General features: G+C 37.6%; 9 protein-coding genes across 11 annotated transcripts; 7 read left to right on the top strand and 2 right to left on the bottom strand.

Moving 5' to 3' along the window:
• The first annotated feature begins 11843 nt into the window (after window positions 1-11843).
• On the top strand, window positions 11844-31253 carry LOC116173068 (tumor protein p53-inducible nuclear protein 1). 2 transcript variants are annotated; one of them, XM_031490358.1, is made up of 3 exons: window positions 11844-11998; window positions 25298-25924; window positions 29489-31253. In XM_031490358.1, exons 2-3 carry the CDS (start codon window positions 25301-25303, stop codon window positions 29642-29644), a joined length of 780 nt encoding a protein of 259 aa, XP_031346218.1. In that variant the 5' UTR covers window positions 11844-11998; window positions 25298-25300; the 3' UTR covers window positions 29645-31253. The 2 variants fall into 2 exon arrangements, with proteins under 2 accessions (XP_031346218.1, XP_031346219.1); XM_031490359.1 differs by lacking the exon at window positions 11844-11998 and adding an exon at window positions 18340-18491.
• Window positions 31254-31949: 696 nt separating this feature from the next.
• Window positions 31950-34020, top strand: LOC116173069. Its single transcript, XM_031490360.1, has 2 exons — window positions 31950-33727; window positions 33782-34020. The coding sequence occupies exons 1-2, from the start codon at window positions 33434-33436 to the stop codon at window positions 33866-33868; spliced, it is 381 nt and encodes a 126-aa protein (XP_031346220.1). The 5' UTR covers window positions 31950-33433; the 3' UTR covers window positions 33869-34020.
• A 6269-nt stretch (window positions 34021-40289) lies between these two features.
• LOC116173951 (putative protein tag-52) lies at window positions 40290-42604 on the top strand. Its single transcript, XM_031491691.1, has 4 exons — window positions 40290-40888; window positions 40937-41123; window positions 41491-42059; window positions 42105-42604. Exons 1-4 carry the CDS (start codon window positions 40406-40408, stop codon window positions 42468-42470), a joined length of 1605 nt encoding a protein of 534 aa, XP_031347551.1. The 5' UTR covers window positions 40290-40405; the 3' UTR covers window positions 42471-42604.
• Window positions 42605-44806: 2202 nt separating this feature from the next.
• LOC116174905 (gastrula zinc finger protein XlCGF7.1-like) lies at window positions 44807-46510 on the top strand. The gene is made up of 2 exons (XM_031492929.1): window positions 44807-45938; window positions 46045-46510. The coding sequence occupies exon 1, from the start codon at window positions 44934-44936 to the stop codon at window positions 45888-45890; it is 957 nt and encodes a 318-aa protein (XP_031348789.1). The 5' UTR covers window positions 44807-44933; the 3' UTR covers window positions 45891-45938; window positions 46045-46510.
• Window positions 46511-48163: 1653 nt separating this feature from the next.
• Window positions 48164-49539, bottom strand: LOC116174629. The gene is made up of 2 exons (XM_031492568.1): window positions 48545-49539; window positions 48164-48442 (listed from the first exon to the last, which is right to left on the bottom strand). Exons 1-2 carry the CDS (start codon window positions 49514-49516, stop codon window positions 48164-48166), a joined length of 1251 nt encoding a protein of 416 aa, XP_031348428.1. The 5' UTR covers window positions 49517-49539.
• A 2042-nt stretch (window positions 49540-51581) lies between these two features.
• LOC116174344 (sodium-coupled monocarboxylate transporter 2-like) lies at window positions 51582-54220 on the top strand. Its single transcript, XM_031492251.1, has 8 exons — window positions 51582-51843; window positions 51890-52167; window positions 52220-52442; window positions 52486-52626; window positions 52678-52896; window positions 52945-53215; window positions 53264-53409; window positions 53456-54220. The coding sequence occupies exons 1-8, from the start codon at window positions 51632-51634 to the stop codon at window positions 53718-53720; spliced, it is 1755 nt and encodes a 584-aa protein (XP_031348111.1). The 5' UTR covers window positions 51582-51631; the 3' UTR covers window positions 53721-54220.
• A 2083-nt stretch (window positions 54221-56303) lies between these two features.
• On the top strand, window positions 56304-60121 carry LOC116174438 (sodium-coupled monocarboxylate transporter 2-like). 2 transcript variants are annotated; one of them, XM_031492357.1, is made up of 9 exons: window positions 56305-57725; window positions 57873-58128; window positions 58173-58450; window positions 58500-58722; window positions 58772-58912; window positions 58960-59178; window positions 59221-59491; window positions 59540-59685; window positions 59732-60121. In XM_031492357.1, exons 1-9 carry the CDS (start codon window positions 57458-57460, stop codon window positions 60000-60002), a joined length of 2073 nt encoding a protein of 690 aa, XP_031348217.1. In that variant the 5' UTR covers window positions 56305-57457; the 3' UTR covers window positions 60003-60121. The 2 variants fall into 2 exon arrangements, with proteins under 2 accessions (XP_031348218.1, XP_031348217.1); XM_031492358.1 differs by lacking the exons at window positions 59540-59685; window positions 59732-60121 and having other exon boundaries at window positions 56304-57725; window positions 59268-59435.
• A 5036-nt stretch (window positions 60122-65157) lies between these two features.
• On the bottom strand, window positions 65158-87447 carry LOC116174738 (follistatin-related protein 5-like). Its single transcript, XM_031492712.1, has 20 exons — window positions 87392-87447; window positions 87264-87333; window positions 86987-87205; window positions 86690-86862; window positions 86527-86637; window positions 86341-86475; window positions 78827-78959; window positions 78493-78777; window positions 78332-78429; window positions 78142-78283; window positions 78033-78086; window positions 77853-77974; window positions 77664-77801; window positions 77504-77614; window positions 77345-77452; window positions 77148-77301; window positions 66434-66634; window positions 66240-66386; window positions 66101-66190; window positions 65158-66052 (listed from the first exon to the last, which is right to left on the bottom strand). Exons 1-20 carry the CDS (start codon window positions 87440-87442, stop codon window positions 65913-65915), a joined length of 2682 nt encoding a protein of 893 aa, XP_031348572.1. The 5' UTR covers window positions 87443-87447; the 3' UTR covers window positions 65158-65912.
• A 7062-nt stretch (window positions 87448-94509) lies between these two features.
• Window positions 94510-97420, top strand: LOC116172955. The gene is made up of 2 exons (XM_031490240.1): window positions 94510-96189; window positions 96243-97420. Exons 1-2 carry the CDS (start codon window positions 94604-94606, stop codon window positions 97258-97260), a joined length of 2604 nt encoding a protein of 867 aa, XP_031346100.1. The 5' UTR covers window positions 94510-94603; the 3' UTR covers window positions 97261-97420.
• Window positions 97421-112505: the final 15085 nt, after the last annotated feature.

The following is a 112505-nucleotide window of genomic DNA, read 5'->3' as shown; positions in this document are numbered from 1 at the left end:
TCATCTTTTAGCTCTTCCAAAAACCTTCAACTTTTGATAATAATGTCCTATACCTATCTCTGATATTTTTCAAAATATCTTGGTTTTCCTGGTTTTTATATAGTTATAATATAACTTGGCACTTGGGGTCCATCTGCAAAAAAAATTACTTCAGAAATTAGTAAAAAAATTTTTGAAAAAACACAAGAGAAATGTTGTTTTGAATTTTTAAAACAAAGATTTAGTTTAGCTGTTCCGCAGGGAAATGCGGCTTGTATTTTAGGCACTTTACCGCAACATACAGCATTTAATGAAATTTTTATGTTATATGTAGAAAATTTACATAATAACGAGGTGGCCATGCAAAAAGACAATTTTTATCTGCCTCGTCCAAAGCTAAAATCATATTTATTAATTCATCAATTTGATAGTAAAAACATAAACAAACATCTTGGTTTTCTTAGTTTTTATATTTTAATCTGTTCTAATTTACATAATAACGAGAATATGAAAAAAAAATGAAACTAATACCACTGACTGGATGACATTAGGAGTTAAATTAAATTTGCTTTGTAGTCAAATGTTTTTACTTATTCTCCAGTTTTTGGACTTAAAATAAATTGTTTGAAAAATAAATTAATCGATATGATTTTCGTTTTGGACGAAATAGATAAAAATTGCCTTTTTTGGCATGGCCACCTCGCTATTATGTAAATTACATATAATTAAGATTAGAATATAAAAACCAGGAAAACAAGATATTTCGAAAACTATCAGAGATAGGTAGAGGACATTATTATCATAAGTTGAAGGTTTTTGGAGGAGCTAAAAGATGACAGAAAAATATACAGGGTGTTCCATTTAATAATCGTGAGATTTTTTAATATGCAAATTTGGATCTACCAAAAAAAAACATCCAGTAACCTATTTTTTTAATGTCTCAGAGTAGATGTATTTATTTGACTTTTACTTAACCCAGAATAAAAATTATAAAACCTGGAATCAAAATTTAATAATAATTTTGACAATATATACTGACGCTTGCAAATGCCCAATTTTTCTTAAAAATCGAATTATCTTTAAAACTACTAGCTTTTCGGATATTAACCATATATTAAAAAAGACGTACAATTACACGTAGAATTCAAAAATGCATTCAAATACAGGGGGTTCTATTTAAAAAAATGTACCATTTGGGCGCCCTACTTTGTGGGCGCACCCTGTATAATTCCAAATATTTTTAAAATGTGGAGAATATTCAACCATATCATGATACAAAAGCACTCTATCGAAAAATCTTCAAAGGCAATAAGTTACTCCGCGCAATCGTTGACTCACCCTGTACATTACAATTGACATTATTTATTTTGGAGTATTTACAAAAACTTTATAAGTAGATATCTGAACGTTTCAGAAATTTGTACAGTTCTTTATTGCCGCTAGAGGTCTCATCCTTAATTGGAATAGTAAATGTTGTTTGCACAAACTTTGTGACAATCCAAAAATCACCCCCGGTCAACTGATTATAATTTAATTTTGTTGTGATTTGTTAATTAACGTATAAATTGCCTGCAACTGCACTTTCATTTTCAATAGTCATTTGCTTTGACCACGTTCAACGTCAAGCATTTATCCGGTGTCTCTTCGTCTTACATGTGTGACAAATTGAGTTGCGGGTAGGACAACCGTTTCGGGGATGTCTCTCTTTGCAGCAGGAGTGACAATTTTTCTTTCGTTTTGTGGAAACCTTCAAAATATTGATCGAGTGTGTAATCTGATGTCTTGCAAAAATTAGAACGAGACTTGATTTTGCTGTGACTGAAGTTCGGCTTGACGTGCGGCTGTTCCTGCATCTGACAGTGACATTGTAGCATCAAGTCCATTATTGATTTCGTTGTATTTGCGTGTTCGCCCGTTCTTCCGCGTGATAGCTCCCGACCGAAAGCGAATTTTCGTCACGTTTAGTGAACTTTTATTGTAACATTGTTCTAGGAATACCTTAATTGAACATTTCCTTACTTTCTTCGGTTATAAATAATTAGGGTTGCTTTAGTAATGCACCTGATACAAATGTCACTGTTTTGCGATCAACATGTCGTCACACTGGAGGGGACATTCCCACTGCGATACAAATATACAGTGACCTCGGAAAAAACAATCGCGATATTTGCCACATTGTATCGGGCGATCAAAAATGAGTGACTGTCGAGTCGCCTTTGGAAGTACAAGTTAAGTACGATTTCCCTTGTAAACAAAATTTCCAAAGGTGACTCGACGGTCACTCATTTTTGATCGCTTTGTAGTTTCAGGTATACAAAGTGCTGACTGGCCTTGATTTAATTTGCAAAACACATCAGTTTTAAGATGGTCCTCGTTTTTAGCGCCCATTGTTGAGTCTCAAATTGAAGGTGTCTACTTCGGGACTACTCCTGAATAGTATACAGTGTAAATAAATGGTTGAAACTTTACTCTTCGGTTACTATAGCCTTTTGAGGGATTTGATATAAGTAAATACCATGCGATCAGAAATGAGTTGCTGTCGAGTCACCTTTGGAATTTTTGTTTACATGGGAAATCGTACTTAACTTGAACTTCCAAAGGCGACTCGACCTCCACTCATTTTTGATCGCCCGTTACTTAATGTATAGAAATTCAACGCTATACAACGGGTATACGACGACAAATACTGGCTATGTATATCTCGAGGAGGAGACCTCGAAACATTTTGAAAATTTGAGGAGGAATTCAGCTAAAATATTTTCAAATTGGTGGACTATAAAAAGTGACCCTTATTTTGCCTCAATAAAATTCCATGGCATCACAGATTATTCAAAAAGATGGGGGTTTTATTTTTCCAATTTTCCGTCTTTATTATGCAAAAAATTGAAAACTAATACGGCTGATTAACGTAAAAAATTTTTTGCTACAAAAAACCTGAATACATTTTTGCTCTAAAATAATTTAGGGAGCCAATAATCACATGTTATGAATTTTGCATTGAAATCCCTTTGATGCGTTACGCAAGGCACCACCCTGTATAGAAGTTACGTATAATAAAAAAAAAATAGATAATATAGGGGTAGGTATATCCGGCAGTATTTTTAGATAAATTCCTCTTATCGACATTAGTATACTGTCAAAAATTTTCAAAATATTTCGAGATATAGATAGCCGGGTTTCGTTGTAGGACACATTGCATGTCTATAGCCATGGTTTTTACGTCTGTCTATCTGTGAACGTGTTTCAATATCAATGCAACTTCTACGCCGGGTTTTGAAGTTATACACAATTCCAGATTGCCAAAGTACGCCCTAAGCTAAAGAACTACAAGTAACTGCAACACTAATTATGGTAGCCTCTCTCTATTTCAACTTTTATAGTTAGAAAAATGGTATATGGGAATGAAAACACAAGATGACATAACCTCAAAATGCACGGTAGAATTCCGTAATTTTTCTTGCTATTGACTGATTTCATAATATAAACAAAAGCGAATAGATATTTTTAATGAGATATAAGTTTACTTGATTTCTTAAGACCCAAGTGTCTAGCTAAACCGAGACTTAGATAAAAGTTCATTCATTTCGATAATGAAGCAAATTAGCTAGGCATTGTCCGATATGCAAACCGGATCTAAACGTCCAATTGCTTTGTTTTAATTATCCTCCTTAATTCTCAAAACGGTTTTAGAATTCATACCCCGTTTAAGCCATTGCGTGTCGAATTTACTTCAACTGTACTTATAATAGATAATTTAAACTAATGTCTAATTAAAAAAAACCGAGGAGCACTATCAACATTGCTTGTTTATGTTAATGTATATGATACATAATCGGTTTATTTTTATTGCTATTTCAACTTTAGAATCAACAAATGTTTTGCAATTATTCACACCCATATCAGTAAACAAGACAATATTCTAATTATGATTTTTTTAATGACCATTTGAATAAGAATAACATTTTCGTGTTGTTAACGGAATAATTTCGGTGGCGTCACACAAAGATGGTCGTCTAAAATCTTTCTTATGTCGATTCTGTAGGTTCCACGCGAAGGCGTTTTGTCATAAGGATAATATACATAATTTTTAGCGTATTTTCCTCAAAGTGCAAAATCGGCTATTGGCTGCACTATGTCGTCCGTCCGTCCGTCACACGTACTCCTACACCATTGAACCGATTTGGGCGATATAGGGCTCATTTGAAAGGGCTTGATCCAAGGATTCCGTCCATACCGCCCCTGAGCCACTTTTTTTGTGACCACCGTTTCTGAGATTTGACCCAAAGTTTGTATTTTTTTCATCCTTTTGCATGATTACATTGATGTAGCACAATTTATACTTTTTAAAATGGCATATTTCTACCGTCAGCAATTTTTATTGATTGGCATCAGTGCCTTCAATTACGATGGATACAATAAACAAAACAAAATCGGCCTACTATTTAAAAACGGTAAAGAAATAAAGTTATGATGGCTAAAATTAAAAAACAAATAGGTTGTGATACATCAATGTCTTCAGGAAAAAATGAAAAGCAATTGACGTTAAGATATACAGAGTGTTGCATCTAAAAAAATACCAACATCGGATCAAATTTCAGAAACTGATGGTTAAAACTTTTTTTGACTACGTCACTGGTTTGTACGAAATATCTAAAATAGGCAGTTTTTTTATACAATAAACCTAGCATGATTTTTGTAGGTTGTACACAGAAAAAAGTCTTTCGAATAGTTTAATAAAAATTTTGCGTTACTAGTCGAAAGAAGTTGTATGCGTCACGGAGCTAGAAACTCAGATACAAAAAAAAAAACGCTTTTAGGAGTCTTGATCTTTTATACTTGATGTACTGGGTGTTCCCAATTGGCCACTTTCTTATGGAAACATCCTTTATATTAACAGATAGAAAAAATGGAGCTAGGTGTTTGGATCTGGAGAAAATCACTAGCTCAAACAGAATTCAGCTATCTTTAATCGTTTGGCCGCTAGGCGGCGCTTCTCGAATTTAGGCGATTACTTTAATACTATACAGGGTGTTTGGTTTTTGTTATACGACTCTAAACTAAATTTTTTCATACGGATCACCCTATATATTTTGGAGTTAAAAAGAGCGTAGAATTTCCTAAATTTAGATGTATCATTTATTATTTACTTATATTATTTGAAATATTGTATTTTATACACTAAAATACTTTGATTGCAGATATGTAGGTTTCCATGGGAAATAAAGGATGGCAGGATTATCTCAAACGACGATTTCTTGTTAGCTGTATTATTTATTTATATGCATTATAACGGGCAATCAAAAATGAGTGGCCGCCGAGTTGCCTTTGGAAGTTCAAATTAAGTACGATTTCTCATGTAAACAAAAATTCCAAAGGTGGCTCGATTTTTGATCGCATAGTATTACTTATTTATTTTATTCATACATGTTTTTGTTCTTTGTTTTTTGTGTGATTCTGAAATTAAAAATACTTGGAACTAATAAACATTTACAAATAACCAAGAAATTGTTGTTTTAAACAATCCTGCGATCTTTTGTTCGCCATGGAAACCTAGATGTCTGCAATCAAAATATTTTTTTCAGTAATTCAGTAATGTTTATTGTTCAACAGACTTATTAGTAGTAATCCATAATTAATGAACAATTATAAAAGTAAATATAGAGGCGTATACATACATTATTATTAAATTATTATGAAAAAAAAGTAAAATAAAAAAAAAGATAAGTAAAATAAAAAAATTTGGTGTATAAAATGCAATATTGCAAATAATTTTTAGTATAAATAAAGTGATACATCAAAATTGAGGAAATTTTATGCTCTTTTCAAAAACTCCTAAATGTATAGGGTGGTTCGTATGAAATTTTGCCAAAATCAATTATCTTTAATAATAAGAAAGTTATGGGCCATTAAAGAAATCGACTAAATTCGAGAAACGCCCCCTAGCGGCCAAACGATTAGAGATAGCTAAATTCTGTTTGCGCTGGTGATGTTCTCTATAGAATTGAACTCTAGACACCCATTTAGTTCTATCTCTTAAAATAAAGGGAGTTTCCATAAGAAAGTGTCTAATTTGGACCATACTGTAAATTCAATACCGTTTTGCTGTAAAAGAAATATTTTAGGTTTTTAAATTAGACATTTTTTTCAGTTTTTGTTTGTAATAAAACCTGGCACAAAATTTGCAGCGTGTACACAGAAAAATAAGGTCTTGAGAATAACTGCATAAATACAGAGTGAGCAACAAAGATTGAAGCGTGCCGCTTCAGCTAAATTGGCAATGTGCCGCTCATAGCATATGCTGATTTGATACAAGATACGAAATACGAATAGACGCACGTCACTGTGACAGCGCAGAACGTCATTTTCGTATACAACTCCATACAAAGAAGGTAGTTTTGATATTAATAGGAACAAGCGGTGATGACGCACGCTTCAATCATTGTTGCTCACACTGTATAAGGTGTTATTTGAAAATAAAGTTCGATGTCGTTGCGGCGCTCCAAATTTTTTTTCAAGAATCCGGCCCGTTATTGCTCGTTTCCGTATGCCTAATATACGTATCAAAAAATTGAACAAAATCCGTCGAGCCGTTGCCTCGGAAAATTGCCAAATTAGGACACCCCATATAATAGCCGACATGAACGTACGGTATAATTTTGTATTGTAAAATAAAATATATAGGGCGATGTAATAATTAAATATTTCAAAATAATTTGATGGTAAGGGTAGAGGACCAAAACAAACATTTTTTCCAAATAAAGTGACGGTCCATGGTTTCTCCAGTGACTGTTGAAAGTGAACACGCTGTACCATAAATTTTTGAAACCCCGCTAAAGCTTACACTTAACCAATTTACTACCTTATATAGTTATATTGCTCTAAATTCCTAAATACTTTCGCTTCTTTTGTTTGCCTATCAGGAGAAAGTAGAGTAATATACGACGTGATCAACCTCAAATACAAAATATAAGTAAATGTTGACACCAAGAGAGAAAATAAAGCAAATCTTGCCAAAGTGAATGAACTTGAATTTTCTTTATGATCAAACAATGGGAATTTTTTGTCAAATACACCTTATTTGTCCAGTTTATTGCAGAAATCAACTAGCCGTTATTTATTGCCATCCGTTGACAAAAACGGTACTTTTACACCTGATGACCTCTTCATCCGGCTAAACACCGCATCCGTTTCGTCCGTAAGCACTTACGAAAACAATTGATTCGCCATTAAATAACAATATTGCAGGTGATTGGATCGGTTTCCTGCATTTTCTACAGGAAAATTACAAACTCGCGACTGTACCACCTTGTGACTTTACGTAAATAGCGTTAACCGTACCCTTTCCTGTGTCTACAACACACACTAAATGGAGTTTTTTATATTTACGTATTACATTGATTTTAGATTACTTTCTATTTGTGTGCCCGGTTCATTGAAAATATAAGCATCAACGCCCGTGCTTTTTGTTATTAATTGGTGTAATGGGAGCATCAATCAATGTCTGTCCGTTAATCGTACACTAATCTGCGAGTATATAGATGTATTTACATTGTTAAGCACTTTGTTTAAACAAATTGGTCAATTTCAATTTTGTTTACGTTCATCGTTTGTTCGCTTCAAGAATGACAGTTGATTTGTACAAATTCATTGGGAAACGTAAAGCATATCGCAAAAGTGCATCATACCTAATTGCATTTCCAGCCTTCTAGAATCTAGAAGTCCGCACCTTCGTTGTCTCCATCGACCTCCCTTTTCGATATTGAAACATGTTTAATGAAAATAAGTCCTGGAAGGGATATATTGACTAATTTTAAGCAGCTGTTGTTCTATAAAGTTTTTTTTTGTGACAGCCAAATACTTTTCGCTATTATTCGCTAGTAAGAGTATCAATTTTTCACCCAAAAACCCAACGTTCTCGGGTGGTTTTTCGCGAATAACTCAAAAAGTAAATTAAGTCCTTCACAAAACATTTTATAGGATTTTTCTCGCTCTGTCTGTGTGTCGCTACATGTATAATGTTCTTCCAGATCTCAAATTACGTATTACATTGATTTTAGATTACTTTCTATTTGTGTGCCCGGTTCATTGAAAATATAAGCATCAACGCCCGTGGGACGTTTTTCGACTTTTTCGAATTATGTTTTGGGCCAAAAATACGAAATTCAGACAAATTCGTTAACTTTTATTGTTGTTGACGTCAGTGGCGTGCGCACTGCACTATTGTAACTAAAATCACTTCAATTCAGGCACCATTTTGGATGAAATTTTAGGCGACGGGGTCAAAACTTTAATAACCTTTATCTTGGGAAAAAGGGTTACTTAGAATCAATTTATTCCATATAGGAATAGTTTTTCTATGATGCCGTCTTTTTTTTGTTGCATCCCATTGTACTCGTAATATAATTTTTCCTTTAACATTTCGTTTTCAGAGTATAACAATGGAATTCGGCATAGAATGAAAATAAATAGCGGGTTATATACGATAGTTTTGAAACAAGCATTTTTGCCTAGGAAAGATATCAGTTTCAGGGGATGATTGGGGTTTAACAGCATCTGCATAAGCGAGACGAATTGGGGTGTAGCCGAGGGTGCGTCATTTCTTGCGAGTTGCGAGTTTGCGACTACCAGTTTCCAAATCTTATATTTGAATTTAAAATCGAAATTTATATACAGAGTGTCCCATTTATCTTGGGACAATCGATTATTGCGGAAACAAGTGGGGATATCAAAAAACAATTTATATAAAATATTCTTCATATGGAAGGGCCCATTTAATGATGCTATGCATGTTTCCATAGAGCTGTCCCTTAAGGGTCAACTGCTTTTGTGATCAATCGGATTAGGATTAAACGTCACGTCCGCCAGGATTTTGTTTTGTTTCGTAATAAATGTTTGTCATTGTCAATCGATTAATCGTGTGTGTTTATTCGAATCCTTTGTGCGACCCAGAAACAGTCTTCATGCCAGATGTTTCTATTCGTGCCCAAGATTTATTTCAGGTGCTTTGTGGGTGGTGTAGTCATCGCATACTATTGCATAGAGCAGAGCTCAAATAGTAATGGGTCGGTCGGGATTAATTGAAGCAGACAAAATAAACTCCACCGCCCAAGTGTATCCTTCATCGGTACCTCTTGCGCCCTCCACTCATTTCATGGGATGTTTGATATGATGTCGTGATTTATTTTGATTTTTAAATTTCAGCGATTTTAGCGCCCACTTTTGATCGGCGCCCAGAGCACGTGTCCTGCCTACCCCACCCTATCTGCACTTCTGAGTGCTATAGAACATGAGCCCGATTTACATTTAATACAATTAAAGTTCCTGAATGCGAGTTGAGTGGCAAAAAATTGCTTTACTGACAATCGTATGTGACTCTTCGTATCCTGTTTGTACTGTGAAAGTATTAGTAACCAATGTTGTCTTACCTTTTTCCATGTAACGGCGGGCATTTTTTTTGCTCATTTCTATTCTTTTGAATGGCTGCCACTATCAGAGTAAAATGTCTAGTTCGCTCAATTTAAAAGGTAAAATCTCAAAATCGGTGGGGTCTGTTTTAATGAAATTTGCAGTAGTTATAATACTGTTGTATTAAGAGACGATGGTTAATTTTTGTTTACAGTCGCATTGTAATTTGTTTATTTAATTGTAAAGAAGTTACAATTTTTAAGGTAAGGAACACCTTGAAATTATGCCCGTAACATTTGACAAGTTTATCTCATGTTTTTCTCCAGTCGCAGATAACAGTTGTGCTTATCGCTAAAAGATAATTAATGTTGTAAACAGGTGTTGTCGCGGGTGCGCGCTTTAGATAAGAGAATGTTTATTTTACCTAAAGAAAGAAGAAAGAAAGAAGTCGGGGCCGCCGCCGTGCTTCGGGCCCACTTGTTTCTCGGTTTTCGAACTAAAGACCGTCAGTTTCTGTAATGATAATTTTATTGAAGGACGTTAGTTAGTGAATTACATTAGATTTTCAGTGATGTTAAATTAAACAGTCGAGTTCGAGATAAGGAGAAGTTTTGTGTCACGTACCTATTCGGGCAAAAGTTGTTATGAAATAAAGAATTGAATTTCCTTAGAAGGAGCCAGTTTAGTGTTTGTGTTTTTAACGCATTTTTTAAGAATTAAAAATAAATGTGCTATTGTTTGCGTTTTGTCCGTCCGTCCGGACTTTTTATATGGTCCGGACCCACTTCTACCGTTTTGAACTACTTCTAGGGGAATGGTCTTAGAGTCCTGGAATTTTTTGCAGTAAGTAGCCTATACCTTGAAGGTGTGCCAGACGACCATCAAATTTCGGTGTCTAATAATTTTCCCGTGCGACTCTTTTTCGAGATCAGTGAGCGACGGGGCCTGAGGGGGGGGGGGGGGGGTGTTAAAAATTAATTTTACCTCCGTTTTCTACCAACTACTGCCCTTCTTTCTGCCCTCTTATCAAAACAAGGGGTGGAGGGGGAGGGGGAGTGTAACTAGTTTTATCCTTCACGGTACTCTAATGAAAGGTCTCAACGAAAGGAATTAATTTCTACCAATCATAGCCCTCCTCCCCGACCTCTTACCGTGGTCGGGTATATTCCCTTATACCTCAAGAACGGATTGTCGGAAGAGGGTACTTACAAAGAGCGATGGAGACGTCTGCAAGAAATATATCCATTGGTGATGTAAAAAAAACTATTTCGGTTTACAAAAATGCGCTTTATCTGTGCACAATTTATACTTGTTTTTGTACCCGTCTGTTTAATGGAATTGGCAGTGTGTAGGCTGGATATTTGAGTTGTTGACATTATAAGGTAATTAAGACCTTACTTGACCTGTTTCGATCGAGCTCTTGTCGCGTGGTATTTGTCTCTGGCCCTGAATGCTGATTTTTTTTCTTATAGCGTTGGGTTTAAATTAACAGGGGTATCAGTTTAAGTCCAAATTACGATCCTGGATAAAGAGTTTCCTGTTATTTGTTTTTGTGAGTGACTATTAAATTGAGCTGGTCGGACAGGTATTTTGTGGGTAATCGTTTGCCATTGCACACAGCAATTTTATTTGGCGCCCAACGTGGGGCACACAGCAATTTCATTTTTTGTACTGTAAGGATAGTTATCAATATCAAATTTGTATTGTAAAAAGCTATTATTTCACGAAATAAGTGTATTCTTATTTTGAGAGATAAAGAAAATAACGAACGTGAGAAGTTCGTATAAATTGGTTGACACATCTTAGATTCGTAAATTAACCAATATTTTGCTCTCAATAAAGATACAAAATACCATGCAGTTTCAATATGTGCAGCGCGCCAAACGGACTTTGGGAGGCGTGCTAAAACACTATGAGTACTATCTCGTTCCTCAGGCCTCATTTCGTTAAAAGCACCAACCATGTGCTCGATGCGTTTTGTTTGTCCACATGACTCTTTGAGTAAAATCTCAAGTGCCACACTGAACCCTTCCATTCGGAACATTATATCTCAAAAGGTGTAGTGCAGTCAGCATTGCACTAAGTGGCAATTTTGTAAACGGTGCCACACGCTAATGCAAGGTATGAAGCACTATAAAGTGCTGGTTGTAGATTTATAGTTAGATCTCGGTTCATTTGGCTGGCCCAGTGTCGTCAAGATCCAATCTAATTTCTTAGTTATGTTAATAAAAAGAACTCCGTCTGAACTGCTATGGTGTAACCGCCCCGAAGAAGCACTATGGATCGACACTCTTCAAGTTGTTAGTGCTTTCAATTATAGCCAAGCTTTTCCGTCAGTTCATTAATTATAAGTCAAGCATAATTAATTTATGTCAAAATCTGACAAAGAAAATCTTAAGCCAAAAAGCCGCAGTTTACACTTTGGACACTTGCAAAACTACACGAAATAAACATCTGCTATTAAATCGTCAAAAACTAAATCTGGTCGTGTTTTGAGAATTTTTCTGTGTACATTTGATCCTGTTCTGTAAGATTAATCCAGTTTTGTTTTCTTTTCAGATAATCTCCCCCGCAAGTTTGCGAAACAAGCACATCAGACAACCAATAATTTAAGGTAAACATTCGCCCATATTTATTTACACGAACCGCAATTTAAAAATAGCATCGTCTTCTTGACCTCTATTTTGTTCAAGCTAATTACTCCAAATCGCGCAACATGCAGCTGATAATTAATTTCGTTTACCTATTAACGCCAATTTGAGCACTAATTGAGAAAAAAAAATCGATAATGTAAAACTGCTGTTTGGCTGTTGTATGTCAAAAGGTTATTCGGACGCGCGGATTATGCAAAGGTATCAGCTGTGATCAATCGCCGATTGCCAAAACCGCTAAAAATAGAAGGATGCAGCGGTCCAGTAAATTCCCAAACTTGCTCCAAAACAAGATGACGAAAAGTCCAAGATTTTGCCAAAAAGCTTGTTTGGCAACAAAGAAAGCGGAATGTGTTTAAATTTGGATTTCGTGCCTCAAATTTAGAAACTCGGACTAAGTACCTTGCAGGTGACGGTCAATGATAAGCTGCTGACAATAAAATGGAGGAGCGTTGACCATTTGACAGGGCAATTGACAAACACGAACGGCAATTATTTCATAAAAATGGTATAAACTTCAATTAGGCGCGATTAGCGCAATCATAAATGAATTAATCAACTTGGCTCTAATTTTCCATGGCACAGATAGGTACACATTTCCATAACGTTTTTGTGTTATTTATACGATCATGAGGAGTTTTTGGGTTGTGTCGCCCCTAAAAGTCATGTCGTGGGATTCATTTACGAAAGGTATACCTGCATAGTGATCAAATTCGCAGGTACTAGGCCACAATTACCACGAACGTAGTTAGATACACGATTTCAAGCAAATCATGCAGTGATATACAGTGGCGCAACAAGAAGGGAACAACCTATGTATCTTACATACTCGGCTGTTTGTACTAAGTTTTCATTTGACTTTTTTTTGGAAAATTTGAAGATCGTAGACCAAAAAAGTCAGCAACTAAAACCCGAAATACAGCGTTGGGATTGAACATAAATAATACAATAGTTGATACCTCCTGTACTCTGATTTCTCTGAAGCAAAAACAGTAAACGTTTTGAAGATCAACAAATCAATACATCGGGTCAAAAGTGGTGGTGCTTCCTATATGTACGACATCCCCACGTACAGGAAGTTGTGAAACGGGGTTAAATACCATTACAGTACCCCCTTAAAACTTTATACGTTGATCCCAGATAAGTTTCTAGGATTCGTTATCTGTGTTAAATCTGAATCCGAGAGTTTTTCTTGGATTAAGTATGTGATAGCCTCGATTTCGGATTCCTCAAAAATCAACTTATTTGTCGGATACGTCGTAAGACAAGTAACAGAACACTTGCACCCTAAATTAATACATATTTTTTGTGGAAACGTTGCCAATTTTCTTGGTGTATCGGGGTACTCATTAAAGAATTTTTAAGCTAAAAGTACATTGAAAATGTATACCGTGTGTTGGGTGGTTTTCGTGGCCCTATTTCACTTTTAATGCCACAATAATAATAATACCGGGTGTAACAAGCAAATTTTTTTGACCAATTTCGTTTATAATCGTCCTATGTACCATCTATGGTCGTAGACTTCATTGTCACTACACAATACACAATAGTGGAAGAGGCCAGAAAGTAAAACAAAGGAACAGAGAGTGAACTTTATACCGAAATTCATACAGGGTGCTCCAACAAATGTTCTGAAAGATAAAATTGTAGCACATTCGAGAAAATGTAACACCCGGTATACTGCGACCAACTATTTTGATACTTTATTGTAGAAATTTTAAAAAATAATTGATGTATCAAATTTGAAACAATCATCACAGAATATAAGAGAGAAAAAATTGAAGCTTTGCCACCCTGTATAAAGAAAACGCCACCATGCATATATTTGCATTTTTTTTTCTTATTTTGACGAGTACTATCACCCCCTGAAATATCTCCATGACCTTAATTAACACTCTGGATGTTATATCATATTTTCAAATTTTGAAATGTCATGCTTCTACCGTCAGCGATTTTTATTGATTTGTCTTAGTTACCATAGATACAATAAACAATACAAAGTCTCCATAAATACCATGGCCTTCTATTTAAAAAACCGTCAAAAAATATTTTATTTATAGGTCATGGTTAAAATTTTAAAAATATATACGTTGTGATACATCAATATAATCAGGAAAAAAAATTCGAAAAAATTGAAGTTAAATACAGGGTGTTGCATTTAAACAAAACCAACTTTGAGTTGAATCTCAGAAACATTTTTTTACTACGTGCATTCTGTGTAAAATAACTAAAATGGGATGTTTTTCTCTTTTTAGCGCATTTCCACAAAAATAAAAAAAATGCGCTATTGTGGCCACTTTGTCCGTCCGTCCGTCCGTCCGCTAACTTTGCGACGCTACTAGTTTTTTATCTTAAGAGCTATTGTTCTACTTTTTTCGCTATTTGGTTCGTTATGGTGTCGAGTTTTGTACCAAGGAAGGAATTTTTTCTGTACCGCTTACAAAAAAAGTTATTGTAAAAAAAAACAAAAAACCGTTTTTTACATGTTCCATAATTTTACCCTTGGCCGTTTATTAACGATCCTAGAGATCGTTTATAATTTTGCATTGCTATCTGTCGTCTGCCTGTTGGTCTGTCCGTCTGTTCCTTTGTCTGTCTGTCCATCTATCTGTCCATCTATCTGTCCGTGTGAACGATAACTTTGTTTAGAAATGTCCGATCGCTTTTACATCTCCGTTAGTTATGAACTGAATTGCATGAAATTCAATATGGGCATAGCCTTAGCCATATAATACGCAATGCCAAAAGTTGAATCGAATCGATTCAAAATTCACAGTGCCCTTTTCGCATCTCGAGCATTTATAAACCGAATTGCAAACTTTTTTACTTATAAAAGTATTTGAATGAAATTTGATACATAGGCACTTGGGATAAAGGAAAATCAAACGCCAGTTTCAAAATTTAGGTTTGCGCATGCGCAGTTCCAACTTTCTTATTTAGAAAAGCATTGAAATGAAATTCTTCTCATAAACTGAAATTGAAGTAGCACGTCAAAAATGGATTGCCCATGTGCAACCCTATCTTTCATATTTGTGGCCGGATTTTGACGATTTTAACAGAAGTTGCATTTTACAAATGGGAAATGAATGCAAGTGGAAATGCGCTTTATGTAAATTGTTTACGATTACTTTTTAACGTGTTCTATCTTACATGGGTACATGTCGCCCCAAATAGTCAAACGTTTCGTTTTCACTCTCTATCGCAGAAACAAACGGTAGCTAGATTGTTTCTGACTTGTAAAGGACTGGCCAGTTCTGACTTAAAAGTGGCACCGTCTAATTAAAAAAAACACGAAAACATTTTCTTGTGGATGGTTGGTGTTTCGACTGAAGTTCTGGAGAACTTTCCAATAGTTCCAATAGTTTCCAATATACAAGGTGTTCCTAAATATCATGTAAATGTTAAATTTATTACTAAAAAGTAAACATTCATATAAACATAGGTCCGCAAATGCTTCGTTACCGATCTACAGGGTGTTATAGTTCTACCGTACACTTTACAATTTAAACTTTTAATAAACATATGCAACAACACAATTTTATATGCCGACTGTCAAAACTAATAAAACAGATCATCCAAATAAAGGCAGTGCCTACTGGACAGTCGCAGTTACAAAAAGTTACAAGAGATCAAAAAGTTTCGAAACAAATTCACCAGCGGCGCACTGAAAAAAAGGGGCAACAAATGGAGATGAGCTCTAAAAAAAGCACCACTCTATCGATACTTCTACTCTATAGATCGGTAACGAAGCGTTTATAGTACATTGTGTTTATATCAGTGTTTCTCAAACTGGGGGGCGCAAGGCGTTGTTAAGGGGGGCGCGAGATCCCTCATGTATTTGAGGCAAATATATACCTATTACGTATGTTTGTTTATGTACAATTGTATTTGACCAATTCTTACACCAATAAGAAGGTATCTACAACTCGGTAAATTCGCCTTTCTATGCTGATGAAAACATTGATGTTGCACAATGTTGCCAGTGTGCCATATATGATGTTGCTAATGTGCTATAAAAGTAGAGATCTCGAATGAATCAAAAACGACCTAAAAAGCCGTTGATGTTATGGATGCGATATCCGACTTGATTGAAAAACATAATAATTTATGGGCCATAACAACTTTTTTAGCACCGTCAAAAAGTTGAGAAAAATTTACCAAGCTTTTGTTAAAATTATTTTTTGATATCCCAGAACAAGAAAGGGATAATAAATAAATAAAATAAATGGACGCCAACGTATTCTCGAAAATGACATTTTTCGTTTTTTTGGCCGTAATTCGCTACTTTTTGGGAGGGAAAATTAATGACCATACAATTTGGCATAAATTTGGCCCAAACGGCCTTGTATCACTTACGGTTTCCGGGTCTCCATAATGAAAAAAAATTCACCCTGTAATTTGTTAATAAATACTTTTGTAGTAACAGCACTTTTTATTTTTTAATCGGAATGGGGGGGGGGGGGGGGGGCGTGAGTAATTTTAGTTTTATGAAAGGGGGCGCCATGGAAATAAGTTTGAGAACCACTGGTTTATATGATCTTTTGGTCGTAAAATAAGCCAAAGAATTAGCCCCTTTAGTATTAACATCATATTTCGGATCACCCTGTATATCAATTAGTTTCGTATAGTCTCTTAATTTTTTTAATAGGGCGTTGGATCTTAGGATGCATTTGGTATTTTTGGTAGGATTTTAAGGTTCTGCAATATCCTTCAAATGCAGTTTTATGTTCTTTTTAGCGCATTTTTGCAAAAATTTTTTTTTGTAAAAAGTAGCTTTTAATCTCACTTGGTGGCTGGCTGGCTGGCTGGCTGGCTGGCTGGCTGGCTGGCAGTAAATGCGCGCCCGTAGAAAAACGCTTGTAAAAAGACAAGGAGTGTACATGTAACTATCGGGGCCGTGTAATTAAGAACGTTAGGGATAGGGCTACAAGATTTGGAGTCGACGACATCTGGACGCCATCCCCGAGCGTATTATACTAACCTGGAGATTTTTCAGTTTTTATCTATCTTCTTCTACAGTTTTTCTCCGATTGTTTTCAAATTTGTGTCGTCGGGAAGATCTTGTCAACGCGCACAACTCCTGCGTGGCGGAATTTTGTTTTTTTTCCTAGGGGCGAAATAAACCACTTTTTGCGCGGCGCGCTTCGAGGGGTAGTCGACTTTGGGCGCCCAAAAGTTTCTTACAGCGCGAATCGCGGTCTCTCTTTCTCGTGTCACTAATAGAAGGTCGAGCTACATGAAGTACCCAAAAGTTGAATACGATTTTATGCCGGGATTTTAGCGAAATCTACCAAAATGTGAATTACGAATGAACGGGACGTCGGAACTGTGTATCGACAAAGGGAATGTGGTAACCCCCGACGAGATCTTACTGATGGTGGAGTCGAAACTTCAAATCCGAATTGTTGCGGGTGATCAGAAGTGGGTGTCGACAAAGGGAATATGGTAACCCCCAAAAGATTTTAATGTTGGTGGAGTCAAAACTTCAAACGCGAATTGCGAGTGCACGGTAAGTGAGAAAATGGTACCGACAAAGTGAACGTGGTAGCTTTCGGCAAGATCTTATTGATGGTGGAGCCAATATTGGCTAATAAAACACTGATCTGCCACACAAAAATGCGCTGAAGTCCCTTCGATCTCACACGAGGACTTTGATCATTTTTTTGGATTTAACCCTAAATTGGAATTTTGTAATTCTGGCCGCAGTTCCTAATCACCATACACAAGTTATACAGTTTTTATAAGAACTTGCTGTAAAATGTATACTTTTTATTATACCACGATACATTTTTTATGTTGAGCGAAGATGATGTAATTCCTAGTTTACAGAGCAGAGTAATTGAGAAAAGTTTGCAAGACGTAATCCCAATACACGAAAGGAAATCGAATAAATGTAAGTCGAACGAACATTTATTTGCGTCTTAATCGAGTACGAATATGCTAATGACGGTGATTAATGAATTTACCAAACTCAGTGGCGGACGTCATGTCTATGTATTTGCAAGAAGTAAATGGGTGGGGAGGAAGAGCACGTAAATTGGTTAATGCGCGCCCGACGACAGAGGGGATCGATGAAGTGAAATGTTTATTTCTGCACAGAAAATAAACATGTTTTACCAATAACAAAACTGATACGAAACATGTTTGAAAATACGGTCAAAGTACCTTCGCCTGTCTACACATTTAATTACGCTAACGGTTGAAGTGCGACTGATATTAGTAAAATAAAGATAAAAAGTGCTCATGTGCTTTTTTTTTATTATCCAAGACCCCCGTTTTCAATACGAATGCAATCAGCAGCAGGAGAAAATCTGAAAAGCGTACGCTTGCGTCCAACCAGCTGGTTTGCGAACAGCTGACGTACCCCTTTCCCCCCGCCACGCGTCGTCATCAGCTGGTCGGGTCGCGATCTGTCAGTTGTGTTGTGATCTCTTGTTAGTGTTGCAGTAACAAAACGTAAGTTTTTTCTCCACTTTTCCCCCGAAACGCGCCATTCCGACACCCCCCAAAACGACAACGACCCGTATCAATCGAGAGAAAATTATGAATACCCCCTGATTGCTCCAATCGCATTTTGAAACGCACCTTACATTTATTTCCTTTGTTATTGTTTCCACATAATACGTAAATTACTCATCGTTTGTATGTTAAAAACTGGCACAGCGCGAATGTTAATTGCTAAAACTGTACCGCCACTCTTCAATAACGAAATAAATGTGGGTTATCGCTTCTATTGCTATTAAAATAAATTAATTAAAGCTGCAGGACTGCACGTAAAATAATAATGGGCGCATCTACAGACGACATTAAATAATTAAATTTTAAGTATAGAAATTAGCGAAATCCCTCCCACTTGAACGGTTTAATTTAAATAATTGCACTTGACACAGTAAACTGTTAAATAATAATTATTGGATAAACTCCAACAATTTACGCGCGTTATATAAGTCCTGGAAACATGAGTTTCTTTGTCATCCGAAGAGGAATCAAGTTCAAAACTTCGAGTACCTACTGCTTGACAATTAATAACCGTAATTACCCATATTACCGAACAAAGCGGTTTTGTTCTATTTTAAACATTAGTTACAGTTGTTTCATTTCAAAATTGAGGTAAGGTGCCATCATCCAAGGGGGGCACGATCACCTTGACATTTCTATTTTAAAATTTAAGCGGCCCCCCGCCGGGGCAAGGGCCAAGTTTGAAATGTTGTTAGGGCGGGGGCTTATTTTTAGAAGAAAAAAAAGGTACAATATTGTTGCTATGCCGGGCCCAAACAAAAGCTGGGTACCTAAAAGTTAACCTTGTTTATCGCGTGCATTGCAACTATTGTTACAAACGCGCCAAAATATACATAATGTATGGGAATAGATCAAAAGATTGCGGACTGTTGACCTCCCATTTTTAGGTATAGGCACCGAAATAACGGCACCGGGCGGCGCAAGCAATTTTCAAAAGAATTAATAAATTCGAGAGTATTATTTGAAAAGGATTAATCAAACAAGGTTAAATTACTACATGTAAACAACATAAATATTAAACAAGGTCACAAATCCTTACGATCTCGTAGTTTAATAACCTCATTTTTGAGCGTTCGTCTGCGGAAGATAAGACTATTAGTAATGTGTATTTTCAAAATAATCATTTTACGTAGTATATCGATCAAAGTTGATGATTAAATAAACCACGTGCCTTTTTTTAATTTTTTTTTCTGATCTAGATTTATTTTTGTAATTTTTGAAAAATCCAAAAAGCACCATTTTATTTACAATTCATATCGTTTGAAAAGTGTAGGTTCATTGTACGAATTCGGTGATAAAAATTGCGCGTGCCGCAAACCGTTTCTTTTTCGAGCTGAAATTATGTATGCCACAATTGAACTCGAGATTTGAATCATCTTTTGGAATTGAAGTACCTGACTAAACAAGTAAATTAAGTAACTGCACTTTATGGTCGCTGTGAAAGCAAACAATACTTCGCGTCCGAAAAGTTTAAATTATGTTTTGTTTTGGTTTACCGATGCTATTTTTCCGTCTATAAATCAGCGAGTAAATGATGACCATTTACTCGCTGATCTCAAATATGGCGGTTAACCTTGATTCTATTACATTGTGAACAATATACATTCAAAATTTACAATTACGCATACGCACATAATTACGTTTGGCGACCTTGACTTTGAACGGCGAAATACAGGGTGCTCAATTACTCAATATAAGGTACGTGAGGGCTTACGGCTCTAGTTTCGCGCTTTGAAGTGCGATTATATCCAAATGAGAAACAAATTAAAACTATCTTTATGTTAGATTGATTTTAAAGTGATTTATAAAAAAGTATGTAAATTCTGAAATTTTTACCTACATATTTTTTTAATAATAAAAAAAAAATTGCAAAAGGAACCGGCTTTATGGCTCAGTGGTAAGAGCGTTGGGTTATAAATCCGGAGGTCGGGTGTTCGAACCTGGGTTGAGGTGAATTTTTCATCTGTGGCAGAGATGGAAATTACCTTAGTCCAGTTCCGAGCATTCTACCGGCTACTCCGAATTAGGTTTTCCTGCAGTTTTCCTAATTCGTAAGGTAAATACCAGAGTAGTATAGACCAACTTAAGACCTTCTGCAGAGGCACCTCTAAATAGCATTATGCGGGTCACTCTGTAATCGGGCGCATGCCTGTTGAGGGCCCAAAACTAAGAGAGGGATAATAAATAAAAACATATATGTGGACAAATGCGGCGTCGGAAGTGGCTATTTGTGCTGGTAATTTCGGCTTGTTTTTAACAAGTTTTCTATGCATTGTATATTTTTGCAATATACCTACTTAGTACTCGTAATTAACAAAACACAGTTTTCTTTTTACATTTTTTTGATTTAAATGTGAAAAAAAAATACCGAATTAAAATAAAAACAATAATAATAAACCAAATAAATGATCTAGATTAATAATAAACAACTTAAAACGTTTTCGCCCTAATAAGTAATTTTTAGCGCCGCATTTTCCATGTATTTGTCAGTACTCCCCAAAATGCTATGGGTATGTTTTTCTTCACTAAAAGCATGTATGGTGAGACCTTTCATTAGAGTACCATGAAGGATAAAACTAGTCCCCCCCCTACCCCGTACTTTGATAAGAGGACAGAAAGAAGGGCAGTAGTTGGTAGAAAACGGTTCCTTTCGTTGAGACCTTTAATGAGAATACAATGAGCGATAAAATTAAGTTTTAAACCCCCCCCCCCCCCTCAGGCCCCGTCGCTCACTGATTTCGAAAAAGAGTCGCACGGGAAAGTTATAGTTTATACAAACCAATTTTTAATTCTTAAAAAATGCGCTAAACATATCTTCATAAATAAGGAAGAATGCACATAGACTGCGCATGCGTATATCTAATGTTTACAATATGAGATATGTTTGCCTTTAACAAAAGCATATGTGATTAAAATTTCAAAAAGGTATCTCGATAAATAAGAGAGTTGATATTGCGCAGCCTGCGCATGCGCAACATTAATTGTCAAGATTTTTCTTGGCTCAGGTGCCAGAACTGCCGAATTCAAAAAGAACGAACTAAATATGTTCAAAACAAAAAATGTCCGACAATTGAATTTAACGCTTTATTAGGCTGTTCATCTTTAGATGCTTTTGCATTTTTACTATTTGCCTTAGTTACTATTCTGTTTTCTGCATTTTCTTTTTGTTTTTCGATGGATTTTTTGTTTTCTTTCATTTATTTTGCTTTTTAGCGCATTTTTGCAAATTTATTTGTAGCGAAATACACCAAAATGCGAATTGCCTGAACGGAACGCTGGAAGTGGGTACCGACAAAGGGAATGTGGTAGCTCCTGACAAGATCTTATTGATGGCCGAGTCAAAACTGGCTAATAAAATACTGTCCTGAAAACTTAAAGGGTACACATTGTAATTTTGCAATAAATATTCAACATGTTTTGGAACATCTCGTAAGCCACAAGCGTTGAATTTATTTTTTATTCACCGACTTTCATTCAAGGGACTTAAAATGTGCACACTGTGATTATACAACGAACTACTTACAAAGCAAAGTTAAGTAGGCATGCGTTAAGAGTCTTCTTTACCTAAGCGCAACTTTTTTACATTATAGTGTATAGATGATTATAGCTGCAAGAGATAAGATGATATTCTTGCTTTGTCAACTCCTGTCTTGGTCCTTAGTTAGTTCCCACCGAGACTGTGCAGCGGCGCCACTTGTTACACTCAAATTGTTGATTTAACGCCCGCGAAGATACAGACTTTATTTTCAAAAATTATGATTTCATTTTTTGGGGTCATATTTAGAAGTAACTTATCTAAAAAACTGTCGGTTTACTTTTTCCATAAATCGTCTTGATCGAGAGTAAAAAAATAAAACAGATTAGCGCAATAATCGGTGCGAAACATCTAATTTTTAAACAATCTGTATTCAGTTGCTATAAACTTTTTAAAAAAAATAGTCCGAACATTTTGTAGATAACGGTCTAAATTTATAAAATAGTTCTTTAAAAAATTGTTTTTGTAAAAACAAATAGAGTTTTTATGGCGGGCGCTCTTATGGAAATTTACATTGGGTGCAGTGGGTACAGAAGACTCTTAACTTACAATTCCAAATATTTAAAATGTGCACAGTGTGATTTTGCTACACATCACCACCATGTCCTAACATAGCATCGCTTAACACACAAAATTTCAAAAGAATTAAAATGTGCACACTGTAATGGCATTACATGAAAATGTTAGGCAATGTCAATGTACCCATATACAGGGTGTTTATTTATTTACGTCATTTTTAAAATAAAATGTCAAAAACGGCAAAATTTAGGTTCAGACATTGTACATGGCCATCTCACTATTATCTAAATTACATATAACTTATTTAAGATTAGAATATAAAAACCAGGAAAACCGAGATATTTTGAAACATCAGAGATAGGTATAGAACATTATTATCAAAAGTTGAAGGTTTTTGGAAGAGCTAAAAGATTACAAAAAACATACAGGGTGTTCCATTTAAAAAGTGAGATTTTTTAATATGAAGTTTTGCAACTTTGGACCTACCAAAAAAACACCCTGTAAGCTATTTTTTTTAATGTTGTACAGTAGATGTATTTATTTGACTTTTACTTAACCCAGGATAAAAGCTATAAAACTTGGAATGAAAATTTAAGTAATAATTTTGACAATATACTGACGCTTGCAAATGCCCAATTTTTTTTACAAATCGAATTATCTTTAAAACTACTAGTTTTTTGGATATTAACCATATAATAAAAAAGACGTATAATTACACGTAGAATTCAAAAATGCATTCAAATACAGGGGGTTCTATTTAAAATAATTTTCCATTTTGGCGCCCTACTTTGTGGGCGCACCCTGTATAATTCCAAATATTTTTAAAATGTGGAGAATATTCAACCATATAATACAAAAGCACTATATCGAAAAATCTTATCTTTAACGCATTGTTACTCCACGCAATCGTTGACTCACCCTGTAGATACGTAAGGGACTAATTCATTGTCGGCAAACGCTTCGTTGTAGATCTACAGGGTGTTATAATTTCACTGTGTTTTAAGTTTTTTTCTTTGTATATCTCCTGCAACCACAAGATACAAGTGCGACCTGTCAAAACCACTATAAAAACATCACCCAAATAAATCCAGGTCCTACTGGATCTTTTTAGCGCATTTTGTAAGAATAAAGAAAATGTGCTATTGTTTGCATGTTGTAGCTTATAGCTTGAAAGTTTGCCAGACGGTCATCAAATTCTGTTGTCTTAAGAGGACCCCCCATGAATTATTTCCTGAGATACAGTTTTTGAAAGTAAAACGTACAACCAATTGATCTCAGATGTTGCATACGCATGCCTTTAATGGCGACAAGCCTTTAATATGTCAAGAACCTTCAGAATCCTAGGAAACTTGGGAACTTTGGGAATCTTTAAATGTTTCCGCACCCCCCAAAGCCTCGGAGTTATCAAAGTTTGTAAAATTTTAAAATCTTAATAATCCGCAAATCTTTGTAATTACTTTGAATCTTTAAATAACTCAGAATTTTATCAATCTCAGTCAGGATTTTCAGAAATGGTGCTCAGGAATTCAAGGATTCAACCTCCCACACTTTCAAAATTGTCGAAAGCATCCGCATTTTCAGAACGTCGAGATCCTCCAAAATTATCTAAATTGTCATAAACTTCAAAATTGTCGTAACAGAATCCGTGTACCCGAGGAAAAGACCCACATCAACCTGTATGTTTCGTTTTGAAGATTAAGTTTTGCGCGATACGATCTATCCATGTAACACAACAGACACAGCGCATCCTGACACGGCATGCTAGATTTCATTAAGTTTTCTAAGTATTAATATTGCCCCATTTTTGAGGGGTCGTCCATTAATCACGTGATGTTTTTTATCAACTTTTATTAGGCAACAATAACAGGGAATAGGCCACAAACGGATTTACCAAGTTTTTTTATCTTTCTTATTTTGCAAAAGAAATCCAAAATTCTTCCTTCTAAAATTAAAGGAGAAACGCAATACAGTGGTTAATTAAAGAATTTAGGGATTACCAATTGCACGTATGCAATATGTTCTGGCGTGCGCTGTATACATAAAATAATTAGTCCACGGAATTTAAAATTAGCTTCCCATTAATTTTATTTAAGCTCGGATCATTCCTACCAAAATTGACCGTAAGCCAAAAGCCATAAATGCACCAAACAAACAGATCCAGATGTAAAAATCGTGTACGCGTTAAATGTCAGATCTTGTAACAGCTATGACGAAAACCATAAACCTCTTTGTGTGTGTGTGTGTGTATACTTTTCATAAAAATATTTGAACGCAATTGATTCCCACTATTCGATAAATAACCTTTCACCCATTCACTTTTTCTTCGAGCAAGTTTATCGATATTTTTACGCAGTACTCGAACTTTTCGCTACAAACGAAAGCGCTTCAGATTTTCGCCTAGAAAGTCCAAAGCAGTAAAATGTAGGCCGCCTATTTTTAGAAAAAAAGCCATTAAGTAAGTAAACACAGTCCATACTGTGGAAGTATCGAGTCGATGAAAAAATAGGCTTAAAACGTACCTGCCTCGGTTGCATGTCAGTCGTCCATAACTAGACCGAAATTGTCCAAAAAACGTCCTTGTCACCTTTCTACTTTCGAAAGCAGCCGTCTATTTATGCACATAGCGTGACACAAATGCAGAACAGTGCGATCGATAAAAAAAATAGTAACTCAGATTTCTTGTTTGCAGAAAATGTTCAACACCTTGGCTAGCTATCTATTAGGAACATCAAATCAACAACCTACGGGCGGGGTCGAGGAAAGAAATATAAGACTGACTTCGGTTGTAGCTGACGATGATTGGGTGTTGGTGGATCAGGATAGCGAGGGAAATTCGGAGGTGGAATCGAGCGTAAGCGACAGTTTGGATGGATACGACGACCTTAACTCCTGTCATAAGCAACTGCCTCACATTTTGACGCGCAGCAGTTCGGCCTCGTCTCTACGCTGCGCGACCATGGAGGACTCCTGGTTTGTCACACCTCCACCGTGCTTCACGTCGGCGGGACCAGTACACATGGAGACGTCGCCGCTGGAAAATCTCCTAATCGAACATCCCAGCATGAGCGTCTACCAACATCCGCATTCGGCCCTGATCGGACCGAGATATAATTCGGTCGCGGTACAGGCCGCGAACGAAAGCGAATTCTCCGACGAGGACGAGTTGGAGGAAATTGTCGAACAGGTACCGGTGCCGGTTCAGAGGCTCGCGGTGGAGACGTATAGGGAAAGGCAACTACATGTACCGCGCCGAAACAGTGTAAATATTCTACAGCAACAGGAGAAGCAGTGGAAACAAACCAAACAAGCACAAAAGGTGAGAGATACAGTCACCATTCAGATTTCGTTTCCAGAATTCATTACATTCAGTCATTCACAGGGACTTAAAGACCGTTAAGAGACTCCATAAGACCTCTTCCAGTCAATACAGGTTTCTTGAGGAATACTTTCCCAATTTTTTTTAAATTTTTTGAATTGCAAATTTGAATTTTTGATATACCGTCTCATTTTTGTTGAGACTGCAGCGTATCTCAGCTGCTCAGCTGTTTTTAAAGAGAGATACTTGCGACTTTCGTCGACTCTGCGCCACTTTTTTGTGAAACTTTTAATACCACAAACAAGAGTCAATCTAGCTACGTTTGTTGCTGAAAAACTCTTTTTGTACTTTTTTAATTTTTTTATATTTTTTTGAATCTTATCGAATAACATCCCTTTTGTTACATTTTTGAAAAGAGAATTTAATATGCTATCTGTTTCAGTTCAAATATACAGGGTGTTCGATTTAAAAAAATGAAGTTAGGTCCTATACATTTTTTACCTGACCCCGCATACTTTATAGTTACTTACTTTTGAAAACTGCATATTATTCAACAATCATTATAAAAAGACTTTTGCAACAACGATATTTCTGTATCTTTTACCTAAGACAATATGGGGTCATACTGAATTGGGAATTTTTTTATTTTCCCCCGCGAATACTTTCAAATTTTGATTTGACCCAAAAAGAGTACATGCCGCCTACATTACTTTTTTGAGAGCGCTCACAATCACGGAGATAAAGGTGTTGAAAATGGGACACCCTGTGTACCAAATATTGGCCAGCGAATATCTTGCAGTACTGAACTGCAACCTTGACCACTCCCGCTCCTCTTATGGGCTGTTATTTCATCCTCGGCATTTCTTAAAAAATCGCTATCAAAAAAGTGATATAAGCTTCATGCGCTCTTGTTAGGTCAAACTTAAAATGTTGACAATATTTGCTCGCTTAAGAGATGCAGGGGAAATAAAAAATTGTTAATTTCAGATTGGCCCTATATATTCTTACTCAAAAAAGATACAGAACAAGGTTTCGTAGTAATTCTTGAATAATTTGCCGTTTTCAAAATAAGTGTACAGGGTCAGAAAAAAAGTTTTTGAACGCAACCTAATTTTTTATGGAACACCTTGTATATTTTGATCTAAAAGATAGCATATTATTTTTTTTTAATTATTAGACCCTTTTTGTAATCTTTTTTAAACTTTTATTATCCGTTGTGTGATATATTTTTGAAAAAATAATTTATTATGTTATCTTGTCGAGTTAAAATGTGTTTAAATGCTAAGGAATTTAAAAAGGTGTGTTTCACTTTTCCGTAGGATGTATCTTTTGGATTTTTCTAGGGATTTTTGATTCAAAAAATTTCGAGGTTTTTTGAGTGCCCTGAGGTTAACTCACGTCTTTCGAAGCTGAAAAATTAATGTCACAGTATTGGTTATTAGCCTAATAAGATCAGGAGAAAAATCTTGTGTGCGAATCTTTTTTGTGTCTAAAGTCAGCGACCCAAAAGTAGCCAAATTAAACATTGGGGTTATACAGGGTGTTTTGAAATTCGCGCACACGGACTGTGGGATGGTATTATACAACGAAAACTGAATAAAAAGTTCCTCTACCAGTTTTTGATCAGACCTGCACTTTTTTTTTTCAACATGCTGAAGCTTGTTTACTAACAGACGGCGGACATTTTGAACAACTGTTGTAATTACGTACTCGTCATAATTATAGTTTATTTTGAACCTTCTTTTGTTTTTAAAGATGTGTTATTTAATAAGTTTAGCCAGTGGCGCAGCGTGGGGGGGGGGAGATTTTTAAAACCGCGGTAGCTCAAAAAATAGCGGTCTGATCTCGGGTCTGATGGAAAACTGGTAGAGGAGCTTTTTGTTCAGTTTTTGTCGTATAACACCACCCCATGGTCCGTGTGCGCGAATTTCGAAACACCCTGTACATGTCAAAAGTCAAGCTTGATCCTTTGGTCACTGCTCTGTATCTTTCTCTACTGTGTTTGCATAGAAATGTTTGTATAATGCACAGTATCAGTAATGTATCAAATTGTTGTCAAAAGATAACATAAAAAACGTACCTTTTAGAAACAACTCAAATTTTATTTTTAACAGCCTGTATAATTCTATCGAGTTTCTATTCTACAACATTTGATAGCGTACAAATCATGAAACGCTGATTCACAATCAAGGTAGCAAAAAAGGGCTGTGTGAATTTTCTTTGTCTTATCTGTTAACTGGCAGAATAGTCATTCTGTTTCTGATTTAAATGTTACAAGAAATGATTTTGTATGATTATATGGTAGAATATTCTGCATATGTCAAAAATATTATACAGAGGGTGCGATTACAAAGTAGGGAGAAAAGTTACATGTTTTTGAAGGGCACACCCTGTATCTAGTTCTAAATTAGAATTCCACTAATATGTGTAAATCCAACGAAAAAGTGTCATCTTTTTTTATGGAACACGCTATACGTTTTGTGTCAACCTTTAACTCTGTCAAGAATCTTTAGCTTTCATTAATTATGTCCTGTACCTTCCTGCAATGGTGGTTTTCGAAATATTTTTGCAAACCAAGATACCCTAACATAAATAAGACGCATAGGCAAAACAAATGAAAATAAACAACACTGTATCTATGAACATAGGATGTAATTAATAAACAAGACAGGATATGATAAGAAACGCCTGTCAATCGATAACACCAGCTACGTTATACAATGTCCTGTATTGCACAAGAAAGGCATATTTTTGAACATGTCTTTGTTGCATTTGGCTGAATAAATAATTATTTATTTTTATTTATATTTCATATTTATAATCACGAATATCAGATTTTTAAAAAATTATTGGATATAAGTGTAGGATATTATTAATGGAAGATAAGTGATTATTGCGTAAGGATGATACAAAAATATTTAGGGTGTTCTAAAATATACAAAAAAATGAATATAAAATTTTGTAACTTTAGACCTATTAAATATACCTAGAAAACACCCTGTAAATAAGTTTTTAAATATTAGGTAGAATAATTAAATTATACGAAATCAGATCAAAATTTAAGAAGCAATTTTTACAATAGGCAAAGGCATGTAAGTAAATTCGATTTATTTAAATTGTAATTGGAGTTTTCTTTGAAAGTAAGTTTTTTGCTGATTTTAAATATATTTAAATAGAATTAGAATTTGGAGTCAAATATAGGTTGTTTCCTTTAAACCATCCAGAATATTCACTCACCCTGTACAATGTGATGTAGTCCTTAGTAGATATACTAGCGCAGACACATATGTAATGGATCAAAACAAATATACAACACAATCTTCTGAATCAGAATTTATTATACTGCATATTATAAATTTAACGAATATGATTAAGGTATGTGGTTTTGCCAATTAATCAACAATATCTAATACTTTTATCAGCTACAATAATTATAAAATAAACAAAAAGGAAAAGTAATGTTTAAGTATTTGTTTTGGTTCAATACATATGCGTCTGGGCTCATGCTGTCTAGTCTAGTATAATTTGGAAGGATAGTTCTAAATTGATCTTAACTTGTTTCAGGTACAATTACGCAAGGCCTGCCAATCATTAAAACGCAAGTACCTGGACCGTGCGAACAAGGCTCGTGAAGTAAATACCAGAAACAGGCATCAAAGGCGCAGTGAACGTTCACAGGGTGCTAATCGTTCTTATGTCAATAATAATCGCAAGTGCTGAGCACACACCTGATCTCAACTCAGCACTTGGGACTTTCAAACACAATAATAAAATAATACTAATAAATACCAAAATCCCAGGGGGCTCTTGAAAATCGCAAACTTTGTTATTTTCGCAATTTTTTTTCTGTGATATATTATTTTGACTTAATTTATTTTATTTTAAAGAGGGAAATATTTTTAAACACTCCCCCTCCTCCCCCCCTTCTTGCATTATGCATTGCAGGCGCTTAAGTTTTTGGTTAGCTGTCGACAAATTCACAGCGGCTCACTTTGAAAAAAAAAGGCCTGCCAGTAATGTTGTGCTAATAGTGGTGACGTTTGCGCGTTTTCGAGGGCCAGACAAAATTATGTAAATACTTAGTTAATCCCCCCTTCTTAATATTTAAAGGTTAGACTTGCTTGTACGTGTTGTGATTAGCGGACTTTTAAAAAGAAAACCCAGCGAAGAAATAGTGCTGTAGTTTTTAAGCTAACCTCTCAGATTCATTAAAGTAGTCCGCTCGAAACAATTGCAATCTCAATATTGGATATCAAAGCACATGTGATTTAGTAATTAAAATTACCAAAGCACCGAGTTGTGTTCAAATTAAAATATTTAAGAACACAAGTAGTCCCTGAAGTGCTGAGGCATTAAAAAAAAAGTATTTTAGTTGTAAGTATCGTCTTTCATTACAGTTATTGCCTTGTTTGAGAGATACAAAATCAATTTGTAAATAAAAAAAAAATGGGTGTATATTTTTTAGATCAAGATATATAAGTTATTTTTGTTGCTATTCTAGTGTTCATCTTTTTTTATTACACTAACTGTTGGTAGTTGTATCTCATTTGCTCCATATTACAATTACATTTTAATTTATGAACCGTAGGTAATATTTGTAAGTCCGCAAAGGGTTCAGAAACCACAAACGTTTGCGAGGCGCAAATATTGTGGCTGTCGAACTTAGTTAATTTTATTTATTTATACGCATTCACTTAAATCGTACTTTACGAAGTCCATGACATTGACGTATGTCTCGCAGTACAAAATTCAGCAATTTCTTAAATGGCCAGTTTCGTCTAAATTTTACCTGTATAAGTGTCTTTCATTTCCGGATGTAATAATAATCAAGTGATAATGTCACGAGAATCTGTCCGACTGACCATATTTTAATTATATTACAAACACAATGTAAATAATGTATTACATGCATATGTTTGGGTATTAATAATGCCCGAATATGTCTAGAGTATTTGGCTGGTGAAATTTGTTCGATTACGAATAAATTTACCGTTCTTGTAGCATGTGTAGTCATCTGATTGGGAGCATGTATGTGAGTTGACGTGTGTACTGTTGTAGATATACTTTGTAAAATGGGAAAAAATGTGCTTGAAATGTATAGGTTTTGATGATTGTAAACTGCACAATGTAGAATAGAAGTGGCAATATGTATGGAGTAAGTAGTGTGTTATTCTGTCATCTTGTTATTATTCATAATGTTTATGCTATGAATGTGTGTCATTATAATCTGAAATGCAAATTATATTTCGTATGAAAAAAAAAGGTAATAGTAATAATTAAATTATAACTCTTGAGTCTTTGGTATGATGCATTCGCAGTAAGAAAAAAAGGAAATAAAAAATTAAAAATCAATAAAAATGTTGTAAAAAATTTTAAATGATATAATAAATCTTTTTGTTGAATTTCGCATTTTATTTATTTTCACCAAGCGGCAGAAGGGGTCTCAAAATGGTAAGGTCGATTTATTCCTGTCGCTTCAAAAACAATGAATTTTAATTGAAATTTAAATACAGCTTTGTCTTTTTTGTGTTTTTGTAATTGAATTTTAAACGATTTTTTGTTTGTTTCTTTGTTTACTTGAATGATTCATTCTACTCTCCTGTTACGGTAACAATGTCACATATGTTGGGATTTGAGAACCTGTATTATTAACAAAATAAAAATAAATCTTACCTAACCTTGTTTTCTCTTGGTCATAGTTTATAATATACTTATTACCTTAGAAAAGGAAAGAAATAGGGATAAAATGTGACACAACAAATGAACAGAAACGTTGGGTACCTATACAATTATGCATACTTTTTGATTCATTATATTATACAATAAGTACAATGGGGAGGTACGCCACTGGTCAAACAGTTGATGACTAAACAAAAAGGAAAACGCAGTTTGTTGAGCACCAAGAATATGGCCGCCACACGAAAATTTACTTCAACGCGCAGCATTGCCCTTGATAGAATATAATCAGTCCCCCTCTTCCATAGTGTAAGGCCTCCTATTAAATAAGATACGGCAGTATTAATTAAGGCTTATACAGCGTTGTTCAATAACTCATTATTACTTCTATTCGCGATTCAGATTCACTAGAGACGCTGGTGTAATTTACAAATTGTGTGTACAGGTGGTAGCGGTTTGTAAACAATTTTGATGGACCCAATAGTTAACTAGTTTTACTCTTGGTCCAAGTAAAAACCTCTCGAAAAACCCATTAAATTTTGAGTACCAAGCTTGAAGAGCCCTTCCATTCAAAAGTTATGGTGTACACAGACAAACAGGTGCCGAAAAACATGATTGCAAGGATCTGTTGGGTCCTATACAAACTCGGTAAACACATGGCATAAAATTGTCATTTATTTTATTTAAATATATACCCATATAACACAAACATTCTAAGCGTATTTTAAATTTAATAAAATTGAAGAAAATGTATACAATTAAAAACGTTTTTCTAAAATGTTCTCAGGAGGGCTAATTTTTAATTCTATTGCAAGAACATTTTTACACCTTACTTGAAGGCGAGAATGAATCAATGAAAAACACGTGTGAACTGGAGGCGTGGGAGCACTCACTCGCCGTTTAGAGAAAACATTGACAACATGTACAGGGTGTCGCAATTTGACCGATCTTATGTACCATCAAAGTAACGAGTCAAAGTCAAATGTAACGAGGTCTTGCAAAAAGTAATTAGGCAATATGTTTCTTGGTTAAAATGAGTAAGTCGTTTCCAATTACATTCCCATGACAAAGTTTTTCCTCTCGGGGATATCAGTTGGAACCGACGTTGGAACATATACTTACAAATTGAAATGCTTATTGTTCGTAAACGGTTTAAGAGAGACATAATGCGATCGCGGTGTTATTTTAATTGTCTACGATTTATGTTCTTTGAATTTCTTTGATCTCTTTAGATTTTTCTTGTGTTTTCAATCAAATGCGCGGGATCATGATTTCCGTAAGAAAACAGCCTAAGGCCGTAAGCGGAAATTTGAAGTCTCTCTACATTCAATCGACCCCAATTTGTAATTGAGACTATGGTAGTGTTTGTGACGTCAGCACAAACCACTCTTGTGGTTTCAAGTACACAATTTGCACTATCTGAATAAATATGCCTGTTCACTTTCACCAAATCAAGTGCCAAAATGAGTCAAGATTAAATTAACAAAGAACAATGACACCTTGTTATCATTTTGAACGATTGCTTGCGTGAATCATGGCGCTTACTAAGTGTCATGTAAAGCTACTATTTACATCATTTGCATCACTGATATCATAAGTTTTTATAATGCAATTATTGAAGATACTTCGACCAGGAAAGAGAGTAAGAGTTGCACAATTTTAAACTAATAACACACAACAATGACACAAAATTGCACAACATTGTAAAATGGTTGCAAAAGTTATACTTGGGTTGGGTATAAACAGACCAAATAGAAGTGGAGGGGTTCAGTTCTGAACTTGTGATCAAGCGAGAACAAACTGCAAATAAATAGTTTTTACTACTAGGCATTGATGATCATGCTTAGCACAATAGCAAGTTACTTACTGGGATCATCGATAAATCAACAAACGAGTCAACAAATTAGTTCAAATGATGCAATTCGGGAAGAAAGTGTGAGAATAGACGATAACGAATGGATTGTAGTGGACACAAGTTCAAGCGGTACAAAGACGGATTCGCCAATTGTCAGATCGAGGCATAATTCATGGAACGAGAGCTCGAACGAGAGTGACTATGATTATGACTCGGATATATTACCCGAATCTGAAAATAAATTAGACGACATAGAGGAGCGAGTAGAAACGGTAAGTGTTTAAATTTTGTAAAGTGGTGTTTGTGACTTGAGAATTATTTTGTAGGCTCAATGTCGCAAAGAGTGCAGAGTGCTTAAGCATAAGAAGGGTCGTCAGGCTTCGCATGGAATGAAGCTGTGCATCAGACGATAATTAACACTTCACCTCAGGGAGAGGATTAATGATAATGGAGGATAATTATGCAATTATTTTGCATTGTTTCGTTTTTGTTTAAAATGGTATTAAGTTGGCTGTGATAACTATATTGTACATTCCATCGGTCAGTTATAAAAGTTCCAAAATGAGTAACTTATTACAATTCCAACTTTTCCGAGTTGTAATCACTTTACGAACACACCGGACCGCACATTTACAAACTACATAACCTAACCTCAAAGTTTTTCGATTTCCTAACGCTACCACAGAGTTGTGTATAAGTTTTTACTTATATACAACTCGGTGAACGCTACTCACCAGTACCACAGATTTTTAGGGTGGTCCGTATATTTGAATCTGTGATATATTCAGTGAAATTGTTTGCTGGTTACATTTTAGCGTATAATTTACATTAAATAACAATAATAGTCTTTTAAAATCGGCTTTGGTAAAAATGTATACATACAATACAGGGGTGGTTATATGCTTGTAGACACAGGGTGTCCCATTCCCAGATCGAGTGGGTGTGAGACTTCATATTGCAATTTGCAGGGGTAAAGCCGTTGTATATAGAAACATAACGGGCGATCAAAAATGAGTGTGCAAGAAGTTCAAGTTGGGTACGATTTCCTATGTAAACAAATATTCCAAAGGTGACTTGACAGCAACTCAACAGTATATACGTGCAATGGTAAAGTCCATGGCTGACGTGGCAGAATTCAATATAACAAAAAAAGCATCGAATTTATAACCATAAATATGGACGCGATATACAAAGCTTTATGTACGACTGCAACAACCCTTTAAAATGAAAATTTCATGGAATTCAATAAACGATAAAATCTATATATCATTGGCAACAGATGTCAAGCATTTGTCAAGTATTTCTAAAATACTTGAATTTACCACAGCCGTCTATAATTACAAGCCATGCTGAGAAGTTTGGCAACGTTGTTCGAAAGTCAATCGGTGGGCCGATGTAAGTTTTAATGGCGTCTTGTTGCTCTTGAAAAATGGCATTTTCCTCTCTCCTGTGTTTCGCCTTGGCGGTTTTAATATAGAAGAAAGATACTTAGGCAGCTTACAATTTTGCATATATATTATTTATTTACAAAAATGGATAATAACATTTTTATTTGACTTTAAAATTCGGAACGCTGTAAATTGGTAACTGCATCATAATATGTTTTCCATTGAGATCTGAAGTGAAGCACAAGCTTGAGCACTTAATTTCGGTAAAAGGACAGTAAATCGCTGCGCATCAGCGAGGTTATATCAACGACCAGGTGCGATTCGGAATGGCAGACTTTAAGCCAGTCGCTACTCCAGTGGGTCTAGGTGCGAAGCTTTTAAAGAGGGGAGCCCCGTAGACTTCAAATTCCCGTACCATGAACTCTTGGGAATAAGTTGAAAGGTTCCTTCAGAAAATCGATTTGACATGTCCGTGCTAGAATACCTGAAATACAAACTAATTGTATTTTTTCACGATAAAGCGGATAAACACTTAGCGTACTTACGTACCAGGTAGTGTGTAGGTCATATTTGAGCTTGTACAGGTACTTTGAACAAATAAAAGTGCTTGTAGAGGGTCCAGTAAGGAGTAGCCATATATATAAGATGGGAGTAGCCTGCTTTAGAGGTTATGACAACAAATCGATATATTTCGTTTAGCAACTTACCTGAATAATAATTTCTGTTCATTCCGTAGGGAGTAACACAAATTGTGGCAATTTCGCTCTGTTAAAACAGGTAAATTGGATATTACACTCAAAACACATATGAAATACACTCACAATCTGTCAAGTTGAATTAGGAAATCGGCCTACCATGCAGTGTTGCCATAATTCTCAGCACGGCTTGTAATTATTGACGGCTGTGAATTTACCTTGGATTGACACCTAAGTACGACTGTCACATTGACAGGCGGTCGTTTTACTTTATCATTATGGACTAGGCCATAATATTGCAAATTATGGCCACTAATTGCGACTGTAATCACCGCATTATCAAGCAGTCGTACATGAAGAAACGTTTGTGATTCATTTGGTGCACAAGAAATATAAATAGGCCTAACATGAAGCAAAAAACTACGTAAGGCGCAATACTGAAAGGTTCCACCCTGTATATACAGCTTACGACGATACATACATTTTTGGAGAGTTGGCAACCATGTAATTTCTAGGTGGGAAATAAACTGCCTGCGCCACCTAGAAAGCACGAACGGGAGTTACGTTTGTTGTTCTATGGTTTGGCATCTTGTCTTGAATGGCGGTCGTGAACGCGTCGCTCCATAAATGTTTGTTGTTATTTAGTGTTATTTAATGCAGGTAGTAATTTTTGCATTTCATTATATCGTATTTGTGTTTTGTTTGTCGCATTTTATATTTTTTGTGTGTTTGAATATTTGTTTTTGAAATTTACTTGGTTTAACCGCAATGCAATCATGTGTGATACCGTTATGCTATTGTTTGTAATTGTTGACATTTTTGGTGTAATGTTTGCTTCATTTATGTTTATTGATGTTGATTACTTGGTCTTGTCCCTGAAGTTACATTCATATAAGTTTTGATCATTTTATTTTAATATGTGGAAATTACCGATTCGTTTAATGTATGTACTGACTTGTTGTTTGTTACTAACAATTTTCTCCGTGAATGAAGCAGTCACGGGAGGTGGAAAAAGAAACTGTAGTCTATAATTATGTGTTAGGGCACCTAATTCCGTGCACTGTCTTCGACATCCAACTGTAGGTTCGAAACCCCGAAATCAGGGACGGACTACCCATCTTGCAGGAGCGAGATTACGCTAATCAAAGCTCTTCAGTTTAGAATCTATGTGCGTTAAATGAGTGGCGATTCAATAATTTCCACATATTTTGTTTTTAGTCAAATTTGCCTACAAGGCCATGTAGTTTTCCATCTTGCTTTCAACAAAAGGACTTTATTGCACCAAAGATGAGTCACATCCTGTACTTTTAACCCTTTCTCAGAATCTTGGTACCTGCTCATACCTGACCCATTGTCCCAAAAAACTTGTTTTAACCTTGAGTGTAACCAACATTGTGTATATGGATTTACTATGTTTGTTAACTGCTTTAACTTTTACAAAATATTTTGTTAATTAACTTTTGGACTGTTTTAATCAAACTGCAAGGTTTTTCTTACGTCGTACTCTTTTTACCCTTGGCAGTGACCTTTGCGAGAGTACAACGTTTTGGCTTTGTTTGTTTTGTTTATATTAATGTACATCAACTAAATTTCCGGGTTTTCACAGTCATAATAATTACGATCATTATTAAACAAACTTTTCACAATTTCAGTGTTTTATTTAACGTTCCTTCCCTACTGTGCTTCAGGTCAAAGCGTTGTCTACAACTAACGTAAGGGGGCCCTGCCTTAGATGTTTTATCACGTGCCACTTTTCAAATTTAAGCGGGATCTTGTTTAGTCATTCGGGTGGCCATTTTTAAACGTTGCCGGGTTTATTTTATTTCCGTGTTCTTGTAGTGTGAAGTTAGCGTAGAACCTGGGGGTTAAGTACACTACAATACTGTTAAACAAATGACATGTGAAAACTGTGAATCATAACGTATCCTTTTGGAGTACGTTCAAATTTTGTACACACAGTTCGCATTAATTACCTATTGGAAAAATAAGTAAATCATAGGTCATGAATTAAATAAGTGGTTGTAATTCTCCAGTCCCTAAAAAGAACCAAGTGGGTAGTTGAAAAAGGCAGCAGTATAGGTCATCAAATTCGTTTTGCAACAAAGCCACGGAAATCATGCGACGAACTTTGGTAGTAAGTCCGTGCACAAAAGGCATGAAAAATTAAATAAGCATCAGGGGAATAGTGATTACAATTTAATTTACAAAAAAAATAAATAAATTTACAAATTATAGTCGATAAATCATATGAGCGGACGAAAGTAGCGGCAGTCGGCGGCAATCTGTCGGTAGAATGGGTGGACGTACGGACGGACTCGAGCGCCACCAATGATGCGGCCTTGCTCCTAGTCAAGGGGGGCAGTAGCAGCGGTTTGGCGGATCGGTCTCGGCGGCGAAGGCTTGGTCAAACTCAAACGGAAGCTACAATGCTAAAAGGCAAGCGGCGGCCGGTTACTGGTGAATGCTAAAAGAAAATTAAAGCGCACAGCAATGTCCCAAAGCGGGAACAATAACTAATCGGATTCGGTAGTGGTGTCTACGGGAAAACCAATGCTGGAATACGGAACAGTATCCCCCCTTTTCATTAATAAAACAGAATGTAACAAAAAGCTTACCTTTCCAATTTAACGGAACGGCAGAAATTACTGTGCAAAAAAAAGCAAAAGCTACAGATACGGTGCGGTAAACTTAATGTAGCAGCAAAAATTAAACGGTATGAATGCAAAATAAATTTATGGAAAAACTCAAAGTTATGGTACTTACAGAGCGTAGCTTGCGAAAGTGTAAAAGGCAGAAAGATCCCACTTTTCGGTTACAACACCCAAAGGCAAAAAATCGGTACGGTTACCAAATTTTAAGGAAAATCTCAAAAATTTCGGTACTTACGAACGTAGCTTGAAAAAATGCAAAAGCCAAAAAGACTCTAAGTTTCGGTTAAACCCCAAAAGCAAAAAGATCCCCTCTAAACAATGACTTTACCTTTTATAAAGTTCGGCTATTTTATAAAGGCATCGACGGTTTTTCCAGCCGACACAACGTATACCAAATACGAAAGCGTTAAAAATTAAAACTTCCTTAATTACGTGCGTGTGCTGCGGACGTCCTAAAGATCTGAAATTAAGTGTGCTTTTTATGATACCCCACACCGCTATGTGGAATGATGTTCACTGCAACTCATTTATTTAGCTACTGGCTACTATTAATTTTAGGTACTTACTTAATTTTCCGCATTTATACTCTAAAATCACAAATGTACAGTGTGGTTGTAACTTCGGGTATGAAATATCAATTCGGGAAATAGGTGCTTTGTTATAAATTATAATCAAAAGAGAAGTTCCACATGTGAAAAATTTTGCAATGTAATTAGGGTTCTGGGGGTCTCCCATAATGTTCTGCAGTTCTGGATAAATCATAGAAATATAATGCAATCACTTTACAAGGAGGTTATTTCAGTAACTTGGAAATTGGGGGTAGGTCACATTTTGAGTCCTGATTATAGAGTTTCAGAAAGCCTAGCTTTCCATGGCGGCTTATAGTGTAATGATATTTGGGGGGGATTAATCTTCAAATTAACACTGGCGGCGCTGGTTGAATTTACAAATTGCGAGTGTAGGTGGGAGCGGTTTGTAAACATTGGGTTATTCTGGCGTTTGTAAGTGAAATCGTATTAATCTGAAAGTGAATTGAATTTATCCCGGCGTTTTTGAGACTGGAAAATATAACCCCTTAATCTTATTCTACCTGAAAGGCACTTTAATTAGTTTTTATGTATATCTGTGGTTTTACTAACTACCCTGTAACTCGAAGTTGATTTTTTTAAATGAAAATTATAGTTGGCCATGATTTTAAAAGATTGCTTGTTTTACGAGTTTTTCGAAATTATACTTATTTTCAATAATAAAAGTTCTCTACAATAAATATTGTATGTTAATAAACCTTGCCTGAAAATAAATAACAAAAAATATAGTCGCCTATGAAACACTTGAAATATACGCTTGATCAACATTTAAAGAAAATAGTCAACAAAACAGTGATCTAACTGATATTGAAGAACATTTACAAATATTTTTCCAAGTGCCCTTCGTGTAACGATATTGGAATAATCATGAAAAAAGAGGCCATTGAGTACCTAATTAATGCCCCTATTCTCCGTTTTGTAGAAAAGTCCGGCTACATAAGAGAGCTTAAATATTAATAAAAACGGCTTTGAAAACGATTGTTATGTACCGAGAAAAACATAATCCGGTTTAACTAAGTCCTAGACTAAAGCCCGATGGCATTACATGGCGTTTTTATTCATTACCAAAACTGACCGATAAAACAACTGTCTATAATCCGACCAAAAATCGAAATATAATCCGCATGCAAAGAATTATCAAACCCAAGCATTCTACTTACGATGATTCCTTCCAGAGTTATACGTACTTAAAAAACCTTTGCAGCCGACCGACCGACCGAACAGCCATCAACGGACTACTTTTTTTTAAAAAACGCGCTAAAAACGTTCTTGCAATTTTAGTAGCGCGCGCGGAAATTCTGTGGTGCATATGAAAAAGGGAAATTAGGCGGGGTTTACTTTTGAGCCGACAAGATCCTACGGAGAAAACGGACATAGTCGTTTTCATTTACACATTGTACCTGTGCGCTAATTTAATCCCATCGAAATTGAAACATACTGTACATAAATATCTCTTCAAAACGTTGGGAATTTTATTTTTTTGGTTGGTATGCGTGTAAAACGTAAACATTTTCAAATGTAACCACCTGTGCCTTTAACCGCCCACTTATAAACGTTACTTTTTATTCTTCCTCACAGAACATTCTTTTGCAATTTTATAGTGCGCTAGTTATATGGTTATACGGGAATATGGAAAATATAAACGAAAAAGGGTCCATTAATGTACAGGAAAATTGTACACCCGATAAACAACTTGGATTAAGTGCTGAAATTCATCATGAAATCCTAGAGAGGAATATGCTTACTACACGCACAAAGCAAAAGATATTAACAGATTTATATGACATAAAAAAAATAGAGATTGAAAGATATCAAAATGGTCAACGAGATAAAATTCTTTCCGAGATACTGAGCAGTGAGATTTCCTATCAACGGCAGCTCACGATTCTCAAAGATCACTTCATGGCACCCCTGAAAGAGCGTGAGATTTTAACTAATGACGAATATGATACCTTATTTTGTAATGTTAAAACTATCAGCAATATATCCAGCGAACTTATACACCAACTGGAAACGAAGAGTTTCGCGGATGCGTTTTCAAAAATTGTACCCTTTTTTAAGCATTACTCCGTTTACGCCTATCACTATAAAGCTAGCTTACAAATGTTACAGGTGTTACAATTTTATTTAATATGGAAGAGTGACTTTAGTTTGTTTCAGAACATTTCAAAGAAGAACGCTGCGTTTGCTCATTTACTCGAAATGCAGGAAAGCAGGCCCGAGGTCCAATCAAAACTGTCTGCTTTGCTAATCACACCAATTCAAAGGATACCTCGCTACTGCTTGTTGCTTGAGCAACTGATTGAGAACACCCCTTCCTCACATGATCTCCATCTTCCTTTAATAGGTATCTAACTAGGACAAATCACAACCCTCCAACTTAATGTTTCAGAGGAATAAGTAAACATATTCCTCTCAGAACTACACAATGAGCATTATTTTAGCAACTTATAGAAATGACCACAACCATTGATCACTTGGTGGTAGTGAGGTGTATATGATTATACAATCATACATTGTATTTAAAAATTGTCTTCATTGAAATGTTATCTTACGTAGAAATTGCTTTTACTTTCGTAAAATGCGCTAAAAAATGTCAAGTTGAGATTTAAGTCTACAATTTAAGTTGGGGGGTGATCATAATTTGAGGATGGTCGTTACAGTCTACTCTACACCCAAATAGAATTACCAAATTCCACTAAAGATTATTTTAGAGTTACACAAAACAGTTGAATCCGTTGCCCTCCACCTCAACAGCTTGATCGAGGATCAGGAGAATGCCCAGCTGCTTTTAGAATTTCAACGCAGTCTCTTACACGGCGTCCCCTCCATCGTACGGCCGGGTCGTAAGCTAATTAAGAAGGGAGTACTGACCGTGGTAACCGATGCCGATAAAAAATCTAAGAAGTGTGTCGTTTTGATGAGCGATATTTTGATGTACTGCAAAATTAAGAAGAACGACGTCAATTTACCAAATTCGTTGAAATGTTACGGTATTTTTCCTTTGAATAAGTGTAAGCTGGTGAAAAATTTGAGCAAGGGGGCATTTACTATAAATTGTGAAGACGAAAGTTTGACTGTATATCACGAACATGCGAGTGAAATCGAGGATTGGGTCAGGGCGGTCGATGGTCGAATTAAGCAGTATCTTAATGAACGCAGGACTTTACGTAAGGATAGTTCGTCTAGGCGACCAGCCGTACATAAAAGAAACCTTGAACAATACCAGGAGGTTGGGGTCAGTCCCGGAGTGCCACGGAGAAAACGGTTGATTAGTGATCAGGTTAGTTTAGGGTTCATGGTACCTTATACATTTTGAGTATTTCAGGAGAAGGGGGAGAGTGCAACTGCTAATACTGCTATACATAAGAACAACTCCTTATATTCAAAACCTACAAAACGTAGGTGCATTAAAAGATACTTCGAACGGCCTATCTCTGGTCCAGAGACAAAGCAGCAAGATTGTTTATATCCATTACGAGAGTTGGCTTTGAAGGATAGTAATTTATTAAGCAACACCAACACAGCCATTGAAACAAAGGAAAATAACAAACTTAATACTGTCGATAATACCAACAATGATGTGTTTGTTTTTGGCAGTAATACTCAGTCAAGGGGTTTCACTTTTAGAATGAAAAACGCATTTAATGATTTGAGAATTTCATTTCAAAAGTTTTTTGGTTTTCATAGATAAAATACATTTGAAAAACCTATTTATTTAATCTTTCTTTTTTGTGTATTTATTTATATGTAGTTGTTCAGCACTGTATGTATAATGTATGTACTTAATTACCTCTTATAATTAAAATTCAATTTAAAGCAGCTCAACTCAATATTTTTTTTAATATTCATCTTCACTAATGCGAACGCTAATTTGAATTTGAGTTTGAAGGTAATTATCACAGCCTTTTTTCCACTATGTTATCTAGATACAAAGTATAAGTGTTTGTATCTAGATACCTACACTGAAACAAATGTACCTAAAAATGTATCTAGATACAATTTTTTAAATGTATATGTAGGTACCTATGTATCTAGATACTAAAAGCATCCTGTCACAACACTGGAGAAATATACAGTCACACTTTTTTTCTGTACTGAAAAGTAATATGTTTGAAAAGGTATTTGAATGTAGACTCGCTCAACCTTTCTTCCTTATTTAAATTGTAAGGGTTGCTTTTACTACTATTAGAGGGTTGATACAATTTCATGTGCGATCATATAATATAATATGAAGTTGAGGTGTTTTTTGTGAACTCAGATTTCCCACAGATCAAAAGTATTAACACTTAAGTTTGAGTGGTATCAAAGTTCACAAACGTCTTTCACCTTAGTCGGCGCGTTTGGATTAGGAATCGCATCAATGTCACTTTGTGCAATAAATATTATTGGTTAATCCCGCCGGTGTAGTTGAAACCTTCAATTAATTCAGCCGTTATTAACTCAAGGTAAAGTGATTCTTGAATTATGTTTTATTTGCTGTCAATGTGAATTTTGTTGCTATTTTGATTTGCTTGAGATTGGCTAGCTATTGATTTAAAACTCGCATTTGTTTTATTTTTTTTATTTATTTATCCCTCTCTTGTTCTGGGCCCTCAACAGGCTCGCGCCCAATTACAGAGTGACCCGCATAATGCTTTTAATTTAATTTGGATTCATTAGTAGCGACTTTAATTCTTTGCGTACGAATCTCTTTTTTGAGTGTAGGTAATTAACTTTTTCGCCTGTGCAGTGGTAGACGTCGAAGTGATAAAAGATAGTTATAGCGGCATTCATATTGAAATACAACTTTAGTCTAAGCTTACCGTATCCGGGACCTTCAGATACCTTCTGGACTGGAGGAGGTCCGGTTAATTAATAATGCTTTTCATGTGGAATTGTCTTACCATACCACTACATCTCACACCTTAGCAGAATATTTTTTGTCCTTGATTTTTCGTCTTACTTTCGTGTAAGTACCTTAAGACCGCTTTTACAAGATGATACAGTCCCCCGGATACCGGTATCTCGAATAGACCTGAAACATTGCGTCTTATGGAGCCGTATACACACGCATTCTATTTTTGTAAGCATAAAATGCGCAAACAGTATGCGATCCTAGGATGTCATTTGTCAAGTTTATTTGTGATAAATGGTGTATTACACAGACCATATTATCATTGAATTTATAACTATCATCATAAATTCAATGATATTATCTCCAACACAATTAAATTCATCAATACGGGCATAATTATTACTCGTGTAAGACGGGCCAAAAATAAAAATCAACCTGTTTCAGTTTTTCTTTCCAATTTAGTACAACATAATAAAGCTAAAAATGAATTTCTTTCGTACTTATGGACCACCTTGTATATTGTCGTATTAAAGCAAACTATTGTTCGTTGTTGCGGCAACTTGTTACTAAATAAAGCCCGTTTGTAACGATCATTTATTTACACAATTTTTAAATAATTTTTTTAGGAACAAAAAAATTGAACATTTCATACATCAAACTTTGATCAATTTTTTGGTAGTTATTTTTTAGGAACTGAAAGTTGTCCTATTTTTGTAATGTTTAGAACCTGTCCTATTTTTCCCTCAATTTTTAGTAACTTTTGACAGATTACCCGGGGAATTTGTAAAATTAAAATAAAATTTATATTCATTTTTAAAGCTCACTATAATACGTTTACAGTAGACAGAAACCTTAGTTTACAGAAGATAAATATTTAGTCTCCAGATACAAATGTTTATATTTTACTGGTACTAAAAAATGGACAATATTATGGAATGTTACATACACTTTCATCATTTATGACATTTTTAGGATAGCATTAGGTATCTTTATTGAAGTAAAAAAGGACTAAAAATTTGACTAAATATGTGATCGTTACAAACGGGCTTATATTAATTATATTATATTAAGAGATTAATAAGAGCGAATCGGTCACTGTTTTTTGATCGCATTGTATAAGAAATATTGGTAACTGTTTAATAACAGTTGTGTCTTATGAACGCGCCCATTGTCTCTATAATAGTCACGTTCGTCGTTTTCCATCGCCTCCATCATATTTTCTCGTCGAATTTCGTCCCTGTCCTTGATATTTGTTGCTCCTTCTCAAAGACGTGTTCAACGTGTTTTAAACACAACACGTTGTAGCTAAAAACGTTTATAATGTCTGCAGATATTAAAGTTGAACCTACAGAAGAAGAAGAAATAAACGCATCCATTAGTGATACCGTTTTTCTTACCAATGATGTCTCTGCAAATATAAAACAGGAGTCTAATGAGCCCATGGTTAGTGTGGATTATTTCAACAATATCTCTTACTTGGAAGATAATACCGAATTGCAGCAGGAAGACAAACTTGTTGGAGATATTTCGTACAAGGATTCTGGCGATTTTACACCTGATATTCTACCACAAAAATCGAAAGGCTTCAAATGTGCCCATTGCTATTATGCAACCAATACTAAATGTAATTTACAAGTCCATCTGTTAACTCATAAAACGTGGAAGATTTTCAGCTGTGTAGTGTGCGATTTCACAAGTAACACTAAAAGTCAATTTGATGTACATTCGTTAACACATAAGATTTCAAGTGGTTTAAAATGTAGCAAGTGTGATTATAGAACCAATCATAAAGGCAGTTTCAAAAATCATCTGTTAACACATGAGTCTTCCAAAGATTTTAAATGTAGTAAGTGTGATTATGCAACTAATAATAAATACCGTTTGAAAACTCATCAGTTGAAGTACAAGTGTTCTAAAGATTTAAAATGTAGCCATTGTGATTATGCGACTAATATTAAAGGTCATTTGAAAGTGCATCAGTTAACACACAACCGTTCTAAGGATTTAAAATGTAGTCAGTGTGATTACGCAACTAATATTAAAGGTAATTTGAAATTGCATCAGTTAAGACATAAAGGTTCTAAGGATTTAAAATGTAGCGAGTGTGATTACGCAACCAATATTAAAGGCAATTTGAGGGCTCATCTGTTAACACACAGTTCGAAAGATTTAAAATGTTTTCAGTGCAATTATGCAACCAACAATAAATTTTATTTAAAAAAACATCAACTAACACTAAACTGTGCAAAAAATAATGCTTTCCATTTGAGTGCGTGAAGCTCTGGTGCAGTTCGTTCGAAGCAGCTCGTGGATTTGTTTCAAAAAGTAGGTCAAGCCAAAATAGATATAATAAATTTATAGAAGAAATCTACCTTCAACCGTTCATGAATAAAATATATTTTCTCTGTTGTCACTTATAATTTTTTTTTAGATAAATGCGCGCGATCGTGATGTTTGTAAAGAACACCATATGGTTTGGTATAGTGGGAATATTGAGATGATGTTTGCTTACTCTCTTACATTGGATCGAACATAAAAGATACATTTTAAATGCAGTTCTAAGTTTAAGAGTATAGATGTTGATACTGATACCAACTAACGAATACGTTCTACATTTTTAAGCAACATCTGTTTTGTAGGGGATAATGTGGGAAACTGTGTGAGGTTGTTTAGCAACTGAAAGTAACAACGAGAAATTAATTTTATTTCTGAATTGTCGAGTTTACCATATTCTCCCTAATAAAATTGTTATTTAGTTGGGTAAAATATAATAACCTCCAGTACTTGATTAAGGTAGCCCACCGACAGTTCAAATCTGCTCAGGAAAACTGTATGTATAAAATCTTACTTCAAATTCCTTTATGAGTTTATGCATTAATAAACGTTAAAAAAATCAATAGTTTTTCTTTAAATGATAAGAATACATGCCGGACATGCAAACGTTAATTGTCAGAGGGCTCCAAAATGGAGCACGAGCTTGAGACTGTTCACGTTTATACCCCTTCTCTAAATTTAGACCGATTCGAGGAAAAAAAAAGGATCCGGGGGCGCGTTCAAAAACTACGGGCGATAACCAAGACGTGACCATGACAGTTCCGAAACAGCAATCGGTAATCAGAGCTGTTATGCAACTGTTTGATCAGCAGTCCATCTTAATTTATAAGTTCGTGACGACGGCCCTAAAGCTTTGTTTATTCATTTGTGTTCATTTTGCATGGAAGATAAAGTACTATTTGTAATTTTGAATAGGTATATCAATTTTTAGTATAGTGAAAGTTTTCTGTCAATTTTTAGATGTATATTCACGATACACCTACAAGTATAGCTACTATATAGAAGCTGTACCTACAAGGGTATGTTCTTGTGTGACATCACGTGCGAAGTGTGTCGTGGCATCTTGTGTTCTTCTTCGATTGTTGTTCGAAGTGTGTATATGCACGTCTAACTTTGACGGCTCATGCGGCACACATAGCAAGTGAGAGTATATACAGGGACAGGCAAAATAGTTATATACAGGGTGTGCTAAGGATAATTTATTTAAAGGAACGTGCAAAGGAATAACTAAATTAACGAATTCTTTGGGGGCGCAACACAATTAAAGGGGAACAACAAATTTGTCTCAAATCTTGTATACGTGCGTTTAGGGGTGTAAAATGACCTAATCCGTAATAACGATGCGGCGCATTAATAACGAACCGTACACGTACTAAGCGAACGAATAGGCATCGTATGCGAATAGGTCAAGTGACGTCACATGTGGGCCGAAATTATTTTAAGTCTTGTAACTTTTTCATTTTTGCAGGTATTTTAATGATTCGCATTTTTGTTTCATTAGATTTAAATTTTCATAATAATTTAATAATTAGTCAACAATAATCTAATACTTTTATCAACTTATAATTATAACATAACAAAAAAGGAAAAAGCAATGTCTATTTGTTTTAGTCTTTTGGTCCAATACGTATGAATCTGGTTTCGTATAAAACGAAATTCCCTCTCACAAAGAACCGAAAATTACCGATTCTTTGGCACTAACGGTATCGGTATTGGTTATTATAACTTCTTGAACAACGGTTCCGGTTTTAAGTGAGAGGCCTACAAACGCAATCGGTTCCGGTACATAGTCCAAGCAACGAAGACCAAAAAATACCAAATAGTGGAAATAATTAATGTAGAAGCCAATTTTTGCACACTTGTAGAGGAAGGTGTTCTTAACAACATACTAAAAGTCCTGGGGGGTGAGGGTGGAGCTAAGGGTACAGGGGGTGTCTAAAGGTCCTATTTTTCAGTTTTTTGTCAATAACTCGTAAAATAATGCCTCTAGCAAAAAAATGTTGGTATACTAAATTAATCTACATAAAATTCTCTATAAGGTTCTATACACTTTTTTGCTAGGATCAATGCTCAAGGAGGTATGGAGGTGGGAGGGGGTGTAAAATTAAAAAAAACGTTTTTTTTTTAAAATGAAATGTTTTAAGTTAAAAATAATATGTTTATTGCTGAAAATGTAGTAATTAGTGAAGGAATTATTATTATATATATCTTGACAATTAAATTTCGTCAAAATCTAAATCTTCATCGATGCTTTCTTCGACGGGGGCTCCGTTCGTACATGAGCCGAGGCATCCACAGGCATCGGAGCAAGTAATCCCTGCCTTTCGGCAAACGCAGCGCACCCCACACCCAGTCATGCATCGACAAAAGATCATTTTCAGAATGGATTCGGGTGCCACAGGGTCTTTCGTGTAAACTGGGTTAAGGATACCATCTTTTCCCTTGACCCAACCCCATTGTATGGGGGGTAGGGGGTTTCCGAGCCACTGTTGTATCTGTAAGAAAGTAATGAGACCAACGTAAGAATTCATCACAAATTAATATTTGTAATTTAAAGAAAGCATTAGGTATTTTAAGATACAAGTAAATGGATTTACCTGTAGGTATGCTCTGAGCGAGTGTTGCTTTGAAGCTCCTTTGGTAGGCGGAAGAGTGGCCATATCTGACTTGGGCTTCATTGCAGCTTTTAAAAATGCTGAGTATCTAAGTTCGTTTAGATTATTTTGATGAGCAGGCGCTTTGTATATAGCCAGGAAAAGTTTCTCACCAGCCTCTTCAATATCCTCAGGTGATGTTGAGGGATCTTTAAATATTGTGGACATGTCTTGAGTAAGGCCAGGATTTTCCTTGAAAAGCTTAGCTATTCCCACTTTACTCTTCCCATGTATCGCCGAGGTAGTGTCGCATCCGGAGAAGCTATGGAGAAGGAGAATCGTTTTGGCGATCGGATGTTGTTGAAGTTGCCGCACTGAAAACAATTTGGTCTCCACATTACCACGGCCTGGCTTCATGAAGTATATATTGGTTGATTGTGGTGCCAACCCAATGAGGAGAACTATCAAGTCCACATCCTCCCCAACTATTACTGCAGTTGGATGTACAGCAGCTTTATCCAACCCGCACCTCACAATAGTGCCGTCAGCATCCCCTGTAGCTATAGTAGTTTCAATGCCTGCTGCTGTCATTTTCTCACTGAGCAAGTGAATCAGCCTTGTTTTGTTTCTTTCATTAGCAAGAAAATGCTCTTGTTGAACTGTGATGGTCGTGTTTTCTTGAAAGTTGATGTCAACAGAAGTTTTTGAGATCCCTCTTCGCTTCTGCTCCGCTCGTTTTGTGCTGTCGACATGACTATAACCATCAAAAACCACCATACAATTTTCACCGTAATGTTTTTGTGCATAGGCAATGTACTGTTGGGAAATTGGTGAAATGTTGGAGGACTGTTTCCACTTCACGCGGTGGAGGAGGAAACCGCCATCTACTACAACGGTGCTCTGGGTGAGATCGAGGGTTGCGTTGTCCTCTGCCGGCAAAACATCATAGAGAGCTGATTTTTTCCCTTTTCGCATTCCGCCTTCGTTGAACAGAGCCAAGGGGTATGGAGTTAATTCATAAGCTAAAAGCTCTGCTACATTGCTGTCGTTCTTTTTTACTATGACAGTTCGTTGAAAAATTGTCAGGGGGTTAATACTCACTTTCTCACCATTAATTTTTACAGTGTTACTTATACTGGCTATTGACAAAACCACATTCTTTTTAGATTGCTTCATGTCACCGAATTTGCTGCCAATAAAACTTTGCATTGTTTTGGTTCCAATATCGAGGGCTTGGTGGCAGTTTATTTTGGAACTTCCCAGGATGCCCGATAACAGCGACATTAGCGAATCCAACTTCGGAAAAGGGGGATGGTCATTGAACCATTCGTGAATCTTAGCTCGATCTCGTGAATCTCTTGTTTGCCTTGATACCCGAAAATCAACGTGTTGCTCTCTAGTTGCGAAAACCACTTCAGCAAACTTGTTATTGTTGAAAAATTAATTATTTAATTGTCAAGATACATAATTAATTCACTAATCACTTCATTTTTAACAATAAACATGTTATTTTTAACTTAAAACATTTCTTTTTTTTAAAAAAAAACTCTAAAATTGTACACCCTCTCCCACCTCCATATCTCCTTGAGCATTGATCCTAGCAAAAAAGTGTATAGAACCTTTTTTATAGAGAATTTTATGTAGATTAATTTAGTATACCAACATTTTTTTGCTAGAGGCATTATTTTACGAGTTATTGACAAAAAACTGAAAAATAGGACCTTTAGACACCCCCTGTACCCTTAGCTCTACCATCACCCCCCAGGACTTTTAGTATGTTGTTAAGAACACCTTCCTCTACAAGTGTGCAAAAATTGGCTTCTAATGAATTTTATTATTTCCGCTATTTTTCCTTCGTTGCCTGGACTAACAGGTTCTTTTAGGTGCCGGTTCCAACCATTGGACTCAACAAGTGTTAGATGTACACATCAGCCTTCTAATCACACAAATCTTTTTCTTAGTCAGCTAGTTTGACTTTGAATTCGTTCTCAATACGGTCAGTTAATATATCATTATAGAAAATGCTGCCCATAAGTTCACGGGACTTTCTGACTTCTCTACAATGATTTCTGTTACTGTCAGGATTAAATGTTGTAGGCCTAGTTTCATTAATCTTTCTCGAATTCATTAAAGACGATAGACGTGCATAATATGCCATATGTAATCAGCTAAAAGGTTATCAACACACTCTTCAACAAGTCGGTATACCTGCAGTATACAGGGTGGTGACTTGCGTAACGCATCATAGGGATTTCAATGTAAAATTCATAACATGCGATTATTGGCTCCCCAAATTATTTTAGAGCAAAAATGTATTGAAGGTTTTTTGTAGAAAAAATTTTTTACGCCAATCAACCGTATTAGTTTTCAATTTTTTCATAATAAAGACGGAAAATTGGAAAAATAAAACCCGCATCTTTTTCAATAATCTGCGATGCCATGGAATTTTCTAAAACAAAAAGATATCCAGTTATCAATTAGCAGCAGTTCGAAATGGATTTTATGATCGACTTGGTTACTGTATTGCAGATAACGGTGACTTATTCGAACATTTATTGTAAATTGTTATATTAGGAAACCGTTTTTAGTAATTTGCTCTTTCTTTATGTTAAATTCGCTGTTCTAAATATAATAGTTTTTGATAGAATTTGATTTGTTTTATAGCAGACTTTCCATGGCATGACGGATATTGGCGTACTTTTTGTATTATACAATTCCATGGCATCACAGATTATTGAAAAAGATGCGAGTTTTATTTTTCCAATTTTCCATTTTTATTATGTAAAGAATTAAAAACTAATACTGTTTATAGGCGTAAAAAAATTTTTTCTACAAAAAACCTTAATACGTTTTTGCTCTAAAATAATTTGGGAAGCCAATAATCGCATGTTATGAATTTTACTTTGAAATCCCTATGATGCGTGACGCAAGTCACCACCCTGTATAAATGTTGTGTAAGATGCTCGACGTAGTTTTTATAATTTCTTATCATCGTGACCTCGATCATCCTCGGTCGGTGTAATCTACTCTAAACCTATTTTGCCCCTTCGAATCCGGCGTGCGCATTAGTGTGCAGGCAGTTGTCCAGAAATGAATTCTTCACTGATTGAAATACGAACATCAATACCACCGATCACATTTTCATGGCTGGATTATGTAGTGTTTGCGGCACTTTTGGGTATGAGCGGATCCATAGGAATCTTTTTTGGGTGTTTCGGTAGTAAGCAGAACTCAAGTGGCGAATATCTTTTAGGCGGGAAACGTTTGCACATAGTTCCGGTTGCGATGTCCATAATCGCTAGGTATACCAAATCAATTATTATACAACTAATTGAAACCAAATTTAAGTAACATATCGGGATTGGCTGTCTTGGGAGCTCCCGCCGACATCTACAGGTACGGCGCGTATTTCATATGGTCAATAATACCGATACTCACGTCCTCCTTGGCGTGCGTTTACGTGTTCATGCCCGTACTTTTACAACTGGAACTAATCACGACCTACCAATACTTGCAACTCCGTTTTGGTAAATCGGTAAAGATCTTGGCGTCGTTTATGTACATTTTTCAGCTTGTGACATACAATCCCGTGGTTATCTTCCTACCATGCTTAGCTTTCAGTCAAGGTAACGGGTTATCGTTTCTTAAATTTATAACAACAGTCATTGTTATGTGCAGCAACCGGCTACAACATTTACCTAATTGCTCCAGCCACAACTGTATTTTGCGTTTTCTATACTGCAATTGGCGGATTGAAAACGGTCGTTTGGACCGATACTCTGCAAAGTATCTCAATACTTTTAGGTTCAGTTGTGGTACTCGCCATGGGACTGTACCAGAGTGGTGGAGTTGGCAACGTTTTCAAAATAGCAAGGGATGGTGGACGACTTGATGTGTTCAAGTATGTAACAGAGCGTTGATCGAGCGACAAGTGTTGCACTCAGCTTTGATTTAGACCCTACCGTACGAGACACTTTTTGGACTTTTGCAGTGGGAAGTAGTGCCATGTGGATGGTAGACGTTGCCGTTAACCAAGGTACCTTACAACGATTGAGTGCAGTACCGACATTTGCTAAAGTGAAGCTGTAAGGTTTCGCGCTGACCTTTGGTGACTATTTACATTTGAATTTTTTAAGGGTTATGGTATTGTTTGGCATCATTTCCGTTATATTTAAAGTATTGACCACGATAACGGGTATAGCAGTGTATGCAAGGTATGCAGACTGCGATCCACTTCAGTCGGGTAAAGCACTTCACATGGACCAACTAGTACCTTATTACGTTATGGATGTTGGCGGTTCAATTTTGGGATTACCTGGTCTTTTCATTGCCGGCGTCTTTGCAGCTGCTTTAAGGTAATAAGTTTACGTAGAATCATTATTAGAAACTATAGAAATTTACAGCACACTATCTACAAACTTACTCAATTTAGCAACGACCATTTACACAGACTTTCTATCTGGTTTTGTACCAAAATCAACACCCGAAAAGAAAATAAGTTACCTATTGAAGCTTATAGTTGTAGTTGTGGGGATTGTCGATTGCTGCCTGGTATTCCTTGTTGCAAAGTTTGGCGGAATTTTGCAATTTGCAATAAGCCTTTTGGGCATTACATATGGTAGTTTGCTCGGGATATTCACGCTGGGAATGGTTTTTCCGATAGCCAACGAAAAGGTATGAGGCGGTTTAGGGTTTGCAGATGAAACATATGGTAGTTTATAGGGTGCTTTGAGTGGAGGAATTGCTGGACTAATCTTCAGCGGCTTTATGGTTTTTGGTAACCTATTCTATAAGTACCATGGATTACTTCCTGATCATCGAAAGCCCATCTCAACGCAAGGATGTAATGTAACTACACCGTTGCTAAGGTAAACTACTGAAATCACTAAGCAATAACTTTACACTATACTTTAGCGACAATTACAAAAGTTACGAAGGAGAAATTCCGTCGGCTTTCTTCAGGGTGTCGTTTTGGTACTTTTCGATATGCGGATGTATTGTCACGGTGGTAGTTGGCTTACTAGTGAGCTTTGTAACGCGCAAAAGTGACTCCAACGTCAGACCCGAACTGATCAGTCCAGTTTTCCAATTCTTGTTACCGACGAAACAATTAAAGAAAGATCGAAGTTGCAAAGACGATATTCCTTTAAAAAGAGTTCCATGCGAAATTGTTGAGTAGCTATTTCATTTTTTTGTAATCGCAAACATTGTGTTTTTTGTGTGTTTTCATATTGCCTACACCTCACAGCTCACTATCAACTTGTCGCAATTGCAATTGAATCATACAGCAGTACAAGTACTTCACCTTTACTGCCAGTGTTGAAGAAAGGTGGAAGCGCGAGGTTTTGGGGTCGGGTTTATGGCAATGCCCTTTGGTCTGTGCAATGCCCCCTCGTCTTTCGAATTAAACTAATAAAATGATTCTATGCCTTCTCTAAACCGGAACGCAATTGCTGTGTTACCCGAAGAAAACTGCTAGCCATCATCAAGTGAATCGAACATTTTTGTATAGTCAAAAGTTTCTCGTAAAAAACTACTAGGTCCAGCAGCAGCCAACTACCCAAATTGTTGGAAAGACCGTAAGAGCACGAATTCGTAACAGAACACCGTACGCGGTGCCTTTATATTGTTTTTTTTATTAAGTATTTACTTGTGTATTCACGTGGAAGTATATTATTAGTTTTCTGTTGTCCTGTAAGATTCTTCAAATCGCTTATTTTTTGGAGGAAGTACCTCATTCGGGCCCGATTCTTCGCTGTATCATGTTGTTTCCTCTCTCGTGCCAGCGGGCGGACGATGCTTAGGAAAGGAGGGTCCTCCAATTAACATTTCTTCTGTTTAGTCTGTGTGGTCTGGTTATGTGATCATAGAAACGGAAAGAATGCGTCGCATCACCATTCCTGGTCGCCGCGTCCATACAGGGCTGCCTCAAGACAAAAGTTATGTGTAAGGAAGCACTAAAATTTGCGCCCCTAGCCGCCGCGCTAAACGCTAAATAATGGGAACCTTTGGCAAGCAGGATTTTAAAAATATACTTAAAACACACTGTAACGTAAATTTAATTAGGTGATTTATTTATTTACAATGAATTAACAATACATTTATCACAATGTTGAAATGAATTGATTTATTACACCCAAATATTATTTATCACTCACATTAACACAGTTTATAACAGGGGGAACTATTTATATAGTTCGATGTTGAATTGGAACTTCCCTGAAACGAAATTCGATTTTTTATATAGCCAACTCGAGTATTTTCGAGTGCTCCCGAATGGTCTTGAACATTCTAGAACAAAACGCACCACATTTTCCGGAAAGATTACATCACAACCGCGTTTGTTCTTTGTCACCGATTACTAATCTTTTATGGCACCTCGATATCTATCGGGATTTCTGGAATATTCGCTACATAATTTCTTACTATATTAGGAATTTTTTCAATTTATGTTATATTGTGATCGTTTGATCTTAAAAATAGAAAACGCCGTCGGTGTTTTACATCCGTGATTCGGCAGTCATTAGATTTGAGTAATTTTGCGCCCCTTCTTGTCTGCACCGTAAGCGGAGGGTTACATCGCTTACGCCTAAAGCCGGCCCTGCGTCCATGACTAACCTGTACGGTCGACTCAATGACGGTGGCTTGGCGTCACACTGTCTGGATTACTCGCCAAGTAGTTTTCCATTTGAATTTATGATTGAGATGTTTGTTTTGTGTATTTCTCCTGCATTTTGTTTTTCGTAGTTGGTTTATTTCTTGTATTTGTTACACCAGGTTTGTTGTGTTGTTTCTTGTCTTTTCTTACGCATTACGTTTAATTCAATTTCCTTTCCGATAGTTATTCGTACCACCCAATCCGAGCCCAATGGGGAAATACCTGACAAAATTTGTGTCCGAGTCCGATTACTAGTGCTGTTAGGACCAATATCTACATTTATTCCTGATGGAGAACAACCGTTTCAATAATACACAGGACATAGATTAGCTTCCGTGTTGTCTGGCTGGGAACCGGCGATAGTATAGTAGCGAATTTTTTAGAGTGATATCAGGCGCCATCAAATCGATCAATCAAGTCAATGGCGATAAATAATAACAGTCGGCGTGACTCATTCTTTCGCTGAAATATGATACGCCAACGTTCGCAGAGCACGTACGCTTGTGACATGACAGGCATCTTGTTTGAAGCTGCCGAACGTAGAGCGTCGTTTAGCTTAAGTTTGTAATGATCCTAGAGGTCTATCAAGCCGACACTGAAAACTTGACTTACCCTATACTTACCGTTGGCAACTCTGGCAAAAAACTACAAGCAGAGCCACCTACCTTTCAAGTCGAAACGATGGACGTTTCGCGGCACTTTTGAATTTGGATGGGAGTCGGCTCGATATGGGTGGCACGAATGAACTCCTACGTTGTGTAATCGGTTCTTGTATGCGTTGAGACCTGAGAATAATCGGGAAGGGAATTAAGTAGTAAAAGACAGAACTTTTGTGCGTAAAAAATGACAAGAACAAATAAATATATTACGCACACAACAAGATCATACCAGGGAAACCTTCTACGGGACAAAAACCCCGGCATAGGCCACACAAATACATGAAATAAATCACCTACAGCAACGAAATGCAAGAGAAAGTACACATAAATAAAACATCTCAAATTGTATGATAAATCTCAGATAATCGAATCAAATGCAATTAAATAAATTCATAAAAACAAAACACACGAGACGTCATAAATGCAGTGGAAAACATGATAAATCAATGTAGTACATAAACACATCAAAATACATGTACGATCAATTGAGATAACACAACTCGTAAAATAATAAATTGCATGGACATAGGAAACATCAAAATGGTGTGGCTCCATCGACTCCGGCGGTAGTAATGTTTACGTTTCTTTATAATCTTTGTATTTTGCAATAATTTATCTTTTTTCATAATTTTCCATCTTTGTTTTTGAAAGGGACTCGATTTAAGCTCCCCGCTGAATCACGTGTTTGATACCGTTAACTTTCATCGTTTTCATATTTTGTGTAAATGTTTGCTAAATATATAGTTATTTTGATTACATGGTCTTGATCCCAAGTTGAATTTAGATTTCGAGCATTATTCTACTAAATATGTGGAAGTTATCTAATTTTTTAATGCGTGTATGGACCGGTTGCGCGTAAATTAACACCTCTCCCCTTGAATAACACGGTCACGGGGTTGGTAAAAAACTGTAACCATATTAGTTACGACACCTAAGCCGGGAGGGATCTCGAATTTGTACTGTAGGTTCGGATACCCCGGACGAGGGGCGTTTTACCTATTTCAGGGGTGGAATTTCCGCTAACAAAAGCTGTTCGGTTTAGAATCTATGTACGATATGAGTTGCGATTCACCAATTTCCATATATTCTGTTAACGTAGAATTTGCCCTCCAAGGCCATGTAATTTTCGATGTTACTTTTAACATAAGGGTGTTAGTGTACTGAGGATGAGTTACCTGTTGTACATTTTAACCGATGGAGTTCCACGTTGGTCTATCCGGGTGTGCTAAAATCGACGGTCTGCCGCCTCTGGTCATATTACTTAAGGCGCTGTGGTATTTCTTGCGGTACCAATTCTAAATGGTTGTTTTTTGAGAAAATAAGTTATACACCAAATGAAAACGTTGATAATAGCACTTAAAAAATCTTTTAAAAAATCGCGAGCAAGTGATAACTGAAAAAATAATTTTTAGTCGGTTTTTCACGAACTTTCTACGGATATAACTAGGTTATGGTTGGATGAATGAAGTTGATTTTTTGTACAGACTAATGAATAATGATAGGTACTGCTAATCACTAGGACAGTGCTTCTTTTAAAATTTTTTAAAAAGAAGATATCTAATAATAATAAGATAAACGGTATGGTGCTCCGCAGGCGACATGATGAATTTGTCATGTGTTAATTTGAACATTCATAGAACGAAAATGGCGCGCAATTCAAATCCTAAAGCCGAATTTGGATCACCCCTTATCATCCTACAGATGAACGAACTTGGATGTTGGCCATTTTCTGTCAAAATTGGGATAGGAAACTCTCATTCACGTTTTTCACACATTGATTTATATATGAATGCACGATTAAAAAAATCTGAGCGAAATGAAGAAAGCTGCCCAGAACGCGAAAGCAATTGTGTTGTTAAGAACCGAGGTATGTGCAATTCATCTACTCTAATAGTGACTAGAAAAAGTTTTTCACATGATGAGTTTTCATTGTAGTTTAATTATAGATCAGATAACGCAGTTGAAAAAAAATTTTAACGAGGTTAGCAAACAACTTGTCGTAATCATTTAATAGGTTTCAGATTGTCGTTGCAGTGCAGCGCACCTGTTCCAATAGATTCTTTGAAAATGATCTCTAACGCAACCATAATCGATCCTCCGCTTACGTTTTCTTGGTTAGATTACGCAGTGTTTGGTGTGATGTTAAGTGTGAGTGGAATCATAGGCATATTCTTCGGATGTTTCGGAACGAAGCAAAATTCCACCGACGAATACCTCTTGGGAGGAAGAAAACTGCACATACTTCCAGTTTCAATGTCGATAATCGCTAGGTATATTTCCAGTCCAATTATAGTCGTTCAGCTGCTAATTTTAGTAACATTTCCGGTTTGGCCGTCTTGGGAGTGTCGGCGGATATCTACAGATATGGTGCAGCTCACGTGTGGGCATTGATACCCATAGCGATCTGCCCGTTGGCATGCATATACGTGTACATGCCGGTATTCCTAAAATTGAAGCTCATTACAACCTATCAGTATTTGCAGATTCGCTTTGATAATACGATAAAGATGCTCGCTTCGTTCATATACATTTTTCATCTGATCATTTATAATCCCGTCGTTATTTTCTTGCCCTGTTTAGCCTTCAACCAAGGTACATTTTTGTCACTTGTAAAGTTTGAGGGGACCTATTGTAATTGTAGCGACTGGCTACAACGTCAATGTACTTGCACCGGCCACAACCATATTTTGCGTATTCTACACTGCCATTGGTGGTCTGAAGACGGTGGTGTGGACGGATACCCTACAAACCATTTCAATACTGCTGGGATTATTTGCTGTACTTGGCATGGGTTTGTACCAAGGTGGTGATGTGAGCACGATCTTTGAAGTTGCTAAGTCGGGTGAGAGACTCGATATCTTCAAGTTAAGTCGAACACCCACGGCCGATGTATCCTAAAAACGTTGTTCACAGTTTCAACATTGATCCAACCATTCGAGACAATTTCTGGACGTATGCCTTAGGATCTACAGCGATGTGGATGGTGGATGTTTCTATCAACCAAGGCACGTTGCAACGTTTGAATGCAGTGCCGACATTCGCGCACGCAAAGATGTAAAGCTTATCGCGCGAATTCGTTTGTTAGAACTGTAACTTTTTAGGGTAATGCTGATATTTTTTGTTATCTCAGTTACAGTGAAAGTCCTAGCGATTATAACTGGCATATCTATGTATGCCAGATATGCAGATTGTGATCCACTGCTGTCGGGAAAAGTGGCGCACTCCGATCAAGTGGTGCCGTACTATGTTATGGATGTGGGGGGTTCCATCCTTGGTTTGCCTGGACTGTTCATAGCGGGCGTTTTCGCAGCCGCGTTAAGGTAACAACTCCTACAACACAAAATATTTACGGGCACTTGCAGCACCCTCTCAACAAACTTACTCAACTTGTCAACAACAATTTACACAGACCTTCTATCCGGATTTGTATCAAAATCGATATCTGAAAGAAACGTGAGTTATATCCTAAAATTGATCGTCGCAGTTGTTGGGATCGTCGATTGCGGTTTGGTGCTCATAGTCGGGAAATTTGGAGGAATCCTGCAATTTGGAATAAGTCTATTAGGCATAACGTATGGAACGTTGCTTGGGCTCTTCACGCTCGGCATGGTTTTTCCAATTGCCAATAAACAGGTAGGTAAGCGAGAAGAGTCGTGGGTTTTACGATTTCAATTTTGATAGGGCGCTCTTTGCGGAGGAATAGCTGGGATAATCTTCAGTTCTTGTATGGTTCTCGGAAATTTGTGGTACAAGTTTCACGGAACACTTCCCGATTATCCGAAACCTGTTTCAACAAGGGGTTGCAATTTTACCACACCGTTACTAATGTAATACAGTAATTCAAGAATTGTTGCAACCTTCAAATTGTTATAGAGAGACACGCAATTATCACGGAGGGGAGATGCCAGTCGCATTTTTCAGAATATCGTTTTGGTATTATCCATTCTACGGGTGTCTTGTGGTATTGGTTGTTGGTCTCTTTGTGAGTTTCGTAACACGGAAACCTAATTCTACACCTCGTCCAGAGCTAATTAGCCCGATGTTCCAATTTTTGTTACCGCAGAAGCACTTACAAAGAAGTGCAAGTTATAGGAGAAGCGAAGTTGCATTAAAAATAACTGCGCATGCAACTGAAGATCAATGAAATTTTTCTAGCTAAATTCTATCTTAATTATAGTTAAAATGCTCCTACTGTACTGTGTGCACCGTACCGATATAGGAGCATTAGTTTCTTTTAATAAACGAATTTCGAAGTGAACCTGAGATCATCTGAGAACAACTTACGCTCTCATGGTCGCTGACCGTCTCCTCAACCTTGCCTTTTCTATGGTTGCTGTGCTCATAAACCGAAACGAAACCGTCATTCGTGAGAAACGTCAAGCCTTCAACAATCTACTATTCGTCTCAATCTACTAATCGTTGCCGAGCTAAAAAAAAACAAAACGGAACCAACGCAAAATTGACGACTCCCGTCTGTTTTTATCGCAGCTCACTCTATCCAAACCCGTCCGACTGTCGCCATCAAATATGTAATATATAAGTTTTGTATGAAAATACATAGTTGTATTTTTAAAAAATTTTAAAAAATGGGCTCAAAAAGGTACTTGCCCCATATAGACTTACACTTTCTCCCTTATAAGTCAAATTGGAAACCTCGTTACGTTTCCTAAATCTAAATCCATATCAAATCTGTACGAGTTGCTTGTCACGTAAAACCGACAGACTCGTCAAGATGGCTTTAGCGGGCGACGCTAAATAAAATGCTGTTGCGTTTTATGGAATATACAAGGTGGCTCAACAAAAACGAAACGGAGTGAATAACTCGTAAGGAAATAGTTTCTGAAACAAACGCAAAATCACGTCGATTTTGTTTGGAAAGGGGACATCTTTTACTTCGAAATTTATGAACCCCTGCTGCAAACCAAAGCAGGGTTGCCACCCCTTCAATAATCTTAAATTGAACATTGGTTCAAGTGACACATCACTGGAAACGGCTTTTAATTTTGAAAGGTTCCACCCTGTATATACAACTTGCGACGATACATACATTTTTGAAAGTTGGCAACCATGCAATTTCTAGGTGGGAAAAGGCTGTCTGCGCCATATAAAAAGCACGAACGGGAGTTACGTTGATCATCTTGCCTTGAATGGCGGTCGTGAACGCGTCGCTCCATAAATGTTTGTTGTTATTTTGTGTTATTCAATGGAGGTAGTAATTTTTGCATTTCTTGTTATCGTATTTGTGTTTTGTATGCCGCATTTTATATTTTTTTTGCATTTCAATCTTTGTTTTTGAAATTTACTTGGTTTAACCGCAATGCAGAATCATATGTGTGATACCGTTATGCTATTGTTTGTAATTGTTTACGTTTTTGGTGTAATGCTTGCTTAATTTATGTTTATTGATGTTGATTACTTGGTCTTGTCCCTGAAGTAACATTCATATAACTTTTGATCATTTTATTTTAATATCTGGAAATTACCGATTCGTTTGATGTATCTACTGACTTGTTGTCACGGGGATGTTAAAAACTGTAGTCAAAATTGAGCTACGACACCTAATTCCGTGATTGTCTTCGACATTAAACTGTAGGCTCGAAACCCCGAAACCAGTGGCGGGTTACCTATCTTGCGGGAGCGGGATTGCGCTAATCAAAGCTTTTCAGTTAAGAATCTATGTGCGATAAATGAGTGGCGATTCAATAATTTCCACATATCTTGTTTCTAGTTAAATTTGCATACAAGGTCATGCAATTTTCCATCTTGCTTTTAACAAAAGGACTTTATTGCACCAAAGATGAGTCCTGTGTATTTCACCCTTTCTTAGAATCTTGGTACCTGCTTACCCGACCAATAATTCTCAAAACTTGTTTTTAACCTATAAGTATGTTACCTCTTGAAGTTTACCTGCTACTTTTTGTGATGTTATAATTTTATGTTACGCATTCACATCATTACAAACAATTAATTTTACAACATAATTTGATATTAATTTGACGGCTGGTTTTTTTATTGGTAAGTTCTTTTTCCCCAGCCTATTTCTATTTTGATTCGGTGAGCTACCATTTTCAAAGTTTATTTTTGCAATGTAATTTTATTTCAACTTAAATTTCCGAACTTTTACAGTCAATAATAATTGCGATCATTATTAAAAAACTTTTCACAATTTGAGTTTTACTTTACGTTCCTTCCCTACTGTGCTTCAGGTCAAAGCGTTGTCTACAACTAACGTAAGGGGGTCCTGCCTTAGATGTTTGATCATGTGCCACTTTTCAAATTTAAGCGGAATCTTGTTCAGTTTTGGAGGGAATAGTCATTGGGGTGGCCATTTTGAAACGTTGCCGGGTTGACTTTATTTCCGTGTTTTTGTAGTGTGAAGTTAGTGTAGAACCTGGGGGTTAAGTACCCTACAATTTGCTACACGCACCTGGTTTAGTTTTTAAATTCGAGCGGCTACTTTGGAAGATGCACTTGACTGTAGGGTTTAGGTAAATACAACAAACTATGTAACATCCGGTTCATTGAAATAAAATCGTATCAGTACCTAAAAACCGAGCTAAAACCCAATCCAAAACATTGCCATCTGATTTATCCCCATGTCCTTCCAATCAAAATCGACGTGTTTCTGCGTTTGTTTCAAATACTATTTCCTTGCGAGTTATTCAGCATGTTTCGTTTTCGTTGGGCCACCCTGTATTTACAATATATATAAAATTTTAAACGTAGTGCACGCGGCGAGCGCTGTCGTCGGGGTGAGCGCGGAAATGGTATGTTCGAGGTCATTCAATGTTAATGACCTCAATTGTGGCGTCAAATTACATTTTCAATGTCGTCTAAGGTCGATGACCTGAACTGTGACGTTCCAATACATGTTCAATGTCATCCAAAGGCAATGGACCCATTCTTTGTGTTGTCAAATTACAAATTCAAGGACATCCAAGGTCGAGGACTGCACTTTTATGTAGTGTCGAAGTACTATATTTTATTATTATTTATTTATTATTTTCGAAGCCATCCAAGAACAATTAGCCCATTTTTTTAATGTCGGATTACATTTTCAAGGTCATAGATCACATCTCTTGTAACATTCTCGAGGTTATCCAAACAGATTTTTAAGGCCATCCAAGGTCAATAGTCTCATTTTTATATGGTGTCTAATACAATCTTAAGGTCATCCAAGGACAATGAACCCATGTTTGTGTTGTCATAGAAAGGCAATGACCATATTTTTGTGTTTAATTACACACAAGGTCAGCTAAGACCACATTTTTGCGGTGTCTAGTTAAATCTTCAAGGCCGAGCAATGTCAATATTTTATTGGTATTATAATTACATTTTCAAGGATATACAAGGTCAATGACCCCATGTTTGCTGTGACAAAATACATGTTCGAGGTCATCCAAGATCAATGACCTTATTTGTGTGTGGTGTGATTTCCAAGGTAAATTTGTATGTTGTGAAATTACAATTTCAATGGCATACAAAGTCAATGACTGCATTTTTATGTGGTTTCGAATTATATTTTCAAGGCCATATAAGGGTAATGACCCATCTTTTGTGGTGGCTAATTACATTCTCGAGGTTATCCAAGATCAATGAACTCATTTTTTTGCAGTAGCAAATAGCATTTTAAAGAGGATACAAGGTCAATGACCCCATATTTTGTGGTGTCAAATTACATGTTAGCAGGGCCTGACTGGCCCTCGTGGAACCGCGGAGCGGAGCCTCCGTCGCGGGGCGCCTTTAATTGAATGTTCAATACTATTCAGCAAGTTGCTTGAAATACAATTTGAAAAAACTGCAAATCCCTTGTCTTCTTTTTCGGGGAGGGGAGGGGTCCATGAGTTTGGGGGCCTTATCAAAAGTCAAAGACCTCTTTATGTGGTGTCTAATTATACTCTTACGGTCATCCCAAGGTGAATGAACTCATTTTTTCCCAGTCAAATTATATTTTTAAGGTCATCCGTGGGCAATGGCCTCGTTTTCTATGTTTGTTATCAAAGCGAGTCAATATGTCAATGGTCTCATTTTTATGTGGTGTCTATTTACATTCTCAAGGTCATTCAAAGACAATGAACCTATTTGGTGTAGTATGAAACCTCAATTGTGGCGCCAAAATACACTTTCAATGTCATCCAAGAGCAATTAGACAAGGTCCCGGTCAATGAACCCATTTTTGCAAATTATATTTTCAAGGTCATCCGAGGTCAATGACCTCGTTTTCTATGTAGTGTCTAATTACATTATCAAAGTGAGTTAAAGTCAATGGTCTCATTTTTATGTAATTTAAATACATTCTCAAGCTCATCCAAGGACAATGAACCCATTTGGTGTGGTATCAAATTACGTTTTCAAGGTCATAGAAGAGCATTTGTGATGTGGTGTTTAATTACATGCTCGAAGCCATTGAAAATCAATGAAGCAATTTTTTTTGTGTCAAATTATATTTTCTAGGGTATACAAGGTCCATGACCCCATGTATTGCGGTTTCAAATTACATGTTCGAGGTCATCCAAGTCGATAGACCCATTTTCTGAAAAACCAAAACACCGCACAGTGGTGAGCACTACACGCAGGGCTGCCAGCAAATTTAATTTGCTACACGGACACTTAGTTAGGAAATTTACCTACAGGCGTCTGTTACACAATTGGTCAGGCAGAATCTGTTATACAGGGTGTTTCGAAATTCGCGCACACGGACTATGGGATGGTGTTATACGACAAAAACTGAACAAAAAGTTCCTCTACCAGCTTTCCATCAGACCGCTATTTTTCGAGCTACCGCGGTTTTAAAAATCTCCGCCCCCCCCCTACGCTGCGCCACTGGTTAAGCTTAATAATAACACATTTTTAAAAACAAAAGAAGGTTCAAAATAAACTATAATTATGACGAGTACGTAATTACAACAGTTGTTCAAAATGTCCGCCGTCTGCTAGTAAACAAGCTTCAGCACGTCGAAAAAAAAGTGCCGGTCTGATCAAATACTGGTAGAAGAACTTTTTATTCAGTTTTCGTTGTATAACACCATCCCACAGTCCGTGTGCGCGAATTTCGAAACACTCTGTAACATCTGAAAAATTCTTTTTCTGAATAAGTAGTATTATTTTAACCGCGAAAAGCTGGTAGGTAAGGTCGGATGGCAAAAAATTAATCGATTCAGAAAGCAAAGGGATTTTGAATTATGGAGTTAATAAACGAATCTTTTATTTGCAATAATTACATTTTAACGCATTTTGTACTGTAACTGTTAGAAAGAGCAGCTTATGGTATTGGAATAAGTATAGAAATAAGTATAGAACACTCTTTAAATATAATTATTTATACTTCTGTAAAAACAACTTTGCACCACCATATCTATACAGAAAGCATTATTTCTGTTATAGTATACAACAAATAATATACATTCTTCAAAGCTTCTTTTTAAAGGCATTATATAGAGAAAAGCTAGCGATGTATGTAGGTAAGTAGGTACCAAATTTACATAAGGTTTTTGGTTATACTACAATTAGGGCGATAGGCTAAAAGCTAAATTAGTTTTTTTTTCATTGAAACTAAATCTAAGTGATGACTAGAGGAAACGTGATTACTTTACATTAAATAATAAAATAGTTACTATCATTTGATTTTTAACAATTAAACACCAGTTGCGGACATCTTTCTATTTTTTTTTAAAATGCCCAAACCGTTTCAGGTGAAAATACTGTAAATTATGTTTTTTTAATACTTTTATAAAATTTTCAATTTATCACAAGACTACATTTATTACTAAAACAACTTGTTTTATTAAAATATTCAGTTCAGATTTATAAATCACCGATTATTTGGACAGATTTTACAAAACGCACCCTTAGTTACGCGTACATGGGTCAGTGATTAGTGTGAGTGTGTTATGTTCACTTTTATCTACATGAGGTCAGTGAGGTGACAACAATTTCCATTTTCTACATGTCTTGCAGCACTTTCCGTTATTTATATATGTATAGATATTGAAAATAAATTATTTCTTAATGATTTTATACAAAAGTTTAAAAGTAACGGTATATGTCCCTTATTCTAGTGGTATTTTAATACAGTCCATACTACAGCGCTTGGATGTACAACTGCACCTATTTCACAATTTATTGTTCTTGATCTTCCGTTTATTACAAATAGCGCCTCATTGGCCGGCGTTACCATGTACTGCCCAAACAGACCTGGAAAAAAACAGGATAGTCCCGGTGTTGTACTATGAATCATCGTACCCGATCCCTTGATGAGTCTCACTGGATTTCCCCATTTAGCTAACTGGGGAGCGATGGCCTTACCGACCCCGGTTATGATTTCTACTTTACCTGGAAGATCTAATTATTCGGACGTCGTCAACCAAATTGTTACACAAACCTGTTAACAAGTTCAGAAATAAAATATCCTCCTTATCGTTTGCGCTCGCGTAAATATCATAACTGTGCGTTGTCTGGCTGGGGTAGAATGTCAAACCGGAAATGTTAAGCGTCGTTTTAACGTCGAAGGCAAACGAAAGACCGGTCGCTGAAATTAATGTCGGTTATTCGCTGACGAACGGCGTGTCCACTTACGTGTAACTTCTTGCACGATTAGCGTTGTGCCCTTTTCGGTTCGATCCAGTGTAACTAACTTGCGAGAGTCGGACGATATGTAAGGTACACCTGGCAGACTTGGTTTGCTGCTGACGACCGTGTCGGTTAAATAATCTAAGGTTAACTGTCCGGTGGGCCGACCGGTTATTGGTTCCAAGCACTCCATCACGACCAATCCATCTGGAACATTTATAATCAACGTTATGGGGAAAAATTAGACGACAGAACAACGTTCGTTATGCATAACCGTAGCAAATGGAGGCAGTCAAGAAAGGCACCGTAGACCATCAATTCTTAATCGACCAGGTCAAGCGGAGAAAGTGTTAATAAATATAACGAAGACTCATATGCTCACATTTTGAGATACGTTACTGATAATTGGTTCAGCTGCACTTGATACACTCCTCCGAGTATCAGTGCACGAAAACAACTAGTAAAAAAAACCCTTTCCGGGACCTCAACTACCGGAAAAACTGCGCGGGTGCTGCATTAGCGTCTATATGCATTTCCGGCGGTTTGCCTGGATACGGGCCCAGCTTATTCAGCCCTTCATTTTAATCTTGCGTAAAGATTTATACGCGTTCATTTAAGATATGTATTATTTCCATTGTGAATATTGTAAGAACATTTCAAATAACCGTTTTGGTGATTTTGTTTATTTATTTATTTATTTATTTATTTATTGCCCCAATTGCCCAATAAGTTGTTCTATACTACTCCGGTATTTACCTTACGAATTAGGAAAACTGCAGGAAAACCTAATTCGGAGTAGCCGGCAGAATGCTCGAAACTGATCTAAGGAAAATCCCATCTCTGCCACAGATGAAAAATTCACCTCAAACCAGGTTCGAACACCCGACCTCCGGATTTATACCCCAACGCTTCCACCACTGAGCTATAAAGCTCAATGCAGTTTTTTTCATAAATGATAAGAGATCAACGTTCATCTCTTTGACTTTCTGGATCTGTCTCATTTTTCTACAAATGATTTATTTACTAAAGTGCACTCTCTTTTAGCGGACACATTTCGTTACAAAATGAGAACCGTTCTGTAAATAAAGATCATGCGGAATAAGTGTTGTCGCCGCCGTTACTAAGTTACCGTAAGTTTTGCTTTTTTTAGAAGCTTAATTGCAACAGATACTTATGAAATCAACGTTATATTGATTTTGGACGTATAGCTAATTAAAATGAATATGGCTTTTCATTGTAACGCGTGGTGTCGCTTGCCGTCGTAATTTTGCTGGAGTGCAGCCAGTAGCGGCAGATGTATGAAAAAGCGAGACCAATTTCAAATATAGCTGTTACCAAAAGGCACCACTTTTCCTCATATAAACCCAAAACGTTGAATTTCTCGAGTCAAATCAACTCTATATGAAGCGACGGATGAAGAGAGAGACAACGAACGAAAGCCAAGATTTGATTGTCAACTGGTAAGGTTCTTTCAACCTTTTCCTTTTTCCTCATTGACTTTGTGCAACAACGGGCAATGAATGAAGTTGTAATCAATATCGCCAATTCATCGCCCAAGAGAAGAAAGCAGTGATGTAGTAGAGTAGGGGATTGGATTCGCGAATGAGTCGGAAAGAAAAGCAAGTGTTCCAATATTTTGGCCGGAGTCGATGCTGGTGGCAGGTTTTGTAACGGGCGCTATGATTTTTTGCTCCTAATTTAGAGGACATTCAGTTATTATATAAAAATTCATATTGTATCGTTAACGTGTTCATTTATCACGCAAAATCATGCTAGGTTAACTAACGCACAGCTATTTCGAGTTTCACCATAAATCGAAAGCTTTCCATTTATTAATGGTCATCCAAATGAGCAGCTCATTATTTTATAGACTGCTTCGCGTTGTTATTTTGAGCTGGCTAGTTAACCGTTGCTATTGTTTACGAAAAAAACAATCATTGGAGCTATGCTCGATGCGTTTGAATCCGCAAGCAGCGCGGGACATCGACTCCCGACACCCATCTGTAGGCGTCCTAGCCAAGATAAGTACGTCCGGCGGCATTCCAAGGCAATAAGTCACAGATCTTCACTATTTCCGTTTTGTGTGAATTATCAGTGAATTAGATTAAATCGCGTAAAACTTCTTCGCGCTTTATTTAATAATTTAGAAATGCTTATTAAGCATTACTTCTTTTATTCTTTACAAAAATAAATTGAATTATTTGGCCAGTAAGTATATTGGAGTTTAGTAAGGAAATAGGCTTTTGTTTTTTAGGGCCACTGTAAGAATTTGTTTCATTTCATTTATCATAATAAATGTATTCAGTTTGAGATAACCTCTTGTAATTTTCATAACATTAATAATTCCTTACAATGGGAGTAAAAAGGATGCTCTAGAAGCACGCTATCATTGAAGTTGCGTAATCTATCTAAATATACTTAAATTTTGATTATTAATGAGATTATCAGTAAAATCCTCTGACTTAGCCTGGGAAGTAAAAGTACGGAAGGTAGATCTAAACGTACTATAGCGAAAGAAATAAGTTTGCAAGAAGAATGTCATACATCGAACCATCGAACCAACGACGGTGTAGGCCGGTGGTAGAGCGTTGGGCTACATAGCCGGTGATCGGGTGTTCGAACCTGGGCTGAGGTTAGAATATTTCATCTGTGGTAGAGATGGGAATTTAAGGAGTTTTTAAGGTTATGCATTATACAGTGTGCTCAAGATAAGGATGTCTATCATGAGGATCCTCGAAACCATAGAACTTACGACGATGGTCAAATTAGATAAATATGCGCAATTAAAGAGTTATTACCATTGTTTAAACAAAACTAGAAAATTCCGATTACTTCCGAAAATATACCAGAAAAACCGAAATTTACCGATTTCGTTTTTTTTCTGATGGTTGAATAGATGGAAAAAAAATATAAAAAACACCCATAAAAAAGTACATACTGTATTGAGTAGCATACTTTATAACCAAAACAACGATATGCGGCACACAAAAAAAAAGTTGGAAACTGTTGGTTTCAACAGGATGGTGCACCAGCGCACAATGCTGCTAATCGGGTGAGAATAACCATCAGACAATTTTCTTGGAAAATAAAAAAATTTCTCCGATAGGTATTCTCACACGATTAGGGCGTTGTGCGCGGGTGCACCATCCTGTTGAAACCAACAGATTCAAACATTTGTTTTTTTTGTCCCGTATATCGTTGTATTCGTCCCAAAATATGCTACTACTACTTTCGGGCCATATAAAAAATAAAGTTGATGATGATTTCTCCGAAACATAACGTTGTCTATATGTGGCTATAGCATCATCAAAAAAAAATTTGATTAGAGAAGAGGTCTCAATATGGCGTTGTGATTAGGGCCTCCTAAGGGTTTAATCCACCACTGTATATCCTACGAAATCCATATATCGGTACCAAAGATGTACTTAAATTGTTGTCGATCCTCTTGTGTAGAGTTAGAAATTAAAATTCGATAGATCTAAATGTAAATGAATCTTGGAACTGGTATAAGAACAAAATAGCCCCATTTACAACTTTTACTAAATGTTTGACAAAAAACGACAGCTCGATCGTTACAAAAAGCTAAAACTTTGCTAACAAGGCGCATATCGCCGTTGTATTTGTGAAATAACCTCTCTATAGTTTGAGAAATGTTTAGATAACTTCGTGGATAGCTCTCGGATAAAACTTTTTGTGCCTTTAAGGTCTGTTTATAAGAATACCTCTTCGAAAAGTGTTTGTTTGCGTTACGAAAGCTCTATTCAACTTTATATAATTAACATACATAAATAATTGCGAAATTAAAAATTCATTTAAATTTGTTTTAGCATTCATATTTTATCGTGAAGTTAGTGGAAAAAAAATCATTATACAAGATCTAAAGCATCATTAAGTTTTGAAAAATATAATGTTTTGCAAATACACTAATGGCAAAAATGCAAAAAGAACTTTGTATTTGTTTCGTTGAAATACTGATATTCTATTACCATCTTTTGTAAATTATGACCTATTTTTCACGAAAAAGTAGAGGTTTTCCGCTATAAATATGTGTATAGGCGATTATTCGTCACAGTATGCAAGCCCAATTCGTTCGGTATTGTAGAATCACGAATATGTGTCGATTACAGAGCTTTAAATGGCAAAACCGTTAAGGATATAAGTACCCTTTATTAATTGATTTCAAAGTTGCACAATTCTTTTTCAACAGGTTGCGGTAGCTAAGAATTCGATTGACACTGGATGCCATTCGAATTAGTAAACGCACCTTCAGTATTCAATCAAGATTCAAATGAAGGTAAAGAAGTATAGTTTGTGAAGCAGCGTTAGTTTGGTGTTTGTGTTGTTACTGTTCGTTTGACCAATTGACCGGAGATTTTGGATTATTGACACTTTAAGGTAATTAAGATTTGTTTTACTTAATTTGTCTATCGATCGCAGGTTTGCGTGGTACGTGTTTGTTGTCCCTGAGTGCCTGTTTTTCTTTCAGTCTGATTGTTTTATGTCAAATAAATTTGTTTCATCTGTAATTGATTTATTTTGTTATTAATCGAGTTTTTATGTTCTATATCGTACCTAGAATTCCATCAGGTGTCAATTAAAAATTGGTTAATTAATGAATGGAGGCTGTACGTGCCTTAGAAAACTTTTAATTCTTTCTTTTAAAGGTTTTGATATTACCTGTACTTAATTGAATTAGCTGGACAGGTGTCTTGTGGGTGGCTTAGTGACGGTTTGCCATTGCACATTTTCATTTCTTATTTGGCGTCCAACGTGGGGCACATAGCAGTATATTGAACTATTTATAATAGTGAATGTGTGGGTCTATCTACAGGAAAGGAAAAAAATTTCCATTTAATATTAAATAACGAGAATCCTCCAGCTGGGTTCAATTGATATTTTGAAATTGTAAATTCCTAGTAATGGGGATAGTGATTTTCATTTTTTGGTCAAGGGTGAGATAAGCTACGATCGGGCATTTCAGTCTTGATATGTAACTACCCGTACAATCTACATGCAAGGTTTCACAAATGTAAAATGAGCTGCAGGAATAATAGAACGTCATCCCTATGGAAGAGAGTCAAATTCCTCCATCCGTATACCTGATAATTATTTTAAAGGGGACATTCAAGTAGGAACCTTCACTACTAATACGAGAAACTATGCCGTCTGTTATTAGTAAAGTGATAATAATGTGAGAAATTAAAAAAATTTCTGAGACATTCGTCTGAATTCTTGCATTCGAGCGATTTAGGTTTTCTTAAAAGGTTGCTCCACGTCCCTTAATTAACTTTTCCGCGACTGATATTTCACGGAACAGGGCGGCCAATTACTTTTTCAATTACTGCGATGAGATACAAGAACATCAAATAACGAATAAAGGAAAAAAACCATAAAGGTATCATAAAAAGAAATGCGGCGAAAATAAATTAGCTTTACGAGTTCATATATGTGAATTCGTATATTTCATTTTCAGTGAATTTAAGGGCAGGAGAAAAAATAATTGAGAAAATTAGTATACTAAGTATTGTTTCTAAAATAAGGAACGTTTTCTCAAGTTCCACTCCATCTCGACCTCTTCAAACAAAAAGGATTTCAAATATAAAGTATTTTCGAAATTGATTTTGTTTTGCGAAAGTCGCAGCGTCCGCATTTAACCGTTGAGGTCACGAGGAATATAATTCACATCTAATTAGCTAAAACTCTAATATCAAAAAATCCAATCCAATAAAAGCTTCATTCACTAAAAGGAAGGTTGCAATAAATGAGTACTGGTATGACAAACTGCGCCAGCCAACAGTAATTTCTATACCTGATATAGGTAATAAACTAAACTAAAATAACATGATATTCATATAAACCCTCGTATAAAGACATAACATTTCACAATATGGATTATTAAACTTTATTCCATCGAAACTGAAGTTGGAGAGCAAAGTTTGATTATTTGGCACCCAACGCGGGTACATTATGTTAATTACTTGGTGTCCAACGTGGGGCAAAATTCAGTGGTTCTGCTATCGGTGAAGTTATTTGATATTATGATCACTGACATATGGCGCTTGCCTTTACCGTCCTCTCGATAAGTGTTCACTAATGGTAATCGAATTCTATGACCTACGTCATAGCGGACGAAATACAGGGGGTATACCTACCTCGAGTAAGAGAATGGAGATGTCGTAGAATGAATTGAGAGCGATAGGTGTGGGAAGGAATTGATCGGCGGAATGAACCTCCTATGGAACGAGTGCGAGGGCAAATCCAAGCGAAAGATAGAAAAAGTGGAGGATCAAATAGAAGGAAGTACTCTTTTCTCCAAGTGGGTGGTACCTACGAGTGAATTTACCGGAAAAAATGGTACCAGTATAACTTCACGACTCGTGGTAGACGAAATTCGGGATATGACTTCAAAGGCCTGCGAGAAAAAGAGACACGAAATGGCTGTAAGGTAACTGACGGCGCCGTAATGTGTCCAGAAGATCTGGGCAAGGAAGCAATTAGGAAGAAAATAGATGATTACATAACGGTTGATGATGTCTAGGCGGCAGTTAAAAGAGAATGGTCGGAAAACAGCACAAGAGGCGAAGAGGTCCACCCAAGCTCATGGCTCGAACATGAAGTCAATAGGAAGAAATGTTGCAACTGCGGCAGCGAATGGTACTACAAGCAAAGCTGTCAAAACCCAAAAAAGTATTCAATCTGCTCCATGGTCAATGGTATCTCCTAAGTTTAGAACTGCCATAAGCAATGCAGAGAGCAACCGGGGCCAATAAATCAAATTAGTGAAAAATGTGAGAATGTGGGAAAATGCGTACCGTGTCTGTCATGAACTCAGAAGGCCTTCGGATAGAGGAGTGATAAGGAGGAACTGGTGACTATCTTGACGATACTTGAACATGTATTCTACCTGTTAGTGCATAACTCATTGTCACAATGTATTTTTGCAAGAAGGTAGAATTGTCTTGGTCAAATATTTGCACGAGAATCAATAAATCGTTAAATTATTTTTGTTCTGCCTATTCTTTCAAAGATGTTTCAATTTCTTTGGATTTTAAACTGTTAACACTGCTTGGAGGTACACGATGAGGAAGCACGATGTACGAAACGAAGAAATGTTTCAACTGCATCAGAGAAGGGCACTACATGGAAAGCTGTCAAACACAAAAAAGTGTTCAGTCTGCGAAGAGAAAGGTCATGTCGATGGTCAATGGCATATCCTAAATTTCGAGCTGCCATGAGCAAGGAAGAGAGCGACCGGGGTCAATAAATTAACTTAGTGAAACATTGAACTGTCACTGTTAAATTGGTAACAGTTCATTTTTTTTTACATTTGTAGTACTACTTTTTCAGATGAACGTTAAGCGATGGATCCAAAGGGAAATCTGTTACCATCGTGACGAAACATTGACAAAAATTGTAACCTAATTCTATCGATTTGGCGGTGCATAGGGGAACGTTTAAATTCTTAAGTTTGGTTTCGTCTATTGTTAAGACATCTCAGGACAGGTAAGTTACAAAACCCACAATATCCTGCTAGGTGCCATATGAGACTACGTGTTTCCTGTCTATATTTCAGATTAACAACAGACGTTTTCAGATTGAGCGGAGTCGAAATATCCTTAAAACGTGGTCTCCCTGATCGTGCTATTAGCACTACGTTTTTCATACAAAATGGGTGGTCACAAATAGGGGGCACTGTAGTTGTGAGTATGTGAATCTCAGGGTAAACTAAAGTCTCGCTTACTGCGAGAAGCTTTAAATACTCTTCATTATCTTCTATACGTCCACAAATACTTTTTTTGCGATTTTTAGACGATTAATTAATTGACGTTTGTTCGTTAACAGGTTGACAGTCTGAAACCGTGTGTGATCGGATAACTTCGGGCAGACTCGTTTACTTTGAGACTCACATACCCAGGCGGTGTCCTTGATCATATAAGTTACAATTAGCAGTCCATGTACTGCTGGTCTAAGATCCGGACTCGTAAAGGGAGGTAAGTAGATATACAACGCCTAACCAGTTCAAGGTCGCTCGCCACCTTACGGTGACCGTGGGAAGTAGATCATGGTGAAGAGCGCGTGTCATGTGCCGGTGTTTAGCATGCGATTTCAAGGTAATTAAAGGTCACATTTTTGTGCTGTCATACTTCACATTCAACATTTCCAAAGGTCGACACCATGTTGCGGTGCTGCATTTTGATCTCAAGGTTATTAAAGGTCAACTCCATTTTTGTAATGGAATCTATTTTATTTTCAAGGTCATCAAAATTCAATGACCTCATTTTTTTATTTTCAAGGTTCGCGTTCACGTTCGGGTTCACGTTATGAGTGCAAACCATCGTTTGTGGAATCCTGTCGAAACGCGAATCGAACCCTAAACATGAATGCGAACCCAAACTTGAACGCAAACTCGAACGTGGTTGCGAAGATGGACGTGAACGCAAACCCGAACGTGAACGCGAACGCAAATACAAACCGCACAAGAAATGCCATTGACCTTGAAATAAGATGACAAAAATCAGTCATTGAGATTTGATGACTTTGAAAACAAAATAGATATTACAAAAATGGGATCATTGACCTTTAATAACCTTTGGAGTAAAACGTGGCACCGCAACAAATGGAGTCATTGACCTTCAATGACATTAAAAGCAAATGGGCTTCAAAAAAGGGAGAGGAAAGACCGACTGTATATCTGTATTACACAGATTGGTGGAAAAAGAATTGGATTAAAAAGGAAGGAAAGGAGTTTGCGTTTTTCAAGGACTTAAAGGCAGCGTTTAACATAGTAGGAAGGGAGAAAGTGCGAAAGATTAGAAAATAAACAAGAAGTTAAATGACAGATTCAAGGAACTATATGATTGAGAGTAAGAATAGTTATGGAGATATAAATGAGCAAGAGAGAGATGCGTACTTAGCCCAACCTTAGTTTCTACTAAAGTATTAAAACAGAGCCAAGGTGGAGGGATAGTAGTGAGATTTGAGAAAAGCAGTGGATGGAAAAGGGGGGCAGAATGGAAATGGAGAGAGGAAAGGATGGAAGAGATCAGAGAAGTTAAATATTTAGGGTACCACGTGCGAAGAAATAATGGGGCAGATGCGCAGATAAGAGAAACTAAGGAAAACGGGGTTGGTGGTGATGAGACAGGCGTGGGGAATAAGAGAGAAGTTTTTCAAAAATGGCTTCAGAACAAAACAAATATAAGTTGTGCACAACTCTTGTGCAGATAATAAAGCGCATTGTTTAACCGAAGTAGCTTTTCGCATGAAAAGAAGATACTATAAATGGGTATTAGGGTTAAACGGCAGACACCGAATTGTATACTAGAGGAGGAAGCAAAAATGGAGAAGTAAGGATAGCGTCGGACAAGGAGTGAAAGAGGAAGTGAATAAGTGAAAGAATGTATATCAACAAGGATGAACACAAGAAAAAATGAGGGAGAACAGAAAAAATATTAGGAACGAAATGGATACGAATGGGCTGAAGTTGAGAGCAGGAGAGAAATAGGAGAAATGATGGAGAATGAGTTGGCAAAAAGGCGCCGGGATGCAGAAATAACAGAGGGTGAAGATAGAAAACGCACGAGGATGTAGTAGTTACAAAAATCTAGTAGGGGAGTGGTTATCAAAATCCCAATGGGAGGGAAGGAAAAATATTAAAATAATGGCAATATTCAGATATGGAAATGGGGAGAGAGAGAACGAGAAATGGAGACAGGAAGAACAAAGAAAATGTAGAATCTGTGGAGTGATGCACTGGTAGAGAGGGGGAGGGGTGGTAAAGGGGATGAGGGTGACATTAGTAAGTAAAGAACATAAAGGGAAAACACTTCCTTAGGTTTACGTTGTTATAATTTAAATTGTAAAAAGATTTGCCCTTTCGGTGTCAAAATAAATTTGATTGATCTGTTCATCTAATTAATTGACGTCAGTGTTCCTCATTTGTTGTTGTTTGCAGATATGTAATAAAATCAACTATCCCTTACGTACCTAATCACTTACGTAACATTGACTATTAATTTTAGAACTTCAATTCTTTCCCATTACCAGCCATAATTAGAATCAGCTATTTTCCTTTCAATGAGACCTAATCTGAAATGATGCAGTATTCCAAGGTTGGAATCGCTGTATGCCTAAGGTAAAGTTTATTTTTCTATTTGTATTCAATACAGACCGATTTCTCAAGGATATATTGATAAAACGGAATTTTGCCGTTTAAACAGTAAACAGGAACATTCCTTAAAGACTGGGTCGGGTCATTTTTAATCGGTCTAAAAACTTTGAAAGGACAATTTCCAGTGTACAAAGTATTCATATTGTGTGAACCCATTTAAAAGAAGGTAAAAGTTTTCTATTTAAATTTAATACTAAGTTACGGAAGCCTTCTAACTGAGTTAAATATATAAATTTGTTGTTTCAACGATTTTTTGGTGCATAAATGAAGGCCAATTTTGATTGGTTTAAAGTTTTTATTGTCTTTATTTGCAATCAAAGTGGCTTAAGGCGGAAGAGAATATTTTACAATTTTACGTTTGGAAGCAATGGGTCCATTTTCCCAACGAAATTGTATCAAAGTATTTCCGTACATGTAACAAGTCTAATTTAACTATTTCAACCCGTTACTGCCTAGTTTTTTTCCTGTCAGGAGGCTATCCGAGATGGTCTACCCTTACCTGTCTTGGTCCTCATAGTGATCATCTGAAAAGGACTCTTAGGTACTTACATAAGGCAGAGAACTGTATCTGTGCGGGAACACAATTGTATGGGGTAAGATCAACGGATCTTACATATCTCAAATTAGCCAAATCGAGCTTGTAAAGTCCTCTTTGATTTGTATGCGTCACATACCCGTACTTAAAACTGTAGTGCGATAGTTCCTGAAACTTGGAAGTTATCGGCAATCGAATTGTGTATAGATACCTGATCCGCTGACGGAATATACAATCCTTTCACTAAATCAAATTGTCCATCGATAGGCTCGGGGTGGACGGTGTGATGTTTACGTTTTTGACCAGCGTCACGTATAACCTACATGATAAAACTGATTAGTAGGTACCTAATGAATGTAAATTAACATACCTGGATGGTCTTGATGCCCGTGTCATTAGTCGACCTCCAATTTAAAACCCAAACCTGATCTAAATGCGGAATATAATATAAATCGACAGGGTATTTGTCCGTAGAGACGACCTAAAATAATACTCTCACATCATATATCACGCTGTAGTTGATGTATTACGTCAACAACCACCATTTGTACTTTTGATATTATTATGACACGATCGCGATCGGGTTGGGATGCGTAAACGTATCTATTCGCAACATTTACAGCACGTCCCCAAGTACATTTAATGCCCTTATCGCCGCACACATATTCCTAAAACCGCAAAAATAAACATGACAAATTAGTTTGGAACATTCAGATTACTTGTGTGCCCGGAATAATGTCGGTGGATTGAATTTGATGATAAAGTCTGCAAGTGGATGGCTCGTAAACTGATACACCCCATTCGTGGAACGCGAAAAACCTACGTTCCTCATTAGGAGCCGCTGAAAACGGATTTGCATACTTATTCGGTTTGCTTTACTGATTGTGCATATTACGTACTTGGAGTTGGCTGTTCCTGGACGACCAGCGAGCTAATGTCCCTCGTTAAACCCCCTGAAATTCATTCAAACGTAGAAATTGTTACCATACAGACCACATTATTTTCTACCTATATTTGTAGCCTGGCACATATACGCTCCGGTATCGGCAAAGTTGATGCTTTTTATTTTCAGCGCCGTGCCATTCCCAACTATTTGATATTTGTGTGCGTTCTCCAGTCGGAGTGGCTCATCATTTTTCAACCACTCAACCTGAAAGATGAATATTTAGATTTGAAAAATACGAACGCGCCAAAATACCTTTGGGAATGGCTCCCCGGCTACGTGACAATACATCGTTGCATCTTCGCCGGGTCTTTTCGACTGAATCCGCGGCGTAACATGCACTTCCGGAATCGCTAATAAAAGGGAAGGATGAAATATTTAAGTCCGCCCATGCATTATTCAAATGCGATACTTACTGTGTACGGTAAGGACGTGAGTTTGTACGACGTCCTTATTCCTTTGAGCGTGGCAAGTGTAATTTCCGGCGTGTTGTAGCTGAATTCGCGTCAAGTATAGACTGCCATCATTAAAGACTCTCACTTCCTCCTCATTTAACGTGGATAAATCAAGCTGATTGCGTCTCCACACTATCGGAGGCACAGGTGATCCGGTCACATCGCACTTGATCTCGACGTTGTCGTCAACCCTCGCCGACAAGTGATTGGTTTCGAGCGCCTTGTCTAATGAAACGACCGAAACGCCTACAACAAAAAGTTGACGTCGTCGTTTTCTTACCATTCCCTTACTTACTGTACAATTTACTGAACGCCGTGTAAAACTCGTTTATGCTTAACTTTCCGTCGTGGTTAGTGTCGTCGAACTTAATCATGCTCGATAGTGTACAGCCGGTCGTCAATGTTTCGAAATGCTCCTGGGACGTTATCTAAAATTTAAACTGCGCTCAGCAACTGAATTACAAATGGCTAAAGTGGGAAACGACCCCGCCGATATCTTATGACTAATTCGTGCTGGAAGCAACGCTATCCATTGTGCCGCGACACATACGGACTTATTAATGAGTCAAGTTCGTGATTTGTGCAGTGTATTTTGACAAAACTTTTTGCAAGTATTATGACCGCTCACTCGGCATTTCAACTTCGTCGTCGGGTCGTTTCTATACGTGATTATATAGCATAAATCAATGTCAATAAGCGCAAAGGATTCAACAACGTTATTTATAACTTAGCAGTACACCAACGTGTTTTATTACATTTAAACTCATTCAAATTTGGTTGTAATCCCAATCTAGGAAAGACAACACAAAATTACTGTGACATGTAAAGTAATCCAAAATAGCATGAATGAAGGGATACGGGTAGCAGCCTTGCGGCACCAATACCCATTGATTAACCCATTAATGGACAACCTCCAAGTTGACGTTTATTATATTTTAGACGTTTCCGATGATATATTTTCTCAGCAACCAAACAAGACAAAACGATGGTTCTTACTGTAAATTTCATTTAAATTTCAATTTCATTCTTTCCCCGCTGTGCCATATCTCTGCGGTTAGGCAACACATCTTGCAGAAGGTCTACCGGCATGACAATGCTATGTATAAAAGTCCTTCGACTTAGGCGGTTCTGCGCGGGCGCCGCAATAGGAAGCTAGTAGATATACTGTACCGAACCTGGCCGAGTTCAAGGTCGCTCGCTACCTGGTAGTGACCTTGGAAAGTAAGCCAAGGTGATGTGTCACATGGCCGTGACCTTGGAAATTAGGTCAAGATGAAAGTCTCGTGCCACGTGGAGGTGACCTTGGAAATTAGGCCAAGGTGAAACTTTCGTGCGATGCGGGCGGTGACCTTAGAAATTAGGTTAAGGTGAAAGTCGCGTGCCACGTGACCGGGGATCTTGGTTGGGGGTGAAATATGACCTATTCACAAATTATTTAGTGTGGATTGCTCTTTTAACCAAAGCGAGATCGTTTCGTGTTTTTGTCTCACTCGTACCGGATGCAAAACCCGTGCTTAACTTTACGAGAGGGAGGAAGCCCTCTAATTAGTTCTTTTTCTGTTTAATATGCGTTTGGATGTGTGATAATCGACCTTAACTTACATTTTTCTGCATTTCATTTAATTGTAGCCGATGCTGGAGCAAAATCATGTTTCTTTACGTGTATGCCAAATACCAGTTTACGAGTGGTTTTTGTCTAAATTTATCAGTAGGTAGATATAACGTATTATACGATTGATGTACAGGGCCTCTCGGATACTGGCGGCTCAGGGTGAAGCTGAAACTATGTCTCTATATGTCGATGGGAAATTCGATTCTTTGACATCCTTATTGTTGGCTGCATAATTACACTGATCACAATTAAAATTGTTGAAAGTAACGTGATAAAAAGTGACGTTTAAAATTATCCTTGCTCTTTAAAGTGAAATAACAATGAATGCAAATGAAATTTTTGCAAGTGTATTTACTTTTACAGTCGTAAAAACTACAATGTTGATTACTTTTGGCGATTGTAAGTTAACAAAATGGCGATTTTGCAGTTTCTTCAGTTCATGTAGGTCCATTTTGTATTTTAGCGTCTTTTTGCTCTCTGTAGTCAGTCAGGTTAGTTGAATTGGATTTGTTTTAATTTTCTAATTCAATTGTCGTATTTGTGCTACATATAACACAAAGGTAATGTACTTTATATTTTTTAATTGAGATTATTACTTATTGTAGATTATGTTGCCTTCAGCTGTTTTGTAACTGAAGATGATCTTTGAATTTGGTTTTAATTGCTTTGAGTGTGAATGTTATTCCTATTTTCATTTGTTTGAGATCGGCCAGTTTTTAATTTTCCGTCGATTGTTTAAACTCATTTACACTCCAATTCTTTGTGTACTTTTTCGCCCCGTGCAGAGGTAGATGCCGAAGTGATAAAGAGACTTAACGGAATTCATCTCGAAATACAACTTTATTCTAAGGTTACCGTATCCAGCACGTTCAGATACCTTCTGGACTGGAATAGGTCCGGCTAATTAACAATGTATTTCATGTACATGTAAGAGACTTCGGAATGTTATTCTTTCACAAATGGGAATGGTTTGGAGGCAGTGGTTTGCCAATAATGATCTGACAAAGGGAAGCCTAAATGTATTAAATGAATTTCAAGGACCCGAGATTTACCTTAACTCTGTATACTAGGATGGATGAAAGTACTAACATTGAAAAGCAGGACGCTGCGAAGAGGAATGCCATTTTGCAGAACTCTTTTTGTCCGCATATTAAGTCAATCAGTAAGTCTACGTAAAACTTATACAGGGTGATTCCTATAGTACCTGCCACCGTTTGGGAGCGTATAGGGGGTGCCTAGGGGAGTATTTTGATATAGGACACTTGGGGTCGGAAATCTAAAATATGGGCGCCAGAACCAAATTTATCTTCTGGAATTTCACGCCTGTATGTAGGCAACCCAACCGACCGACGTTTCGCGCGGAGCGATGCAGAGCGAGTTAGCGCGAGGAAGCGACATGGGAGGGAAGGAGGGAAAACGACAGTCAAAAGCAATAACGTTTACAAGTGTTCAACGTGGCCGCCGTTGTTCTCAATGCACTTCCTACATCTAGCCAACTATTATTATACTATTGCCATAGTGTTTATTCACTTGATACGCGTCGTTGCAGACGGGATTTCGTGGGTTTAAACAAAATTCTGATCAAGTGTCAGCCACACATCGCCGCCTGAGATCGCTCCGTGTGCACCGCCGGCCGGTTGGGTTGCCTACCTACAGGCGCGAAATTCCAGAAGGTAAATTTGGCTCTGGCACCCTTATTTTAGATTTCCGACCCCAAGTGTCCTATATCAAAATACTCCCCTACGCACCACCTACACGCTCCCAAACGGTGGCAGGTACTATAGGAATCACCCTGTATGATTAAAATGGTGCAAAAAAAAATGCAACAATAAGTTGAACGTGTCGGTTGGATTTTATTGAGGTTTTGCTGGTTAAAAATGTGTTGTACAACTACGTTTGATATCCGACAGATTGCATAGTTTATCGGCCTGTCTGGACTGGTGTCGACGCGCTGAAGCAATGCCAGTATTATTTAACGTTGATCTGATTCTCGGGATAGTTTATCATTTTGCATGGCTGTTTGTCTGTCCGTCTGTCTATCCGTCTGTATGTCCGTGTGCACGATAATTTTGTTTAGAGACGTATGATCGTTTTAATTTCCTTCAGGATAGAAGAAAAGTCGCTATTGAATTTCAGCTACGTAGAGAAATTTAAAGAAAAAACAGAACAAGTGGGAGAGAAATACAAAAGAACACTTTAAAAAAGGTAGTACAAGAGCAAAGCGGTGATAGAGGAGGTAGGAAGGGAAGAACGAGTTTTTTGGAGTAAACGTTTTGTGGGAGAACGTAACAGCGCGAGGGGGGGGGGGCGTCTGGGGTGTATTTCATACTTCCAGATCCCTCGGTTCTGTATTCTCCATCAAAATGTTAAGTGCTTACTTAACGCATAATTTTTAGAAAGAGACCATTTAACGTAAGTGAATGGTAAACTTTTGCTACTGGGGGGGGGGGGCGGGGGGCGAGGAAGGAGACTAGATTTAAAGAGGGGAAATTGAGCAGATATTAAAGAGCCTCAAGAAACGGAATGCGGCAGTAAGAGATGAAATAAGAAATGAGGCTTAGATTTTCACCACAGATAGTATCAAGGAGAAGTTGAGGAAAGTAATAAACACGATATAGAAAAGACGGAGCCTATCAGAAGAATGGAAAGAAGAGGTAATAGTGCTGCTTCACAAAAGAGACGACTGTATGGAAAATTATAGGGGAATCACGATAATGACGACTGCTTACAAGGAAGACCACAAAGGGAAACGTGTGAAAGAGGTCCGCGAATTTCTGCAGGCCTACGAAACTGATGACCAGAAATTCTTGGGGATGAAAGGTGGGTCCAGCAGCGGTTATTGTTGGGTTATTGTTGTTTGGATGAAACAGTCACACACCCTTCCTACAGCCCAGACCTATCCCCAAGTAACTACCATCTCTTCCTTGAGTTGAAGAAACACCTGGGTGGGATGCATTTCAGAACCGGAGAGCAGCTCCGAGAACATGTTTCAAGGTACTATGATTCACGCATACAAAACATGGTACAGCGCATGGAAAAATGCATTGATCGGAACGGCGATTATTTATGTAGAAAAATATAGGCAATAGTGTGACCTATGTATTACCTATTCAATGCCAATTTTTCATTGTGAAAGTGATTGGGAACCTTAATTTACGGACAAGTCTTGTGTGTACAACACCATTTTTCATGAATTTGTAATGGAACCGAATTTGCCCGCTAAAATTCGATTTAAATATTCCCTAATCCGTTCCTGCTGCCACGAAGAAATTTAAGATTGCGCTTCGTTTCGTTTCCGTGGAACACGTGTTTTTCTCTTCTGTGTGAAATATAACGCTATACGAGGGAATCTAATGATCCCTATCGACCCGACGACCCGGAGCACGGTCGATATTAACAATTTTCGTTTAGGATTTGCTTAAAAAAGGAGAAATTTAGGCAGATGTATTTGTGTTTTTGTTGAGAGCAGAAGGAATGTTTACGTTTCGAATAGTGAGCGCAGCTTCGACAATTACAAAGGTGACGTAGTCTTTATCTTCACATTGATTGTATCAATCAAGTAATTAACGACATTCCAGTATAGTATGAACTCTACGTAAATATGTTGTTTTCCAATTTACAGTACCTCTTTGTTCCAAGCGCTGGTTTTGCCCGCAAACCCGCAATATGAATTACTGACCGATTTACTGTTTTTATTTATATTTAGATACAGTATGTTCCCTTAAGGATGATATCCAATACAAGTATGCAGAACTACATTTTAATTTATAATTGAATTTATTGCAGCACATTTCGCTTTTGTTTGCATGAATATGTTACTGTTTATTTACAGGGTGCTTCATCTGGGGGCGAGTGACGTACGTTAGGTGGTTGATTGTTACATATTGCACTTGGCATTGAGAATTAATTACTTATACTAATGTTTTGCCACGACATGTTCTTTTGTTTTGTTGTAATGTGATACTTAACGTTATGCTCCTACTATTTATTTGAACCGGGTGATTATGATTATTAATATTTGGCAGGGTGACTTGTTTCGAATATGTACTGTGCTATATTTGATACTGATATTTAATCTCGATTTGACGTAGCAGAGGCCGGCTAAAGTTCAGAACTGACATACGCAGAGATACATGTTTTATGTACTGTTTTTGTGTGTCTTAGAAAAGAGCCATTTGTCGATATTGCTAATCAATCCGTTTAGTCGATCCCTGATATGTAGTGACCGAATATTGGTTTTATGTCAGTCTTTGTTATGCCAGTGCAAATATGTCAATTGTCAAAGCCTACATAAATGCTATAACTTTTGTTTATAACTATGTATGCGTGCGAGTTTGCCGATGGTTGCTCTGTTATTTTTGTTATGTCATGATTTGTCTTTTGATCGGTTACTCATGATGAAGAGCCTGGAGTTCGGTCTTTTATAACTCGGAACTTTATAACTAGTGGGTTGGACTGGCCCTAGAGATATGTAAATGAAAGAGTTGGGGTCCAGCTTAGTCGTACATGAGGGCGTTGGCTAAGCCCGGCCTCACTTGCGCAGGGATCTGCTAAAAGCGTGCGGCGTGTTCTCGTTGTGACCTTTTGTTTTTGTTATCAATATCCTTCCTATGTGAAAGGCTCTGCTGAGAGGGCAACTCCTAGCGTTTTCATATAATACTGACATGTCATGACCAGAGCAACTGAAGACTACTCGGTGTGGGATTTGGACTGGCCATCCAATATTCAAACATATTATGTGAATTTATTGTACTGTTTTTATGATTGTTTTTTTTGTTAGGTGTGTGAAATTTTGATTCTTTAGGAATTCCAGTAGAGCCTGTGATTCGACATTATATTAATTTACTAAACAACCATCATAATATGCATTCATGTCATTACAGACGCTATGAAGTTTGATACTAATTTGTTGGCTGGTTTTTTTCTTGGTCAGTTCTTTTTTTCCCACCCTATTGTTATATTTGTACTCGGTGAGTAACAATTTTCTAAACTTAATCTTGTGATGCGAATTATTTGGATTAAATTTCCGTTTTTAAAAGCATGTACTTGTTTTATTTGTATTCCTTATTTGATCCTCACTCTGACAAGCAACACATATTATCTTGTAGCGACTCTTAAAAACACAACGTAGTAAATGGTCCTATTATTTTGTTATTCTCTCTCGGGGCTGGCCTGGGTACGTCACAAATTTAAAGGCAGCGTTTCACATAGTAGAAAGGGAAAGAGTATGAAAAATAATGGAGAGAGGGAAATGGGAAAATTCGGATCCAGACAATTTTCTCAGGGGAGGGGAGCAAAAGTAAATTTTTTAGTTCGACTGTGCATAGAAACTATTAATTTAAGTAACAACAAAAAGTTAATAGTAGGTACTACATTGCTTAAGCATTATTTGTGAGTTTGTTTTTAAATTAAACAATGTGAATGTTGGAATTACCTTTAATTGTAGAAGTTTATGGGGCACTTGGTAAATTGTCCTTGGGAAATCCGGAAATAGTTCATTTTAAATTTTTTCGTTAATTTGAGCTAGCCGATTGCAATAATTTTTTTGCGAAATTATAAACTTTATGTAATAAAAGCAAAATTGAATGTAACTACCTCGAACTAGCTCGACGACTCAAAGTGGACCTTCCAAAAGATGGCCTTTACAAAATGATTTTTTCCCAGTTACTTATAACGTCCCGGATTGGTCCAAAAGAAATGCACTATATGATCTCTTAATTTTCTTACTAATTGAGACAGAAAAAAATTAAAAGCAAAGAGGGTGCACGCTAATAGAAATGAATATGCTTTAGCAATCACCTCCACTAATGCTTTTAATAAGTGATACAGGTGGAACTTTTTCCTGAAAGGTTTTTTTTACATTCACGCATGGTTTTACAACACGTGAGTCTCGCTTTATCCCAAAATACCCATTCTTTAACAACGCAGTTGAATATAAAAGCAAATTTTTCACCAAAATGAATATTTAAAAGTCTACCGCATCAACAATATTTTACATTAAGAACGTAATACTATGGAGATTTACAATCGAATAAACGTCCAGTATTCATTGCATTCGTTTCGCGCACGGTGATCTGGATAATACCCTCAAACTGCCCGCTTTTAAATGGAAGGGTAATGCATACGCTCTCCGGCCGATGGCCGCTTTAAAATTTTTTCCCACAGCCCATTAGCGAACCCATTTTAATCTTACTTACCGTTTTTAATTCCGATATTTCCAAATTGCCATTGTTATTTTGATCGTAGTGCGAGAACATTATCGAAACTAGATAATCTTTACTGTGATTATCCTGAGACATGAGGCGGGCGTGATTATAAAGCAACAGATTATCCTAAAAACGGCGATGGAAGTAAAATTACCAAAATAATCGCATTTCCCTTACTTTCATTATCTCGTACTCCTGCATGGAGCAGCCCCTCTTGCTCTCTTCGATATCGACGTTAATTTCGTTATCGATTTCCGCGTCTAAATTTGAAAAAGTGTTCGTCGAGACCTAGAAGTTTCTTTTTATCTTTTAGTATTAAGGACTCGCTGTTTACGCTTACAGTTGATGAGATTGTTGTTTCTTCCGCATTAGAGGTAATTAAGTTATCTTCTGTGGGTCGCGAAGGTTCAATTGTGGTGTTGTCGTCTTCTAGAGCTAAGTTTGTGGGTGTTGTTGTTGCTAACTGATTAAAATATAGGTTCGTATGCTCCAGTGTTGGGGCCCACCCTTTCCCTGTAACATCCGTAGTTGAGTGATAGAACATTGCCACTCTCAGTATTAAACAAACCAAAACTAATTTGCATACATTATTATAAATTAAATCGTAGATACAGATTGTGTTGTTCCATTTACATACCGTGTTTAACACAGTGCACCCCGCGCTCTATGCTGATAGCGGTGTTAGTAAGGCAGGCTGCTCTGTGCAGCTCGCAGTGATTTGGATAGATGTGTCCATCAGAACCACACACCAATTTATGATGCACATTGCACTGTCTTTGGCATACACATTTCGCTTCACCGTCCTCTGTGAGTGTGCATTCGTGTCCTTTCATACAGTAGTGCACTAAGCATGGGCCTGATGAACGCAAAGCAAACCCTCAATAGGTCAATGTAAGGGAGCCGAAGTTACTTACTTGTCTCTAATAGGGTGATATGTGTTGTTGAAGACGAAATCGAAAGGGAATCTCTGTGGTGCCTCGATCTCTGTAACAAAATTAATTTACAGTTTCTGTACTAATTAATGCCTAAAAAACAAGCGTACAGACTCGAATATTTCAAACACAAAACCTAATTTAATTCCGAGCTGGTACATATTAGTAAGAAGCTTTTGTATGGCCTGTAACTAGCGGGTTTACTGCCACCTCACAGTAGAGAATGTGCGTTATTCAAATTCAGGGGTAACACGAAGAGATATTAGGGCGTATTGTTCGACTTCAATTACAGTTAAAGTGAAATGACTCGAATTGTCGCAATTTTTAACCTCTAAAGCTTTAGAGCGCGTTGTAATTAATTCTATTTGGGCGTTCTCGGAATATTGTTTATCCTATTTGTATAGGATAATCTTGTTTACTGTCACGTAGCAAACTGGGATGAAGTCGATCTGAGTGTATTTTGAGCTTGGCTGAGAAAGCAATTAAGTTTATTACTTTTTAACCGATATTAAAAGAAAATGTTTACAAGGCAACACAAGTATAAATATAGAGGACGTTTGCTCTTTATTTATAACTTTTAATTTATATTCTGCAATAGTAGCTAAACTTAACTACAGGTAAAGATGTGAGCTTACGCTCGCGATAATTTCAGTTAGATTTAATGGCGACAGCCAGACGGTTTTGAATACCGTGGTCTGCGATAAAAACAGACGCGAGTCGTCGGGTTTACGTTGGTTCCCTTTTCGGTTTTTCAGCACGGTAATGATTACAGATATTAGTTTATTAATCAGCATTGCATCATCATGCTTTGCTTATTCCCAATTATTTGGAAAATAGAACGCAACTTGTTATGATTGCTGGGAAAAATCTTCTTTGGCTCATATAACGGCTGGTGTGCCGCAAGGACCTGTCCTTGGTCCATTACTTTTTATATTATATACCTTTAATTTCCACAAAAGTTTAACTGAGACTAAAATTCATCAATATGCGGATGACATACTGCTCCAGTATGAGTTCAGTAGCCATGATGCAATTCGTACAAATGAGATACTGAATACTGACATATGCAGTTCAATTACAACAGCTGAAAGCCATGGTTTGCGAATCAATTCCGCTAAGTCGTCAGTAATTCTGTTTGGGCAGTCTAGAATCAGAGAGCAGATTAAGTCTCAATTGGAGGTTAGGGTTAATACAACTGAATTAATTGTAAAAGACAGTGTTTGGGTGTTGTCATAGACTGTGACTTACGATTTAAGAAATTTAATACGCTCACATTTCGACGCGAATTCTCCCGCACCTTAATCTCAATTATCTGATGGCTCTCTTCAAAGAACCAACTTCGTACTACTTTACTTATTTGATTAACATCCATCCTCTTACTTACGCCTTTCCCATCAATCAAAACTTATTTGTCCAATCAGAACGCTTGAGATCTATCAAATTACTCCACGTGGAGTAATTTCTTGCAAAGTTAGCAAATCCCAAGTGTGACGTGAGTTAAGATTTTATCTTGATTAAACTGGACGTGGTTCATGTTATGTAATTTGGCTAGATTATTTTTCACATTTGCAAAGTAAACCACTTCACAAATTCTTGTCTTTATAATTTGAAGGTTTTTTATTTGATACTTAATAAGTTGTAATAATTTGAATACGACGATTAAATGTGAAAATTAATCAACTTTATTTATATATGAACCAAATGCAATGTATACTGAATCACCGTCAGGTGCTAAAAGAAAATTCGTAGTTTCTTAAACACTCTGTATAACAAAAATAAATCGAACAGCAAAAAGTTCATACATTAATAAATTTCAGGCGCGAGTCTAAAATTTTACAAGCAGATAGCGTTTCCAAAAACATCAACTTAATGCCAAACGCAAGTAGGTGCTTAAATCGCCTTTAATTAATATGGCACTTGGGAATAAAAATCTCTTCAGTAGTTTTTTTTTGTGAAATGCACTACGACGCTAGTTCAAATAAACGACGAGGCAAACAACAACATTGGCCTCCAGCTGTGTTCTACACGGACCGGCCACAGAATGATCGCTGATCGCCTGTGTTACGACGACTAGGAGAGGGGTTGCAACTTCCACCCCACCATCCACTAGCGCCCTATTGGCCGCGTCGCCAGACGCCTCTACCGGAAATCGTTTATAAGCAGCGCACCGACAGGGGAACTTCACTTGTGCCTGGGCAAACCTACCTTACCCTACACAAGCGACTGAGGCTGGTCGCTTGGGCTCAAGTACCGTCTCCGCACGCCATCACTTCCCGGCTTGACCGTAGTCAAGTCCGGCGCCATCCCACGTGCCAGAAGCGATCTTATATATGTACATATAGCCTCTGTATTATTTGTAAATATTGTGTAATATACGTTTTCAACCTCCGTTTGCCACTTACGTTACCCCGCCCGGTAACAATTGGCGCCCATACGTGTGAGTCAACCAGCAGCATCGCGCTCTGAGGATCTACGCCCACGCTCCCGCGACAGCCGACGCGCAACACCATGAATACGAGGAGCAGGAACACCCCGACGTCCAACTCCGGCGCCGACGAAGGTATCGACACTCAAACAACGGAGATGACCCCGGCAATCAACCCCGGTCTGGACCCGGCAACCCCGTCCAGTGGCGCCCAACACTCTCAACACACCCTCGACATGCTAAAGGCGCTGACCGACGCCCTCCAGAACGCGCAGAAAACCGCATCACCGGACCTACCGACCTTCAGCGGCGACCACCTGGAGGACCCAACAGTCTTCTTCAGCACGCTCGAGCAGACAATCCAAACCACCGACCCGACGGAAAAGTTAAAAACAGCAGCAGCACAACTAAAAGGGGAGGCTGCGAAATGGTGGAACAGTTACAAGGCATTTTCACCGACATACAACGACCTAAAGAACTACACCCGCGAAAAATACGACAGCAGCAAGATTCGCGGGAAGATGCAATCAGAATTCTTCGGCCGAGAACAAGGAGCAGAGTCGCCGCAGCAATTCCTCCAGAGGAAGGCACAGCTAGCAAAACGGCTGAAGATCCCGATCGGCGAGCACCTCGAGCTACTGAGAGACCTGCTGCACCCACGCATTAGAGTAGCCTTTTTAACCACAACACCCACTTCACTCCTCGACTTGGTGCGTCACGCCGAGGAAATCGAAAACTGCAACAAAGCGCTACCTCGAAACAATCAACCCAGACCATCGCCACCAACCCCCGCCGACAGACCTCCCAACACACCAAAGTGCCACCACTGCCCGGAATATCACTTCCACCGAGACTGCCCAGTACTGACCCGCCGCCGAGACCAGGGAAACGGGGCAGCGGTCGGGAACAATGCCCGGCCGTCCACCTAATCCAGACTGCGACCCGACCCAACCTACCAACGCTGGCAGTCAAGGTACGCGGAAAAAGCGTAAGAGCTCTCCTCGACTCCGGATCATCCCATAACTTCATCCAGAAGGAGCTCGCGTGGAAAATCCACCATAGCAACCACCAAACAGCCGGCCTAGCGAATCCCCGCCATCAGCTGGAAGTCATCGGCACATCCAGAGTCGAGTACACGCTCAACGACAAGCAAGAATCGGACGACTTCCTGGTGACACCAAACCTTGTCGTGCCCATGATCTTGGGACAGAAGTGGCTCCAAGAACATCGAGCGGTGCTGGATTACGAGAGAGCGTGCATCCACTGGGGAACCCATACAAGGCAGACAACACACTGGGACCAAGCTCCGAACCGCGGCCCAACAACGAGCGACTCCATAAACTTCGCCGGAGTCAAGCACGGGTTCCAACCACCACTCGATCGACGCCTGGCCACACTGCTGGAAACTTTCGGTAGCACACTGGCCGATCCTGCAACGCCCACAACAACAGCATCCACCACACATCGCATCCGAGTCACCAAAACAACGCCCTTCCGACTTCCGCCATATCGACATTCGCCAAACAAAAAGAAGGTCATCGCGGATGAAGTGGAAGCTATGTTAGCAGCGCAGGTGATCGAGCCCAGCACGTCCGAATATTGCTCGCCCATCGTCATAATTCAGAAAAAAGACGGCCGCCCGAGATTCTGCATCGACTACCGTCGTCTAAACGCCATCACAAAAGACGAGAGCACCAACCTGCCAGTCATACAGGAGACCCTCCGAGACCTGGGGACGGCCAAAGTTTTTTCCAGCCTGGATCTCAAATCAGGCTACTGGCAGGTGCCGCTAGAGACGGAATCCCGACATCTCACCGCGTTTTCAACCCCTGATGGAGCGAGTTATCAATTCAAAGTAATGCCGTTCGGGCTCAAGAATGCACCTGCTACGTTCCAGAAGCTAATGACCCAGGACGTTCTCGCCGGGTATTTACGGAAATTCGTCATGGTATACCTGGATGACATAATAATCTACTCAGACTCCTGGGACGAGCACCTCAAACATCTACACCTCGTGCTGGAACGACTGCAACGCCACAAACTCCGCTTGTCCCTCGAAAAGTGTCGCTTCGGGGTGCAAACGATCCAATACCTGGGCCACAACATCACGGCGAACGGGAACCGCCCGTGCCAGGAACACATCGAAGCAATCCGGACCGCAGACCGGCCCACCTCGAGGAAGAAGCCAAGAAGTTTTCTAGGATTGACCAACTGGCTACGAGAGTACGTGCCCCGGTGTGCCGAATTACAAGCACCGTTGGATAACTTACTAACAAAGAACCCCCCTTTCCGATGGACAGCGGCAGCCGACGTCGCCTTTAGCCAGTTAAAAGCAGCACTTAGCAAACCACTCCAACTCAGCCGTCCGGACTTCGCCCCTCCATTCGTGCTGCAAACCGACGCCAGCGAAAACGGGATTGCGGCCGTACTCTTTCAAGAACCCCACCCCGGAGAGAAAAAAATTATCAGCTACGCCAGTGCCAAACTTAACCACGCGCAGAGACGCTACCATATCAACGAACAGGAGTGCTTGGCAGTAGTGTGGGCCATTAAACGATACCGGCCATATCTGGAAGATAGACGTTTTACGTTGAAGACAGACAGCCGCGCTCTCCTGTGGCTGGATCGCACAAAAGACGAAAAGAGCAAGCTAACTCGTTGGGCATTACGGCTCCAAGAATTTACGTTTGATGTGGTCCACTGTCCGGGGAAAGAAAACGAGCTTCCAGACCACCTGTCCCGCCACCCATCAGCAGAAGAAGCCGAAGAAGCCACTGCAGAAGACGTAAACCGCATGCTGCCACCTACGACCACACACGAGTCCAAACAAACCAACAGCACCCCGGTAATCGCGGCAGTGGAAGTGGCCAATTTGGCGGACCATGTGAAGGAGTGCCAAAAGACAAACGAAAACGCCATCGTTCTGGTACGCACCTGGCACAGAATACAGCAGGAAGGACCAGCGACACCAGCACAAGCAAGGTTCAACCGGGATTACACGGTGGACAACGGTTACCTCTACCGCAAAGCACCCCAAGGGAACCTACTCGTAGTCCCCTGCAGCCTTCAACCAGCGGTACTAGAAGCGTACCACAACGCAGCCACAGCTGGCCACCCAGGAGCCGAAGAAACGGAACGGGCCATAATGACACATTACCACTGGGCGAAACTGGGAGACACGGTGCGGAATTATGTACGAGCATGTTGGATTTGCGCGGCAGTCAAAAGAGGCCCGGTCCAGGACGCCACCGTACGCCCACGCAAACCCACACGACCCTGGGAAGCGGTTTCCGTAGACTTGATGGGCCCCTACGACGCCACACCTACAGGCTACCGCCAGATAGTCGTGATCACGGACCTCTTCAGCATGTGGGTGGAGGCATTTCCAGTAAAGGAAGCAGTCGCTCCAACAGTGGTCAGAATCCTGGAACACGAGGTATTCGCACGCTATGGTTTCCCGAGAGCGATCATCTCAGACAACGGACCGCAATTCACATCAGTGACATGGGACGCGGCACTTCGGAAGTGGGGAGCAATGCACTGGACGACGCCCATATGGCACCCGCAGGCGAACCCCGTCGAACGCCGGAACCAAGAAATCAAAAAGGGCCTCCGCACTCATCTGGTGGGACAAAGCCCCAGCGCCTGGGCGGCCGTACTACCCATTGTCATGTTCACGTTACGTACGAGGAGAAACGCCGCTACTGGACTCACGCCGAGCCACGCGCTGCTAGGCTACGACCTACCCAGGCCAGGAGAGTGGAAAGCCAGGGATCGACCACCTCCACCGACAGGAGAAGCCCGAGAGGAGGTCGTACAGACGGTGCACAGGAACCAGGCACGATCCCGCAGCCGGTACGCGAACTACGGGCCAGCCCGCACCCAGTACCAAGTAGGCGACGGAGTGATGGAAAGATCCAGGGACCAACACTCCGGGAACTTTCACATGAAGTACACAGGTCCCTACACCATCGAAGCACTGGCGGGCACAAACGCGTACTGGATAAGGCGAGGAAACGAACTGGTAAAGGTGCACGTACACGATCTACGCCCTGCACCCAACCAACCCACCCCGGCACCAGTACCGGAACTTCCGCCAAGAATCATTTCACCGACGCCACCACGGAACCAACGACAACCCCGTCACCGCCGTTTGCTACAGCGCCTGCACCCCGCCGTCGCAACCCCTTTACAGGGGGGGGATACTGTTACGACGACTAGGAGAGGGGTTGCAACTTCCACCCCACCATCCACTAGCGCCCTATTGGCCGCGTCGCCAGACGCCTCTACCGGAAATCGTTTATAAGCAGCGCACCGACAGGGGAACTTCACTTGTGCCTGGGCAAGCCTACCTTACCCTACACAAGCGACTGAGGCTGGTCGCTTGGGCTCAAGTACCGTCTCCGCACGCCATCACTTCCCGGCTTGACCGTAGTCAAGTCCGGCGCCATCCCACGTGCCAGAAGCGATCTTATATATGTACATATATCCTCTGTATTATTTGTAAATATTGTGTAATATACGTTTTCAACCTCCGTTTGCCACTTACGTTACCCCGCCCGGTAACAGCTGATTAACCCCGTGGAGATTTTCAACTTTTGCGTTTTCTTTCGTGGAAATGCCACGAAAATCTTCGCAAGACCATTATGAAAAAAAATTACATGTACAACTGCGAATCTATATTTAGAATATGCATTTATAGTACGCTACAAAAATTTTCTGTACATACGGAGGATCGTTACTAGATCAGAACCGTAAATGTGCAATAGCAGCCATACTAACTGTATTCTTTTGTTACAGATACCATCGCGTGCGACATTACAAAAGCGATGGAAACTGAAGAGGAAGACGGGGAGGAATTGCCACACAACCGATAAGAATTCGACATCAAACGATAATGATACCATCAACGCGGACTAATCTGAACGTGCTTCTTCTTCTGCTTGGGTTCTGTTCTGAAAGCTTCCTTTCAACATGCCCCAGTACGTGCGAATGCAAATGGAAGAGCGGCAAAGAGTCTGCAATCTGCACCAACGCCAACCTTTCCTCCGTTCCTCTTCACCTGCACCCCAACACTCAACTTTTGAATTTAACCTCAAACAATTTAATAACAATAAAGCACGACGAGTTTAGTAAAGCCGGTCTACTGAATCTTCAAAAGATTTACATATCCAAATGTCGCCTAAAAGTTCTAGATCGGTACGCTTTTCGAAATTTAATTAATTTAGTTCAGTTGGACTTGAGCTACAATCAGCTATCGGTGATTCCATCTCACGTTTTCGAGTCCATTTCGGAACTTCGCGAGTTGAAATTGAGCGGAAATCCAATACAAAGGATACTGAATGACGCTTTCGTCCACGTACCGCAATTGGTGAAGCTCGAGCTGTCCGAGTGCAAAATAGGGACCATTGAAGAGAACGCGTTTTCCGGCCTCGAAAAATCCTTAGAATGGTTGAAGTTGGATAAGAATAAGCTTTCAGACGTGAAATCTTCGTCGTTTACAATTCTGCAAAGTTTGCACGAGCTGGACATCGCGGGGAATCCGTGGAATTGCACGTGCAAGTTGCGACCGCTTAGGGAGTGGATGCTGCGACAAAACGTGCCGTTTGCTGTTCCTCCAGTTTGTCGGTTTCCTAGCAGGTTGGGGTCGCGGTCGTGGGATAAGCTTGAGTTGGACGAGTTCGCCTGTGTGCCCGAGATTATCGCATTGGATCCTAAAGCGCATGGAATTGAAGGGAAGAACGTTACTTTGACGTGTAACATAGCCGGAATTCCTGAACCGAACGTTAGGTGGTTACTAAAAAATAAAGTGATAGGTAATTTATCTGCAACACATTTTTCAAGTGGTAAAAAGCTTTACGTGGTGCAATTACAGAACAGCTCTAGTGATTTAACTATTTTAACGGCTGATCTCCAAGATGCTGGTGTCTACGTATGTGCTGCAGAGAATAAGGCTGGTAGGTCTGAGGCGAGCGTCACTTTGGCGGTGTCTCGTAAACCACCTGAAAGTTTGCTCAGTAAAAAGGTGCTGTTTGCTAGCGTTGTGGTGGGATTGCTCTTTGTGTTAGTTGCTAGTTCGATTGCACTATGTATTTGCGCGATACGTAAAAAACAGGTGATGCAGTGGCGCGATCGTAACTGCCGTAGGGAGGACAACTATGAAAAAATTGAAATGAACCATAAGATAGTTAGTAATGTTTGTGCCAAGAGTGAAACGGCACAGAGTGAACTAATGCAAGTGAATAATCCTAGAAGGAATGGTGACTATCGACTCGTCCCTGGTGCTGAAACTGAACAGGAAAACGATAGGGATGATGAAGGTTTTGATGGGAGTGTAGGGGTAGCTGCGATTTCCAAAAATCAAAGTGATGAAACGAGAACGTGGACCAAGCAGTTAAGCAACGATCGTTGGAATTCCCCAGAACTTCCGTTGTTGGATACGGATGACTTGCACATTCCCAGAAGAACCATCAAGGAGAACAGGTAAGTACTAGCTCGCCTTATAAGATGTTGTAAGTAGGTTTCACTTTTTCTAGAGACGATCGCAAGAGGAGTTCACATTCGACGTCTGGTACATATAACCGTGATCGTATGCCCCCTTCCAATGTAACCTCCCCACAGTCCACACAGCTGCCGTTTGCAAAAAAGCAAAAAACCGGGAACTGCTTCGCTTTATCCTACGCCTCATCTACGAGCACGGAGTTTTCCGGGTTTGTAGAAGACGACCCCGACAAAAAATACCCCGATTTGATCGAAGGCTCCCCTTCCACCCACAAAGGTTCATTAAAAGCCATTAGCGAAGGAAATAGCGTAACGGATATTTCTGAATTTTATTGCACCTTGCCTAGGAAAGGTACCAAGGATAGGGAGCAATGGAAGTACAGTAGTACGGATAGTCAATTTCCATTGCTCAACGAGAGTCGCTACAGCAGCAGCGGAGGAGAGAGCAACTGCAGTCAACCTTCCGCAAAAAGACGCATGTCCGATATCACCAAATCGGTTCACAAAGTTAACCAAAGATCCAACAGCTTTCTAAATTTATCTTCCACTAAACAGAGCTCTCCACCTTCCCCAATACACGAAACGCCAAACTCTACTCCTTTGCTTGACATTAACGCTTTAGATAACCGCGTTTCCTATCGGAGGCATATCGTTACGCCTTCACCATCACCTGTGCCTACAACTATTGCCAATTCTTACGATTATCACGCAGCACAACTAGAGAGATTTTTAGAAGAGTATCGAACTTTGCAGAAGGAACTCACCAAAATGAAGGAGACCTGTGAGAATATCTCAAAAGAGAAAACGTCTAGTAGATACCTGGATCCGGCACTCGGCAACACTTCCTCCCCGATCAGCCCAATATCCGATACGAGCAATTCCAAGTACAACTCATCCCAAAACTCCCTTCTGACCCACTCGCCTAACTCAAATCAGACTTTAGACAACTCGTTAATTAACTTTGAGAGCGAACTGTCAAAATATATTCTCCAAAGGAATTCTTCACCAAAAACGTTTAACAGTGAAGTGTTTAATAATATGAATGGACAATGAGGTTGTAAATACTAAATATTTGTTATACCAACAGTTAATTTGTTGAATGTTATAGATTTAGAAAGCATTTGTGATATCATCGTTCTTATATCGTTTCATTACTACATTGATTAACGTTCATATAATATTCTTTGTAAGTTTATGATTTAATTATATCGATTTGAATTACCTATGTGCAATTTACATACGCGATGAACGCAGAAGACAGACATTAAGCATCGAGAGCGTGGTTTGAATACGGTATTTTGCAAACAAATGTGTAAGTTAGGTATTGTTTCTCAATGGGTTCTAACAAAACTTGGTCCTATTATCCATAAGAACCACAAGGAAGAGAAAGATTTGTAAGTAGTTTTCAGGTAAAGTTTAAAAGGTATAGGACACTGCGTGTAATGTAAAAGTTAAGGAGAACGGGAATGTATGGATTTGAAAGTTTCAGGAAGGGTGAGAAACAATAGGAGTTCATTTTCTGTTGGAGAAGCTTTTTTAATACAGACTATTACTGTGTATAAAAAGTTTAATATGACTAACAGAATTAATTACCTGGAGTGTCTCTTCTGTTATGTCTATTGTCTATTATACTTGGGATATTGACGGAACCCAAGAATATTACGGTAGCATTCAGAGTCGGACTGCTTCATCATGATCTACAGGAAGAATATGCGATTATCTTTTCTTACGAGGTAGAATAATAGATTATTACTTGGTGAAAAGTACAATAAATCTACCGCCTCTAACCTAATACTCACACAAACTTGCCTTAAATGTGACCCAAACGATGGATTTTCTTTATTTTCAGCAACGGGCATGCATGGGCCATAGACGTGCAAGCGCAAATTATACAGAGGGATGCATACACAGTGAGTTTTTTTTGAATGCGAACATAGGAGTTTGCATGCAATGTAATTTCCCTATGTTCGATTAAAAAAAAAACACATCAATCTATGAGGTGTGCGCGGTTCACATTCCCAAATCGCGCAACTTGTGTGACTATGAAGAGCAACTCTATAGTCTTTATGATGAAGAGCACTCGGTAAGATTTTTTTAAAGAAGCCATGTGAGGCCATACATTTTTCTTAAACTTACGATAACTTGACCTCACAGGTCACGCACTGGCATCACAACTCATTGTGAACCAACCTTCAATTATTTGTAGGTGATGTGCACCCTGGTATTCTACTAATTTTGGTCTATTCAATACATAAAATAAATACCGAAAACAATTACAATAAATGTTCGAAGTGTCCTCCTTAAGATTCTAAGCAATAACCTCACTGATTTCGTAATTAAATTGGACGGCGGTATTTTTAAAAATGTTACAGCTGTCAATTGTATCTGCTACTCATTTGAACTACTCAATAGATTGATGTGTTTTTTTAAAAATCGAACATAGGGAAATTACATTGCATGCAAACTCCTATGTTCGCATTCAAAAAAAATTCACTGTATATGGATCAATTTAGCCTTATTATCGAAAAAAACCTGACACACGTTTAATTCTATTCTAGAATTTATAGTATGAGAACGTCATCCTTCTATATAGCACTCCCTTTGAGTTATAATCATCCTCTGAAGATTTGTAAATTATCTTTTCCAAAAGTAAGACCATTCAAAGTTTCTGCACATTTTGTTCATATTGGTCTACTAGCATCGGTTCCAAAAGAAGGTACAGTTTTGCAGTTTTTCGGCTATATTTCGAAAATAGTGGGTCGTAGTAAAAAATTTTCTTATCAAAATTAAAAGCTCAAAATTTTCTACAACTTTGTTTCCATACATCTTTTTCAAAAAATCGCATCGTTTTCCAGCTCATTTTCAAACAAAATCACGTTTTCGGTCGAACTTTTCTACGAGCTCATTACCTGTTCACTTTTAACGTATAAGTGGATGGTTGTAGGGAATTAAATTTCCTTCAAGAATCATTGACATCTGTGGTGTAACATGCTTCGATAGTTCGAGTTTACCTACAACAAAGATGAAGTGAAATTTTATGGGCGAAGATAATTTCCAATTCAGTTGTACGGACAATTCCTCTCCATGAGGATCGTTTACGTCCTCTTCATCTCCTTCCAGGATTGGTAGAGAGTTAAAACAGCCCCCTTGGCAGTTGGCACAGACACTGGTACAAAATATGCCAGCCTTCTTGCACCCACAGCTAGCCCCGCAGTTCGCAGTAGAGCAATGGCAAAAAATGGCTTGTAAAATTACCTCTTTTCCAACCCTATTGTTCGGGAGGGAGTAATTTCTACAGCCACTGCTGAACTTGGAGAAACACTCTAACAGGGTGTTGCCATGCTGAAGTTTTCGTTGGAGGAAGAGAGGGAAGAGTTGATTTGTGGTGAATCAGGTTATGCCTTGCGGAATAAAGTAGTCATTCCCCATGTCGCTTTTTAATGAGGGAGGAATGAGAAAAACCCAGAAATCCACGTTGTACCGGGTGACCCAATAAGACAGTTCCTCGGCCGTATCTCGAAAACCGTTCGTCATATGACTTAGGGGTAAAAAAAATTAAAAAATTAAATCGGTTATGAAAAATCACTGCAAAATATTTTCAAGTTCTAAAAATGACCAACAGAGGGCGTAACTGCTATCTTAAATTTTAAAATTGCATTTTCTTTATATTTCGCATACTAAACTAAAAAAATGTTTTCACAATTTTAAAGAGAACCAGTTTATCTATCATTTTCGTAAAAACAAAAACTCAGTTATTTCAAAAACAAAAATGGTGTGGGGCGTTCAATTGTTTTTGGAATAACCTGCTTTAACTTCTTAACCGTTTGACCGATTTTAACAAATTTGGTATGGTTGAAAAGAGCATTCCTTGGGCAATGAGAATCAACCAAAATATAGTTAATTTAGTTGAATCCTTCTCCGCCAGGGGGCTACAATGACCCGAAATCCTAAACAAATCAATAAAATCAAATGGAATGATATGACCTTTTTTTAGTGAAAAAGTAGCCAAATAACATCCAAAGAGGCCAGTGAAAACCGTTTTTAAAAATCTCGTTCCTAACCTCAAATATTGAGAAAATGAGATTAATTGATTAATTAATTAAACTGCTTAGCTTGTATCTTACATTTACTTTTTACGTATTTCCGGTATTTGTCGATAGCGCGAAAGCTTTTGGTTAGAAATCGGCATTTTATAAAAGACTCCAAATTCAAAAAACTGAACTTTCTGAATGTAAACATAGCAGAATAATTTACAAATTACGGCTGTTATTATTTTATAATGCATCGTGTTTCATTTGTTTATTTTCCAAGGCCTACTCAAAAGTGTAGGGTCCTTTTCCAAACCTTCTTTTGCGCCATCGACAAATACCGGAAATACGTCAAATAAGATACAATTTAAGCATTTTTATTAATTAATTAATTAATCTCATTTTCCCAATATTTGAGGTTAGGAACGAGATTTTTAAAAACGGTTTTCACTGGCCTCTTTGGGTGTTATCTGACTACTATTTCATAAAGAAAAAGTCATATCATCCCATTTGATTTTTCTGATTTTCTTTAGGATTTTGGATCATAGTGCCAAAACTAGTCCCCTGGCGGGGAAGGATTCAACTAAATTAACTATATTTTGGTTGGTTCTCATTGCCCAAGGAATGCTCTTTTCAACCATACCAAATTTGTTAAAATCGGTCAAACGGTTAAGAAGTTAAAGCAGGTTATAGCAAAAACAATTGAACGCCCCACACCACCTTTGTTTTTGAAATAACTGAGTTTTTGTTTTTACAAAATGATAGATAAACTTGTTCTCTTTAAAAATGGGAAAAAAAATTTTTAGTTTATTATGCGAAATTTAAAGAAAATGCAATTTTAAAATTTAAGATAGCAGTTATGCCCTCTGGTGGTCATTTTTAGAACTTGAAAATATTTTGCAGTGATTCTTCATAACCGATTTACTCAATACTACCCCTAAATCTTACGACGAACGTTTCGCGAGATATGGCTGAAAAACGGTCTTATTGAGTCACCCGGTACAATGCTTTTCGCGCGAGTACGGGCAGTAGTTTGAACCCAAAAACGTGTCATGGATGGTGGCTTCCTCTTACACCGAGTGAAATGGAATCCCAGCAGCACTTTCTCTTCAATCGCCGACCAGTATGTGGCCTACCTCAAAAAGTATTACGGTGACTGCCACGTTGTCTTTGATGGATATGAATACCCAAACTCCACCAAATGCGCAGAGCAGAAACGCAGGCACATACAAAAAACAAGACCAAGCTAATTCAGTTACTAGTTGACAGTTTCGTGGGAAGTGGGATAGAGGTAAGCCTTGCTCCAGGTGACGCAGATGTCAGTATCGTACTGTGTGGAGTGGACAAGTGTGCTACCCATTCCACAGTCATGCTATTTGATGTCGATCTAGTGGTGATACTCATCGCATTGACACCGTCTGACAAAAACATTTTCTTCCTCAAGCCTGGGAGGGGGAAAACGGAGACCAAAGTATTTTCAAGGCAGCAACTCCAACAACTGCCGTTTAGTGGGGATATTCTCTTCTTACACGGCTTCACGGGTTGTGCCACTACTTCTGCCATTTACAACCGTAGCAAAACAACATTGTTTGAAAGGAACGCAAAGAAAATCAGTTTAATCGCTCAAGTTTTTCACAATCTCAACTCAACAAATCTGCCAAGGGGGCTGCTTTAACTCTCCACCAATCCTGGAAGAAGATTAAAAGGACGTAGATGATCCTTATGGAGAGGAATAAAATTGTACGTACATCTGAATTGGAGATTATATTCGCTCGCGAAATTTCACTTCATTTTTGTTGTAGGTAAAGTCGAACTGTCGAAGCATGTTACACCACACATGTCAATGATTGTTGAAGGAAATTTAATTCCCTACAACCATCCACTTATACGTTAAAAGTGAACAAGGTCATGAGCTCGTAGAAATGTGTGACCGAAAACGTGTTTTTTGAAAATTTCTCACCTTCAAGAGCTGGAAAACGATGCGATTTTTTGAAAAAGATGTATAGAAACAAAGTTGTAGAAAATTTTATGAGCTTTCAATTTTGGTAAGAAATGTTTTACTACGACCCACCATTTTCGAAATGTAGCCGAAAAACTGCACAACTGTACCTTCAACCCCCTCCCCTCCCGCCCCGGAGGCACCGAAATCGCTCGGAACTTTATTACACAATCATCAGGAGACCTTCAAGCACACATTCCCTAAAAAATTGGTACTACACGAATCACTTTTTCTATATTTCCTAGAATGACTGGACTATTAGTAAAGAACAAAAGAATCGTGTCTGCATTGTCGTTAGAACAAGATGGCCGCATTTTCACCTGAGCAACTTACTTAAATCACAGCCGCCGTTGCTGCTGTGTTTCTGTACATTGATCCGGCTAAAGCATCGCAGTATCATCAATAAACCCAAACATTTCTGTATTTGAGCAATATCATGACCAGACGGAAAATTTCAAATAATTATACAGGGAATGATTCGAAAACTGCTCGCGGATAAAGGAAGTCTTTATAAGCTCAAGTCCGCTTGTCTACTTTTAAGGTCCAATGGAGCGACACACTACCAACCGATAAATGCCTTTGTAGCACTACAAAAGCTACTCGAACTAACATGCGATGAACTGATTTCACACGTGGAAAAAGGTTTGACACCTGCGCGGAACATGCTCGTCACCCATGTTACCAGTTCGGGAAACAGAACATCAGCGAGGATGTCACAGAACTAAAGAAAAATTTAACCATATGCTACTTCTAGTCTAGGCGATAGAGACTGTAAAATTGGCAAACTGGACATTTTGAGTATCTACCTTGTAAGAAATTTCACGAGGGGCATTTCCACTTAAATGTCACAAGAGCTTAAATTATTTCCGGAAATTTTTTTTAGGGCACGAATATTTTGAAAATTATCCCGAGTCGCGAAGCGTGGCTTTCGGCTTGCGTGGTATTCGGTAAGAAAATTTCACACCATTTTGGATAAAAATTATCAATCCAATCTGACATTTTAAATTAATTTCACTGCTTGTCAAGTTAGCAAGGGTATTGTTCTTTTTGACATATATTGATTCGTCATTTTTGTTTAACCGGTTCTGTCACAACGCTTAATAATTACTAGTTTAAAACGTCTGTACGTTGAGTTTAATAAGTGTATAGCGAAATGTCGCGATTTGGTAAAGAAAATCGACAAGTAATTAGACAAGAAATTCAAAATATAACACCAGGATAACACCCGAAAATCAAAATCGAGTGTATGGAAACAGTTTGTTGAATTTTGTGACGAAAAGTTGTACAATATTCATGAGTGTAAGAGTGTAGTACAGCTGGCTACTATACTGGAGGACTACGCATTTAATATGAAAAAGAAAAATTTTTGTTGGTAAGAACATTGTATCTTCATGGTTTAAATCAGCAGCCTCTGATATAGGAATTGACACTAAAAAAGTAAAAATAACTAATCATTCTGCCAGAGCAACAGCTGTTTCGAATTTGGCCAAGGAAGGAGTTGGTGAACAACAGCTCATCAAAATTACTGGACATAGTAATAGTCAGTCAATCAAACCTTACTTACAATTGGACGTTGAACATCATCATCAGATGATTGAATCCATGAGGAGAACTTCATCAAGTACTAGCAAGTTTAATCATCATCAGAGCGCAATGCAAAATAAAACAGAAAGTACCCAGATTCAAACCACCAATTCAAGCCGGCCCACAAACATTTATAATAATTGTGTTTTTAATATTAATAAAATATTTCGTTATTATTTTGCTTATTAGTCGATATCATTAGAGATTTGCCAATGAAGATATTAGTTCAACATGAAATAAATTCTAAAAAAATCATATAGGTAATATCCACCATATTTCCTTCAATAAAAAAATTTACAAACTTTAGTTAAATGCTGAAACTCAGATGGGTACTAACTCAGTCTATCGCCATTTGGTAATTTTAGTTAACTAAAGGTGGTAGAAATATATTTTATACAAGTAACATGACGCAATTTCGAAGAAATTCATATGTAGGTATATCTACCATATTTCGTAAATAAAAAAAAGTACCAACTTTAGTTACACCAAATGCTAAAACTCAGATGGGTATTAGTTCAGTCTATCGCGCTTTCATAATTTTAGGTGACTAAAGGTGGTAGAAATGTATTTTTTGTTAAAGTAATCCATAACACTTCCAATGTAAAAAATAAATAATAATATTAACATGGTTTGTTGCAGTAGGTGGCCATGATATAGGCGGCCATGCTTTTGACAGATGAGGTTTACATTGGTAAATTACATTGAGTTACTGTATAGTAAACCAGCAAACAAAGATATTCTTGTATTATCTTTGGTACTAATTACAAATAACAAGACATTGTAATTAAACAGTTACTTTATTACAAGAACGTAAAACCAAAAACACATTAACGTAAAACACGCCGCCATTCCAGTTCACCAACAACAACCTTGTTCACCTTGTGATAGGTGTGTTGCCTAACATGTAACAATATTATACATCCTCCCTTTTAAGAATCTTAACAATCTACAAATCAAGTTTGTGAGGAGGTTTAATAGGTCTGCCTAAACGCGTTGTAACACATTTCACGTTAGCCGGAGAATTGACATCATTTCCCTCAGGCTCTGACAAATTATTATTATTAATAGCGACAACAGAAGGAGCACATATCGTAGGTTCTTCTTGTTCAGTTTTACTGACCACTGAAGTGGAATCATTGGCCTCACCTTGAGAAGACATTAGATTATCACTTTCGTATTGATTATGAGGGTTAATTGTAAATTCATTTTTAGATGATCGAATATCAAACCTATTTCTTCTAAGGGTGTTGCCTTCAGCGTTTTGTACAATGTAAGACCTAGGTGCATCATGAATGTTCAATATTTTGGCAGGTTTCCAAGTATTAGTTATGTGATCAAATACAGTCACATTAGTATTGATTTCTAATGGCTTTAAGATCTTTGCGTTTTTATTAAAGTTAATTTCATTTAAGTGACGTTTAGCCTCCATCTTTGCCAAAACATTGACACAAAGTGCGGGATGTAATTGGTCTAAAGGAACTGGTACTTTAGTCTTGCTTACTCGGCTATTTAAAAGCTGTGAAGGTGAATATCCCATTCCTTTTAATGGGGAGTTTCTGTAATTCATCAAAGCTGACTGCAAATCTGTATTTCTAACATCATCTACTGTTTTTTTGATTAAACTTTTTGAAATAGAAACAGCCTTTTCAGCTAAGCCATTTGATCGTGGATAGTTCGGGCTACGAAACACAAGATTAAAGTTCCAATCTCTACTAAAGTTCTTAAATTTCTCACTATTATAAGGCACATTGTCTACTAATAATGTATCTGGCACTCCAAATCTTGAGAATACAGTTTGAATTTTGGAAATGATAGCATCTGCACTCTTATTTTGAATATGTAACAACTCCAACCAGTTTGAATATGCATCAAATAAAATTACATAACTTTTTCCACCAAAAGTAAAAATGTCAGATGCTACTCTTTCCCATGGTCTTTTCGGCAACGGATATGACAAAATTGTTTGTTTAGGATTTTTCCTAGCAAATTTTTCACAAGACTTGCAAGAACGAATAAATTTCTCAATGTCCCCAGTCAGTCCCGGCCAATAAAAAAGAGTGCGAGCCCTGGCTTTAGTTTTTTCCATGCCCAAATGCCCTTCGTGCAGTAATGTTAACATTTCATTCCTAAGAGAATTTGGAACAACGATTTTTTTATCAAGAAATAATAAATCATTTGACATAAATAACCCATCTCTTATCTTCGCAAAACTTCTAATGTTCTCTGGAATCATACTCTTTTTTGCCGGCCAGCCATTGATAATAAAATTCATGATTACTTGTAATTGAGGATCATTGAGCGTTTCACGTTTAAACTGGTTTTTTCGCTCTTCTGACATTGATAAACATCTGACAACAGAGTGGACAGCAAAATCTATTTCAGTGTCATTTTTTAATTTGTGATCCATCAAAAATGCCCTAGATAATGTATCTGATACATACATGTATTTTCCAGGTTTATAGCACACAGTTAAGTTGTAATTTAACATTTTCAATCTCATTCTTAAGATTCTAGGCGAGATTGAATGTAAATCTTTTTTAAAAATTGCCTCTAAGGGCTTGTGATCGCTATGAACTGTAACTGCATATCCATAAATAAAATGATGAAATTTTTTTACAGCGAATAAGATGGCTAATGTCTCTTTTTCGATTTGAGCATATTGCTGTTCCGTTTTGGTAAGGCTACGAGAAGCAAATGCTATAGCTCTACCTTCTTGAAACAGACATGCACCAAGACCATTCTTAGAAGCGTCAGTTTCAATTTCAATTTTTTTGGTTGGGTCAAAAAATGCTAAAATCGGAGAATTTGTTAGCAAATATTTTAACTCATCTATAGCTTTTTGATGCTCACTCGTCCAATTCCAATCTACATCTAATCTTGTCAAATGTCTTAAGGGAGCAGTTACCTTCGACAAATTTGGAATGAATTTGCCTACAAACTTTATCATTCCTAAAAATCTTAAAACTTCCTGCTTTGATTGAGGTACAGGCATTTGAATAATTGCATTTATGTACTTCTTATTTGTCTCAACTCCCTTTCTCGAAAATATCTGCCCCATAAACTTAACACTATCCCTTTTAAATTGAATCTTATCTTTGTTAAACTTTATATTATACTTGACGGCTCTTTCGAGTACTAACTGAAGATTTCGGTCATGCTCAGCTTCCGTTGATCCTGTGATAATCAAGTCATCAAAATATAAGCTTACTCCATCAAGATCACCAAAAATTTTGTAATTCTGTTTTTGAAATACCTCGGGAGCTGAGCAAATGCCAAACGGTAATCTCAAAAACTGATACCTTCCAAATGGAGTACCAAATGTCATCAAGTCTGCACTATCACTATCTAATTCGATCTGCCAGTATCCATCTTTCATATCCAGCACAGTGAAATACTGTTTATTGCTTAACTTTCCTGCAATTTCATCTACAGATGGAATGAGAAAGTGTTCGCGCATTATATAAGCATTTAAATCTCGTGGGTCTAAACACAGACGTAAATCTCCATTTCTTTTTTCCACTATTACTAATGGGTGTACCCAATTAGTAGGTTTATCTATTTTTTTAATAATCCCGTTGCTCTCAAGATCACACAACTTGTTTTTTAAACGTTCGTGAAGAACTTGAGGCACTCGCCTGATTGCACTTATACGAGACCTGACATTATCTTTTAATGTTATGTGATGTTGAGTCGGAAACTTGCCTAGCCCTGAGAACACATTTGAATATTGCTTAACTACGTCATCAAGTGTTTTAAATTTGTTACTACATTCTAGGGAATCTATTCTTTTAATAAGCCTTAATTCTAGACAATCATTAAGACCTAACAAGGGAATCTGATTATGAGCTTCTACTACAATAAAATTTAAATATTTTTCGCGATTTTTTGTAGCACATTTTAAACTTATTTCGCCTAAACTTTTAATCTTAAAACTAGCATTTCCATATGGTATTAATGATACATTCGACTTACTAATTTTTCCTTTGGGAGCAACTTTTCTGAGAACATTTAGAGGAATTGTACTCACTTCTGCTCCACTATCCAACTTAAACCTAACTATTTTTCCATTTATCGACAATTCTTTCGTCCACATTGATTCCTGTTGACTACATGTTTTTCTCGTGGTGCTTATGGAGCTAACATAAAATTCTGCTTCACTACTCGCTGAATCACTATCACTTTCTTTTACAAACTCACTACACTGCGCGATTTCATGCACTTTCTTCTTTACAATCTTCCTTTTGTCTAGTTTCTGTGTGGAGGACTGCTTTTCTCCCTTACATGTTGGATTTTCCAAACACACTCGTGCAAAATGATTACGTCCCTGGCAACGTGCACAGGTCTTCCCATAAGCTGGACATCTTCTTTTGGCATGTTGATAGCCACAGTATTGACAATCAGTAGCTACCTGCCTCGCTACCTGCTTCACGGGTTGATTTGACATGCTCTTCTTGCTTATACTGTGTACAGTTGCTTCACTTTGCAGCACTTTCGACTGGTCTCTACTAACTTCTATGGCTCGACAGATATCTATTGCCTTAGTCAGGGTCAAGCTTGCCTCTCTCAGCAACTTTTCTTGAGTCGATTTGTTGTATATACCCATCACGATCCTGTCTCTTAGCATATCGTCCTGCTGAGCATATTCAGTTGTCTTGATAGCTTTTCTCAATTCGGACACAAATACATCAAACGGCTGACATTCTTGTTGGACAATCTTGTTAAATTTGAAACGCTCAAATATAACGTTTTTTTTTCGGTGAACAATACTCATCGAACTTTGCTTTCACAGTCTCTACCGTTTTCTCTTCCGACTCCACAAACGAAAATGTATTGTAAAGCTCTAGTGCTTCATCTCCTACTAAGTTTAGTAAGACTGCTACCTTTTTCTCCTCTGCTTTCGTCGACAACCCAGTTGCAGTTAAAAATAAGTCGAACTTCTGGCTGAACTTTCTCCAATTTTCTGCAATATTGCCATCTAGCTGCAATGGTTCTGGCGGTTTAAATAGGGTTTCCATGTTGGCCTTCCTACTTTTCTCCGTATTTAGGTACGTGTCCACAACAAGCTGGAATTCACGTAAATAACAAGAATTATATACTTAAATACCTGACACCATGTATTATCTTTGGTACTAATTACAAATAACAAGACATTGTAATTAAACAGTTACTTTATTACAAGAACGTAAAACCAAAAACACATTAACGTAAAACACGCCGCCATTCCAGTTCACCAACAACAACCTTGTTCACCTTGTGATAGGTGTGTTGCCTAACATGTAACAATATTATACAATTCTTATGTAAAACATTTCTTGTAAGCATTTGCGTTAAACAATTTGAGAAAAATGAAATGCTATGAAAAGTATAATTTATGTAAATACTGCAAAGAGTTGAGTCAAGTCTTTGAATATAAAGTTAGGTTATATTTAAAAGTCAAGTGCAAATATGTCATCCAAAATTAATACATTTAACGAATTTAATGGAAGATTGCGACCAAGGAGCGTTAGAGTCGAATGGTTTGTTTACGAAAATCCAAGAAAGTCTGCTACAGATGTCAAATAAATATGGGCTTTTCCGTAAAAGAGATTTGAACAAATTTGTTTCAAAATATTACATATATGTATGTCTTAAAACACAGACATCTAATTAATTCGTCACCTTCCTATTCACCATTAAGAAGAGAGGATGGGTTAGAATTCAAGCGACATTTAAATCTTATGTTTGTAGATCCTACGTTTTTGAAATATATAAATTGTTAATGCATAATAATTAAACAAATTGGTGTTTTCTGTTTAATGAAACTTTATAGCGAATAATAAATAATAATGTTAATTCTTATAGAAATTTTGCATTATTCACAGGTATCTACATTATTTAATGGTTGTAGATCATATGTTTACCTTTTCAACTGTCAAAAAATGTCCACTTAAATATCGTGGCGCCACAAAAAAATTTCCGGAAATTTTTTTAGTTGCTATGGTAACTAGTCAAAATTAAGGCATCTTACTGGTTAAAAAGTAGAGGTGTGAAATTTTCAGCTAAAAATATTTCATCTAGCCCTAAAGGTCGCCACATATTTGCAAAAAACCGCAAAAAACACGAAAATTGATGATTTTCGCCTCCTTTCATGAATGTTCTATGCTAAGAGATAGACCTAGGCTAACTTCTCAGTATCTACCTTGTTTGAAATTTCACAAGAAATATTTTCAGCTAAAAATATTTCATCTAGGCCTCGTAGATCGCCAGATATCAGCCAAAAAGGGCGAAAACACGGTTTCTGGGGGGTGGTGGGGTAGCTGGAGCCTTTAGCCCAGGGTCTGGGGTGTGGGATTTTTAATATGTTGTTTCTGACACGTAACTGAACGTATTCCACCAATTTTTTTCTTTTCCACCTCAAAATATCCAGTTAGATGTCTTATCGCCTAGACTATTCTTGGTAACTTGAACAATTTTTGAGAGCGTAATTATCAGAAGACTGAAAGATACCCGGATCACCGAGCAGTTGCTTCAGTTAAACCTCACAGAATTGTGGAAATCGTAAAAAAAAGGAGTAGCTATGGAAGTCTTACGAGGCCATTTTAATTCCGAGAACACCAATGGAACAGAATGTATCGGAAACACCATGATTTTTACAAGTGTTCAGATCATATTGTAAAAGTAACGCTATTACCCAAAAATTTATCGCACAAAGACATCTTCCTAAAAACTAGCGGAGCGGATGTTAGTGAGGGTACATTGGTTGTACAAAAGTGTAGTGAATAATTAAGAGACCACTACTGGAACACAAGTGTATCAACCGACGCGACAGTACCAGTTTGCTAAAATGCAACACTTTTGGCTTACCATTGGGCATCTTCCTAACCCGGTACACCCCGTTGTTGATTCTTTTCATGTATAGACCGCCCCCCCCCCAGTTCTTCTACAATTTTCGTGATAAACCCTTTCGTCTCTGGGGATCGCCATACCCAAGATATATTAAAGATGGTAGGATGACTCGCCGCCATTATGTAAGCCAGAATGCGGCGCCAGCTAAAATCAATTCCTAGATGTCGCCACCCATCCCAGTGTACTTCACAAAACTGGCATTTTATTCAAACACGTAATTTAAATTTGAATGAAACCATCAAATATGAGGAAGTGTTTGATTTGTGACCACAATACGCCCTTAACTAGTGATGCATCTTTATTTCAAGTTTCTTCAGTATGTAATTGAAGCATTTTGACTTTTTTTAGTCAAAATAATTTACCTACTTGTGTAAATGCAATAATTTCTTGTTTTGTAGATTGTCGCAACGCGCAGCTTCAAAAAAGTATGCGAAGCTAGCAAAATTGGTCTAATTAAATTGTTGACTTTGCTCCTAGTTGGTTTATAGAAAATTTATTTGTAAATATTTGTAAAACATGTAACAGGCTGTTTCCCTGATAATTATATGGAAAAAGGGTCTATGTTTGAACACATCTTTATTTTAAATTTCCATGGAATGTAGGAGAGCGACAACTAAGTAATTGTACTCGGCATGAGACCGACGGCAGGGAAGCTGTGCAGAAGTGTAGTGTAGTAAGTTTTATTTCCCCACACACTGCGATGGAAGTTAGCATCGACACCTAATGCAATTCCACATCGTTGCCTACGCAGTGATCTGTCATTCTTCTGAAGTCTAGAGTTGGTCGTTTTGCAGAGGTGTTAGATGGGAAGTTGACTAAGGTAGGTATAAGCCACATTTCCTACTTCTGTTTTGTAGTTCAGCCTCCAGCACTGTCACACTCCTGGAACAGAAGTTAGTTAAAGTTATTGCACTAGTCCCCTTTTAACCAGAATTTAGATCCTGGGAGCTTCCGAGTTTAAGTTATAAAATGGCAAGGTAGGTTGAAAAAGGCAGGTCCCCTACCTTCCAACTTAACAGTAATAATGTAGACTTTCGCTTTTCCGTAAAGTCACCGGATAGAAGTTCAGATTCATCAAATGAACCGGAATATTGTTTTCAATGTCGACTACCAAAACAGTGTTTCTTCTTACAGTATGGTAACTGGTTTTGCATCCACTAAACCGTCTGCACAAATCGAACTATAAATATATTGAGTGCAGAGAGAGTGGCTTCTGGGGCCTTAACATAGCAAGTCGATGTTTGCCCTTTTTCATCGGCTTTTTTTTTAGTTTTCCTGCTTTGTTGTTTACTCAATTCGGCAGGTCTCCCACGAGTATTTCGACATCGATTCTGGAAATGCCCAATTTCTACGCAATTCCAACAACGGAACTGTTTCTGTGTCACACCACAGATTTGACATCTTGAACTTCAGCAGCGAATGCCCGCAATAATTTGTTTTGAACTGTGTCCTCTTCTACAACTCTAACGCTTCTGCTTTTCTTCATTGTACCTTGAGCTGTTTCTACTTCGAGAACTGGGGCTAAAGCGTCTGACAAAATTTTAAGTGCCGCTAAACCAGCTTTCTGGATATCATCATCACGAACTTCCTCTGGTAATTTGTTCAAATCGGAGTGCCCTCGTAAAGTCAGATTCTTCTATTGCGAAGCAGATGGAACTACCTAGCACATTAGCTCCTTGGCGATAATTATCTCGAGCCGGATAGGGTGAAGAAACTTAGGCTAAATAGTACCTTATTCTTTATTGAGAGGAAAGGGTACGATAAACCAATAAAAAAGAAGCACAATGGTCCTTCGGGGTACT

This window comes from Photinus pyralis, unplaced genomic scaffold (assembly GCF_008802855.1).
Source record: "Photinus pyralis isolate 1611_PpyrPB1 unplaced genomic scaffold, Ppyr1.3 Ppyr1.4_LG6, whole genome shotgun sequence".
Lineage (NCBI taxonomy): Eukaryota > Metazoa > Arthropoda > Insecta > Coleoptera > Lampyridae > Photinus > Photinus pyralis.
The sequence above is the reverse complement of the archived record's forward strand: the minus strand, read 5'-3'. Positions and strand labels throughout refer to the sequence as shown.

Bases quoted from the DNA above. Each gene is read 5' to 3' on its own strand.
- LOC116173068 (XM_031490358.1), top strand. From the start codon at position 25,301: ATGTTCAACACCTTGGCTAGCTATCTATTAGGAACATCAAATCAACAA. The intron at 25,925-29,488 runs GTGAGAGATACA...AACTTGTTTCAG, and splicing joins AAACCAAACAAGCACAAAAG to GTACAATTACGCAAGGCCTG.
- LOC116173069 (XM_031490360.1), top strand. From the start codon at position 33,434: ATGATCATGCTTAGCACAATAGCAAGTTACTTACTGGGATCATCGATA. The intron at 33,728-33,781 runs GTAAGTGTTTAA...ATTATTTTGTAG, and splicing joins TAGAGGAGCGAGTAGAAACG to GCTCAATGTCGCAAAGAGTG.
- LOC116173951 (XM_031491691.1), top strand. From the start codon at position 40,406: ATGGAAAATATAAACGAAAAAGGGTCCATTAATGTACAGGAAAATTGT. The intron at 40,889-40,936 runs GTGTTACAATTT...AGTTTGTTTCAG, and splicing joins CTAGCTTACAAATGTTACAG to AACATTTCAAAGAAGAACGC. The intron at 41,124-41,490 runs GTATCTAACTAG...AGATTATTTTAG, and splicing joins TCTCCATCTTCCTTTAATAG to AGTTACACAAAACAGTTGAA.
- LOC116174905 (XM_031492929.1), top strand. From the start codon at position 44,934: ATGTCTGCAGATATTAAAGTTGAACCTACAGAAGAAGAAGAAATAAAC.
- LOC116174629 (XM_031492568.1), bottom strand. From the start codon at position 49,516: ATGCGAAAAGGGAAAAAATCAGCTCTCTATGATGTTTTGCCGGCAGAG. The intron at 48,443-48,544 runs GTAAATCCATTT...ACTTTCTTACAG, and splicing joins CGCTCAGAGCATACCTACAG to ATACAACAGTGGCTCGGAAA.
- LOC116174344 (XM_031492251.1), top strand. From the start codon at position 51,632: ATGAATTCTTCACTGATTGAAATACGAACATCAATACCACCGATCACA. The intron at 52,168-52,219 runs GTAACGGGTTAT...TGTTATGTGCAG, and splicing joins ATGCTTAGCTTTCAGTCAAG to CAACCGGCTACAACATTTAC. The intron at 53,410-53,455 runs GTAAACTACTGA...ACTATACTTTAG, and splicing joins GTAACTACACCGTTGCTAAG to CGACAATTACAAAAGTTACG.
- LOC116174438 (XM_031492357.1), top strand. From the start codon at position 57,458: ATGATGAATTTGTCATGTGTTAATTTGAACATTCATAGAACGAAAATG. The intron at 58,129-58,172 runs GTATATTTCCAG...TGCTAATTTTAG, and splicing joins TCAATGTCGATAATCGCTAG to TAACATTTCCGGTTTGGCCG. The intron at 59,492-59,539 runs GTAGGTAAGCGA...CAATTTTGATAG, and splicing joins TTCCAATTGCCAATAAACAG to GGCGCTCTTTGCGGAGGAAT.
- LOC116174738 (XM_031492712.1), bottom strand. From the start codon at position 87,442: ATGTACCAGCTCGGAATTAAATTAGGTTTTGTGTTTGAAATATTCGAG. The intron at 77,802-77,852 runs GTAATCTGAATG...TTGCGGTTTTAG, and splicing joins ACATTATTCCGGGCACACAA to GAATATGTGTGCGGCGATAA. The intron at 77,453-77,503 runs GTATGTTAATTT...TTTATCATGTAG, and splicing joins CGGGCATCAAGACCATCCAG to GTTATACGTGACGCTGGTCA.
- LOC116172955 (XM_031490240.1), top strand. From the start codon at position 94,604: ATGATACCATCAACGCGGACTAATCTGAACGTGCTTCTTCTTCTGCTT. The intron at 96,190-96,242 runs GTAAGTACTAGC...CACTTTTTCTAG, and splicing joins AGAACCATCAAGGAGAACAG to AGACGATCGCAAGAGGAGTT.